The sequence below is a fragment of the Ylistrum balloti genome, unplaced genomic scaffold, assembly GCF_031769215.1.
Source record: "Ylistrum balloti isolate Yb309-2 unplaced genomic scaffold, AGI_CSIRO_Ybal_v1 Utg370368, whole genome shotgun sequence".
NCBI classification, from domain to species: Eukaryota; Metazoa; Mollusca; class Bivalvia; order Pectinida; family Pectinidae; genus Ylistrum; species Ylistrum balloti.
Genome location: NW_026782259.1, coordinates 664,142 through 783,086, shown reverse-complemented (window position 1 = coordinate 783,086; position 118,945 = coordinate 664,142). Strand labels below are relative to the sequence as shown.

The window sequence follows — 118,945 nt, the reverse complement described above, 5'->3', positions numbered from 1 at the left end:
CTTTATTGGTAGGCTGGTCCTTTAATATGTCTTTATTGGTAGGCTGGTCCTTAAATATATGTCTTTATTGGTATGCTGATCCTTAAATATATATCTTTATTGGTAGGCTGATCCTTTAATATGTCCTACTGACAGGTTCCCTACTGACAGGTACCTACTGACAGGTTCCCTACTGTCAGGTTCCCTACTGACAGGTTCACTACTGACAGGTTTCCTGCTGTCAGGTTCCCTACTGTCAGGTTCCCTACTGACAGGTTCCCTACTGACAGGTTTCCTACTGACAGGTACCTACTGACAGGTTCCCTACTGACAGGTACCTACTGACAGGTTCCCTACTGACAGGTTCCCTACTGACAGGTTCCCTACTGACAGGTTTCCTACTAACAGGTACCTACTGACAGGTTCCCTACTCTCAGGTTCACTACTGACAGGTACCTACTGACAGGTTTCCTACTGACAGGTTCCCTACTGACAGGTTTCCTACTGACAGGTACCTACTGACAGGTTCCCTACTCTCAGGTTCACTACTGACAGGTTTCCTACTGACAGGTACCTACTGACAGGTACCTACTGACAGGTTCCCTACTGTCAGGTTTCCTACTGACAGGTTTCCTACTGACAGGTACCTACTGACAGGTTCCCTACTCTCAGGTTCACTACTGACAGGTTCCCTACTGACAGGTTCCCTACCGACAGGTTTCCTACTGACAGGTACCTACTGACAGTACCTACTGACAGGTTCCCTACTGTCAGGTTTCCTACTATCAGGTTCCCTACTGTCAGGTTTCCTAATGTCAGGTTCCCTCCTGTCAGGTTTCCTACTGACAGGTTCCCTACTGTCAGGTTTCCTAATGTCAGGTTCACTACTGACAGGTTTCCTACTGTCAGGTTCCCTACTGACAGGTTCCCTATCTACAGGTTATTATTGACAGGTTCCCTATCTACAGGTAACTATTGACAGGTTCCCTATATACAGGTTACTATTAACAGGTTCCCTATCTACAGGTAACTATTGACAGGTTCCCTATATACAGGTTATTATTGACAGGTTCCCTATCTACAGGTAACTATTGACAGGTTCCCTATATACAGGTTACTATTGACAGGTTCCCTATCTAAAGGTTACTATTGACAGGTTCCCTATATACAGGTTACTATTGACAGGTTCCCTATCTACAGGTTACTATTGACAGGTTCCCTATCTACAGGTTACTATTGACAGGTTCCCTATCTACAGGTAACTATTGACAGGTTCCCTATACACAGGTTATTATTGACAGGTTCCCTATCTACAGGTTACTATTGACAGGTTCTCTATATACAGGTTACTATTAACAGGTTCCCTATCTACAGGTAACTATTGGTAACTATTGACAGGTTCCCTATCTACAGGTAACTATTGACAGGTTCCCTTATTACAGGTTACTATTGACAGGTTCCCTATATACAGGTTTCTATTGACAGGTTCCCTATATACAGGTTATTATTGACAGGTTCCCTATAGGTACAGGTTACTTATTGACAGGTTCCCTATATACAGATTATTGACAGGTTCCCCATACAGGTTACTATTGACAGGTTCCCTTATTACAGGTTACTATTGACAGGTTCCCTATATACAGGTTATTATTGACAGGTTCCCTATCTACAGGTCACTATTGACAGGTTCCCTATATACAGGTTACTATTGACAGGTTCCCTATATACAGGTTACTATTGACAGGTTCCCTACATACAGGTCACTATTGACAGGTTCCCTATCTACAGGTTACTATTGACAGGTTCCCTATATACAGGTTTCTATTGACAGGTTCCCTATATACAGGTTATTATTGACAGGTTCCCTATCTACAGGTCACTATTGACAGGTTCCCTATATACAGGTTACAGGTTCCCTATCTATTTCCCTATACACAGGTTATTATTGACAGGTTCCCTATCTACAGGTTACTATTGACAGGTTCTCTATATACAGGTTACTATTAACAGGTTCCCTATCTACAGGTAACTATTGACAGGTTCCCTATACACAGGTAACTATTGACAGGTTCCTATCTACAGGTAACTTTTGACAGATTCTCTATATACAGGTTTCTATTGCCAGGTTCCCTATATACAGGTCACTATTGACAGGTTCCCTATATACAGGTTACTATTGACAGGTTCCCTATTTACAGGTAACTGTTGACAGGTTCCCTATGTACAGGTAACTATTGACAGGTTCCCTATATACAGGTTACTTTTGACATGTTCCCTATCTACAGGTCAGTATTGACAGGTTCCCTATATACAGGTTACTATTGACAGGTTCCCTATATACAGGTCACTATTGACAGGTTCCCTATATACAGGTTACTATTGACAGGTTCCCTATATACAGGTAACTATTGACAGGTTCCCTTATTACAGGTTACTATTGACAGGTTTCCTATATACAGGTAACTATTGACAGGTTCCCTATCTACAGGTAACTATTGACAGGTTCCCTATATACAGGTTACTATTGACAGGTTCCCTATATACAGGTTACTATTGACAGGTTCCCTATCTACAGGTCACTATTGACAGGTTCCCTATATACAGGTTACTATTGACAGGTTTCCCATCTGCAGGTCACTATTGACAGGTTCCCTTATTACAGGTTACTATTGACAGGTTCCCTTATTACAGGTTACTATTGACAGGTTCCCTATACACAGGTTATTATTGACAGGTTCCCTATCTACAGGTAACTATTGACAGGTTCCCTATCTACAGGTAACTATTGACAGGTTCCCTATATACAGGTTACTATTGACAGGTTCCCTATATACAGGTTATTATTGACAGGTTCCCTATCTACAGGTCACTATTGACAGGTTCCCTATATACAGGTTACTATTGACAGGTTCCCCATCTGCAGGTCACTATTGACAGGTTCCCTATCTACAGGTTACTATTGACAGGTTCCCTATCTACAGGTCACTATTGACAGATTCCCTATCTACAGGTCACTATTGACAGGTTCCCTATATACAGGTCACTATTGACAGGTTCCCTATATACAGGTAACTATTGACAGGTTCCCTATATACAGGTTACTATTGACAGGTTCCCTATATACAGGTTACTATTGACAGGTTCCCTATCTACAGGTAACTATTGACAGGTTCCCTATATACAGGTTATTATTGACAGGTTCCCTATCTACAGGTTACTATTGACAGGTTCCCTATATACAGGTTACTATTGACAGGTTCCCTATCTACAGGTTACTATTGACAGGTTCCCTATATACAGGTTACTATTGACAGGTTCCCTATCTACAGGTAACTATTGACAGGTTCCCTATATACAGGTTATTATTGACAGGTTCCCTATATACTGGTCACTATTGACAGGTTCCCTATATACTGGTCACTTTAGACAGGTTCCCTATATTCTGGTCACTATTGACAGGTTTCTTTATGATAGAAGTATTCTTTATTGACTGGTTAATCCTTGTTTAGTTAAAACTTTAACCTTTAGTTTGTATTGCCCTTGTTAGGATCTCAATGTAGTTCTACTGCAAAATATTTTCATTTACATGATGAAAATTTCATAAATATCATGTATATATTTTCCTGATTTTCCAAACAGAAATCCTGAACATTTCACATTTGGAAAGTGATCATTTTGGGGAGACTGTCCAGACAGCCCATTTAGCTGATTAAGACCAATTCAAGTAATCCCAGCCTGGCAACAGACTACCTACCAGGTGAAATACACATATCTACTATTGATTTCTGCTGACATTTCGAAAACAATATCTCATCTCACTAAATCAGGGTCCTGCTCCATTGATGACTATCAAAGCTCCAAGAATAGGCACAAACAGTGATTTAGATTGATTTCCAATATCAAGATTTATCCAGAACCTTCATAACATGTCCTTTAATTTCCTGTAAAACGTCGCAACAAAGACTTGTTAGAACAATTAATTACGAGTGTTGCCAGCGCTAAGCAGTCTATCTAATGCATGTTTAATTAATACAAGAATACTGCATTATTTTTCAGATTCACTGTGGACCATTTTTATAGCACTGTGAGACAGGAAATCAAGCAGATTTGTTTCCACTAAGTCTACAGTAACTGTAACAAATATTATGATAAAATTGTTCTATATGTGAACACATATTGATATTTATCTATCTGGTTTTATCATCCCATTAACAGCCTGTCATTTGAAGGTGGGGTCTCCTTGTGGTATCTGGTGGCTACCTCACTGAACAACATACAAGAGGCCAATCCCATGCCTTCCACAGCATTTATGGTAAAGTGTCTTCACTACTTTCAAAGACACATCAACAAATACCAGTCTGTTTCTCGGGGGTACATGTATTGTTTAAGTGTAAACACTTTGGTGCGCTGTTGTGTATACACTTTGGTGCGCTGTTGTGTAAACACTTTGGTGTACTGTTGTGTAAAGACTTTGGTGTGCTGTTCTGTAAACACTTTGGTGTGCTGTTGTGAAAACACTTTGGTGAGCTGTTGTGTAAACACTTTGGTGTGCTGTAGTGTGAACACTTTGGTGTCATATTGTGTAAACACTTTGGTGAGCTGTTGTGTAAACACTTTGGTGTACTGTTGTGTAAACACTTTGATGTCATGTTGTGAAAACACTTTGGTGAGCTGTTGTGTAAACACTTTGGTGTGCTGTTGTGTAAACACTTTGGTGTGCTGTTGTGTAAACACTTTGGTGTGCTGTTGTGCAAAAACTTTGGTGTACTGTTGTGTAAACAATTTGGTGTCATGTTGTGTAAACACTTTGGTGTGCTGTTGTGTAAACACTTTGGTGTGCTGTTGTGAAAACACTTCGGTGAGCTGTTGTGTAAACACTTTGGTGTACTGTTGTGTAAACACTTTGGTGTCATGTTGTGTAAACACTTTGGTGTGCTGTTGTGAAAACACTTTGGTGAGTGGTTGTGTAAACACTTTGGTGTGCTGTTGTATAAACACTTTGGTGTGCTGTTGTGTTGACACTTTGGTGTCATGTTGTGAAAACACTTTGGTGAGTTGTTGTGTAAACACTTTGGTGTGCTGTTGTGTAAACACTTTGGTGAGCTGTTGTATAAACACTTTGGTGTGCTGTTGTGTTGACACTTTGGTGTACTGTTATGTGAAATATTTAAACATTAATTATATAAACACTAGTGTACTATCTTAAAAACATTTTGGTGCTTTGAATACAGAGAATCTTTGGTATATTTAACTCTCATTAACTTTGCTCATTCATTTTTAGGGTGAAAATTCAATGGTATATGAAGCTTTGTGTTAACACTGAAATATGTTTTTAAGGACGTTGGATTGAGTTTAACACGAGGCATGAGTGAATGGTTTATGATAGGGCCAAAAGACACTGAAAGGATATTTCCCTATATACAGTATTTAATCTTAGTGGATAAAACTTTCTGTGTATTTCATCTTTGACAGTTAAAACTTTGATTATTTCCTCTTTATGAGCAAACTTTGTACAGATTGCATTAACAGAACTGGTTCAAATAATAGTAAATGAAAAACAAATTTTACAAAATTTTTTTATGAAAGTCTTTATAATGATGTGTAAAATTAATAAGGCTTGGACTTTTTTTGTGAGGCTTTCTTCATCTTTGACTTGACCTGAAATAAAAACAGAAAAATAAGATAAAAATTAACATTCAAATCACTAATGATAGACACATTACATCCTATCCATTGATTAAGAAGCTATTTCATTGGTTATCAATACATAATACCATCCTTGTTCTAAACCATTGTTTATGGGTAGATTCACCAATAGGCACAAAAGGCCCGTACCTGGTAGGGTGAACATACTGCAGATTACATCTACATGTGTATAAGGTTTATTTCAGAAGGCATTATTAACTAAGGTGTGCTTCCTTCTCCATTGTCTAAATAGAAATACCAGTTTACCATCTCTCCAGTGTGACGACGAAGCTGTTTGAGATTATAACATAACAAATACAGCCATTTTTCTAAGACTTTATTATAAAGAAATATATGTAACCAGCAGTGGTATGTGGTCACTGAAGATTGACCAGTTCCAATAACGATAACTACATTTCCTTGTTTGACCAATTCCTCTTAGATCACCTAATTTTCCATGAAAGGGCTTGACCAGAACCTATAAGATCACCCAATTTTCCACGAAAAGTTTTGACCAGTCACAATAGGAACATTTTCTACTGGAGAGTTGGCCAATGATTAACAAGTTACAATAGAAACACCTGCCTTTCCTTGAGAGGATTGACCAGTGATTGACCAATTTCAATAACAACATTTACCTTTTCATAAGAGGATTTGAGATGACTTTCCATGACACCTATGTTTCTGTAAGAGGGTGTGACTGGAGTGTCCATGATATATCTCTGTGTGAGGGTGTGAATGGAGTGTCCATGATATATCTTTGTGTGAGGGTGTGAATGGAGTGTCCATGATATATCTCTGTAAGAGGGTGTGAATGGAGTGTCCATGATATATCTCTGTGTGAGGGTGTGAATGGAGTGTCCATGATATATCTCTGTAAGAGGGTGTGAATGGAGTGTCCATGATATATCTTTGTGTGAGGGTGTGAATGGAGTGTCCATGATATATCTTTGTGTGAGGGTGTGAATGGAGTGTCCATGATATATCTCTGTAAGAGGGTGTGAATGGAGTGTCCATGATATATCTTTGTGTGAGGGTGTGAATGGAGTGTCCATGATATATCTTTGTGTGAGGGTGTGAATGGAGTGTCCATGATATATCTCTGTGTGAGGGTGTGAATGGAGTGTCCATGATATATCTCTGTGTGAGGGTGTGAATGGAGTGTCCATGATATATCTCTGTAAGAGGGTGTGAATGGAGTGTCCATGATATATCTCTGTGTGAGGGTGTGAATGGAGTGTCCATGATATATCTCTGTAAGAGGGTGTGAATGGAGTGTCCATGATATATCTCTGTGAGGGTGTGATCCATGATATATCTCTGTGTGAGGGTGAGGGTGTGAATGGAGTGTGATGATATATCTCTGTGTGAGGGTGATATATATATCTCTGTGTGAGGGTGTGAATGGAGTGTCCATGATATATCTCTGTGTGAGGGTGTGAATGGAGTGTCCATGATATATCTCTGTAAGAGGGTGTGAATGGAGTGTCCATGATATATCTCTGTGTGAGGGTGTGAATGGAGTGTCCATGATATATCTCTGTGTGAGGGTGTGAATGGAGTGTCCATGATATATCTCTGTGTGAGGGTGTGATATATCTCTGGAGTGTCCATGATATATCTCTGTGTGAGGGTGTGAATGATATATCTCTGTGTGAGGTGTGAATGGATATATCTCTGTGTGAGGGTGTGAATGGAGTGTCCATGATATATCTCTGTGTGAGGGTGTGAATGGAGTCTCCATGATATATCTCTGTGTGAGGGTGTGAATGGAGTGTCCATGATATATCTCTGTGTGAGGGTGTGAATGGAGTGTCCATGATATATCTCTGTGTGAGGGTGTGAATGGAGTGTCCATGATATATCTCTGTAAGAGGGTGTGAATGGAGTGTCCATGATATATCTCTGTGTGAGGGTGTGAATGGAGTGTCCATGATATATCTCTGTGTGAGGGTGTGAATGGAGTGTCCATGATATATCTCTGTGTGAGGGTGTGAATGGAGTGTCCATGATATATCTCTGTGAATGGAGTGTCCATGATATATCTCTGTGTGAGGGTGTGAATGGAGTGTCCATGATATATCTCTGTATGAGGGTGTGAATGGAGTGTCCATGATATATCTCTGTGTGAGGGTGTGAATGGAGTGTCCATGATATATCTCTGTGAGGGTGTGAATGGAGTGTCCATGATATATCTCTGTGAGGGTGTGAATGGAGTGTCCATGATATATCTCTGTGTGAGGGTGTGAATGGAGTGTCCATGATATATCTCTGTGTGAGGGTGTGAATGGAGTGTCCATGATATATCTCTGTGTGAGGGTGTGAATGGAGTGTCCATGATATATCTCTGTGTGAGGGTGTGAATGGAGTGTCCATGATATATCTCTGTGTGAGGGTGTGAATGGAGTGTCCATGATATATCTCTGTGTGAGGGTGTGAATGGAGTGTCCATGATATATCTCTGTGTGAGGGTGTGAATGGAGTGTCCATGATATATCTCTGTGTGAGGGTGTGAATGGAGTGTCCATGATATATCTCTGTGTGAGGGTGTGAATGGAGTGTCCATGATATATCTCTGTGTGAGGGTGTGAATGGAGTGTCCATGATATATCTCTGTGTGAGGGTGTGAATGGAGTGTCCATGATATATCTCTGTGTGAGGGTGTGAATGGAGTGTCCATGATATATCTCTGTGTGTGTCCATGATATATCTCTGTAAGAGGGTGAGAAAGGAGGGTGTGAATGGTGTGTCCATGATATATCTCTGTGTGAGGGTGTGAATGGAGTGTCCATGATATATCTCTGTGTGAGGGTGTGAATGGAGTGTCCATGATATATCTCTGTGTGAGGGTGTGAATGGAGTGTCCATGATATATCTCTGTGTGAGGGTGTGAATGGAGTGTCCATGATATATCTCTGTGTGAGGGTGTGAATGGAGTGTCCATGATATATCTCTGTGAGAGGGTGTGAATGGAGTGTCCATGATATATCTCTGTGTGAGGGTGTGAATGGAGTGTCCATGATATATCTCTGTGTGAGGGTGTGAATGGAGTGTCCATGATATATCTCTGTGTGAGGGTGTCCATGATATATCTCTGTGTGAGGGTGTGAATGGAGTGTCCATGGAGTGTCCATGATATATCTCTGTGTGAGTGTGTTTATGCTGTGTCCTTTATATATATCTCTGTGTGAGGGTGTGAATGGAGTGTCCATGATATATCTCTGTGTGAGGGTGTGAATGGAGTGTCCATGATATATCTCTGTAAGAGGGTGCGACTAGAGTGTCCATGATATATCTCTGTGTGAGGGTGTGAATGGAGTGTCCATGATATATCTCTGTGTGAGGGTGTGAATGGAGTGTCCATGATATATCTCTGTGTGAGGGTGTGAATGGAGTGTCCATGATATATCTCTGTGTGAGGGTGTGAATGGAGTGTCCATGATATATCTATGTGTGAGGGTGTGAATGGAGTGTCCATGATATATCTCTGTGTGAGGGTGTGAATGGAGTGTCCATGATATATCTCTGTGTGAGGGTGTGAATGGAGTGTCCATGATATATCTCTGTGTGAGTGTCCATGATATATCTCTGTGTGAGGGTGTGAATGGAGTGTCCATGATATATCTCTGTAAGTGTGAGGGTGTGAATGGAGTGTCCAGGGTGTGATATATCTCTGTGTGAGGGTGTGAATGGAGTGTCCATGATATATCTCTGTGTGAGGGTGTGAATGGAGTGTGATATATCTCTGTGTGAGGGTGTGAATGGAGTGTCCATGATATATCTCTGTGTGAGGGTGTGAATGGAGTGTCCATGATATATCTCTGTGTGAGGGTGTGAATGGAATGTCCATGATATATCTCTGTGTGAGGGTGTGAATGGAGTGTCCATGATATATCTTTGTGTGAGGGTGTGAATGGAGTGTCCATGATATATCTCTGTGTGAGGGTGTGAATGGAGTGTCCATGATATATCTCTGTGTGAGGGTGTGAATGGAGTGTCCATGATATATCTCTGTGTGAGGGTGTGAATGGAGTGTCCATGATATATCTCTGTGTGAGGGTGTGAATGGAGTGTCCATGATATATCTCTGTTGAGGGTGTGAATGGAGTGTCCATGATATATCTCTGTGAGGGTGTGAGGGTGTGAATGGAGTGTCCATGATATATCTCTGTGTGAGGGTGTGAATGGAGTGTCCATGATATATCTCTGTGTGTGAGGGTGTGATATATCTCTGTGTGAGTGTCCATGATATATCTCTGTGTGAGGGTGTGATATATCTCTGTGTGAGGGTGTGAATGGTCCATGATATATCTCTGTGTGAGGGTGTGAATGGAGTGTCCATGATATATCTCTGTGTGAGGGTGTGAATGGAGTGTCCATGATATATCTCTGTGTGAGGGTGTGAATGGAGTGTCCATGATATATCTCTGTGAGAGGGTGTGAATGGAGTGTCCATGATATATCTCTGTAAGAGGGTGTGACTGGAGTGTCCATGATATATCTCTGTAAGAGGGTGTGAATGGAGTGTCCATGATATATCTCTGTAAGAGGGTGTGAATGGAGTGTCCATGATATATCTCTGTGTGAGGGTGTGAATGGAGTGTCCATGATATATCTCTGTGTGAGGGTGTGAATGGAGTGTCCATGATATATCTCTGTAAGAGGGTGTGACTAGAGTGTCCATGATATATCTCTGTGTGAGGGTGTGAATGGAGTGTCCATGATATATCTCTTTGTGAGGGTGTGAATGGAGTGTCCATGATATATCTCTGTAAGAGGGTGTGAATGGAGTGTCCATGATATATCTCTGTAAGAGGGTGTGAATGGAGTGTCCATGATATATCTCTGTGTGAGGGTGTGAATGGAGTGTCCATGATATATCTCTGTGTGAGGGTGTGAATGGAGTGTCCATGATATATCTCTGTGTGAGGGTGTGAATGGAGTGTCCATGATATATCTCTGTGTGAGGGTGTGAATGGAGTGTCCATGATATATCTGTGTGTGAGGGTGTGAATGGAGTGTCCATGATATATCTCTGTGTGAGGGTGTGAATGGAGTGTCCATGATATATCTCTGTGTGAGGGTGTGAATGGAGTGTCCATGATATATCTCTGTGTGAGGGTGTGAATGGAGTGTCCATGATATATCTCTGTAAGAGGGTGTGACTAGAGTGTCCATGATATATCTCTGTGTGAGGGTGTGAATGGAGTGTCCATGATATATCTCTGTGTGAGGGTGTGAATGGAGTGTCCATGATATATCTCTGTGTGAGGGTGTGAATGGAGTGTCCATGATATATCTCTGTGTGAGGGTGTGAATGGAGTGTCCATGATATATCTCTTTGTGAGGGTGTGAATGGAGTGTCCATGATATATCTCTGTAAGAGGGTGTGACTAGAGTGTCCATGATATATCTCTGTGTGAGGGTGTGAATGGAGTGTCCATGATATATCTCTGTGTGAGGGTGTGAATGGAGTGTCCATGATATATCTCTGTAAGAGGGTGTGAATGGAGTGTCCATGATATATCTCTGTGTGAGGGTGTGAATGGAGTGTCCATGATATATCTCTGTAAGAGGGTGTGAATGGAGTGTCCATGATATATCTCTGTAAGAGGGTGTGACTAGAGTGTCCATGATATATCTCTGTGTGAGGGTGTGAATGGAGTGTCCATGATATATCTCTGTGTGAGGGTGTGAATGGAGTGTCCATGATATATCTCTGTGTGAGGGTGTGAATGGAGTGTCCATGATATATCTCTGTGTGAGGGTGTGAATGGAGTGTCCATGATATATCTCTGTGTGAGGGTGTGAATGGAGTGTCCATGATATATCTCTGTGTGAGGGTGTGAATGGAGTGTCCATGATATATCTCTGTAAGAGGGTGTGACTAGAGTGTCCATGATATATCTCTGTGTGAGGGTGTGAATGGAGTGTCCATGATATATCTCTGTGTGAGGGTGTGAATGGAGTGTCCATGATATATCTCTGTAAGAGGGTGTGACTAGAGTGTCCATGATATATCTCTGTGTGAGGGTGTGACTAGAGTGTCCATGATATATCTCTGTGTGAGGGTGTGAATGGAGTGTCCATGATATATCTCTGTGTGAGGGTGTGAATGGAGTGTCCATGATATATCTCTGTAAGAGGGTGTGACTAGAGTGTCCATGATATATCTCTGTGTGAGGGTGTGACTAGAGTGTCCATGATATATCTCTGTGTGAGGGTGTGAATGGAGTGTCCATGATATATCTCTGTGTGAGGGTATGAACTGACTCTTTACAATACCTGCTTCTGTAAGTGGGTGTCAACTGAGTGTCCATGACATTTCCTTTTTCATGAGAGGATTTGAGCTGACTGTTTGCGACACCTACCTTTTGTAAGCAGGTTTGAGCTGACCGTACACGACACCTACCTTTTGTAAGCAGGTTTGAGCTGACTGTACACCACACCTACCTTTTGTAAGCAGGTTTGAGCTGACTGTACACGACAACTACCTTTTGTAAGCAGGTTTGAGCTGACTGTACACGACACCTACCTTTTGTAAGCAGGTTTGAGCTGACTGTACACCACACCTACCTTTTGTAAGCAGGTTTGAGATGACTGTACACCACACCTACCTTTTGTAAGCAGGTTTGAGCTGACTGTACACCACACCTACCTTTTGTAAGCAGGTTTGAGCTGACTGTACACGACATCTACCTTTTGTAAGCAGGTTTGAGCTGACTGTACACGACACCTACCTTTTGTAAGCAGGTTTGAGCTGACTGTACACGACACCTACCTTTTGTAAGCAGGTTTGAGCTGACCGTACACGACACCTACCTTTTGTAAGCAGGTTTGAGCTGACCGTACACCACACCTACCTTTAGTAAGCAGGTTTGAGCTGACCGTACATGACACCTACCTTTTGTAAGCAGGTTTGAGCTGACCGTACACCACACCTACCTTTTGTAAGCAGGTTTGAGATGACCGTACACGACACCTACCTTTTGTAAGCAGGTTTGAGCTGACTGTACACGACACCTACCTTTTGTAAGCAGGTTTGAGCTGACTGTACACGACACCTACCTTTTGTAAGCAGGTTTGAGCTGACTGTACACGACACCTACCTTTTGTAAGCAGGTTTGAGCTGACTGTACACCACACCTACCTTTTGTAAGCAGGTTTGAGCTGACTGTACACCACACCTACCTTTTGTAAGCAGGTTTGAGCTGACTGTACACCACACCTACCTTTCCATGAGAAGGAGTGTGCTGACTTTCTGCCACACTAACTGTTCCATAGGGTGTCTGGAGTTGGCCATCCTTGGACCATAGACACAGATAAGAGTCCTCTCCCCCAGTCACCAAACTGCATGTCTGTCAACACAAATACTACCTCAGGTTTTTTCTGTTTTTACTTTCATTAAATCAAAGAAAATGTTGTCAAGACAGGTGAAAAGAAAGTTTGATCTCTGCTTACTAAAGGATAACTTGACCCGAGTCTGTACAAAATTCTATTTATGGACAGACAATGCATAAGAATGAACTAGGTAAACACAATGCAGTGCATTCTATAATCTTCCACACTAAAATCATTGATTGATCTTTGATAAGTTGTCATAAAAATATTAAATCACCTTGCTGTCCCAGTATGAGACCCGAACAGTAGAGTTATGTCCCTTTGCCAATGTTGTCACCACAGATGGACCATCACCAGACACATCCAGAAGCCTGATGTCACCACTGGAAACATATTGATAAATCCTAAGGCATTGTCCAGATAAAGTTACACAAATTCAATTGATAAGTTACCTTCATCGATCATAAATCTTCAGAAAAGTGTTCCTTACCATAACAAATTTCCTTTCAATGAAAACAGAACTAAAACAGGGTGTTATCTAATACCAGTCAAATCAATTCCTGTAACAATATTTTTGTGCACTGTCACATTACTTTCAAACTACAAAACATTTTTTTCTGTGGCTTGAACAAAATAAATTGTTTCCCTATGTTCATTTTATATCGCAAGCTTTCCATTACAAGTCGTAAAGATGATGTCATTCATAGTATGATGTCACAACAGAAGGCAATGTCAAGGTCAACAGCATCTTAAGGCTAAATAACACCATCTTTCAGTCATACACGACTAATGTGATATCTATGTAGACTTAAATGTCTAACATCTACCTTTAACCTAAGAGTAAAATCCATACATCCCATTGGATAATTAAAGTCACCTAGTTACAATCTATATTTCTCTAAATGTCAGAATGATGTTACAGCTGGCAATATGGCCACCCATGTCATTCTAGTATGGACCACTTACAGATTTTGAATGCCAAAATCAGACACATTTTATTACAATCACATAACCATCTTTCTCCGCCAATGGATGGGTACAAATTGGACTTTGATTATTCATGAAAGAGCTACTTTTATTACAGAGAAAGTACATCCTGTTGTTCCTTTAACCACTCAGTACCTTCACTTTCATGATGAGGGATGTTCCTCAATAGAATATGACAGTAATTTGTTCTGTTATCTTTAGTTTACAGAAACACATCAGTCAGATTTATTGAGGCAAGGTGAATACAATAGTCATTAATAAAACAGCATTATTCAGTGTAATCATTTAGAAGAATATTGCTTTTCATTTCCATAACAAATTTACTAGTGAAACTTATCCCAGATTTATATACAGGATACACCCCTAATCAGTAACTTAGATTAGAAGTTTATATTTCTCAAATCTTCTACAGTCTGAGGATAAATAAAACAATGTCCATGGTGTTATTCATTTCCCAAAAAGTATGCATAAGTTTTGATTAATTATGAAAACATAGATGGTTTATGAAAACATAGTTGGTAAAATGTTTTTCATTTTGAAGTAATGAAACTGGCTGCACGAGACACAGATAAGGATGACCAATCTTACCTGTGTGTACCGGTTGTCAGCAGAAGTCGGTTGTTGACATCAAAGCAATCAACAAGGTAGTCGATTGAGTCGTCTCCCTAAACAAAATAAAATTTAAATATTTAAACATCCATCACCTGCCTGTGACAAAAACGTCATGCTTAAAAGAAAAAGTCCATATCATCATGCTATTTATCGTGAATCTGTGAAGCTTTATTACAGTATTACCTCAAAACAAGAGGCCTATTGGGCCTGTATTGCCCATCTTTTCCTCAGTGATCCATCTCTTACCGAGGTATGTTATTCCAATCTTACCAAGATATGTTATTCTAATCTTACCAAGGTATGTTATTCCAATCTTACCAAGGTATGTTATTCCAATCTTACCAAGGTATGTTATTCCAATATTAACAAGGTATGTTATTCCAATCTTACCAAGGTATGTTATTCTGTACCAAGGTATGTTATTTTAATATTACCAAGGAATATTATTCCAATATTAACAAGGTATGTTATTCCAATCTTACCAAGGTATGTTATTCCAATATTAACAAGGTATGTTATTCCAATCTTACCAAGGTATGTTATTCTGTACCAAGGTATGTTATTTTAATATTACCAAGGAATATTATTCCAATATTAACAAGGTATGTTATTCCAATCTTAACAAGGTATGTTATTCCAATCTTAACAAGGTATGTTATTCCAATAAAAGATTGTGAGAATGTGTTTACTGTGGATACCATGGTTACGTACTTGTAATCCAGATTGCTTAATTTGATAAGATTTACGAGATCATGTTCTCATTTCCATTATTTAAAGTAGAGCTGCCGGGCCTACGTTATGAAATGATCCCTACAGAATAAATGTTCTTAAATCTTCCAGCACAAAATGGAGGTATACTAACAAATGATATGTATCTTTATCATCTCTATATCATGACCCATGGATCCCTGAGTTAAGGTTGGACTTATCCTTTTAATAGGACTTTATCTGGTCAAACAGGTGGTACAAGAGTAGGGATGTTAATTCTAACCCTCTCAGAGTATATTAAGCTAGAGTTCTTACCTTAACAATTTAATATCTATGTATCAACACTGTTCTGACCTCAGAGTATTACCTCATTTCATAACCCAAGCAAAACAATATGTATACACCACAACATCTTACAAGTGAAATACCAATCTGTCCTACTCATCCTTTACAAGAGAAAATAAACAAGAGGCCCATGGGCCTTAACGGTCATCTGACTATATAGACATATATATGAAAGAGGCCAAATAGACCTACAATAGATTGCATAGAAGACACTGTTGGTTCATACAGACATTTTCTGCAAACTTGAAATCATGTTCTTCAAATATGCACTACACAAATGCCATTACTCTGGACATATTGCTTGTTGAAAAAGCAAGCTACAATATCAAGACCCTTGGCTTTCCGTTTATTGAAATATATTTGATACCTGTGACCCTGAAAGTGGGTCAATGTCATTCATATTAACAAAGTTGATAGTCCTTTATCGCAGCATGTTAAGGCCTAATATCATCATCCTGGGCCTTTGGGTTATTGAGAAGAAGTCATTTCAAGATTTCAACATATTTGATCATTGTGACGTTTCAAGCAGATCAAGGTCATTCCTACTAACTAGCTGTCAAATAAATTTTCTGAATGATTCCCATCTCCCAGTGATGTTTTAGTCTAAATTTGGTTGAAATCCATTCAACCATTAAAAAGGAATAGCATTTTGAAGCAAAATATTGTCTTATTTTCCTGTTTGGGGCCCTGCTCCCAAGTCCCTAGGGGTGGAATCAAATTTCTGATTTTAAGTAATAATTTATGTATCAGGCCAAAGCTTGTCGAAATCCACCCAGGCATGGAGGAGGAGTAGGGTTCAAAATCTAATTTCAACACCTCCTCCTCCTTTGGGGCCTTGTCCCTCGACCCATAGGGGTCGAATAAAAAATCTGAATTAAAAAAACGATTACTCTCACCCAATGATGCATCAGACCAAATTTAGTAGAAATCCATCTCTGTATGAAAGAGGAGTTGGGTTTTAAAGAAAAAGCTTATGTTTGCTTCAGGGACTAACCCACTAGCTCCTGTGTTAGGAAACTGAAGTGCGGTCTGACACAGATGCTTCAGGGACTAACCCACCAGCTCCTGTGTTAGGAAACTGAAGTGCAGTCTGACACAGATGCTTCAGGGACTAACCCACCAGCTCCTGTGTTAGGAAACTGAAGTGCAGTCTGACACAGATGCTTCAGGGACTAACCCACCAGCTCCTGTGTTAGGAAACTGAAGTGCAGTCTGACACAGATGCTTCAGGGACTAACCCACCAGCTCCTGTGTTAGGAAACTGAAGTGCAGTCTGACACAGATGCTTCAGGGACTAACCCACCAGCTCCTGTGTTAGGAAACTGAAGTGCAGTCTGACACAGATGCTTCAGATTAAATTTGCATAAAATATCTGCTGCATAGTCAATTAAAGCAGGTACTTGTTCAGAACAGGTGAGCTATAATGTCCCTTGCCATCACTAAACATGAAAACTTAAATAGGAATGTGACAGCTCAGTTGGTAGACGGTTGCACTTGGCAACCTCAGGTTAAGACCTGAAGTGTGTGGTTGTGGTTTGTTTCTCAGTAAGCCATGAAACCTCTTGGTCTGATTTGTTCATGTATCGGGCTAGACGCTCTACTCTGAATGGTCTGGATGGCATGTGATGGGCCTTCCATATGTTGTTCAGTGAGATAGCCACCGGCTACTTACTATTAGTGACCTCACCTCCAAATGACCTGGACTGCTGATGCGGCCAGAGACCAAACAGACAAAATAATAAAATCATAATTCGACCGATTGTGTGTCAGACATAGAAATAATGGCCCAAATAAGAAGCGTAAGAAGACGGGACACACTATGTTATTTTTGTTACAGCATACAATCAATATACCTACCACAAGGGTTGGTCAATAATTGATGTACCTCGTTAGCCATAATGTTAATGGTATATATCACCATATTTACCAGTACACACCAACACTAAGATTTATGTTGGTAAAGATGCTGTATTAATGATACCTTACACCTGTGTATAGCTGACAAAGTATCATTCAGGCCTAATATATTTCATAGAAAATCAAAATCCATTCATACCCGATATCTGTATACTGAACGTTAAAACAGTTGCAGCATCACATGTTGTTGATCTCATCTCTCAGCAGACCAAGAAATATATTGCTTAAAAACAATCAACCATTATTCCAGTAAAGAGTATTTTATGGAAACGTAATTTTCCTTTATGAAAAATGTATAAGTTCTTAAAGATCTAATTAACAAACAGGTAACACGCATCATTGAAAAGCAACAAATCAGCAATTTTTGAACCTTAAAATTACCACTCACAACAACAATAAAAAGGATTACCACAATAGCTGGCTTTAAACCATCAATATTTCATCAGCTTTCAATAGAGACCACGTCATTTGTCTACGAGAGAAGACGAGATTCCCGTAGAGAGACCTTATGACGCCCACCAGTGTGTGATCTTTATTGATTCTACGTTAGTTATTTTCTCTTTTCATTCTAGTAATTATCTGTTGCATTGACAGTCACATTGATAGCAAGATTCATAAGGTAACATGTTGAAAAATTCATGAAGCTGAGTGTGAAACTGTCTTCACAATGACTAGAACACAGAAATGTGCACTGTATACAAGCTGCAAATTGATTGCAAAACATGACTGTCTCCACTTCTCTCAATATAAATATCATTGTTTGATGAATTTACAGAGGTAGCCTAATGAGACATTCGACCCTTTGACCTCGACAGATGACCACCTAGATATGATAAGCTGTAAAAGGTGTTGAACATGATGGTATGTTACTATGGAGTAAATCTCTTCAGAGATTCTCAATATATGGCACTCATTCAGAACAGGACAAACACATGAGTAACACTATATGCCCCCCAACCTACCTCCATAAAATGGCAAGGCCCTACAGCAACACTAAAAATCAAAGTACTGAAAGTACTGAGAGGCTAAACGTATTGAAAAATGTTCACAAATAACCGCTAAGCTATATTACTTTCCCCATACTCCTACACTTTGGAATGCAAAAATTACTAAAATAAGAGAACCAGAGGCTATTTTTCTTAATTTTAAGCGATTTTATATCTTCTTTAATTCTTATTTTAAATCTGACGACAATAATGTGAACAAATCAAAACAGGTAAAAAAAATAACAAAATAAACACAACCATATATTTATCGCCAACAAGCCAAGTGATAAATAGCTCTATGATGAAGTTGACTTAATAAAACCTTTGAAATCCCCAAGATGTTGCAATTACTATCCTATCAATATGAGGATTTAGACAAATCGAAAGGACTTTATACCTACTTCTCTATTTTAAATGTATTGCAAAGTAATAGTCCTTACTTATTTTAATTAAATTTATAGTTGAGGAAAGTAGATAAGGTGTACACAGCATTTCAGATAGATAAAAGTGTAAATAATTACATTAAATTTACTTGCATGCCTATCTTCCTTGAAGTATCATGGTTAGATTTTTATTCCAGTAATTATATCTATAAAGACATAGTTCTATGAGATTAAACTTGACTTCCATATATATACAAAATTTACAATATTTTCACTATAGCTACTATTATTTCTGATCCCCAATGCATTAGATAATGTCACCATAACACGCAAAATGAATAAATATGTTCTGGAAATATTTCGTTCTTGTTAATTGATAATTATAGACATGAATATTTTGTTTTTTTATACGCGTTTTGTTTGAAGGAATATTTTCATTTCAAGGAAATTTGATACACATTAACAAACCTAGAGAAATCAGCACAATCAACCTTCATCAAATAAAACTAAAAGATAAAAAAAAAAGTTATAACAGAGTCAACATCATGATCAGTACAGTATTAAAAATATATTATTCATAAATCATGAGCACCAATTGTACCTTGCCTACGAAGCGCAAACTTTTTATCTTCAAAAAATTGAAAAAGTGTCATGGCGGTGGGTGTGAAAAACCTGAAAAAGTGTCATATCTGCGGGTATGCGCGTGGGACGAACAGTCCAATTTTGTGACGTCTAATGAGGTAAAATGATGTTATATATTAAGACGATCTTGCCACAACGACAAGGATTAAAGCAAAACTGATGTTCTGTTTGTTAAGTTTTGTTTGTTTATAAGTGCTGTTAGTTGATAATTCAAACCAAGCCCCCAGACTAGCTTCTTATCATGGCGCCAAATTGCACGTACAGTGTTCTGTACGCTTACGTCATGTCGAGAAGGATTTATAAGCCATCATACAGTAAATACATTGTAAATCAAGTCACGCAGTTACAATAAACTTTGAAGATACAAGAAACCATTTTTTGCTTACTTACGGCAGAGACGTATCTCTGCTTACAGTTAATATGATTGTTTTCTAGGAATATTCACAGCAGGCGATAAGAATCACGTCAGCTCGATCTCCTTCAACAGCACAGGTCGGGGATGTCCGTGAGCAAATTCCGTAAAATCTATTGTTCAAAATTTATCAATAGTTTAACCACAATGTGCTTCCTTTTTTTAAATATATAGTAATCGTATTGTTGTTTAAAAAATAACTTATTGTGGATGCTTTATTTTCGCAGAAAATTGCCGCTAGAGGGCTCTAACGCTTTTCGATATTTCAGCCAATGAGAAGGCCAGGATCGGTAAATTTTGTCTGAAAGGCCGTCGCAATAGGCTGTACGTACTGAGTACGTTAAGCCTAATGACTGTAAGACATGAATGTCCTTATCCCATGCATATAAGTACATGAATCATAGTTTGATAAATTTCCAGAAATTGTTAAATGTGACTTTTCACCTTCGCGACTGATGACCAACTTAATATGACAAGGTACAGACCTTTAAATCTAGCGAGTTCAAAAAATCCCTCAAGTCTGAGAAATAGTGATAACTAATATACAGATTTTAACATTTAGACTGTGTAGCCACTAACCATCATAATGTGCAAGAAATTAGCCTAACAACCAGCAGCACCATATTTGGTATCACTAGGTTAAACAGTATAGGACTAATAACCAGCAGCACTATGTATAGACATAAGGACTGTTATAATGTCTGTATGTATGGATATAAAAGTATAGACATAAGGACTGTTATAATGTCTGTATGTATGTATATAAAAGTATAGACATAAGGACTGTTATAATGTCTGTATGTATGGATATAAAAGTATAGACATAAGGACTGTTATAATGTCTGTATGTATGTATATAAAAGTATAGACATAAGGACTGTTATAATGTCTGTATGTATGTATATAAAAGTATAGACATAAGGACTGTTATAATGTCTGTATGTATGTATATAAAAGTATAGACATAAGGACTGTTATAATGTCTGTATGTATGTATATAAAAGTATAGACATAAGGACTGTTATAATGTCTGTATGTATGGATATAAAAGTATAGACATAAGGACTGTTATAATGTCTGTATATAAAAGTATAGACATAAGGACTGTTATAATGTCTGTATGTATGGATATAAAAGTATAGACATAAGGACTGTTATAATGTCTGTATGTATGGATATAAAAGTATAGACATAAGCACTGTTATAATGTCTGTATGTATGGATATAAAAGTATAGACATAGTCAGCCTCAGCTACAGACCATTTTGGGGTAAAATCTAATCATTCCTACAGGAGGAGTAGTGTTCTATTTCCTGTATTGGGCCTTGTCCTTTCCTCCACAGAAGACTGAGATCCACTGTTTATACAAAATTGATTTCCATTCAACCATGGATGCTTCAGACCAAAGTCAGACAATATCCTACCATTCCTGATGAACAAGATAGATATTCAATAGATAGATAAGATTTTCCCTATTGACCTCTCCTGCCAAGGGGCCCGACTACTGTTTATACAAAACTGATTTCTTTTTCACCATGCGTACTTCAGGCAAACTTCGGACAATATCCTGCTATTCTTGTATGAAGAATAAGATAGATTTTCAGGATATTGATAGATTTTCAGGAAATAGATAGATTTTCCCTTTAGGGCCACATCCATCCCACAACCCCTGCTGTTCCATTGGGCTGAGATGTATCGTTTATACCAAACTGATTTCCTTTTATCCAAGCATGCATCAAACCAAATTTGGACAACATCCTTCAATTCCTGAAGAACAAGACAGAGTTTTAGGAAATGGATAGATTTTCCCCATTTGGGCCCCATCCCTCCCAGGGGGCCAAGACCCTTTGGGTCAGGTGAGTTAACAACCAGTTTTCAGCTGCTGTCACTTTTAGTCTCTAAAGTAACCTTTTACCTATATGCACTGTTAGTAACTATAGCACTCCTAATTAATCGACAATAAAAGTCACGGATGGCTCTGACAAAGCCACTGGAATTTTGTTCCTGGTAAGATGAACATTGGAACCTCTTCCCTTGTGATGGAGAAATCACATCATCCTTCTAGTCTGCAAGCTGTTTTATATCCTAAACCTAGTTCATCCCTCTCCCAACCCTGTCTGCAAATTGTTCAAGGTCATCCATGGAAAGTCAGGAAATCCTTTGATCGTGACCTTTTTTGCCTTTTCTGTACTAGTGTTGGGTTCCACTGTAACAAGAATCTTCATTAATCATTGATGATTGAATGCATTCTTGGTTTATTTTCTTCAATCAACAGTATGTAGAATTGTGAGGGCTTGGGGTTATCTGAACACATGCAACAACTAACTAGGCATTCTCTCATATTTATTACTTCAGAAGATGTCCCTAAAATAACATGATTAATACTTTACAAGATATGATGAAACTTGCCATCGATCACACTATGTGTATTTGCTTTCTTCTAACCTTGCTGTTTGTGTAACTGTACTGTGACATGATATGTTATTGTTTACAAATCTAGAACTTTATATACCAGAGGCCCATAGGGCCTGTATTCCTCACAAGGCTTGGCAGAGATCAGTCAAATCATGTATCAAAACATTAAATTTCTACATGCCGTTCTTGTGGGGTTGAGACCAACTATTTATATAAAATTCTTTCCCTTTTACCCTAAATAATTTCAGACCAAGTTTAGGATACTGACATTCGTACAGAAGAAGAAGGATTTTATCGAATTTGCTCTATCTCCACTATTGGGCGCTGTCCCTTTGGCCCAAGAGGATTCAGACCTACTGTTTATACAAAACTGAGTGCCCTTTGCTCCAGAATCTATGCATTCATATAAAGGAAAAAGGATTTTAAAGAATTAACACTAGTTCCCCTTATGGACCCTGCCCTATCTACCCTGTGGAGCCAGACTTACCATTCATACAAAATTGAGTCCTCTTTACTTATGAATGTTTTCAGACTGAAGACTTAGGAAAAAGGATTATAAAGAATTTGTTTTATTTCCCCAATTCAACTCTGCCCCTCTGGACCCAAGGGGAAAAGATCAACCATTTATACAAAATTGATTCCCTTTCAACTAAAAATGTTTCAGGCCAACATGAGACAAATTTCATGCATTCTTACAGAGGAAAAAAGATTCTAAAGAATTTGTTCTATTTTCGCTATTAGGCCCTGACCCTCCTGGAAGCCAAGGCCCAATGTTTAAGCAAAATTTGTTCCCCTCTCCTCAGGGATGCTTCACACCAAATCTGGTCAAATTCTGCTTTGTCATTTATGATTAGTAATGAATTTTAGAAAAACGAGGATGGATGACAATGAATGCTGCACCGTGGCATAAGCTCACCAGTCCTTCAGACAAAGTGAGTGAAAAACATAGTGAGTGGGGCTCAAGACATACCCCCTTCACCATCAGGAAACAGTGTTTGTGTGATTACCTTTTAAATGTCCTGGACAAGGGGTTTAATCTAACCTTTAATTGACCCATTAACCAATGACCATCTAATCAGGTGAACAACTTGATGGTAATATAGTAAGGGTTTGAACCACATCTGTTAAGGGGTTGAAGAGATATCTTTAACTCATGCCCAACATCCCCTCTATAACAAAAGGCCTAGTGGGCCTGAAAAGATAATCTGTTATTTCATGAGAAGATTTTGTCAGTTTAGTAAAAATTTTCAAATTTACAACCCATTTTTAACAAATGCTACTACATTGATCCCATGACATTTGGCTTATCAGTTATCAAAAAGAACTTTGACACATTTAACCCCAGGGTTGTTAAGAGTGGGTCAAGGTCATTTTCCTGCAAAAACTTGGTGACTTTTAACCTAGCATGCTTCAGTGCCTGAAGCACTCTAATCATTGGGAAGAAGTTGTTTGAAGACTTGAACACACCTGACCACTGATATTGAAAGTGAGTCAAGTTCAATCATTTGAACAAACTTTGCAGCCCTTCATCCTTGTTTGCTACATATTCAATAGCAGTACCCTGGACATTTTGAATATTTAGTGGAAGTTGTTAGCAGATTTCAACATATATGACCCCTGTGACCATGAAAGTAGGTCAAGGTCAATCATTTGAGTAAATGTGGTAAACCTTCATCCCAGCATGTACAAAACCAATATCATAACCCTAAGGGTTTTTGGTTATTGAGAAATTTTACCACTTTTGACCCATATGACCTGGAAAGTAGGTAGATGTGAATCATTCCAGCATGACACAGGCTCAATATCACTTCATCTGCTTTTTGGTTTTTCAAAGGGAAATGTTGACACAAGAAAACAAGAAGCCCACGTGCCTCAAGATTCATCTGACTATATTGACCTTTATATGAAAGAGGCCAAATAGGCCTAAAATAAATTGCTCAACTACTCTACAGCTTACATATGAGACATTTGTTGGTTCATGAAGACATTGGCTGTTTGGTTATTCAGAAGTTATTTATGCATTTCAACTCATTTAACCCCTGTGAACTTGACATTGGGTCAAGGTTATTCATTTCAACAAAATTGGTAGCCCTTCATCAAATAATGTTACAGGCCCAATATCAGCACTCTGGGCCTTTTGATTATTGAGAAGAAGTCATATAAAAAATTTAACATAGTTGACCCCTGTGGCCTTGAGAGTACATCAAGGTAATTCACATTGACAAACTTGGTAGCCCTTCAACCCATCATGCTACAAGCCCAATATCAGTACCATGAGCCTTCTGGTTATTGAGGAGAAGTAATTTGAATGGAAAGTCTACGCATGGCAGACGGCATATGACAACGGATGAAACATGTTGATTATAGGTCATCCCGACACTTCGGGTCAGATGTCCTAACAAGCCAGGGCATAAGCTTACTTGCCATTTTGTGGCAGGTGAGATAAAAAAAGAGAAGTTACAAAAATTACTAGGTGAAATTTGGGAAAGAGACACAAAGGGCTAGTGTGTTACTGACCTGTTTTTAATTGCATTGATGTATCAAATTCCTCACAATTGACTAGAGCTAGTATTTAACCCTTAATAAAAAAAATTTAAATCAGTTTTTGCTTAAAATAATGATTGTCAAAACTACAGAATGTGATACAGGAAAGTGTGGAAAATATGTCATTACTTTGAGTTAGAAACATTCTACCAGTCCTCTTCTACCATTCTATTGCACTGCCACAAGCAAATGGCTCAGCCCAACTGATTTACTACATGACAACCAGCAATGGACCTTGCCTTGTACAGTCCAACAATATGGCTACTACCACCACTGATGGACCCAGCACTACAGTTCTACTACATCACCACCACTGATGGACCCAGCCCTACAGTTCTACTAAATGACCACCAGTGATGAACCCAGCCCTACAGTTCTACTACATCACCACCACTGATGGACCCAGCCCTACAGTTCTACTACATCACCACCACTGATGGACCCAGCCCTACAGTTCTACTACATGGCCACCAGTGATGAACCCAGCCCTACAGTTCTACTACATGGCCACCAGTGAAGAACCCAGCCCTACAGTTCTACTACATCACCACCACTGATGGACCCAGCCCTACAGTTCTACTACATGGCCACCAGAGATGAACCCAGCCCTACAGTTCTACTTCATGCTCACCAGTGATGGACCCAGCCCTACAGTTCTACGATATGGTCACCCGTGATGGACCCAGCCCTACAGTTCTACTACATGGCCACCAGTGATGAACCCAGCCCTACAGTTCTACTATATGGCCACCAGTGATGGACCCAGCCCTACAGTTCTACTACATGGCCACCAGGGATGGACATGGCCCTACAGTTCTACTTCATAGCCACCAGTGATGGACCCAGCCCTACAGTTCTACTATATGGCCACCAGTGATGGACACAGCCAAACAGTTCTACTATATGGCCACCAGTGATGGACCCAGCCCTACAGTTCTACTACATGGCCACCAGGGATGGACACGGCCCTACAGTTCTACTACATGGCCACCAGTGATGGACCCAGCCCTACAGTTCTACTATATGGCCACCAGTGATGGACCCAGCCCTACAGTTTTACTACATCACCAACAATGATGGATCCAGCCCTACAGTTCTACTACATGACCACCAGTGATGGACACAGCCCTACAGTTCTACTACATCACCACCAGTGATGAACCCAGCCCTACAGTTCTACTACATGGTCACCAGTGATGGACCCAGCCCTACAGTTCTACTTCATGCTCACCAGTGATGAACCCAGCCCTACAGTTCTACTTCATGCTCACCAGTGATGAACCCAGCCCTACAGTTCTACTTCATGCTCACCAGTGATGGACCCAGCCCTACAGTTCTACTACATGCTCACCAGTGATGGACCCAGCCCTACAGTTCTACTACATGCTCACCAGTGATGGACCCAGCCCTACAGTTCTACTACATGACCACCAGTGATGAACCCAGCTCTACAGTTCTACTACATGGCCACCAGTGATGGACCCAGACCTACAGTTCTACTACATCACCACCAGTGATGAACCCAGCCCTACAGTTCTACTACATGACCACCAGTGATGAACCCAGCCCTACAGTTCTACTACATGGCCACCAGTGATGGACCCAGCCCTACAGTTCTACTACATCACCACCAGTGATGGACCCAGCCCTACAGTTCTACTACATGGCCACCAATGATGGACACAGCCCTACAGTTCTACTATATGGCCACCAGTGATGGACACAGCCCTACAGTTCTACTACATGGCCACCAATGATGGACACAGCCCTACAGTTCTACTATATGGCCACCAGTGATGGACACAGCCCTACAGTTCTACTACATCACCAACAATAATGGATCCAGCTCTACAGTTCTACTACATGGCCATCAATGATGGACCCAGCCCTACAGTTCTACTACATGGTCACCATTGATGGACCCAGCCCTACAGTTCTACTACATCACCACCACTGATGGACCCAGCCCTACAGTTCTACTACATCACCACCAGTGATGAACCCAGCCCTACAGTTCTACTTCATGCTCACCAGTGATGGACCCAGCCCTACAGTTCTACGATATGGTCACCAGTGATGAACCCAGCCCTACAGTTCTACTACATCACCACCACTGATGGACCCAGCCCTACAGTTCTACTACATGGCCACCAGTGATGAACCCAGCCCTACAGTTCTACTTCATGCTCACCAGTGATGGACCCAGCCCTACAGTTCTACGATATGGTCACCAGTGATGGACCCAGCCCTACAGTTCTACTACATGGCCACCAGTGATGAACCCAGCCCTACAGTTCTACTACATCACCACCACTGATGGACCCAGCCCTACAGTTCTACTACATAGCCACCAGTGATGAACCCAGCCTTACAGTTCTACTACATCACCACCACTGATGGACCCAGGCCTACAGTTCTACTACATGGCCACCAGTGATGGACCCAACCCTACAGTTCTACTACATGGCCACCAGTGATGGACCCAGCCCGACAGTTCTACTACACGACCACCAGTGATGGACCCAGCCCGACAGTTCTACTACACGACCACCAGGGATAGACCCAGCCCTACAGTTCTACTATATGACCACCAGGGATAGACCCAGCCCTACAGTTCTACTATATGACCACCAGGGATAGACCCAGCCCTACAGTTCTACTATATGACCACCAGGGATAGACCCAGCCCTACAGTTCTACTATATGACCACCAGGGATAGACCCAGCCCTACAGTTCTACTATATGACCACCAGGGATAGACCCAGCCCTACAGTTCTACTATATGACCACCAGGGATAGACCCAGCCCTACAGTTCTACTATATGACCACCAGGGATAGACCCAGCCCTACAGTTCTACTACACGACCACCAGGGATAGACCCAGCCCTACAGTTCTACTACACGACCACCAGGGATAGACCCAGCCCTACAGTTCTACTACACGACCACCAGGGATAGACCCAGCCCTACAGTTCTACTACACGACCACCAGGGATAGACCCAGCCCTACAGTTCTACTACACGACCACCAGGGATAGACCCAGCCCTACAGTTCTACTACACGACCACCAGGGATAGACCCAGCCCTACAGTTCTACTATATGACCACCAGGGATAGACCCAGCCCTACAGTTCTACTACACGACCACCAGGGATAGACCCAGCCCTACAGTTCTACTACACGACCACCAGGGATAGACCCAGCCCTACAGTTCTACTACACGACCACCAGGGATAGACCCAGCCCTACAGTTCTACTACACGACCACCAGGGATAGACCCAGCCCTACAGTTCTACTACATGACCACCAGGGATAGACCCAGCCCTACAATTCCACTATAAACATTTACTTGGACCATTTCCTGATCACAAACAACATTTATGATTCCTTAAAATAGCATTATTATACACACCCAGAGCTATTTATGAATTTCAATAAAACATCAGAGTGTCTTTTATAGCAGTATAAACGTGCTATTTTAGTTAGAGAGGTGATGGGCACTAATCAGACTGGTGTTCATAGCTTGGCTTTCAGTATTATTAAGGCTTGTGTATTCCCATCAACAGATAGGTATTGTAAGGTTGTGTTCTTTATAGAAAAAAGCTCCTTTACCTAGTAAACACAGGTCAAAAAACACTTGTACAGACCTTACTGTACCCTTTCACACACAGTTCATCACTTTTATTTACTTACAGTTATCTACCATATCATACCCAACATCTGTTAGAATTATCTCCCTTTTACACCCCCAACCATAGCACCTTGTTTTCTTCATCAGTCAATAACAGATAATTACAAACATCTTCCAACGTAACTGAATATAACTTTTACAGATCTCTTCATTTAAAGCGGTTATGCTCCCATTTAAAGTGTTAACACTCCCATTTAAAGTGGATACGCTCCAATTTTAAGTAGTTACACTCCCATTTTAAGTAGCTACACTCCCATTTTAAGTGTTTACACTCCCATTTTAAGTAGCTACACTCCCATTTTAAGTAGCTACACTCCCATTTTAAGTGTTTACACTCCCATTTTAAGTAGCTACACTCCCATTTTAAGTAGCTACACTCCCATTTTAAGTAGCAACACTCCCATTTTAAGTGTTTACACTCCCATTTTAAGTAGCTACACTCCCATTTTAAGTGTTTACACTCCCATTTAAAGTGGATATGCTCCAATTTTAAGTAGTTACACTCCCATTTTAAGTAGCTACACTCCCATTTTAAGTAGCTACACTCCCATTTTAAGTAGCTACACTCCCATTTTAAGTAGCTACACTCCCATTTTAAGTGTTTACACTCCCATTTTAAGTAGCTACACTCCCATTTTAAGTAGCTACACTCCCATTTTAAGTAGCTACACTCCCATTTTAAGTAGCTACACTCCCATTTTAAGTGTTAACACTCCCATTTAAAGTGGATATGCTCCAATTTTAAGTAGCTACACTCCCATTTTAAGTGTTAACACTCCCATTTTAAGTGTTAACACTCCCATTTAAAGTGGATATGCTCCAATTTTAAGTGGTTACACTCCCATTTAAAGTGGATATGCTCCAATTTTATTAAGTTACACTCCCATTTGAAGTGTTTACACTCCTATTTAAAGTAGTAACACTCCCATTTAAAGTGGTTACGCTCCAATTTTAAGTAGTTACGCAACAATTTTAAGTTGTTATGCTCCCATTTAAAGCTGTTACACTCCAACTTAAATTGGTTACGCTCCTATTTAAAGTGGTAACACTACAAGTTTTAGCAGTTACACTCCCATTTGAAGTATTTACACTCTCGTTTAAAGTGGTTACACTTCAATTTTAAGTAGTTACGCTCCTATTTAAAGTGGTTACACTCCTATTTAAAGTGGTTACACTCCCATTTACTGCAAAATCTTGCTTTTAAGCTGTGGTATTTTCTTCTTTCTTCATTCTTTGTTTTTGTTTTTTTTTCATATTATTTACTCTATATTCAGTGTAAAGTAAAGCCCAATAAAAAACCTATTCCTTTAAGTGATCACATTTTCTGAATGGTAAAGTTTGGTACCCTTTCAAACAGCAGTAAAGCTCAATTTTAAAGCCTTTCAGTGTAACTATGAAAACTTGATCACTTTGAAGCTGTTCCTTTAAGTAAACAAATATTGTATTTTCTTCCCCTTGTTTCCTCATCAGTCAGGTGTGTGGCTTATAAACCTTTGTGGCTTATATGTGAACAAAAAAAAAATGGAAGTAGACCAGTTCGAGACGTACCAAGTTTTTTTTAATCGAGTACAAACCTGTCACATGTTTCTGACTGAAACAGATCGTTTTGAATCGTCGTTTGCAATCGTGTACAGGATGATTTAAAGATCGAAATAAGATTACATTCCTATGAATTTGATTAATTATACCCTTTAATATGAATCACAATAATATCATCAGAACTTCGTGTTTACTTTGAAGCCATAGCGGAAGTTTACAAGTTTACATCCTGGGATCCATGGGTCATCTGGTCGTAGGTCAAATTCTAGAATGATAGCCATGCTTTTTTATGATATGAATGATTTTGTGCAACTTACAAAGAACAAATTATATGGGACTAAAGAATTTGGTCAGCAAGCAAGTGCCTTTACTAATATTTAACAGAACAGACATAAACTGTACACAACATCAGGCCCTATATCTTGCATAGACAATCTGTGAAGGCACCCAAGCCAAGCAAGTTCGATATTTGCTATTTTATGTTTTTTGAAACACATCAATAAAATAAAGGACTGTGTACAATTCATTTGCAAACTTATATTAAATGTCTCACTGACGATCCTGATAAATTGCCTTCCGTTGTCTGTTATATCAACAAACTTTGGTCAATGTAACAGTTACCACTTCGTAAAAACTGCTGATATATCAAACATCAACAATAGTGGTCACCATATCGTAAGAAAGGGTGTGGCTTATAAATGGATAAAATTGAAAAAATTGCTTAAACTGGCCCTGTGGTTTATATACGGGTACAGCTTACAACCCGGAAAATATGGTATCCAAAAGATGAAAACATTTAAATGGAAAAAAAATTATCATTTTAAAAAGGAAACTCATTCATTTCATTTTGGAATATGAAAAGACACAGAAGAATTGCGTGAATTTTTCATAGAGTGCAGCAAAGATATATGTGCATATGTTATATATATTTACCTTAGCCCCATAGAAATAAACTTGTTGGTATAAATGATGATTTGATTAATTTTATGTCTGAGACTTAAAGGTTATCTATGAGGTAAAGATATGTCAAAAAACAACTTTATCTTATAATGAGCCCGAAAAAAGTTTCAAAATAACAAAAGAATTAATTATATTTTCCTAGATATAAATTCTAGTGTAAAATGGCACAGAAATTTTAAAAGTTTATTTATACATGGTGGCAGTTCCCAACAAAGATGCTTAGAATAACAATTTATTGAAATAGATTACATTGTGATGATCCCTGTATCCATACAGTATACCATCAGAAAACTAATTGTAGAGATAAGGAGCTTCCTTATGTCCACAAAAAGTCTTAAACATATTAAAATATGCTGTATAAGGTCAGACAAAACCTAAATACAGAATGACTGCGCACCTTTTCTTATCTCCAGAAGATATTTCTCCTGGATAACTTTCATCAAAAGAAACCAAACTAACTTAATGAGATTTAAAAAAAAAAAAAAAACAGTTTTAGAAAATCTGATCTGTGACAGATGACAACTAGGTCATTTGGTGTAGTATGAGTGCCAAAGTACTCATAAACAAGAACTTGTTTATATGTGTTTTCGTCACTATTACCAACTACCTTTTCATTCATTACCCAATTATTTCTCTTGCACAATTCTCAAGTCGATATCAAATTACCACACTGAATGCATTAAACATTATATTACTTTGAGTGATATTTTTTCAAAACAGCCAATCAGAAATTCAATGCTTTTGTGTATAATGGAATGACCTACACTGAATTCACAAACGACATATGTACTAAAATCTGCTAAAAACATTTCCTATTCTTCAAAGCTAAACTGCAAATGAAAATAAGACTATCGCTCAAACATCTGACATATTTATCTTTGGCAGTCATTTTTGGACCATTAATTTCAGCATGTCATCACCTACCTATTAAAACTATTATATAACACTATCACACCTACACAGAGCCTGGATCACATTGAGCTACCTTTCACCAACAAGGGCTGTCTGAGACTGGTTATGCTCCCTAAATGGGATAAAATTTAAGTATGATAAAAAACAAAGGGCAATAAGATAGCTATGATTCTTGTGCACTAACCTTCCTTCTTGTTGAGATCTATCTACCTAAGTAGTTTCATGTTGATACCTCCTATAGTTTTAGTGTAATGCTCTGAACAAAATTAAGTATCAAAAATAGCAAAGGGCAATAACTCCTAAATCACGCAAAAAAGGGGTGATAGTTCTTGAGCACAGCACTTCTCCTTGTTCAGATCTATCTACCAATGAAGTTTCATATTGATGTTATAGTTTTTTTATGCTATGCTCCCAACAAAGTTATGACGGATGGACGGAAGGACAAACAGACAGCATCGACTACATGCTCCGCAGGGAGAGCATAAAACTAATTCTTGAAGAACAACCAAACATCCATCAACTTTATTGATGTCCAAGCTCTGTGGATGTTATGCTGATTCTATCTCTGTTTTATGTTACTTGACATTGCCCCGGATCAGTATTATCGAACAGGTCATAGTTTAATGAGTGTACACGTATTGTTTATGGATAGAAAAAGATGTCACACCATATATTCTCCTAGGACCTGATTAACTATAAAAGTAGAATAAACAAAGTATGTATACCAATAGAGATAGATGTATGTTTTTTTATGTATACAACTATGAAATTAATTTTTGTCAGGGATTTATTTTCATTGAATTCTTTGATACTCTAAATCCATGAATTTATATCTCCACAAAATATTAAACAGATCAAACTTTTTGTGATCGAGATGTTACTGTAAAAGAAAGTGCTACAGAAAATGTATATTTTTGAAAAATCACCAAATTTGAACCCACACAAAGATTTCTGTTTTTACAGTAATCCAAGGAAATAAAAGTCGGGTGAGGGACCATAAAAAATAAAAAGATTTTATCTTCCTCCTCATAAAAAAAGTAATTAAAACTAATTGTGTTTTAATGTCAAATATCCATTTATTAGTTTTGAAATCTGGTGAATTTTAAACAGGTGAATTTTAAACAGGTGAGTTTTAAACAGGTGAGTTTCAAATTCTTAAAAGATGATTAATGTGTCTTTTTCATGAAAAATAAACCAGGTATTTAAATTGGAGTACATGGAATGATAAAATATTCAATAAGGTCTCAATACGTATGTACTTCTAAAAATGATGTGACAATTTCTGAAGCCAAATGAGCAAAAGATGGTTAATTTCACAGGCAAACTATGGCCAATATCTAAATCTCTGTGATCAGTGAATAAACTGATCACAGATCTATTTTCTAACAGTCATTTTGATTACTAACCATGCTCACACTGTAAGTAGGTGTCCTTCACATTTAAGGAAAATACACAACTTTAACAAAGGTTTAAAAGGAATTAATCAAGCATGCAATAATACAAAAATCCTTAAAGGAAATGAGTGTTTAAGTTGTTGTTTTTTTTCGTAAAATCAACTTGTAATTTTCATTCCACATCAAGGCCAGCCTACAGTATGTGTAGAACTTAAGCCTTAATCATCAGTCCAAGGCCGCAGAAATCAGTCAATAATTTTCAGTATAATTGACAGGCATTACTTCCTGCAGTGCGTTAAAAACAAAGACATACCAATTTTATAAAGTTTGACAGCTAATCCTGACAGGCAGTATTTCAAGTGGTGATTGTTGCAAGTCAAATAAGACGAGTCTGCATCTACATGTATTGTTAAACTGTGCATGGACAACATGCAAACTCATTCGAATTAATATTTATATAACACGATCACAAAACTTCCTAAGGTAACAAGAATAGGAAAATTTAAACTTTTACAAACTCAAATGAAGCTAGAAAATGTCTATCAGACATGAATGGCTCTGCTTTTATACAAACTAGAATCAGATCAGGTGTTCATCTAACATACTGACAGATACCTTAATTAGGTGTTCATCTAACATACTGACAGATACCTTAATTAGGTGTTCATCTAACATACTGACAGATACCTTAATTAGGTGTTCATCTAACATACTGACAGATACCTTAATTAGGTGTTCATCTAACATACTGACAGATACCTTAATTAGGTGTTCATCTAACATACTGACAGATACCTTAATTCTCATGCAATCTCTACATTTGTTATGTGAGGTCAACAGTGACCTGAGTTTAATAACTTCCATAGCAGTCTGACCTAAGGAACTGAAAGTCAGCTTGATAATAAGTATGTATTCTTTTCTATGCTTTAATCAAGGATCTTTCAAATTTAATGACAAATTTTCAGGACAAAGCAACAGAAAATAATCAAAGTGCAAAAAAAATCATCTGTTTTCATTTTGTTTTTACGGGGCTTAACATTCTCATAACATATGACGACTGGTGTCAAAACGGCCACCAAATGAGGAAAAAAAGCGCAAAAAGGTGCAGATAGGAATGAAAGAAAAAGATAAAGATCGTAAGTGTTGTATAGGGGACAGGATATCTATTTTGATTCTGAAAGGGGAAGGCAAAAATCATGCAGTGGAATACAACGAAACATATTCTTGGGGTCTCTCTTGTCCCCTTAACAGATGACATGAGAAATCCTGACCTGCTGGAGTGCCCCACACTTAATTGCCTCTTCTGCCCTGTAGTGCGATACAGTGCTACATTCATTCCCAGTACTTTGTACAGGCCCATTAAAATCAAAACAGAAAAAGTCAAGATATGTTCTAAAACAAGTTGTATGAAATATCAATAGGATTCATTGTATAAAAACATCAACGCTGACATATTTCAACGGATTAAAGAGAAATGTGTACACATTGTAATTAAATTATTGTATGTATTGATAGTGTTGGATAGCAAGTAAACAGTGGAGGTGTATAATAGGTGACATTGTCCCTGTCCATGACCTGGAGACAAACTATATACAGGGCCATGCAGGCTCTTTTGTTTGTCATCATTGACACTTAAGCTATTGTGTCCCACCAAAGGGTACAAATATTGATGGAGTGTGATGGATTTCAAATTCCAAACCACAATCAATCCCCTCGTATGATACTTATAGAATGGCCGTATTGATTGGGCTTTCTATATAGGTAGATTATACAGGTGAAAGACATGCAGGTAGAGTTTTGTATAGTCATGGTAGATATGTAGGTAAACTGTTTATATATGTACAGGTACCTGGTACCAATGAGAATCTAGGTAATATACAGGTAAATCATTAACACAGGTAGGCAGTGCTGGAACAAAGATCAAACACAATAAGCAGTCTCACTTTCTAAATACACACCTAAAAAATTCATAAATCTACAAAGATTCTTTAAGATAGTTCAAAAGTTCTAATCTTATACATCAATGTCAGGTCCATGTTCTGTACCTGTTTAGATACCCAATGTCAGGTCCATGTTCTGTACCTGTTTAGATACCCAATGACTGTCCATGTTCAGTACCTGTTTAGATACCCAATGTCAGGTCCATGTTCTGTACCTGTTTAGATACCCAATGACTGTCCATGTTCAGTACCTGTTTAGATACCCAATGTCAGGTCCATGTTCAGTACCTGTTTAGATACCCAATATCTGTCCATGTTCAGTACCTGTTTAGATACCCAATATCTGCCCATGTTCTGTACCTGTTTAGATACCCAATGTCAGGTCCATATTCTGTACCTGTTTAGATACCCAATGTCAGGTCCATACTCTGTACCTGTTTAGATACCCAATGTTTGTCCATGTTCTGTACCTGTTTAGATACCCAATGTCAGGTCCATGTTCTGTACCTGTTTAGATACCCAATGTCAGGTCCATGTTCTGTACCTGTTTAGATACCCAATGTTTGTCCATGTTCAGTACCTGTTTAGATACCCAATGTCAGGTCCATGTTCTGTACCTGTTTAGATACCCAATGTCAGGTCCATGTTCTGTACCTGTTTAGATACCCAAATGTCTGTCCATGTTCAGTACCTGTTTAGATACCCAATGTCTGTCCATGTCCTGTACCTGTTTAGATACCCAATGTCTGGCCATGTTCTGTACCTGTTTAGATACCCAATGTCTCTCCATATTCTGTACCTGTTTAGATACCCAATGTCTCTCCAGGTTCTGTACCTGTTTAGATACCCAATGTTTGTCCATGTTCTGTACCTGTTTAGATACCCAATGTCAGGTCCATGTTCAGTACCTGTTTAGATACCCAATGTCAGGTCCATGTTCTGTACCTGTTTAGATACCCAATGTCAGGTCCATGTTCTTTACCTGTTTAGATACCCAATGACTGTCCATGTTCTGTTCCTGTTTAGATACCCAATGACTGTCCATGTTCTGTACCTGTTTAGATACCCAATGTCAGGTCCATGTTCTGTACCTGTTTAGATACCCAATGACTGTCCATGTTCTGTACCTGTTTAGATACCCAATGTCAGGTCCATGTTCTGTACCTGTTTAGATACCCAATGTCAGGTCCATGTTCTGTACCTGTTTAGATACCCAATGTCAGGTCCATGTTCTGTACCTGTTTAGATACCCAATGACTGTCCATGTTCTGTACCTGTTTAGATACCCAATGTCAGGTCCATGTTCTGTACCTGTTTAGATACCCAATGTTTGTCCATGTTCTGTACCTGTTTAGATACCCAATGTCAGGTCCATGTTCTTTACCTGTTTAGATACCCAATGTCAGGTCCATGTTCTGTACCTGTTTAGATACTCAATGTCAGGTCGATGTTCAGTACCTGTTTAGATACCCAATGTTTGTCCATGTTCTGTACCTGTTTAGATACCCAATGACTGTCCATGCTCTGTACCTGTTTAGATACCCAATGTCAGGTCCATGTTCTGTACCTGTTTAGATACCCAATGTCTGTCCATGTTCAGTACCTGTTTAGATACCCAATGTCTGTCCATGTTCTGTACCTGTTTAGATACCCAATGTCTCTCCATGTTCAGTACCTGTTTAGATACCCAATGTCTGTCCATGTTCTGTACCTGTTTAGATACCCAATGTCTATCCATGTTCTGTACCTGTTTAGATACCCAATGTCAGGTCCATGTTTTGTACCTGTTTAGATACCCAATGTTTGTCCATGTTCTGTACCTGTTTAGATACCCAATGTCAGGTCCATGTTCTGTACCTGTTTAGATACTCAATGTTTGTCCATGTTCTGTACCTGTTTAGATACCCAATGTCAGGTCCATGTTCAGTACCTGTTTAGATACCCAATGTCAGGTCCATGTTCTGTACCTGTTTAGATACCCAATGTCAGGTCCATGTCCTGTACCTGTTTATATACCCAATGTTTGTCCATGTTCTGTACCTGTTTAGATACCCAATGTCAGGTCCATGTTCTGTACCTGTTTAGATACCCAATGTTTGTCCATGTTCTGTACCTGTTTAGATACCCAATGTCTGTCCATGTTCTGTATCTGTTTAGATACCCAATGTTTGTCCATGTTCTGTACCTGTTTAGATACCCAATGTCAGGTCCATGTTCTGTACCTGTTTAGATACCCAATGTTTGTCCATGTTCTGTACCTGTTTAGATACCCAATGTCAGGTCCATGTTCTGTACCTGTTTAGATACCCAATGTTTGTCCATGTTCTGTACCTGTTTAGATACCCAATGTCTGTCCATGTTCTGTACCTGTTTAGATACCCAATGTTTGTCCATGTTCTGTACCTGTTTAGATACCCAATGTCAGGTCCATGTTCTGTACCTGTTTAGATACCCAATGTTTGTTCATGTTCTGTACCTGTTTAGATACCCAATGTCAGGTCCATGTTCTTTACCTGTTTAGATACCCAATGTCAGGTCCATGTTCTGTACCTGTTTAGATACTCAATGTCAATGTTTGTCACCTGTTTAGATACCCAATGTCCCATGTTCTGTAGTACCTGTTTGTCCATGTTCTGTAGATACCCAATGTCAGGTCCATGTTCTGTACCTGTTTAGATACCCAATGTCTGTCCATGTTCTGTTTGTCCATGTTCTGTACCTGTTTAGATACCCAATGTGTCCATGTCCATACCCAATTCTGTACCTGTTTAGATACCCAATGTGTCCATGTTCTGTACCTGTTTAGATACCCAATGTCTGTCCATGTTCTGTACCTGTTTAGATACCCAATGTCAGGTCCATGTTCTGTACCTGTTTAGATACCCAATGTCAGATACCCAATGTTTGTCCATGTTCTGTACCTGTTTAGATACCCAATGTTTGTCCATGTTCTGTACCTGTTTAGATACCCAATGTCAGGTCCATGTTCTGTACCTGTTTAGATATCCAATGTCAGGTCCATGTTCTGTACCTGTTTAGATACCCAATGACTGTCCATGTTCTGTACCTGTTTAGATACCCAATGTCAGGTCCATGTTCTGTACCTGTTTAGATACCCAATGTTTGTCCATGTTCTGTACCTGTTTAGATACCCAATGACTGTCCATGCTCTGTACCTGTTTAGATACCCAATGTCAGGTCCATGTTCTGTACCTGTTTAGATACCCAATGTTTGTCTGTCTGTCCATGTTCAGTACCTGTTTAGATACCCAATGTCTGTCCATGTTCTGTACCTGTTTAGATACCCAATGTCTCTCCATGTTCAGTACCTGTTTAGATACCCAATGTCTGTCCATGTTCTGTACCTGTTTAGATACCCAATGTCTATCCATGTTCTGTACCTGTTTAGATACCCAATGTCAGGTCCATGTTTTGTACCTGTTTAGATACCCAATGTTTGTCCCCATGTTCTGTACCTGTTTAGATACCCAATGTCAGGTCCATGTTCTGTACCTGTTTAGATACCCAATGTTTGTCCATGTTCTGTACCTGTTTAGATACCCAATGTCAGGTCCATGTTCTGTACCTGTTTAGATACCCAATGTCAGGTCCATGTTCTGTACCTGTTTAGATACCCAATGTCAGGTCCATGTCCTGTACCTGTTTATATACCCAATGTTTGTCCATGTTCTGTACCTGTTTAGATACCCAATGTCAGGTCCATGTTCTGTACCTGTTTAGATACCCAATGTTTGTCCATGTTCTGTACCTGTTTTGATACCCAATGTCTGTCCATGTTCTGTACCTGTTTAGATACCCAATGTTTGTCCATGTTCTGTACCTGTTTAGATACCCAATGTTTGTCCATGTTCTGTACCTGTTTAGATACCCAATGTTTGTCCATGTTCTGTACCTGTTTAGATACCCAATGTTTGTCCATGTTCTGTACCTGTTTAGATACCCAATGACTGTTCATGTTCTGTACCTGTTTAGATACCCAATGACTGTCCATGTTCTGTACCTGTTTAGATACCCAATGTCAGGTCCATGTTCTGTACCTGTTTAGATACCCAATGACTGTCCATGTTCTGTACCTGTTTAGATACCCAATGTCTCTCCATGTTCAGTACCTGTTTAGATACCCAATGTCAGGTCCATGTTCTGTACCTATTTAGATACCCAATGTCAGGTCCATGTTCTGTACCTGTTTAGATACTCAATGTTTGTCCATGTTCTGTACCTCTTTAGATACCCAATGTCAGGTCCATGTTCAGTACCTGTTTAGATACCCAATGTCAGGTCCATGTTCTGTACCTGTTTAGATACCCAATGTCAGGTCCATGTCCTGTACTTGTTTATATACCCAATGTTTGTCCATGTTCTGTACCTGTTTAGATACCCAATGTCAGGTCCATGTTCTGTACCTGTTTAGATACCCAATGACTGTCCATGTTCTGTACCTGTTTAGATACCCAATGTCAGGTCCATGTTCTGTACCTGTTTAGATACCCAATGTCTGTCCATGTTCAGTACCTGTTTAGATACCCAATGTCTGTCCATGTTCTGTACCTGTTTAGATACCCAATGTCTCTCCATGTTCAGTACCTGTTAAGATACCCAATGTCTGTCCATGTTCTGTACCTGTTTAGATACCCAATGTCTGTCCATGTTCAGTACCTGTTTAGATACCCAATGTCAGGTCCATGTTCTGTACCTGTTTAGATACCCAATGTTTGTCCATGTTCTGTACCTGTTTAGATACCCAATGTCAGGTCCATGTTCTGTACCTGTTTAGATACTCAATGTTTGTCCATGTTCTGTACCTGTTTAGATACCCAATGTCAGGTCCATGTTCAGTACCTGTTTAGATACCCAATGTCAGGTCCATGTTCTGTACCTGTTTAGATACTCAATGTTTGTCCATGTTCTGTACCTGTTTAGATACCCAATGTCAGGTCCATGTTCAGTACCTGTTTAGATACCCAATGTCAGGTCCATGTTCTGTACCTGTTTAGATACCCAATGTCAGGTCCATGTTCTGTACCTGTTTAGATACCCAATGTCAGGTCCATGTTCTGTACCTGTTTAGATACCCAATGTCAGGTCCATGTTCTGTACCTGTTTAGATACTTAATGTCAGGTCCATGTTCTGTACCTGTTTAGATACCCAATGTCAGGTCCATGTCCTGTACCTGTTTATATACCCAATGTTTGTCCATGTTCTGTACCTGTTTAGATACCCAATGTCAGGTCCATGTTTTGTACCTGTTTAGATACCCAATGTTTGTCCATGTTCTGTACCTGTTTAGATACCCAATGTCAGGTCCATGTTCTGTACCTGTTTAGATACTCAATGTTTGTCCATGTTCTGTACCTGTTTAGATACCCAATGTCAGGTCCATGTTCAGTACCTGTTTAGATACCCAATGTCAGGTCCATGTTCTGTACCTGTTTAGATACCCAATGTCAGGTCCATGTCCTGTACCTGTTTATATACCCAATGTTTGTCCATGTTCTGTACATGTTTAGATACCCAACGTCAGGTCCATGTTCTGTACCTGTTTAGATACCCAATGTTTGTCCATGTTCTGTACCTGTTTAGATACCCAATGTCTGTCCATGTTCTGTGACTGTTTAGATACCCAATGTTTGTCCATGTTCTGTACCTGTTTAGATACCCAATGTCTGTCCATGTTCTGTACCTGTTTAGATACCCAATGTTTGTCCATGTTCTGTACCTGTTTAGATACCCAATGTCTGTCCATGTTCTGTACCTGTTTAGATACCCAATGTTTGTCCATGTTCTGTACCTGTTTAGATACCCAATGTTTGTCCATGTTCTGTACCTGTTTAGATACCCAATGACTGTTCATGTTCTGTACCTGTTTAGATACCCAATGTCAGGTCCATGTTCTGTACCTGTTTAGATACCCAATGTCAGGTCCATGTTCTGTACCTGTTTAGATACCCAATGACTGTCCATGTTCTGTACCTGTTTAGATACCCAATGTCTCTCCATGTTCAGTACCTGTTTAGATACCCAATGTCAGGTCCATGTTCTGTACCTGTTTAGATATCCAATGTCAGGTCCATTTTCTGTACCTGTTTAGATACCCAATGTCAGGTCCATGTTCTGTACCTGTTTAGATACCCAATGTTTGTCCATGTTCTGTACCTGTTTAGATACCCAATGACTGTCCATGTTCTGTTCCTGTTTAGATACCCAATGACTGTCCATGTTCTGTACCTGTTTAGATACCCAATGTCAGGTCCATGTTTTGTACCTGTTTAGATACCCAATGACTGTCCATGTTCTGTACCTGTTTAGATACCCAATGTCAGGTCCATGTCTGTACCTGTTTAGATACCCAATGACTGTCCATGTTCTGTACCTGTTTAGATACCCAATGTCTGTCCATGTTCTGTACCTGTTTAGATATCCAATGTCAGGTCCATGTTCTGTACCTGTTTAGATACCCAATGACTGTCCATGTTCTGTACCTGTTTAGATACCCAATGTCAGGTCCATGTTCTGTACCTGTTTAGATACCCAATGTCAGGTCCATGTTCTGTACCTGTTTAGATACCCAATGACTGTCCATGCTCTGTACCTGTTTAGATACCCAATGTCAGGTCCATGTTCTGTACCTGTTTAGATACCCAATGTCTGTCCATGTTCAGTACCTGTTTAGATACCCAATGTCTGTCCATGTTCTGTACCTGTTTAGATACCCAATGTTTGTCCATGTTCTGTACCTGTTTAGATACCCAATGTCTGTCCATGTTCTGTACCTGTTTAGATACCCAATGTTTGTCCATGTTCTGTACCTGTTTAGATACCCAATGTTTGTCCATGTTCTGTACCTGTTTAGATACCCAATGTTTGTCCATGTTCTGTACCTGTTTAGATACCCAATGTTTGTCCATGTTCTGTACCTGTTTAGATACCCAATGACTGTTCATGTTCTGTACCTGTTTAGATACCCAATGACTGTCCATGTTCTGTACCTGTTTAGATACCCAATGTCAGGTCCATGTTCTGTACCTGTTTAGATACCCAATGACTGTCCATGTTCTGTACCTGTTTAGATACCCAATGTCAGGTCCATGTTCTGTACCTGTTTAGATACCCAATGTCAGGTCCATGTTCTGTACCTGTTTAGATACCCAATGACTGTCCATGTTCTGTACCTGTTTAGATACCCAATGTCAGGTCCATGTTCTGTACCTGTTTAGATACCCAATGTCTGTCCATGTTCTGTACCTGTTTAGATACCCAATGTCTCTCCATGTTCAGTACCTGTTTAGATACCCAATGTCTGTCCATGTTCTGTACCTGTTTAGATACCCAATGTCTGTCCATGTTCAGTACCTGTTTAGATACCCAATGTCAGGTCCATGTTCTGTACCTGTTTAGATACCCAATGTTTGTCCATGTTCTGTACCTGTTTAGATACCCAATGTCAGGTCCATGTTCTGTACCTGTTTAGATACTCAATGTTTGTCCATGTTCTGTACCTGTTTAGATACCCAATGTCAGGTCCATGTTCAGTACCTGTTTAGATACCCAATGTCAGGTCCATGTTCTCTACCTGTTTAGATACCCAATGTCAGGTCCATGTCCTGTACCTGTTTATATACCCAATGTTTGTCCATGTTCTGTACCTGTTTAGATACCCAATGTCAGGTCCATGTTCTGTACCTGTTTAGATACCCAATGTTTGTCCATGTTCTGTACCTGTTTAGATACCCAATGTCTGTCCATGTTCTGTACCTGTTTAGATACCCAATGTTTGTCCATGTTCTGTACCTGTTTAGATACCCAATGTCTGTAAATGTTCTGTACCTGTTTAGATACCCAATGTTTGTCCATGTTCTGTACCTGTTTAGATACCCAATGTTTGTCCATGTTCTGTACCTGTTTAGATACCCAATGTTTGTCCATGTTCTGTACCTGTTTAGATACCCAATGTTTGTCCATGTTCTGTACCTGTTTAGATACCCAATGACTGTTCATGTTCTGTACCTGTTTAGATACCCAATGACTGTCCATGTTCTGTACCTGTTTAGATACCCAATGTCAGGTCCATGTTCTGTACCTGTTTAGATACCCAATGACTGTCCATGTTCTGTACCTGTTTAGATACCCAATGTCTCTCCATGTTCAGTACCTGTTTAGATACCCAATTTCAGGTCCATGTTCTGTACCTGTTTAGATATCCAATGTCAGGTCCATTTTCTGTACCTGTTTAGATACCCAATGTCAGGTCCATGTTCTGTACCTGTTTAGATACCCAATGTCTGTCCATGTTCTGTACCTGTTTAGATACCCAATGTCTGTCCATGTTCAGTACCTGTTTAGATACCCAATGTCTGTCCATGTTCTGTACCTGTTTAGATACCCAATGTCAGGTCCATGTTCTGTACCTGTTTAGATACCCAATGACTGTCCATGTTCTGTACCTGTTTAGATACCCAATGTCTGTCCATGTTCTGTACCTGTTTAGATACCCAATGTCAGGTCCATGTTCTGTACCTGTTTAGATACCCAATGTCAGGTCCATGTTCAGTACCTGTTTAGATACCCAATGTCAGGTCCATGTTCTGTACCTGTTTAGATACCCAAGGTCTGTCCATGTTCTGTACCTGTTTAGATACCCAATGTCAGGTCCATGTTCTGTACCTGTTTAGATACCCAATGTCAGGTCCATGTTCTGTACCTGTTTAGATACTCAATGTCAGGTCCATGTTCAGTACCTGTTTAGATACCCAATGTCAGGTCCATGTTCTGTACCTGTTTAGATACCCAATGTCTGTCCATGTTCTGTACCTGTTTAGATACCCAATGTCTGTCCATATTCTGTACCTGTTTAGATACCCAATGTCTGTCCATGTTCTGTACCTGTTTAGATACCCAATGTTTGTCCATGTTCTGTACCTGTTTAGATACCCAATGTCAGGTCCATGTTCTGTACCTGTTTAGATACCCAATGTTTGTCCATGTTCTGTACCTGTTTAGATACCCAATGTCTGTCCATGTTCTGTACCTGTTTAGATACCCAATGTCAGGTCCATGTTCTGTACCTGTTTAGATACCCAATGTTTGTCCATGTTCTGTACCTGTTTAGATACCCAATGTCTGTCCATGTTCTGTACCTGTTTAGATACCCAATGTCAGGTCCATGTTCTGTACCTGTTTAGATACCCAATGTCAGGTCCATGTTCTGTACCTGTTTAGATACCCAATGTCTGTCCATGTTCTGTACCTGTTTAGATACCCAATGTCTGTCCATGTTCTGTACCTGTTTAGATACCCAATGTCTGTCCATGTTCTGTACCTGTTTAGATACCCAATGTCTGTCCATGTTCTGTACCTGTTTAGATACCCAATGTCAGGTCCATGTTTTGTACCTGTTTAGATACCCAATGTCAGGTCCATGTTCTGTACCTGTTTAGATACCCAATGTCAGGTCCATGTTCTGTACCTGTTTAGATACCCAATGTTTGTCAATGTTCTGTACCTGTTTAGATACCCAATGTCTGTCCATGTTCTGTACCTGTTTAGATACCCAATGTCAGGTCCATGTTCTGTACCTGTTTAGATACCCAATGTTTGTCCATGTTCTGTACCTGTTTAGATACCCAATGTCTGTCCATGTTCTGTACCTGTTTAGATACCCAATGTCAGGTCCATGTTCTGTACCTGTTTAGATACCCAATGTCAGGTCCATGTTCTGTACCTGTTTAGATACCCAATGTCTGTCCATGTTCTGTACCTGTTTAGATACCCAATGTCTGTCCATGTTCTGTACCTGTTTAGATACCCAATGTCTGTCCATGTTCTGTACCTGTTTAGATACCCAATGTCTGTCCATGTTCTGTACCTGTTTAGATACCCAATGTCAGGTCCATGTTTTGTACCTGTTTAGATACCCAATGTCAGGTCCATGTTCTGTACCTGTTTAGATACCCAATGTCAGGTCCATGTTCTGTACCTGTTTAGATACCCAAGGTCTGTCCATGTTCTGTACCTGTTTAGATACCCAAGGTCTGTCCATGTTCAGTACCTGTTTAGATACCCAATGTCAGGTCCATGTTCTGTAGCTGTTTAGATACCCAAGGTCTGTCCATGTTCTGTACCTGTTTAGATACCCAATGTCAGGTCCATGTTCTGTACCTGTTTAGATACCCAATGTCAGGTCCATGTTCTGTACCTGTTTAGATACTCAATGTCAGGTCCATGTTCAGTACCTGTTTAGATACCCAATGTCAGGTCCATGTTCTGTACCTGTTTAGATACCCAATGTCTGTCCATGTTCTGTACCTGTTTAGATACCCAATGTCAGGTCCATGTTCTGTACCTGTTTAGATACCCAATGTCAGGTCCATGTTCTGTACCTGTTTAGATACCCAATGTTTGTCCATGTTCTGTACCTGTTTAGATACCCAATGTCAGGTCCATGTTCTGTACCTGTTTAGATACCCAATGTTTGTCCATGTTCTGTACCTGTTTAGATACCCAATGTCTGTCCATGTTCTGTACCTGTTTAGATACCCAATGTCAGGTCCATGTTCTGTACCTGTTTAGATACCCAATGTTTGTCCATGTTCTGTACCTGTTTAGATACCCAATGTCTGTCCATGTTCTGTACCTGTTTAGATACCCAATGTCAGGTCCATGTTCTGTACCTGTTTAGATACCCAATGTCAGGTCCATGTTCTGTACCTGTTTAGATACCCAATGTCTGTCCATGTTCTGTACCTGTTTAGATACCCAATGTCTGTCCATGTTCTGTACCTGTTTAGATACCCAATGTCTGTCCATGTTCTGTACCTGTTTAGATACCCAATGTCTGTCCATGTTCTGTACCTGTTTAGATACCCAATGTCAGGTCCATGTTTTGTACCTGTTTAGATACCCAATGTCAGGTCCATGTTCTGTACCTGTTTAGATACCCAATGTCAGGTCCATGTTCTGTACCTGTTTAGATACCCAATGTTTGTCCATGTTCTGTACCTGTTTAGATACCCAATGTCTGTCCATGTTCTGTACCTGTTTAGATACCCAATGTCAGGTCCATGTTCTGTACCTGTTTAGATACCCAATGTTTGTCCATGTTCTGTACCTGTTTAGATACCCAATGTCTGTCTATGTTCTGTACCTGTTTAGATACCCAATGTCAGGTCCATGTTCTGTACCTGTTTAGATACCCAATGTCAGGTCCATGTTCTGTACCTGTTTAGATACCCAATGTCTGTCCATGTTCTGTACCTGTTTAGATACCCAATGTCTGTCCATGTTCTGTACCTGTTTAGATACCCAATGTCTGTCCATGTTCTGTACCTGTTTAGATACCCAATGTCTGTCCATGTTCTGTACCTGTTTAGATACCCAATGTCAGGTCCATGTTTTGTACCTGTTTAGATACCCAATGTCAGGTCCATGTTCTGTACCTGTTTAGATACCCAATGTCAGGTCCATGTTCTGTACCTGTTTAGATACCCAAGGTCTGTCCATGTTCTGTACCTGTTTAGATACCCAAGGTCTGTCCATGTTCAGTACCTGTTTAGATACCCAATGTCAGGTCCATGTTCTGTACCTGTTTAGATACCCAATGTCTGTCCATGTTCTGTACCTGTTTAGATACCCAATGTCTGTCCATGTTCTGTACCTGTTTAGATACCCAATGTCTGTCCATGTTCAGTACCTGTTTAGATACCCAATGTCAGGTCCATGTTCTGTACCTGTTTAGATACCCAATGTCTGTCCATGTTCTGTACCTGTTTAGATACCCAATGTCTGTCCATGTTCAGTACCTGTTTAGATACCCAATGTCTGTCCATGTTCTGTACCTGTTTAGATACCCAATGTCAGGTCCATGTTCTGTACCTGTTTAGATACCCAAAGTCTGTCCATGTTCTGTACCTGTTTAGATACCCAATGTCTGTCTATGTTCTGTACCTGTTTAGATACCCAATGTCAGGTCCATGTTCTGTACCTGTTTAGATACCCAATGTCAGGTCCATGTTCAGTACCTGTTTAGATACCCAATGTCAGGTCCATGTTCTGTAGCTGTTTAGATACCCAATGTCAGGTCCATGTTCTGTACCTGTTTAGATACTCAATGTCAGGTCCATGTTCAGTACCTGTTTAGATACCCAATGTCAGGTCCATGTTCTGTACCTGTTTAGATACCCAATGTCTGTCCATGTTCTGTACCTGTTTAGATACCCAATGTTTGTCCATATTCTGTACCTGTTTAGATACCCAATGTCAGGTCCATGTTCTGTACCTGTTTAGATACCCAATGTTTGTCCATGTTCTGTACCTGTTTAGATACCCAATGTCAGGTCCATGTTCTGTACCTGTTTAGATACCCAATGTTTGTCCATGTTCTGTACCTGTTTAGATACCCAATGTCAGGTCCATGTTCAGTACCTGTTTAGATACCCAATGTCAGGTCCAGGTTCTGTACCTGTTTAGATACCCAATGTCAGGTCCATGTTCTGTACCTGTTTAGATACCCAATGTCAGGTCCATGTTCTGTACCTGTTTAGATACCCAATGTCTGTCCATGTTCTGTACCTGTTTAGATACCCAATGTCAGGTCCATGTTCTGTACCTGTTTAGATACCCAATGTCAGGTCCATGTTCTGTACCTGTTTAGATACCCAATGTCAGGTCCATGTTCTGTACCTGTTTAGATACCCAATGTCAGGTCCATGTTCTGTACCTGTTTAGATACCCAATGTTTGTCCATGTTCTGTACCTGTTTAGATACCCAATGTCTGTCCATGTTCTGTACCTGTTTAGATACCCAATGTCAGGTCCATGTTCTGTACCTGTTTAGATACCCAATGTTTGTCCATGTTCTGTACCTGTTTAGATACCCAATGTCTGTCCATGTTCTGTACCTGTTTAGATACCCAATGTCAGGTCCATGTTCTGTACCTGTTTAGATACCCAATGTCAGGTCCATGTTCTGTACCTGTTTAGATACCCAATGTCTGTCCATGTTCTGTACCTGTTTAGATACCCAATGTCTGTCCATGTTCTGTACCTGTTTAGATACCCAATGTCTGTCTATGTTCTGTACCTGTTTAGATACCCAATGTCTGTCCATGTTCTGTACCTGTTTAGATACCCAATGTCAGGTCCATGTTTTGTACCTGTTTAGATACCCAATGTCAGGTCCATGTTCTGTACCTGTTTAGATACCCAATGTCAGGTCCATGTTCTGTACCTGTTTAGATACCCAAGGTCTGTCCATGTTCTGTACCTGTTTAGATACCCAAGGTCTGTCCATGTTCAGTACCTGTTTAGATACCCAATGTCAGGTCCATGTTCTGTACCTGTTTAGATACCCAATGTCTGTCCATGTTCTGTACCTGTTTAGATACCCAATGTCTGTCCATGTTCTGTACCTGTTTAGATACCCAATGTCTGTCCATGTTCAGTACCTGTTTAGATACCCAATGTCTGTCCATGTTCTGTACCTGTTTAGATACCCAATGTCTGTCCATGTTCAGTACCTGTTTAGATACCCAATGTCTGTCCATGTTCTGTACCTGTTTAGATACCCAATGTCTGTCCATGTTCTGTACCTGTTTAGATACCCAATGTCTGTCCATGTTCTGTACCTGTTTAGATACCCAATGTCAGGTCCATGTTTTGTACCTGTTTAGATACCCAATGTCAGGTCCATGTTCTGTACCTGTTTAGATACCCAAGGTCTGTCCATGTTCAGTACCTGTTTAGATACCCAATGTCAGGTCCATGTTCTGTACCTGTTTAGATACCCAATGTCTGTCCATGTTCTGTACCTGTTTAGATACCCAATGTCTGTCCATGTTCAGTACCTGTTTAGATACCCAATGTCTGTCCATGTTCTGTACCTGTTTAGATACCCAATGTCAGGTCCATGTTCTGTACCTGTTTAGATACCCAAAGTCTGTCCATGTTCTGTACCTGTTTAGATACCCAATGTCTGTCCATGTTCTGTACCTGTTTAGATACCCAATGTCAGGTCCATGTTCTGTACCTGTTTAGATACCCAATGTCAGGTCCATGTTCAGTACCTGTTTAGATACCCAATGTCAGGTCCATGTTCTGTAGCTGTTTAGATACCCAAGGTCTGTCCATGTTCTGTACCTGTTTAGATACCCAAGGTCTGTCCATGTTCTGTACCTGTTTAGATACCCAATGTCAGGTCCATGTTCAGTACCTGTTTAGATACCCAATGTCAGGTCCATGTTCTGTACCTGTTTAGATACCCAATGTCTGTCTATGTTCTGTACCTGTTTAGATACCCAATGTCTGTCCATGTTCTGTACCTGTTTAGATACCCAATGTCAGGTCCATGTTCTGTACCTGTTTAGATACCCAATGTCAGGTCCATGTTCTGTACCTGTTTAGATACCCAATGTCAGGTCCATGTTCTGTACCTGTTTAGATACCCAATGTCAGGTCCATGTTCTGTACCTGTTTAGATACCCAATGTCAGGTCCATGTTCTGTACCTGTTTAGATACCCAATGTCAGGTCCATGTTCTGTACCTGTTTAGATACCCAATGTCAGGTCCATGTTCTGTACCTGTTTAGATACCCAATGTCAGGTCCATGTTCTGTACCTGTTTAGATACCCAATGTCAGGTCCATGTTCTGTACCTGTTTAGATACCCAATGTCAGGTCCATGTTCTGTACCTGTTTAGATACCCAATGTCAGGTCCATGTTCTGTACCTGTTTAGATACCCAATGTCAGGTCCATGTTCTGTACCTGTTTAGATACCCAGGTCCAGAGACAATATTGGCTTGGTCTCAAAGCAAAATTTTGAAAGTAATTGTTTACACTACTTTCAGCTTTGGTGGAGATTTTTTTAACAATATCATATAAAAGTACTGAAGAATTTCTATTGAAATGAGTTTTTGTGAAATAAGGAATGAAATTCCACTGTTGAACCTAAGGTGTGAGTCTTCAAAATAACCTGAAGGTACATTCATATTTTATTCAGTGATCTGTCCCATGGAGTGGATCTGGCTGGGTGCCTGACCTGTAAGAATTCAGCGCCAAACAGCAGGGGGGCGGCTGTTTGGGTTATTAGGGGTATCTATCAAGCGTTGATCACAGACATGGGGGAGGAGTGCCAATCCGACGACAATCTTGTCACCAAATACACAGTTCATTGGGTGGAGTCTAAATTAGGTGAAATTACAGATTCATTCAAACTGAAATAGTCTTCTTTTATCATTGATAATCCTGTAAATAGTCCACGAGATACTACAAGAGATTATAAGTAAGACAGGTCAGTAGTTTCTCATCACCCTTTACATGTTTACATGGTAGACTCACAAGGAAATAACAGGTATGTCAGGATACCAACATTTTGATTTGTCTTGTCGTGACTGTAATGTCAAACGATATTACAGATCTGACAAATTCCTTGAGAATACTTTCAATTCTTTAACCATAGTATTGATGGTAGTATTTGCGGAGGAAATGTTTTGATCTGGGCGGACTTTAACTGACACTTGATATGGTACCTATTTATACCTATCAATATCACCCAGATAAAAGATCAATATCTATTTTCTATTTTACTATTTATGGTTAAGCTACTCATTATTTTCTGGGTGCAGTATTTACCAAAATGGCCCCCTAGTTTCTCTACCATTGATGAAGTGTTATTCAATTTATATTCCATTAAGGAAATAATTATTTGAGTTATGGGTTTGTTTATACCAACAGGTGTAAACAGATGATATAAAATATAATTCGGTCAAAATCAGCTGTACACAATGGTGCCCTGTCACGGACATTCTCTTAACAATAGAGTACACTTGTACTTCACCGAATTAAACCTATATTCTATATCTGAATTACTTCGTCATCATTGCTATCACAAACCACAAGACTTGTTGACACCAGTTAACAACAGAGCAACAATTGTTAGTTTAAACTCAATAAGGATCTTATTGAACTCCTTTGGCCATTATGACCTCCCAGAGTTGCTTCCCTTTCTTTTACTCCATCAGGTATAGTGATAAGCTGGACAGCTGAGGGACTGAGAACGACCTTTGGTTGACTAACTATTTGTTAATTTGCTCTCTGACACACAGTATGTAGTTTGTATAAATAGTCACGGACATATCTCCAGGATCTGGTTCATTTAAAGGGCTGGTTCTTAACTTTAAATCAATAATAAATTGGCATAACAGATGAATTATTACATATATCAAAATGTTATTAGAGAATATAAAATGTTGGAAAAATACTCCTTTTAGTGACACAATATAGCACTTTATTTATTAATTGTTAACTTGAGTATAAAGTATGGATATTTCCTAACTGGAAATGTAGAATAACATTGGCAGTATTTAACCATACATTCTGTTGCAAATTTTCTGAACTGCCCATAACATTTTGTATAACATATCTATACAGAATGGTCAGCCTGGTGTTGTTATAATCACATGATCTGGCACTATGACAAACTGAAAAACCTTTCTTTCATTAGATGATGGGATAGGTCACATTGCAGTTCAAGTCTGAAACATTTGTTAACGTATATAAACATACAGCATTCTATTATCAGTGTTAATGAAAAAAGCTGACATTAATACATGTATACAGAAAGGTAAAAATGTTTTGTTGACAGTTGACTGAATAACACAGAAAGGGGGAACACAACCTCCTGTGGTCATACACAAATAACAATCAACACCAATAACCAATATCCAACACTATGTATTTCACTGGGCGCAAGTATCAGCAATGAAGATTATAGAGCTTCAATATCATTCCTGAGTATCAGTGAGTTTCAGTGCCACTCCTGTACATCAATGAGTTTCAGTGCCACTCCTGTACATCAATGAGTTTCAGTACTACTACTGTACATCAATGAGTTTCAGTACCACTCCTGTACATCAGTGAGTTTCAGTGCCACTCCTGTACATCAGTGAGTTTCAGTACTACTATTGTATATCAGTGAGTTTCAGTACCACTCCTGTACATCAGTGAGTTTCAGTACCACTCCTGTACATCAGTGAGTTTCAGTGCCACTACTGTACATCAGTGAGTTTCAGTGCCACTACTGTACATCAGTGAGTTTCAGTGCCACTCCTGTACATCAATGAGTTTCAGTGCCACTACTGTACATCAGTGAGTTTCAGTGCCACTCCTGTACATCAATGAGTTTCAGTACCACTCCTGTACATCATATAACTTCAGAAATACTCTTGTATACCATTGACCTTCAGGTATTAAAGCTGAGGATGACAAAATTGATTATTTGAAATCTGCTATGATATATTGAGGATATACTCTTGACCGACCATGTGAATATAGAGAAGATGTGAGGGAGACGGTAGATGTGTTGCTTTTGTTTGGTATATCTATTGTAATGAAAATTAAACAGTTAAAATTATGGCACCTTTCAACTCCATAACTTCCTACAAGTGGTATTACCTAACCAATACAGTCTTTATGCTGGCACCAATCATTTGTGTTAACACAAAGCAGCACTGTTGAATACAAGATATCTTTTCTTCCGGTTTACAGTTCTTTTAAACAAAAAAAGTATTAAAAGAACAAAATTTGTCTTCCAACATACATTTTTTAAGCTTACAGCATGAAAAGAGGAAACGAGAATAGTTTTTTTTAAATCCTTTGAAGGGGATGATCCAGGTATTTAAACAAATAGCACACTTCAATTCTCATAAAACTGCACTGATAAAAGCACAAATATTTTGATAAAAGTTTGCAGCCTTGTTCTGGAGGCTGGGCTGGTACAGCAGATAAAAGTGTTGGTGTGAATGTTCTTGACATTTACTGCCCAACACACAGTCGGTACATAACAAGAGCAGATTTTAAGCCAGTTGTTGGATATTCAAATGGAAATATTTTCACAGACATTGAGAAAGAAATTGTTGTTGATTTGTCAAAAATACATGCAGTTTAAAATGAACAAAGAATGACTTATACAGCTGTTAGTAACAAAACTATTTTTACTGAATTATCAGTTAATGAGAAAAAAGAAAATTCAGCAGATAGTGCTAACATTCATGAGAAGTAAATGATATTATGAAGCAACTACAGATTCAAAACTAAGAATAAGCTTTCTTCTAATCCTGTATTGTACAATTTCCACATTTAAACTTTCATCATGCTACGAAGTTTACTAATTGAACTAATTGAAATTCCTATCTCACACCACAGATTCATTAATTTGAACTTGTCTCATACTGTAGAACCAAATTATCTTATTACACTCCCATATCATACTACAGGATTCATAAATATATATTTCTGATTTGTACCTGTTTGTTTTAAGGTGAGAAGTTAACTAGAATATAAATATATATTTCTGATTTGTACCTGTTTGTTTTAAGGTGAGAAGTTAACTAGAATATAAATATATATCATCGTATAAAATCTTCTATTGTAAGCCATTTTTTATTTTATTTTCATCTGATCAGGTATCTTGATAGAAACACAACCAGCAGACTAAGCTTGTGAGAAAAGATCATTTATAAAAGACAAATCCTTCCACTTCACATACCACAAAGTTGAGTCTGAATGCCAAGGTTCTTCATATACCTGAAACAAATCTCCAGCAGTAACATTGATTTCGCGGGAGTTCACTGTGGCCATGATACAAACAATAACCATGTTATAGTCTACCATTTCAATATTTTTTACATTGGTTTGGCACCATTCAGCTGCCACGTCAAGGATCATACATATAGCCTTGAGCTTGTGTAGATCTTGATATTGATGTAATTATTCTAACAAATGTGATGAAAGAACATAAAAATCTCTCCAATATAGCTTTTGTTTTTATTCTGAGTAAGATAGATGTGTTATATCTAATTGGTACTTCCTTGCCCCCCTCACCCCTCGTGATTGCCTATCTCTCCTCCACTCAGACACCTCTAAATCAATGTGGTGCCATAGCTTTCACCCATTGTGTTGTGTACAACCCCATCATCACCAAATACATTACAAACAACCCTAAAACACTATAGAAAACAAACATAAGCTAATGTACTGGTACATTCTAATCACATGTGTTTTTACACATGTAAACAAGTATTACAGTTAGCAAATTGTTTTGTTTTTCTTTTGCAAACAAATAGGGAATTCTTTTGTCTTCAATATTTTTTTTTCCAAATCTCATTGATATCTGCCAAACTGTTCACAGCTTAACCACCCCCCATCCCCCTCCCAACAAAAAATAAATAAAGAATTACGTTAATATAGTGACAGGGACAACATGATGACAGGACAAGTTAATTAGTCATAATTAATAAGGAAAACAAGAATACTGAGTGCATGTCTCCTACTGACCCCACAAACAATTACACAGGAGTGAGTTCTAGAGATAGTAATGGTAACCTTGACACTGAACCAAAAACCCTTGACACTTATGCTTATCCCAGTCATTTTAGTGCTTTAAACGTGTGAATTTTGATGAAAATCCGAGAAAGGAATGATTCCATAAGATTACTGCTGCTGGTTTTCTTAAAATAGTAACAGTGACATTGACCTTGACCCAACAACCTTGAGATTGAAACTTGTCCAAGATATTGTAATCCTTTAAGAATGTGTGAAGATTGGTGAGAATCCCTCATGTAATGAGGTCACTAGAGCACTGACAAACTTCAACAGATGCAAGGATGATCAGACAGACGGATGGACAGACAGAGAGGGAAAATTCATACACCCTGGATACAGAAAAGTATATCAATGTCTATCATTTATGAAATCCAGGTTATTGAAAATTGTCACCTCACACATCTATTATAGTTGTTGTACAGTAAATCTGACATGAAAGGGATCTTTATTCTACAGTCAAGATTACAGTAAACAGTTAACACGATGAGAAGTATTCTGATGACCTAGTATATATCTGTTTACCTGTCCGGTGTATAACAGGGGTGGTCCTGTTATGTCTATTTATATTTTACATATACATGACAACCAGTAAACTGCTTTGACAATTTCAACATTGAAAACAATTGTCAAATTAGACTAAAAAAAATTGCTTGAAGTCAGTTGATCTTAAGAATCCTTGAATTTTATTTAAACTCTGTGTACAAGGTTTAATGGTGAAGTTCAATGATTTCTTGTCTCTTGTGTCAGTCATTAACCTATGTGGTGACAGATGACACCTATATGCTAGGCCTTATATTATTTCTTAAGTACTGTGAACCATTCTGTCTCTACTTCTGAGAGAACAAACTATCAAAAGGTTTCTTTAAGATTGTGTAGTCTTCCATGTAATGGAGATTTATGGTAGATGTATGTGGCTTTAGAAAACAAAACTATAAACTCGAGCCCTCCCTGTTTGTATGTTCTCACAATTAAATACTGTGTAGGTTGCACTTCTTTAAAAAACTATTTTTCACATGACAATGTTTTCTATTCAAACCATCTGTGAATTTTCTGCATGTGATCTGTCATTTCACAAGCGACTTTGATTCAATAAAAACCCAGTGTTCATGGTTCTGTCAGATCCGTACCATGTCACCTTGCAGATCTATTACACAATCCTTCTTAGTTTTAACAACAATGAATAACCAGATTTTGAATGTCATTACTTTATACATGTTTTCACAGAAAGCCTTTGACCACTGTTTGTCCTAAAGCTTTAAGCAATATTTTTATACATGTAGCTATATTAACAAAGGTCTTTCTAATTTGTAATACTATAGGAGTATTTTTTTTTGTTTTTGTATTTTTTGTTTTTGTTTTTTTTGGTTTTTTTTAGGTCCTTTAGCTCATACAATGTTTTTGTGTGGCTTCTCCCAACGAAATAAAAGAATAAATAAACATTTTGTCCATGAAGGTCTATTCACTGTATAATGTTTCTCCTCAGTCACCACTCTACCACATACTAGTACATAGTTACAAATACACCAAAACTTTCACCAAAATCAACACTGGATATGGACGTCTACACCAAGGTGCCAACATCAACCTTACCTCCACATCTGAGAGATTTTTAATCGTACATGTTAAAACAATTTATCAAGGATCTGCTGATACCAAGACTTGAGAAATACAATCATCTCCATATATGTTTCAATCACGATTACTTGCTCCTTAAAAGATTAAAAAATGATAGATTTACTTCATTTGACAAATCTGATTTGACACCTTATAAAATAAAAGAAGAAAAAAATGGCTGACAACTGCTTATCAGGGGCTTAACATTGCGGAAATTTGGCCATTTCACCGGTAACAAGACCTACATTTTCTCTTACCGTGGTAAGGTATATCCACACTTTTAACAGTGTGAGATGTCCTTGTCTTACCCAGGATTGAGACGGAGGGATTCCCATTTCATATCTGTGACATCATGTGAACGATGCAAAATATTGGGCCAACAAAAACACATACCTCAGAAGACCGGTAGAGTAAGAGAAACATAATCATTAACACTGTTGTTGGTGATATAGAGAAGTCTGGTGTTGTTGGTGATAAAGAGAAGCCTGGTGTTGTTGGTGATATAGAGAAGCCTGGTGTTGTTGGTGATATAGAGAAGCCTGGTGTTGTTGGTGATAAAGAGAAGCCTGGTGTTGTTGGTGATATAGAGAAGCCTGGTGTTGTTGGTGATATAGAGAAGCCTGGTGTTGTTGGTGATATAGAGAAGCCTGGTGTTGTTGGTGATATAGAGAAGCCTGGTGTTGTTGGTGATATAGAGAAGCCTGGTGTTGTTGGTGATATAGAGAAGCCTGGTGTTGTTGGTGATATAGAGAAGCCTGGTGTTGTTGGTGATATAGAGAAGCCTGGTGTTGTTGGTGATATAGAGAGGCCTGGTGTTGTTGGTGATAAAGAAAAGCCTGGTGTTGTTGGTGATATAGAGAAGCCTGGTGTTGTTGGTGATATAGAGAAGCCTGGTGTTGTTGGTGATATAGAGAAGCCTGGTGTTGTTGGTGATATAGAGAAGCCTGGTGTTGTTGGTGATATAGAGAAGCCTGGTGTTGTTGGTGATATAGAGAAGCCTGGTGTTGTTGGTGATATAGAGAAGCCTGGTGTTGTTGGTGATATAGAGAAGCCTGGTGTTGTTGGTGATATAGAGAAGCCTGGTGTTGTTGGTGATATAGAGAAGCCTGGTGTTGTTGGTGATAAAGAGAAGCCTGGTGTTGTTGGTGATATAGAAAAGCCTGGTGTTGTTGGTGATATAGAGAAGCCTGGTGTTGTTGGTGATAAAGAGAAGCCTGGTGTTGTTGGTGATATAGAGAAGCCTGGTGTTGTTGGTGATACAGAGAAGTCTGGTGTTGTTGGTGATATAGAGAAGCCTGGTGTTGTTGGTGATATAGAGAAGCCTGGTGTTGTTGGTGATATAGAGAAGCCTGGTGTTGTTGGTGATATAGAGAAGCCTGGTGTTTGCTAACTTAATCATTGTTCCCCTCGGGTTGAGATCCCTCTTCTCATCCCAAAATGGAGTGAAAGATTCTATTATTCTCCTATCCTGGACAGGTAGATCTATGTTTTTTCCTGACCTTAGGGTTGAGACAAGTTACGCATGCATTTTGCACATTCTGAAAACTATCTAAGTGACTTCACTGACATGACTCAAAAGTGGAACTACTTTTATGAGGTCACTCATACACTAGTTCTTCTGTTACTGAAATATAACAAACATATAAAATATCATGAGCATAATTTGCTGTTTTATCGGAATGTGCATTAGAATTATATTTTGTGTAATCACAATGCCTGAAGCACCCGAGGCTCATCAATATTCATATGCCATCCACATGTTTTTGTTTACACACAATATACTTCATCATGCACTTGGACAAGGAAAATAGGGTGAGAAAAAATTTATAATTCATTTCCTGTAGGGTAAGATTAGGTAGATCTCAATCCTCAAGGGAGATAATTAAGTAAACACTCAGCAAGCTTCAATTTGGACAACTTCTTCCTTGAGCTGTGATCCCCCTACCTCATCCTAAAGGAGGTGAAAGATTCTGTTAGTCTCATCCCACAGTTGGACGGTTGGAGAGTAGTGTAGGAGCAAAGGTTGTATTGGAGGATTTCCCCTTCAATACTTTGAAGTCACATCCACAATGCAAAGAATTAGGATACTTACACATGAAAGTCAGCTAGGTAAAATAACTATATTATTCACTCCTTTTAAGTGAGATAAGAGGATCTCAACCCTCAGGGGAAGATTATTAAGTTGCACACACTTGGCAAGCCTCAATAATCTTCACCCTGGGTTTCAAATAACTTAAATGCCATCAGTAATTCTATTTATCTAAAACCCCTTAAAACAAACAAATGTTGCTCTGTGCATCACATCTGACCAAAATTAGGCTAAACATTAAACCTAACAAAGAGTTTTGGGTAAACCATAATAATAGGGTCATGGAGTAATACTGACTAACAACTGGTGGTGTTAGAAGAACAAATTTATTAAAGATATATTCCCAACAGTTTCAATCAAAACCATAAAACAAACTGCCACAGCTGGTGTCTGACAAACATTATACTTAAGTAATACTTTCATGTTCAATCTTATAAGGTTTTCATGACCTTGAACCTGGCGCATTTTGAGAAAAATCACTTTCAGCTGCAAAGAAAACAATGTTATCAACATTTAACACACTTGAAAGTGTTTATCAGCAGTTTATTGAGCACACATTTTAATCTGACCTCCTTTACTTTGGCACACCCCAATGGACTGTTCCTGCTTGCCATCACAACTTGGCTACCTTCCCTGATGCTAAGATGTCAACAACCTAGGGGAGGTAACTGAGCTTTAGGTCTCTGAGTAAGACAGCACAAGTTATCCCCCTTTGTGAGTGAGACAATTTTACTGAACACATGCAAGACAATGATAAGAGATCCCAAGCTTACATGTTATTTATTACTCTGTTTTTTTGCATGTACTCTGTCATCCATCTGAATCTGTCTAATCACTCTATATCCACAAAGTCCGGGGCAGGTCTAATTTTACAGTGGATTCAATCCCCAAAGGAATAATGATAAATGAAATAGTGCATCCAAGAGTATAGCAAAACAATTATTTTAAATGTTCTTACATTATCTTAAATACCACATGTATCTTCCATTTTTATTTAGACATTTTGGACTCACTTAAAGTTTCCAGTTTGATAGTCAAATTGTTGCATAATTTTTTAATACATGGTATTAATGTGTGTACATCAAGGGAGATAAATGTGCCAAGAGTACTCAAGGTAATGCGTCATCAATCATTATTCTAAACAAGTATATTATCATAAATTGTACCCATTGAGTTGGGTGTAAAAGGATGTGGAGGAGTAGACAGGCTAGGACACAAGAGAATGAATAGATAAACCAAATAGCCTGTTTAATCCACATTAGTTTATCCTGTTTGCAACAGAACGACAGTTCTGGTGAACAGCTAGTTTATCAAAGATGTAGTCCAGATCTTAAGCCAAAACCACTATCAGGATTTTCCATTTACCTTTTATACAAAAGGAGGCTGGATTGTTCACATTTTGCAAATAACTGAACAACAAAGACTTTCATAAACAAAAGGAGGCTGGATTGTTCACATTTTGCAAATAACTGAACAACAAAGACTTTCGTAAACAAAAGGAGGCTGGATTGTTCACATTTTGCAAATAACTGAACAACAAAGATTTTCTTAAACAAAAGGGCCATGGTCCTTAACAGTAATCTGATAATTGATGAATGGATGGACAAACCAAAGAATTCCCTGATAGTGGTTTGACAAATCTGATAAATTCAAAGTGTGAACATTCCTTGAAAGGATCAGAGACTCATAAATGGTAGATTCTGTTCATAAACAGTTGTACAATCATGTTACAAAATGGCTACTGTGGTTACCTTGTTGAAGTTTTGATCAGACTGAAAAATAACAACAAATTGTCTCTTCCTTTTCCTTAAAAAATTGAAGTCCAACTATTATTTTCTATTGATGTATATCAACTTGAGAAGTAGTTCAGACTTTTTGATCTGGATGAGTAACGTTGGAGCAAAGCCAAAAAAGAAGGATTTGGTCAGGACAATCTCAGGTTCACTTCATGCATGTTTGATATCATGACCATTCCCTGATAATATTTCAAGTGTAATTTGGTTGAAATCTACTCAGGCATTAAGAAGGAGTAGTGTTTTGAAGCAAAATATTGTCTAATTTCCCCTTAGGATCAAATCAAATTCTGAATTCAACAAATGATTACCCAATAGTGCATCATTGAAATCCACCAAGGTATGAAAGAGGAGTAGGGTTTTAAAGAAAACGTTTACGCATGACACATAGTGGGCGGTGCACAACGACAGATAAAGCACAAAGGCTGTAAACAGGTTTACCTATCTTTACATGTAAATCTCAAAAAATAAATTGTCAATCCTCAAAGCAATGAAGTACAGAAAATGCAGTTTTGTTTATCATGTTCTCTCAGGAAATTCACCAAACTTTTGTCTTTACTTCTCTTCAAAAAGTCTAAAATGTCTGTATATGATTGAAGAGATATAGAAGAATATATTCCTCAATATCAATATCCTCACTATCCCTCACTCATAATAATTTGCTTCTCCATAAAAGAGTGTGTAGTCATGGTGGAGAGTCACCACAGTGGAGAGTCACCACGGTGGAGTGTCACCACGGTGGAGAGTCACCACGGTGGAGTGTCACCACGGTGGAGAGTCACCACGGTGGAGAGTCACCACGGTGGAGTGTCACCACGGTGGAGAGTCACCACGGTGGAGTGTCACCACGGTGGAGAGTCACCACGGTGGAGTGTCACCACGTTGGAGTGTCACCACGGTGGAGAGTCACCACGGTGGAGAGTCACCACGGTGGAGTGTGGGGTGAATCAATTTTTCAATCCCTCCACGCTAGGGCTCTCCACCAGCTAAGGTGGAGATCGTACCTCCACATGAACGGTAGTGTAATAATGTTAGTAGCCTTAATTATGACTTATACTGCCGCAATTTAATTGATAACCCATCCTGTCGATGTGGTCATAATGTGGAGGACTCAGAACATTTGATTTTCCATTGTCCAATATATAATGTTAAAAGAAATACAATGTTTAGACACTTATATTGCATACACATATTACATATGAAAGTCTTTTGTATGATGATAGTTCTTAAGCTGTAAAATCTAATGGTGTAATTTTTAAGCATGTTCAGAACTTTATTGTTGATAAAAGATTTTTCTAAATACAGGTCAATATATAATGTCATCTGCCTTAGTTGTTGACTCCTAAACCTTTCTTTTTGACTTCTGGATCCCTTTTCTATTTTCTGTTTCTTTTTCTGTTATAATACCTCATATAATATATTATGTACTGGTCATTGCAAGTTCATTACTACATTTTGTATTTGTATACTTGTATTATGGTAGGACATTGATAAGTAGTGATAACTTGCGTCTGATCCTTATGTATATGTTTAAACTAAAGTTCAGAATAAAATAAGTGGCATTGCTATTCCAGTCAGTCTGAGGAAAAGACCTTACCTTTAAAACTTCCTTCAAATCCTTAAGCTCCAACACATCCTCACCCTGTATTAAAGAGAATGTCTTAAATTAAAAAAAATAGGTCAAAATGGAGCAATCTATTTTCTATGGTCCATTAAATATGAACGGGCTCTAGTGAAGCGTAGGGAAAAAAAAGCAAAAAAGGAAAGACAGTTTCCTTAAGCTAAGGATGTAATTTCTCAATCTAACATGGACTCGTCATTCCAGTTATGTGTTGATAATGATAGTGACAGAGATGCTGACAATAGAACGGCTAATGAATACATACATACCTCCTTCTGTGTGTCCCAGACATTCAATGTATCAATGTGTGTTAGACAGTACAAGTCCTTTTTCTGTTCCCCGCACCAACCAATTTTTGCCTGTTACAAGTAACACAGTGACGTTCAACCATTACATTTTAATCAAACAATGGTAATCTTATAATCATCAAAACAAATTTTCTAAACTTTTGCACTCAAAATATCTTCAGTTTGATACAATTTATGTAAGTGATAATCCTGAACTCTAAAACTGGGGTAACTTCATGTTCTTTAAATATATTTTTTGAAGACTCAGTTTGCAGAGAAAACTTGCTGGTAATTGTCCTGAACTTTTACATGTATGACCAGGATAAAGCAGGGTACTGACCACAGAGGACTCAGAGTTGAGGGTCAGTTTGATGGCATCATCCTCTGTTGTCTGACCAAGGTCAAACACACACACCAGACCATCTGTAGAACCTGTGGCTAAACAATCAGGATTCTCAGGGTGAAAACAGACCTGGAACAGGTAAATCAAGGTAGATTTAGATACAGGCAAAGTATAAATAAACAGGTGGACACAGATAAATTAACTAGCTTCCTTACAGTGTTTAACATCTTCCCTGGGGTAAAAATGCAGCTAAATACTAACAAACATAAGTATATATTACCTGTGTGATATCGTCCTGGTGAGACTCGTTGTAGGCCCCCATCAGACTACCTTGCCTTCTGTCCCTTCAACAACAGATAATGAGATATAATACAGGAGAGACATCAATATCTACATCTTAAATATGTGTAGGCTAATTCATACAAAATATCTGAAGATGTAGTGCATGGTCATCAGTTACAGAAGTCACCAGATTTCATCATTTAAAATATCACAAATCCAAACCTAGTTTCATCTAAACCATCAACGCATCCAAAAGTTTTAATACATATGTACTTAATTACTCTGGTAGGTTCTTTCCAATGTCATCTTTTCTGATGCTAAAATATCTTTTCCATGCAAAAGAAAAACCAAACAGAATATTTTATATTTCTTAATGCATATTGCCTACATTTACTACTTTGCGATCACTTACTTTCATATTTTTGTCACTCATCAAATAGTGTAAATGCATAGCAACACATAGATGACTTACAGAACTGCTGCCAAAATCACTTTGTCACTCAACAGCCATACATGAAAAGCTTTAGATATTAACTATCATGTAAGAAATGGAACCTTGATTGGGACCAAACAGATACTATTGTAATTAAAATATAACCTAATAACCAAATGAAAAAGATTTCCAATGGTAGGATTTAAAGTTTTACACTCACCAAAAGATGATGTGAGTGTCAGAATGTTTATTCTTAGGCTCTGTGCCTGCACACACAACACGATCATTAGAGTTGACATCAAAACTCGTGAAAATATTGTTTGTTTCATCGTAACCTGAAAATAATTACCAAACATTTAACTCATGTGATTATTATTGATGACCATCTACAAACTTTGTCTCTCTTCAAATGTTTTTTCCTGTGTCAGTAATTAATCCCACAACAAATCACAATTATTAATCCAAAAGCAAATCAGTTATTAATCCTACAACATATGCAGTTATCAAACCTATAACAAAACAAAGTTATTAATCCCATGAATATTCATGGTTTTTGATCCCATAACAAAGAACAGCTTTTAATCTGGTTTGTTTTTCTTGTAAACTAGAATATATGTGTTACTTTTTCTATCTCTTTGTTTCGTGATCATTCATATTTGTAACTTGGTCACTTGAATACATGTTCCGACCCTGGTGATGGTCTGGTTTATAATAACATTTTAAAGTTTCAATCAACTTAAACACTTAACCCCTCCAATTCATATCACTAATACATATTAACTTTCAGTCTTTGTTTTGGTGTTTCATGGTTTAACAATCTCACAAAAACCAAGGTCACATAAGAATGGCTACTAAGACAAAGACTTTGTTCAGTGTCCATCTGATTCAGTAGCTTATCACGGAACTAAATAAAGTTTTCAGTCATTATAACAACTCTAACAGAGAAAATCTACCTTCAAATGTCTGTATTGGATTCTTCATATTGGTCCTAGTGTCCCAGCATCTGTAAGGAATTAAAAAATGTACCAGTTGTGTTTGTTATGGTTCTGACTTATACAGAAATAATCAAAATATAATCTGTCCAAACCATTAATTCAGTTAGGCTTAATTAACACAGGTGTAAACTCTCTGTGTGATAAGCATATTTTCCATTTCTTGATGGTAACATTCCTCCTTCACAACCTACTTACTGATACTCATGGTCTTGTAAACATTTTGATATATCAATATTTTGCATATTTGTAGACAACTGTCATATGCATATACATTACTGAATGGACAATTAGCTAAAGGTTCAACAAAAGTCAATAAAATGACAATACTTGTATCCCCCTCCTCATCCATCCCAAACCCTTATCTGTGTTTCCTTCCACTAACACACTTACTTGATTGTCCTATCAAAGGATGAGGTATAAAGGAGATGGTGCTCTGCTTTCCCAAACTGTATTCCTGATATCACATCTGTATGGGCTACAATATACAAGGGGAGGCAACTCAACAAAATGTTTACACAGAGTTTTTTATGTAACATCCCTAACCCCATACATCAGATCAAACTGAATCCACTGCCTGTAGACAGAGAAACTCATTTTTTGTTTCTTGCAGATGACAGTCACATACATAGACTCTAGCTATCCATCATTATTATCAGTTTTCATTTAGACAACAATAAGCCAGTAAGAATTTACAGTCCCATTATGACATCACAATTAGGACCTAGAAGGAAAAACAATCGTATTACCTGTACCAGTAAAATCCTCACCTGTGACATGTTGTGTACCCTTTAATGTACCAGTGCCAAAGTTAAATAGTCGTACTGTATGGTTACTACTGGTAGCAGCCAGAAGTTTTTCTGTTGAATCACTGAAACAAAATATTTCAAGGACTTTAAACAAGTGTGTATTACTTGTGAAAAGAAATAATGATATCAATATCTGACTGCTTAAGCAACTGTATAGCTACATCAAGATAGGTTACATATCAAATAAGACATGGTAAAATATGGAGACACTAATCAACCATGTCCCTGTAGATATTTTCTGATATCAAGAACAATCACCTGTGTTGTACAGCAAGATCTAGTACATAGATGTCTTTTTGAGATAATTCAGACTGTCTTGTTAGTTTCAGTTGTGCCAAAATTTCTGTTAACTCTGACGTATCTGCCATAGCAATGGTCTTCACTCTCCTGACGTACAACTCCCTGAAGCAGCCCAAGCTATCTGTACATCACATCAGCCGTCTGTAATGAAAAAATTGTTGTCACAGGAAAACAATAACACTAAAGGAATATGCGAATCACTGACAGCCATATGACTGAATGTGTATGATTTAACCCCACAGAGACATTTTACAGTGGTTCTTAACGCATTTCCTCTCTCCCATGAGGTGTCTAGATTTAAATTTGTCTGTTGTTGCAAGATTTCCTGATTTTCACTCCCCAACCCTGTCTGCGGATCGTATGGATCAAAATTGGGGTAATCTTCCAATTTCAGAGATCCTGCTAGGAAGGTCATAAGTAACCTTGCTATATTTGTCACATTGATAAGTCAGTGACTGATTGACATGGGTCTAGAAATTGGCATGGTATGCATGATATCATGATGACTGGAAACTTTTCCATTCTATCAATTTGACAAAAATAGGTTGAAACGCATTTGTCTTTGAAAAAATAATTGATGAACACTGGGGTTTGACACATAGGTACATTTAAATTAGTAAAGGAAAATGTAAGACATGAGAAGGATATTGGCGTAACTATCGATGAGGAGTTAAATTTCAAAGCACAATACATAACATTGTTAATAAGGCAAAAAGTATAGTTGGACTAATAAGATCATTTGTTTATGTTGATGAGTCAATGTTGGGATTGTTGTACAAAGCCTTTGTTAAACCTCATCTTGAGTATGCAGTAAGTGTATGGAGCCCATCTTGAGTTGCAAATATTGAATTGATCGAGAAGGTACAGAGGAGGGCTACAAAGCTAATCCCTGGACTTAAGAACTTATTGTACGAAGAACACTTGAGGAGATTAAATCTCCCAACACTTTAACATTGCAGAATCAGAGGAGATATCATAAATGCTTTTAAAATAGTAAAACATATTTATGATAATAGAATGACAGAAAACTTTTTCCAGATGGACACTTCTAGTTAAACAAGGAGTCATTCAGATACTGGATATAAAAAGGAATTTCTTTAGACACAGAATAGTAGACACATCGAACAGTTTACCGCAACATATCAGCGATGCAGATAGATAATAAATAATAAATCCTAACGCACCGTATTATTACCGTTTAGGTGGAAAGTCCTATAACAATTAATGTATTAATGACTGGATGGACACAGTGATTTGCTATGATGGATCAGATATCATGATTTACTACAGATATGAAAATTACCCTGTTAAATAAATATTTGTTACATGTCATTTTGGTTAAAAACTGCATTATTACTACTGTACTGTACGCGCTGAGATGGTTACTGGTATAATTCAGTTTCTTTAAACGTACACAGTTTCGTCAGTAGTGTGTTTATTATGAAACATAGACCTTTCAATAATCTGCAGTTTTAAAATCATGACACTACATACAGTTGATCAAAATCATACCTGTTTTTCTACAACACGTGTGGAATCAAAACAATTCTAAACCGGAAGCACCACTGTGCTGACTAAATCATGGATTAATTTACGGTTAGTTTGCTGGTACTGACTAAATTGCGGATTGTCACGGCCATGTCAACTGAAATTTTCTTCTTGCGGACGAGTATAAAACATCCGACTTAATGTATTTCAACATTGCATTCTTTATTTTATTTATTCATTGCTATATTTTTCCTCTATAAAGTTGTGATGTAAATATATAGTTTGTGCAGAAATGTAGTTTATGCGAATCTATACACATAGGGAAAACACATCCACACCTCCGGTTCCATCTTTTTATTCTCTCTCCTTTTTTTTATCTCCGTGCCCCGGAGAGTTACAAACAAAATTGTAAGTGCTACATTGTATGTGAATTATCTCCCCTCACCCAATGACACTGCATCTGCGCTACACCCATTTATAGGTAATTACACAACATCCCCCCCACGCAAAGTAAAATTGAGAAACAATTTTATCATGGGTGTACGGAGATACAATGACATTGGATGTAAAGGTGAAAAGGACTCGTTATACAATTTTACAAACATTACAATATTATAAATGGTAAATATACTTGTATGAAATGGAGTAAAATATAGCATTCTGAACAGGATGACCTTTTGACACAAGCTAGTGTAAATACTGCTACCATAACTGGGTATAAGACATAATTCATCAGACCTGAACACTCGGAGAATCCCACTCTCAAAAATTGTATGCAAAAGCATTGTATAGGAAAATTTGAGCATTTACAAAAAGGTACGGTCAAAATGACAATCAAGTATACTCTATACCCTGGTGTAGTCTTAAGAAATTACCGATCACACAACTATAATTGATTATACTCAAGCATCCATAAATGGCAATATTGATCTAGACATAATTCAGCAAAACTTATGAACAAGAAAAAGGTATATAGTGTCATTCATAACTCATATCAAGGACTATCAGCATATAATATTCGAAATTGAAAATCCATTTAAAATAAGATGCGATATACTACCTGTATATGAAAATATATCAAAAACATATGACATGCATATGGCTACAATTAGGCGCAAAATCCCTCTGGCATCATCAACTGCAATAATTCATAATTCAATATTAGCAATGTACCAAAAAGAGACAAAATTGTAAGTGCTACATTGTATGTGAATTATCTCCCCTCACCCAATGACACTGCATCTGCGCTACACCCATTTATAGGTAATTACACAACAAAGTAATGGAGTGGTCTTTTTATGTATATTCACCATTTTCCTTGTTTATTTTTCATGCTAATAAATGTTGCATCTTCATCCCCTCAATTCCAATGCACTGGTAATTCCAATAAATTACATTGATATCTTAATTACCATCAGTCCTGACTGGTCAGAATTCTCCTTTAGCTTGTTCACTAGAACAGCAGAATTTTAAGCCAAGTGTTGTGGGTGTGATCTACAGCAGAGATACACGATTCCTGGTCTGTTGTATCATGTTTTATATCCTACCACTTCAGCTTTAATTATATTTAAATATTCATAAAGATATAGAATGTGGACATTGACATCTGAGCAGTCATGCATTTTGTTTAATTTGGATTTTTCTGGTATATAATGTCTTTAAGTATTTATGTACCAATAAAAATATCTAATATTTGAACTTTACTTAAACCAAGTGACCTTGACATTTGACAAAGTTCACATTGATCAACTTATCTTCATAATTTCATAAAGAAAATGTGACTCTGATCTGTAGTTAACAAATTAGTTTACTTCATGACATAATAGAATATTTAACCAATGAGTATGCATAGCTCACCTGGTATTCTATGTTCATCCAAAATACATTAACACATACATCATTGGCATTCAAAGTGGGCACATCTAATCACTTTAATCCATTCTTATACTAAACTCTATACAGCGAGAGTAATGACCTGGATTACAGGTAAATGTCATTTCTTTTTTCTCAAAATTTGTCCATTTGTTACCTAGAAATACCTTTCCACAACATATCCTGCTTCTCAGACTTTTGGTTCATCATAAAACAAAACTTTTCACAAGTTTTGACAATCTGATCCCTGTGACCTTGAATTTGGTTCAAGGTAATTTCTTTTTTTCAAACTTTGCTGGGCCTCATCCTAGAGACTTACCAGTCAAACATCAAACTTCCTGGTTTTTGTTACTCAGAAGAAAATGTTTAAAGGTTTTAAGAAATTTGACCCTTCTGACCTTCAATTTTGGTCAAGGTAGTTTTTTTTTTTTTTTTTTTTGCAAACTTTGTTGGATTTCATCCTAGGAGCCTATAAGCCAAATACTATGCTTACGCACATTTGGTCGTTATCAAAAGTTGTTCTTGGTTTTAACAAATAAATTGAATTCAGTGACCTTCAATGTGGGTCAAAGTAATTTCTTTTCACAAACTTTGTCAGGTTCATCCAGCAGGTCATCAGTGAAATACAGTGACAATTGGTTGATTGGTTTTTGAGAAGAAGTCGTTTGGATGGAATAGTTACTAGATCACCTCTTAAGCTCACTTGGCTCTTTGGGCAAGGTGAGCTAAAAACATTCTAAATTCCAACTGCACATCTTGTTTCACAATGTATAATCAGAAATTTCAGACAGTTGGTCTTCTAGAAGGGCCTAAGATGATGTATTTTTGACGGTATATTCCTAGTTATAATTTCAGTAATGACAAGCTTGATCTGGGGAACTTCTGTAACCCCCTATTGCTCGTCAGATTACTTCTGATGAGCCTGGATAACATGGATTTGTTACTAATGATATAATACACAAGATAAGTTGAAGCATATATACATCTTGTAAGAGTTGCTCTGACCCATGTCATATACTACACCATTTGTAACAAACCCCTGTACCACATGAATTGTATTAGTGAATACCCAGAAATTTTGTTTCCGTTAAATTTTCACCCTTTTCGGCCATAAACAGAGGGGATGAATTTAAAATGTGCTTGAAAATATTTTACATTTATTTAACACTTTGTAATCCTCTGAGGGAAAAATGAACACCAGACAAGTTCATGCATAATGGTACAAGGGGAAACTAACCTGGGTCGAAAAACATCCCAGTATACAGTATTTGCCGGTCTGTCTCCTCCGATGCCCAAAATGTTACTATTAAATTGCTCATAAATCAGTTTTTTCATATTAACAAAGAGGCCTCAGTAATCAGAATGACAAGAGAACACGTTTGTAGAGTATCAGTGGATTTTATTGTCACAGACAGGTTGATGTGACCACAAAATCAGGCTAACAGACATACTGTGTGATAAAATTAATATTTACAGAATGAACAAACATGGTGAATTCAATGTTTAAAAACAAAATGATTTCTCTCAAAATGTACATGTTAAATCAGATATCATATTTAAAAGAGAAAATATGACAACAGCTTTCTATTATAAAAGAAATAATGATCAACATTAAAATGAGTGAAAACATTGAACTTTGATGACTTGAACTATAGTCAATATTGTCACCAATTTACCTGTAAGTTTAAAAGAGAAAGAGTCTCTTGTTTCAGGGGAAAAAAACTGCCTAGGATAAATTCAAAGAACCTTAAGTCATATTTTTCTGAGTCCAGTATGTTTGCTTCATTTCTTGCTTGACAACATGTAATCCTGCCATTTCAACCCCATTAATGCCCCTGGTTGATAAGCTATGCCAGACCATTATTTTCTCTAACAATTGCAAATGTAACCCTAAAACGTAGTATATAAGTTCTGTTATACATTGATAGTAAATTCATTTTTTCCATTAAAATATAAAATGTATTTGTTATATTTTATATCTTTAATTCCATTTCTTTTATGATAAACTTCTTTAATTCCATTTTTCTTTAAAAATATATTTTTCATTACTTAAACTTTTAAAAAATAAATTCATCACTGCATCTCATCTTGTAATTTTAATGCAAAATTCATCAAAATTGTTAATTCTATTTGGATTCCTCAACACTTCAGCTCAGTTTGTTAAACTAAAATTAAAATCTACTGTTTCCTGAACAGACTTCAACAAAACATGTTTAATTAATAATTAATGCCAATTTGATATCATTCAACTGATAATTTGAATAAGTGAAAACTGGTAATTTCACAAAAATTGGTCAAGTTCAATAGCAACATCTCTGGGAAAATAAATTAACAATTTGAAACTTGACCAGCATATTCTCATCACACAACTTCGTTTCAAATTTCAGTTCAATATCTCAGGCCATCAAAAGGTTTTTTTCTTGAAATCTTCAGTGTACTGTGCAGTATGAAATTGGTAGTTAAAGTTATACTAGACTTCCTTCAGCCAAAAAGTAGCTATACCATAATATTACCAATGTCATCTTCAGTGAGACGTTGATCATCTTGGTATCACTTGGTCTAACACTTCTACCCTCCCGAGTTATATGATGTTCCCCATCCCACCATCCTTAGTGATATAATTATGATTCCCAGCCCAATCCTCCCACATAATATACTGTTTCCAACCCACTCCACCCTTCCTGAGTGATGTGTCTATCATCTACGCCGTCGCGGACTCTTGCTACGACTGCGAGGACCTCCACGTGGCGGTGGTCCTCGTTCTGGACGCCTAGGACCACTGCGATCCCGGAATGAGTCCTGCTCATTGCCTCCTCGACGTGGTGGGCTAGCACGTCTGTAAGGAGATGGCTGAAAGAGAAAAATTCAGTTATCATTCTAACACTGATCTAATGTCAAAATTGAAATTAACCACAAAAACTTTACATATATGTTCTTGTCTATGCATTAACTATGAGGTATGTGCTTAAATCTTAATCAGTATTTACAATTAAATACTCATTAAATGATCAGGTGTGAACAAGTCCTTTAATTTTACATTGCAAGATACAAACCTATAGTTTGGCGGTAACATGTAAGGAGGCAATACTTGGGGAATGTTTCTTATTTCTCCAATCAAATACAAAACAGTAATGGATATAAATTATACCTGTCTACGTCTGTCTGAGTCTGCTCTGTCAGATCTGCCTCCTCTATCACGATTCACAGGCCGATTGTCTACTGGAGACTCCCTGGCACGTATCTTCTCCCTAACAGCTAACCGTTCTTGTCTTTCCTTCTCTCTCTGCTCCACCTGCAAAACACAACTTAATATGTAGTAATCATTTACAGGTAATAAGACACATGTGGCCTGTAGTTTAATTGAAGCTGTACATTATCCTATCAATTTCAGTATCTTCATTGAAATTCAGTTTCTAGTTTCTTTTGCAATATTCTCAGATCTTTCATAATATATTCCTAGTATAGGTATAAACCGAGACATATATAGTCTTGTATGACATATTTAGCTTGTGTTGGCTAACCTGTGCATCTGTAAGTGGTAGCCAGTATATACACGGTGTTGTTTTAGTTTTCTTGAACAGGTCATCCAACAGTTTAGCTGGAGGCTCATCTTCCACTTTCTTCTCCGGTACAGCTGCAATAGAGATCAGTCAGTAGTAGTAAAACTTCATGTATTTTACAAGTCTGAGTCAGTAGTAGTTAAACTTCATGTATTTTACAAGTCTGAGTCAGTAGTAGTTAAACTTCATGTATTTTACAAGTCTGAGTCAGTAGTAGTTAAACTTCATGTATTTTACAACAAGTCTGAGTCAGTAGTAGTTAAACTTCATGTATTTTACAACAAGTCTGAGTCAGTAGTAGTTAAACTTCATGTATTTTACAACAAGTCTGAGTCAGTAGTAGTTAAACTTCATGTATTTAACAACCAGTCTGAGTCAGCAGTAGTAAAACTTCATGTATTTTACAACAAGTCTGAGTCAGTAGTAGTTAAACTTCATGTACTTTACAACCAGTCTGAGTCAGTAGTAGTTAAACTTCATGTATTTTACAACCAGTCTGAGTCAGTAGTAGTTAAACTTCATGTATTTTACAACCAGTCTGAGTCAGCAGTAGTTAAACTTCATGTATTTTACAACAAGTCTGAGTCAGTAGTAGTTAAACTTCATGTATTTTACAACCAGTCTGAGTCAGCAGTAGTTAAACTTCATGTATTTTACAACAAGTCTGAGTCAGCAGTAGTTAAACTTCATGTATTTTACAACCAGTCTGAGTCAGCAGTAGTTAAACTTCATGTATTTTACAAGTCTGAGTAAGTAGTAGTTAAACTTCATGTATTTAACAACCAGTCTGAGTCAGTAGTAGTTAAACTTCATGTATTTTACAACAAGTCTGAGTCAGTAGTAGTTAAACTTCATGTATTTTACAACAAGTCTGAGTCAGTAGTAGTTAAACTTCATGTATTTTACAACAAGTCTGAGTCAGTAGTAGTTAAACTTCATGTATTTTACAACCAGTCCGAAACAATTTTATTCCAACCTATATCAATCACTCTTATTTGCCCACATGGAAACACACTTTTGGTCTTACTGTGGAAAGAAATGAGAGTACCAGCGGAAAACCCACATGGTTGGGCAGGTGACGACATACCTTTTCATGTCCATTTGAGGAAATGAACCCTAACCCTCAAGGTGAAAGGCAAGTGTATAACCACTGCAACACCAACCACCCATCAGTCAGTCATCTTGTGAAATAATGAAGCCTGACATATGGACAATTTGAAATAACAGGGTATTCTGTCTTATTCAGTTCAATTTTCCCCCCATATATGTCAATATAAAGATCAATATACTTGAATACACTGCAAGGACATTTGAGAGAAAAATCAGGATCTACTCTGACTGTAATACATACCTCTTGGTTGGCAAACCCCTAGTGTTATAAATAGACATGAATTTCTAACAAAGGTTAATAAATTTTGAAATATATTCAGATTCTAACCTTTCCTATCTCGTCTTTCTTTCTCCCTGCTACGTTCACGGCCTCGTCGAGATCGTCCCGGAGATGGAGACCTTGACCGTCCTGCTCGCCTCCCAGAGGGCCCTAGTTCCCTTTCTCTGGACTGACGGATCTTGTCTCTGTCCCACTCCCGGATTGGTGGTGGTTTAGCTTCCTCTCTTTTCTTCTGTGCCTCTTTCTCCTTTTTCTCTCGTTCTTTCTCCCTTTTTTCCTTCACTTCCTGTTGGCTATCTCTTCGGACAGCAGCTGCCTTTGGTCCCAGTTCTTTTTGTTTGTGAAACTCAATCTAAAATGTCATTTGTACAAATCAGTAATGAATTCAAAAACAAAACCTGTTGAATTCCAGTTAGGCGTAAAAGAATTAGGATAGAATTTAATAGTTTTGTTAACAATTTCTGCACTCCAAGAGATAGTTTATAACTAAAATTTTTATTGGGCAAATATTGCAAGTAGAAAAGCACTTTCAGATTTTTCAACTTCAAAACGTACTTGCTAAAAATTATGTCAGTGCACACATTATGCAGGTTTTTACAGTATTTCTTTACACACTAACAAACCTCTTCAGGGGAAGCGAAATCTAGCCATAATATTTTTGGGTTAGATGATGGCCATTTTGTATTGTGAAGAGCCTTTCTTGTCTGAACAGCCTGTTCTTCTGTCTCATACTGAAAAACACAAAAACAAGATACAATCATAACTTATACAATGAACACTGATAAAATGGACTATTCAGTCAATTAAATCATCTGGAGACAGTATGCTCAGGAAGGATGTCCATTCAAATATACCAGTACTGGTGTCACTATCAGGAAATCTACTGAAGAGTTTTTCTAATTAAGTATACTATGATGATAACACCAAACCACATATTTGGAAAATAACATATGTTTGAAATTTTGTTATACATTATCATGTGCAAGTACTAAAAATGACTTTTAGCGTGTGATTTCAAAGGTACAATAAATTACACATAATCAAATTCTGATAATATTCTTGCAGTGAATTACTGTTTGAATTTGTGAATATTTACCGTGGCATAGCAATGAGACTTTATCTTATCAATCCAAAAACTTTCATCGTCAATATTTCCCGTTCGACTTAGAAGGTCTTTCAGTTGTTTAATGGTGAAAGGTCGGACTAGATTTCCCACATGTATGACTTTACTGACAGAATTACGAGCAGGAGATGGTGAACGTGGAGGTGCAATGGGTTCATCAGGTTCCTGAAGCGGGACAGGTTGACTGATTCGTCGGATGATTTTTGGCTCTGTTAATAATGCAACATAAACTTTTACAACAATTTGAAACAAAATCTAATACAAGATACCTCAAAGGGTGCACACAATTGTTTGAATATTATTTGTTCTCTCCTCTGTTTTTGCTCTTAATTACATGAAATTTGAACATTCCTTTAAGGAATAGCGATAATTATTTTCAAGTGCCAAATTCAAGATGGTTGCCTGTAGGCTATTATTTTTCTGATCAGTCCCAAAATTAGAAAGGCAAAACTAGGGACAAAGTAGACCTACAAATAACATTTCAGAAAGATCAATTCAGTATTTCTTTAATACATTGTGATATAAAACTTTCATTTTCAAAATTCAAGATGGCAACCTACTGTCAGCCATTTTCAATTGCTGGACCACTATTGTGTTTCTCAGCAATATTCCATAATAAACAAACGCAGATGTTTGAAATGATATGCTGAGCTCAAAATGCAGTTCGGAATTTCTGGCAAACATAAAACAAGGAACCAAAAATAAGAAATATTTACATGTTATCAATAGCTTAACAATTCAGGAAATATGTGTGTGCCCAAACTCTGCTTAATGCAGGATTCAAAAAACTAATGATAAGGAAAGGTACAACTGGATTCTTTAAACTGAATGTGCTGGATATTCAGCAGTCCAGCCTTTGTCCCTATCTGTACTTGGTGTTTCTCTTGCAAGCGGTCCAACTGTTTCAATCACTAACATAAAAGACATTCTGACCAGTCCCATAATCAAATAGGCACAACTAATGACCAACAAGAACCTACACATGGAATCTGGGAAGGATCCATCCAGTACTTGACAAATCCATGTTGGCTACCTAAAGGATGACAGACAATGGACATAGGGCGATCAGAATATAATCTGCTGATGAATAGTACCTTTTCAACTCAACAATTTCTAGAACTACTTTGCCATCAAATTCAAACAATCCCTAACAATATCTAAATGCAAAATAGTTATTATGTCCAGCTTCCTAGCATCCCTAATTCTCAGATTTGCTGGATGGTAAAATCTTGAATATATTTTGTAAATGATGATGGTTTGTGGTGTCCAATATGTGATCTAGCTATATACCAAGTGTGGTTACAGTTTTTTTGAGCAACGAATCTAAACCCAAACCTTTAGAGTGAAATGCTGAGGATGCCACAGCAGTTCAAAAAGTAACACTACAGTCTCAATTCTGTTTTTCCACAGGCAACAACAATTTAACTAAAGAGAAGACAGTCCACAAAGGCCTTCCTGGCTTCAAACATACAGTACGGACATCCAAAATGAAGAACAAACCTTTCACAGGTGTATTATCTTTTTTAGGAGTAACTGTAGATTGTTCCACCTCCATCTCCTCTTCCTCTGCCTCCTCAGAAGAGCTGTGAGATTCCTCCTCCTTCTGATTCTCTTCCACTTTCTCTCCTGTTTCCTCATTTTCCTTCTTTTCCTCTGATGCCTCTTCATCTTGCTCCTTCATCACCTAAGTGAAAATTTCCTTTTTTACTATCTTCATCAAGTACAATCTAAGTTCTATGTCAAAGCAACTTGTATTAAACCTGCTAATATTTTTACCTAATAGTTCATAGCTTTGAAATAAACCATTCAATAGGTAAATCACATGACCCAACTTCTGTATTCTTTTTCATCTGTTGTTTTTGTATATAATTCTAACAAAAAACTTTTTATCTTTGTATGCTATTCTACCTATTGCTTTTGTATGCTATTATATCTAAAGCTTTTGTGTATACTAATCTATATATAACCTTTATATACTATTCTACATGTAATTTGTTTTTCTATCCAGAACTTTTAACCAATAAGCTACAAAACTTACCACTGTCCTCCTTATTTTAACAACATCACGCTGATCATCCTCCTGGTCCGATATTTTCTCGTCATCATTTCCAAGATCCAGAACAGGTTCTGTCATCTTTATATCTGGAATCAGTTCCTTTTAACAAAACAAAGAACACTTCAGAGATAACTGGAAAGAAACTGATACCCTTTTAGCCTAAGCCACATTATATACTGCAAAACTAAATGGAACCACTTTTCAATGCTATTTTGGTGTAAAAGAGGAACATTAGTGGCAGTCTTAATGCCCTAGTTGAAAGTGATTAGTGTAAAATTCAATTGATGAGATATGACCATTACATAAAAGCATCTGTATAGTGACCTCGTTACCATGGCAACCAAATCTGGTGCTAAAAAAACCTGCATCCACATTTGCACATCGACATACAGTCCATAACATCCCTGTGTAATTTCAATGAAATCAGTCCACAACATTAGAAATCTTGAAAAAGATCTTTCAAATAATGGGTCTTATGTGGTTACCACAGCAACCGACTGACATCAGATATTTCTAAAAATAGTAAAATTGTAATTGCCTATTTATTTAAGCCTCCATCTACTGACAGTATCACTAACCCCCGCCCCCAACTTCGTTGTGGGTGAGGGGGTATAATATACATTGTGAAAATTCCATTCTTGTATGAAGTAATCCTGCATCCCACAACATAATCCTTAACAATTCTTGATATGTCTCTGTTTACATAAATGCACAACAAAACCTTCCTTTGATGCCACAGCCTTTCCATGTAAATGATGACAGAACAACAACATATAACAAAATACAGATATACTCCCCCCACCTTGAGAGAGTCTGTAGAGATGTTGATGTTGGAGATACGCTTGACTGGCTTCGTGTCCATAGATGATCGGGACGAGCCCCACTTTCGTTTACGGACTGGCTTCTCCTTTTTGTTTTCTTTCTCTGCATCATCTTCCTTGTCTTCATCCTTGTCCCGGGATTCTCGACCTGTAAGATCAAGAGGTCAAATGTCAAAGTTGCTTTTCATTATGATGTTACCATCAATAAGAAACAGATTGGACAAGGAAATCTTTCGAATGCCTGGAGTCAAACAATCCTTGTAATATAATTACACATCAATTGAAGGAGTAATTTTTGCTATACTCTCTTAAACTATTCCAAATTGTGAATGTGCCAATGATAGCTAGTTTTCACTATTAGATTTCATTGTAGTTTTTGAAAATGCTCATCTTTGGTGACTGATAACTGAATATAACTCTTAGTATTTATTCAATTGTGGTATTTCATTAATGTTACTGGCACAAGTCGTTAACAATGGGGGCTGCCATCGTTATGAAAAAGTGCATGTGCAGCAGGTGACAATTGATGGAGTTACAAACGAGAGTACACAACATTTAGGTATTTGAATGTCAATGTTTGTAAAATGAACACTGATGTTCATTTCTGCCATATGATTGGTTGTAAACATGATTCAAAATAAATTTTTTGATGTGTTTTTGATCACCAGGGAGGTACAATTTGGGTCAAACTGCTTTAGACTTAAATAACTATAAAGGAACATCTATGGCTCAACACCTCAAACTTATCATTATAATAGGTCTTATAAGTTCAATGCTTTCATTTTGAAAGGTTTCATTACTTTAGTTTCATAACTACTTTATATATTACAACTTACTCAACTGTAATTCTTTAGATACAGACTCATATCATTTAAATGAGCTTTCCTATCAGAAGATCATTGGATTATTACAACTGGAATCTCTTGTGTAGTGTAACATTGACACTGAACAAGTCCTCTATACCAAGGCAAGTGTGCTTAAGATATACATTAAACACAAGTTTAATTAATGTATTCTTGTAGAAAAAATTGGTCCGAAAATTAGTGATACAAGTATTCCTTAGAAACAAATAAATAGTTATGTTGTACACAAGTGTTTATTAGTTTATTTAAATCCCTATGCTAACACTGTGAAACACAAGATTAGTGAGACCAGCTAACAGTTATGAGCATTTGAAGCCTAGCTAAACCAGATAGGCCTAAGTTGTGCACGGCAGTTTAGTGTGACCAGCGTACTTTTAAAGTATTGAAGTCAAATACTACCAGCAGACTTGGTCTGAAGTGACCAGTCAGCTCCATCACATTTATTATGTTGTTCAATTACCTCATCAAGGAACAAATAATAACCTTTATACTTATTCATTTTTTAAAAAATTATTTTCATGAGCATTGCTTATTTCAAAGTGAACTTACAAATGTTTGTCTGTAATTGTCAGATATTCATGTTGTAGTTATACTGAATATCAAATTTGTAAGTATTAACTGTTACACAAAATTTTAACATTTACGAAAGCAAATGTGGACATGCGTCTTCATTTTCTAAACAAATCTGAAAATTATACCCCTGACCCACTATTTCATCAAGGTGAGCTTGAAATATCTCATCTAGTGACTACAAATGCCTGGAACCAACACAACAGCTCAAATATTTGATTTGAGATATCACACTTGGGTTCAATAACTGAAGCACACATGTAGTCGATCACATATCACTTTAACATGTAGTAAACAATTCCATCAACCTCCCTTACCTTGGAGAGAAATCTTCTTTGGATTGACGTCCTGATTGGCTGACTGCTCATGGATTTCTTCCTGTAATACAATAACATAGTAAATCATACCACACTGACCTATATAAAACCACAAAATCACCTGTATCAGTAATGTGTCCTCTATACACCTTTCAAGCTTGATATTATGTCTATAACTTAAAGCTATGATAGAAAGATGAGGAAGAACACATCATTTGGTCTTTAATCATAGTACAACAACGTCTACATGTAAGTAAGTATCATGACAAATATGAACATATATATATGTATTGTTAGAAATTACATGGGACTAAAATTTATTTAATGTACACATGCTTGTCAGACCTGAAAATCTCTTGTTCAGATATAAAATTTCTTTAGTCAATAATATTGTAACAAATGTATTAATTAAATCATTTTTTTGCTGTGTACATATTGGAGAATTTCATAGTTCCATTTCAGTCTGATCAGTGCCTATACTTTTTTCTGTCGTTGTTATTCTGCTTTTAGGCAACAATATGGACATTAATCTCTAGAATTTCAATTCATGATAGGGAATGTCTTTTAAATTTTATGAATATAACCATTTAATACTAGATTTTCATTCAGAGAAAGTATCACAAAAAAATTCTATAAAAAAATTAATAATTTCTCTGATTAAAACAAAATAGTGATTTTTATTTGCCTGAATGCTGAAATATAAGAATTGCTTTTATCAAATCTACAAAGTTCAAAAATCAAGAGGATAATGCTGGGTATACCATACATACTATGATGATCTGGCAAGTTTAAAAAATCTCTCACACTTCTGGTCGTTTTTAAGTTTAATCTGTCTTGAATAAAGACATATGTAAGTAAAGAATTTATTGCATCACTTTGAATATTTTCTATATACAAATGCTTTACAACTCCAAAGAATTCTAAGAAAATTTCAAAAGTATTTTTAAAACTATTGGAAGGCTTATCCCTGTTTTTATATTTCTTATTGAAACTAGACAAGAAGGATATTTATTATTAAAGAACAACAGAGTCCTAAAAACCATCGTGTTTGTAGCTGAAAGACAAAAATATTAACACATTTGTATGAGGAACAAGGTATAGATGAATAATTACAAATATATATATAATCTGAGAACCATGGCAAATGAGCAAATACCGGCTGGCTGAGCTGTGGTGTTGATTCTGTCTACGCTGACTGTCGACCTGGGCTCTCAAAGCCAAGGGAGGTATTCGGCATAACCTAGTTAATCGCCATATGGCCTCGGGGTCAATATCTAAGGGGGGTGCTGTGGGCCTTCACCGTAGTATACACCTTGAGTAAGTCCAGCCATACGAGAACTTTCATTTAATGTGTGAAAGTTTTTTTCTTAGTCTGAAGTCACGCACAGAACTTCAAGTACGTGTTGCGAGAGATTTTCGTTTCAGTTTATCGACACGATACGCGATGAATTTTTCAGTTCCTCAAATGTCCATCTACTGATGAGTCACAAGGTTGTGTGATTTTCTTTACAGTCTATCAGTTAATGCAATGTAACATCTATTATCAGATATTGTGTTCAGTCCATTTGATGAAACAAAGCCACTTTCAATGCTGTGTTGAGTTCAGTCTGGTTAAAGAATATCAAACACAGTCTAATGACATTTGGTATTCTTTATTCTTGAAAGCTTTCCATTTTTCCATTCCATTCAATTCTCAGTTTGACCAAACAGTTTCGGCAGTTGCATCATGCTTGTAGTAATACAGTTAACAAGCACTATGCACAAAGGTATAGATTCACTTTTGAGTGGAACTCCCAAGTGTTACAAAGTCCTCTTTTACTCATCAGTTAGTTCATATCAGTGAGTTTCTCTTTGGTCAACCAAACCTCGTCATGGAATTCATTACAACAAATCACTATGACATAAACATTTCTGAAGTTTTCTTCATTCTTGGATTCACACCTTCCATGAAGCACAATAATCCTGCCAATAGTAAACTCTGTTTCCTAGTAATGACTGTTGCAAATGCCATGAGAATTGTTGATAATCCAGAATATGTGCAATAGTGGTTGATTTTTTTAATGTCCATAAGTCATTTTTCTGTACTTCAAAATCACTGTCCACTATTACTGCTGCTTTCTATGATGTATTTACACAAATTGTTCACACAAGATATTTCATTGCTGAAAAATGTTGACATGATGTCATTAAGATGGCTAGCAACAGAATCCAAAATTGTGACATAATGTCATTTAAGTCTATAAAGCAATGAAACATTGTATCATCCATAATAGCAGGAATGTTGTTAAGTCTCACAACATATAATGAAGTATTACATAAGCAGGCATCCTCGTCTTTGAAACTTTGTGGTACACTTTATCGTTTCTTTTAAGTTGCAATCTAAGAATCTTGCAGAGTTTCCTCTTTCATATTTTCACAATGGAAAGCATCGAAGAAAGTGAAAACTTTTTTTGCTTCTCATACCAGAGTCACATGTTTAGGAGTGACAAGTCCAAGTTTCACAAGCAACTGTGTACTGGTGTCTTTCCGGCGACGGTTTTGGACAAGGCCAGGTGGACTGAGGTGAGTATAGCCCTTAGGATGGTCAAAGGTGTGACAACATGGTACAGCAACTCATCGGTCATCTTACAGGTTACCAGCATAAAGTCAGCCCCATGCCATGTTCCTCTGATAATACTATTATGTACAGCGAAAAAACCCACATCAATGCTCCAAGAGAAGGAGTTTTGTCTTTCTTTGTTTCTATCTTATGTTGAAAATCAATTTACTTGTATATCTTATTTTAGGTCTTGATACATTTTAAAGACAGAAACTTTTTAATTCTGAATTAAAGTTTGGAAATAAAACTCTTTCTTTTGTTGACTGATTAAGACAAAGAATTTTATTTCCATTAAATATTTATAGATGGAATGGCTGCACACTCAGTTGAAAAAAAATTATTAGGTAAGGATTATATCAATTTGAAGATTAACCAGTGTATAAAATCAATGAGACAAGCAATCACTTCAGTGTAATGGAAGTTTCAAATTATAAACATAAAACTACAAACTCTGAACAACAAGATTGAAAACTAGAGTATGAACTTAAATTATATTTTAATCCATGATATTTTTACCTATTTTTCTTTCAAGAATTTCATTATCAGTGAAGTAGTAGGAAATATAGGCAAAGGAAAAAAGAACAAAAAGAAATCTGCATGCATTTATTGCCATTCCCGTAATAACTCTTTGAGACAAGTATTTTTTGAAAAGTGACAAGAACTCCTTCTCTGACAAAGTAATGATGAAATATGAACCAAAGAGACACGAACATACCTTATGATCAAGTGCTTTCTCACTGGTGTCCTCAGTCACAATCAGAGTGTCGCTACAATATTCCAAGTCATCAAAATGTGAAATCATTTCTATAAAGGTAAAACCACCTAAAATGGATACCTGTCTAAGATATTATCTTTTAAAAAATTTACACAGAATATTACTGAATTATATTGAATTTATCACAATCAAGTACTTACTTATGTAACACAAAAATCATTATTTGGGAATTAAAAGCAAGCTCAAGGACTTTAACAAATTCAATAAAAAGAATGATCAATAGCATTTGGATGCTAGAAACTTTTCACAAGATACAAACAGAACATAACATGAATTATTGAACTAAACGCATACGCATGGTCTTCTGATCTGTCTTCCTTCTTCTCAGCTGGTGTATCAACTTCCATTTGTTCCATCTCCTCTTTCTTCGACCCCTAATAGCAGTAAACATATTCTTTCAAATTTTTAAATGAAGTCATCTAATGCAACGTTTCAAGAAAGACATATAAGCATTTTACTTAAAACCTGTAGTTTTATGTAGAAAAAGAATAAACCAAAACTACATAGTCCCACTGCAATATTCATTAAAAAAAAAAACCTTAAAAAAAAAAATTCCAACTAGATAATGTTGAAGCTACAGGAATGCCACTTTATGGCACATACTTTGCTTTGTATTTATTCTACATAATATTGTCAAAGAAATTAAATGAAATTTTTTTTTAATAAGAGCAAGGATGGGTGGCAAAAATCACATTACACACCATAGAATAGAATACCTGGGTGTCTTTAGCATGACTAGAAGACTGTGGAGATTTGAGGGGTGATTGGTTACTGTGATCTGGTGACTTTGAACGAGATCTGGATCTTTCACTATCTGACGATGATGATGACCTTGATCTTGCAGTTGATTTTTTCTTTTGCCCTGATCTTTGAGGTGAACTGGAATCATTTGACCTTCTTGGAGAATGTGATATTTTCCTCACTTGCTTGGGTGATGGTGACCTTGACTTTTCTTTTGGTTGAGGTGAAGCCAAAGGTGATTTTGCTATTTGCTTCAACTTTGGAGGAGATGGAGACCTTTTCTTCTGCTTTGATGCTTTTACAGAAGTGTCTGATGCAGATGAACTTGACCTTGAACGTGACCTGGAACTGCTGCTTGATGAACTAGAACTAACGAAAAAAACCCAATTCCACAAATAATCTCTGCTCATCTTGCCTTCAAATTATTTCTTGATGGAAACACAAAAATAGAGAAAAATATTCCTATTTCGTAGCAAGCAAAAATAATATTATCAAAGCATAACCAGCAATAGCAAACAAGGAAAAAACGTATCATCACATCTGGATGAAATTTAGTATAGGAAATTTAAACAAACAAGGTATCACAACATGAGAATTGAGACTTCACTTTAACATACAAACTCTGCCACCAGGAAACATATTTACACTACAGAAGTAGGTGAAACAGAGTATCCAAGATGATGTATAGAGCAAGAAAAGCAATAGCTCAATTCAATGAGAATACTAAAGTAATAATCTTTTTATATCTAAGTTGTACAAGCAGTGTTGAAACTTTAATGCAAAATCATCCTGGCAAAAACTGTTACACACCTGGAAGAACTCCTTCGACCACTCGATGCCAATTTCTTTGGTGTTCTTGATCTTGACCTTGATCGAGAATGTGAAGATGACCTTGATCTTTTAGTTTTATCTTCTGATCTTGACCTTGACCTTGAACTGGAACTTGAACTTGAAGAGCTTGATGATGATCTACCTCTTTCCTTTCCTTTATTGTCATACGGTTTCTCACGGATGTCATCTGTGGATATCAGATGGATTGCAAAATGTTAGCTTGACATTATAACACTTCGGAAATCAGACTGTTTATAACACAGTTCCAACATTGTAACCCTTTGGTAATCAGACTGTTTATATAAGAGTTGTTTGAGAACAGCATAGCTTGACATTTATAGACTGATCTCAATATTGATTTTAATGTTTTTCAATTAAAAAGTTTGCATCTTCAAACTATTATATCAAATTGGTACACAGGTCTAATTATGTCCCTGAACTTATCTCAATACTTCAAAGCTGTTTGGAGAAAATCATTCTTATTTCACTGTTAAATAACAACCTAACCCTAATGTAATTATCTTTCTCTGGGTTGGGTGAAACTTATTCATCTTTTCTCTTGTAAGCACAGTAAGAGATTTATACTAAGCAATTGAACATATCACTTGACCTCATTTTTCTGTACCTGAAGGTTTTTCTGCCACTTTGTTCTCTTCCTTTTCTAGTGGCTCTGATTGCTCTTCTTCCATAATTACAGGTGCTGCTGATTTACTGTCATCTTTGTGTTCTTCCACCTCTGGGACTTTCTCTTCATGTTTGTCATCTGATACGCTCTCTACTCTCTCAGAGATCTCTACTTGGGACTTAGATTCCGAGATATTCTCTGTTTCCATAGGTACTTCTTCCTTGGATATTTCTGTCTCTTCATGACTCTGCTCCTTTTCTAATGTTGCACTTTCTTCAGGTGCTTCTTTGTTAATGTCCGCTATCTTCTCTGGTTCAGGCTGTTTTACTTCAGGTTCCCGTCTCCAGCGTCGTGATTTTCTAGGAGCTCTTTCCTCTACAACTTCCTTTGGTTCTACTATCTCCTCCTCATTTAGACTGGATCTCCGTCTTGTTCGTTTTCCAGTTTCAAGCTCTCCAGCTCCATCAGCCATCTAAAATATCAAACAGATCAAACTTCTATGAACTGAACTTTGATGATTCAAATTTCTCAATGTATAGGTTTTTTGTTTTGTTTGTTTTTGTGAGGTTCCTAATCCTTTTTAACACTACCATGAAACCTCTCTATCAGGACCACCTGGGAGTTTGGGTAAAAGTGGTCTTAATAATGAGCTGCACCAGATTGACCACTGACCATCAAGAACCATTCCAGTAGAATAAATTGTGTACTGCATATGTACCACTTGAAACGTATCCTTAAATGACCATTAATTGTACTTATAGTGCTAATGTAGAAAACGATGGGCTTGACTTTCATTCCTGCGTTATATTTTAACATTAAAGCTTTTTTCAAAATCGAAGCAAAAATAAAAAAAAGAAGCAGCTTAATTAAAACATATTCAATATAAGTAAGTTGTTTTTGAGAATTTTTTTCTTCTTTTCGTTGTTTTAAATGAATATATTAATCAAATACTTTTTACCCATCCAGTTCTCTTTCTTTTCATAGGTATATGTACCTATCTAAGAATCATAAGTATGCATTGTCCATTTTTTGTTATTTCTGGACACAATAATGTTTCATACATAAAAATGTCAGTTAGCGTTTAAAATTTGCTGTAGTATTGCTGTTTACTTATGTAAAAATTTTGCTTCATCAACTATGGCTATAAACATGAAAACGTTGATTTAATTACAGACATACTGCCAGATACCCAGAAATAACCTTACACAAGTGATTCAAAGTCTCAGTGTATGAAAGTTATTTTTGCTAGACCCTTGAACTTCGAAACATCAAAGATTGACTGTATTTCAAATAGTTGGTAATGTTTTACCTGTTAAGGTAGAGAATCAGATATTGGTATTATCTTACCTGTGCATGTGGAGGTGGTGGTGTTGGTGGAGGGGGAGGGGGAGCCTTCGGTGTTGGAGATTTTGGCAGTGCTGCACTGTTTGGTTTCTTTGCTACCGGTTCAGGAAGTATGCTCTCTTCTGGAATACTTTGCTCTCTGCATGTTTTCTTGGGACTGTCTGCTGGACGTTCATCTTGAGAACTCTCGGATTCTTCTTCTGGATGATAATTATTTTATTTCAGTAAACCAATGCAACTGTATAATCAACAACTTTTGATAGATCTTTAAAAATGTCATGATGATTTGTAAACTTCTCACAGAAATCATAACATTGGCATTATTCATTTAACAGTTATTAACAAAACTGATCAGACCATAATTCATAAAAGAAAACAAGCTTACCAGAATATCTTTTCCTTGCCTCTCTCTCCACAACAAGAATCTTTTGTTGCTTCTCTAGATACTGTTTTATAAATGCATTATTCCCAGTAACTTCATCTTCCTTCAGCTGAAACAATAGTCATATCTTGCTTGAGCGGAACTTCAGTGTATTATTTAGCTGATCAAACCAATGTAATGAAAATCTATAATTTAAATCTGTTCTGCCAGTTGTAAAGCAACTTATTGTATCATTATTTAGTGTTAAAATTGAAGATTTACACTGCAATTTCACAATCACATTATTCTGAAGACTAACATACAGAAAGAAATGAAAGTTCAATGAGAATTAAATTATTCTTTCACAAGGAAACATTCATGTGCTCTCATAGTGTGATCCAGATACAGATGTACATCTTTCTTTATACAGGTAGCAAATATTCTCAAAACCTAGTTTTTAACATTAAAAACAAATGGTCAAAATGTCACACATACCTTACTGTTAGGAGCTTCATCTACAAAAAGAAATAAAAAAAAACATGGTATGACAATTGATCTTATTGTTCCGTGCTCATGCTAAGTGATAAGGTTTTATACTATGAATAATTACTATGTTAATAATAATTAACAACGTTAACATAACAAGAAAAATAAGTAATCACTGAGGACATAAATTTGACTCTTGACTGGTGTTATATGGTTTGTAACTGACTCATATCTATTCATAGATGACTTTTGGAACAAGTTACTAGCTACTTCAAATATCAAACATTCTTTTCACAGTTATAATATTTTTAGAATGATATGTAGTTACCTGATTCAGTTACAGGCTGCTGCTGCAATTTTTCCAAAAGTAGTTGCTGTAAATACAGAAAAGAGAAAATAAAATATTTTGAAATTCATCTATCAATATTCTATTCCCCTTTTTTCTTCTCTCATTTGTCACCATCAAAATAAACAAAAGTGAAATGAAATTGAATTAATTATTCACCCGTTTTTGTCATACACCTTAAGTATTTCAATAAGTCAAAATTACTCTGACATTAATTATCATTACTATTTCCTCCTTTACAACTACATTTAACTAACAACTTTACAAAGAATGCTTTCTTGATCACGTTGTTGCTGTCAAGAAACTTGAAAGATTGAGGAAAGTCACAAATGTGAAAATGGCATTTTCAACCCAATATTCATGATAACACTTACAGTGAATAAAACAATTTTGAGTCACACACTTTTGTGGTAAAATTCTTTTAAGATCTGGATAAGTTTTTGCAGCAGGTACTTTGTTTTCTGTCTTTTAACCCTGTGAATATTGCACAAAGTTGGTAAACCTCTGCTTTCTGTGCATGATATACCTTGTAAATATTTACAAAATTCAGGTTAATGTGCAAACTTAGAAATAAGCAACATGCACCTGTGTCTGCATTAAAACAGTAATAGTGAAAACATAATTATCTATTTTTCATATGCATGAGGATAGAAAATTCCATTAGTTACCTACAAGCTGACCTAATGCACATCTTTTGAAGTTCAGGAAAAAAACTCCAATTTTGATACTTTAAATTACCTACCAATATCTTATTGAAAATTTGAGCATCAAGCATTTAATGAGATAGAGTTTGATTATTCTACTGTGGTGCATGTCACAGTAACATATATGCTCTGCTATAACCAATTTAACAAAGTGTGTAATTAATATCAATATAAAACTTGGTACGTAGGTGCACTGTGATAATAATTACAGCAAATATTTCTTGCCGCTAAGTTTATCGGGTATCTAAGAAGATATTTTCTGAAGAATCATTATGACAATTGCTGTCACTTGTTGATGCTTTCTAGAATACCTCTTCAAGGGAGTACAGATCTATCAGTGGTGTGAATAATCATGCAGTATGCCCTAATTCAGGAATATAACGATATGCAAGCTTGTATTGGATATGTCAGGCATCTATCGAGCGTTTTTACGTGAGGGTTCAGCGGGTCAAGCGACAAGTCAAGAGTCAAGTAACAGGTTATTGCCTGTGGTAAACAAAACTGGACGACGCACTGGTGCAGCGGGTTAGGATTGCATATTCACCCATTAGTTTGAACATTAATTGCAATTCATTTACGTACAGCTTTAAGTCTCTCGATTAGTTGCGATTTGCTTCCTGCTTTTGAAAGACCTCTTTTGTCACATTCTTTCTTCAAATCAACAACCCGTAACCCTGCAAGTGTTTTGCCTTGCAACAGAATTTCTTCTTCGTCCGCCATCTTAATTCACGCTCTCGCATCGCAACCGGAAGTTGATCGGATAGATTTATGAAAAAAATATATATATTACTGTATACTTTATTCAATCATTCATTTTGATCAAATACAATAAAATATATCAGACATTTACTGGAACGTTGAATTGATATCGATTTTACATAATGAAAGTAAGCCGACTCGGCAATTTCCGTAATACGGAAGGGAAGACGATATCGTCCGAAGTTGAGGATGGAGACTGCTGTAGTTTTGACAACTGTAATGAAAGGAGTTGCGGATGCACTTCGATTAGATGGCGAAGGAAATAGACCCAAGGTTAAGAAATAGATATTTATGAACAAAACTGTTTCTGCTTTTATAGACAACAACTGTCACTTTTGTATTTTTTCATTTATTTTCCCCTTACCCATCATCATGATAAACTTAAATACTGTACGCTGATACAAAATCTTTAGCGCATTCGTTTCGGACCCTTAAAAACCATATCACGCTAGCAACGCCATGTCAACGATTTTCCATCAAATAAATACATAAATGAATTCAAATATGTTCGTATTATATGATTTATTTTTTTAAAATACTAATCAGTGAAACGCCAGAAAATATCCTCAGATCCGACATAAAAATCGCTCACTTCAAATGATCGACATTTGTATCAGACATGTGACTGCATTTCCGTTTCTGACGAGATCACCTAATCTTAGTGACGCTTAAGATTGATTACAGTGACCCAGAAGTACACATGTATTACTTAAAATCCTCATTTGAACGGGAATGACATTGTGATGACAGAAAAAATGAAAATACAATAATGGTTTTATTTTTTGGTTGTTTCTTCTCAAATGAAATATGTTTCTTGGCAGACTCTTTTTATAACACAAACTATTTAAATGAAGTTACTTTTTCGTCGGTTGTTCTACAATTCACTAGTTCATTAAAATCAGAAATGTGTGATCAAAAGTGATAATTTAAAGATCACTACTTTTCCAAAATAAGATGTGCATGTTTGGATTTTCATCGTCAAAAAATTGTAAGAATGTGTGACCTATTACTTGTGGTAAATTTTTATTCATTTGGCAGACAACAACAGAAGATTGACATCAGAGATTGTATTAATTGGTTATTTCATCTGGGAGGATGTTTGACATGTGGAAATGGAATTAAGGAAAAACACACAAATTTACCAATGAACACGAACAAAGAATGGTTTAAATCGCTACATTCATTCTTTCTGACATGTTACAACAAACAAAATTATCCTGATGCAAGGTCACGCAGAACATTAGTGCATGTGATACAGCTGGGCAAAATGGCCATGCTGAAATTAAATTATGGTCAGGAATCGATGTCCAGCTGATACAATTATGAACAATATATGCAATTCAAATATTCCTTTCTGTTGGAATGCCCGTCAGGAATCAAATACAGGTTTCTTTTGTGTTGTTCCTTAGTTCGTTCTACTGCGGCCAACTGAACTGATGAAGCAAAAGCTAGTGATTTTCTTGAGACACTACTACATATAGACTATGAGTGGTCAAAGTCAAATTAGCAAATAGTTATAGTAAAATGTAAAGGACTAAGTAATGCTTGTCTTAAATTTTCTAATTTTTCATTTTTCAGGAAGCCTATGTCAAGTATCTTGAATGCATCTTTCGCATCGCCACAAAATTACTACAAAATGTCAAGTCTGATAGTAAGTAAATCCAATGTATTTCATGATTTCAGTTTTGACTTCTTCAGTGAGGTTTTCTTTATATACAAAAATCCTACTTGTACTTGTAGAATAAAAAATTGTAAAGAAGTACCATATGTCTTTATAATAACTTTGACATATGAGATGCATTGTGCTAATAAAACTAAAAGTATGAAACTTTTAACTAGGTGGCCAGGTCCACATCACAAAGGAAGTGGTACGATTTGTTCGTCTTGGTAACCAATGTATGGAGCGCATGGTTGCCATTGTCAACCAGTTCACATCAGGTAGGAGAATTATTTTCTTATGTGATTTCAAAGTAAAGTGAATACATACACTAGTTTTCTCCTTGTGAAGGTCGTATATACTTAAAATAGAACCTCTGTATACATTCTAAAAGTCATACTTAGGCCTATAAATGTAATAAATCTACTATGGATATACAAAAACATTAAACTTCCAACTTGTGCTAAAAGATGATGCGCACATTTGGCAATGAATTTCACAAACACTATGTTAATTAAGTAAATATCATTGAAAGTTCCTTAGCCATTTCTATCTGGAAGACTGATATGAAAATGTTTTTCCACCAAAATTTAAATGTGATAAAATGTTTGGACAGCTGTAGTTCATGGTTGATGATTTTATTTCAGGACTTTCTGCCAATCAGCAGAAGCTGCCAGTGGGATCTGAATGCCAATTTTTCCCACCTGAATCCAAGTCTGCCCCAGCAACACCTGTCAATCAGTCATCTTTGGACTTAGGGACTCAGGATAGCCGACTTAGACTTTCTTCTGCCCCGACTCCTCTTCCAGACATTTCCAGTTCTCATTCAAAGTAGGTTATGTGGTAGCATTACGAGTACTTTAAGTACAGTTGTGTATAGTTGTGTTATTCACTGTCGCAGATTTTACACTGGGGACACGGGATCAACTATGGTTTCAGTCAAAGTTTTATGTGATAAAGGGTGTTATCATTGTATTTTGTTCCTTTGGCTTTACATTAACATTTTAGATGATCAACAGTTTCATGATCCTTGCAGACAAAAGACTTTGACTCCATCACAGATAGCCATGATGAAGAACCACCAGCTTATGATTGCTTACAAGACAAGGATGGGTGGCCTAGGAACACGCAAGTCTGCAGCAGCTAGTTTGGTATGTTTATAGATAAAAGAAAGGGATTGTTTTCATGCAATAACATCAAATTTGATCTAATTTCTGGTAGGATTTACATTTTTCAAATCTGAATTTGATATACATGTTTGCTTATTCATTTAGGCCGCTTTTGGACATAACCCAGTTGAAATGGTTCAGGTCGTCTGGAAATATTCAACTTAATACAAACACACTTATACTGGGTATTGGAACTGATAACAGAAAACAGTGAACTTAACATAAGATACCATCCCTTTAACTTGTGCTTAGTAAAATGCTTCCAGAAATATGTGCATCCACTGACCCAGCTTTATGTTGAAATTAAAAAACTAATGACATTCAGCAAGTTAGTGATCACCTCATATGTACATGCTGAATTTTCCAGAGAGCCTCAATCCCAATCTGTACCTGGCATTTTTTTCGCAGGGTTCAGCCATTTCAACTGTTAAGTGAAAGCAAACTAAGTGTTAACAAATTTGTTTATCTTATGTTTGTCCAAGCTCCTTTAAACATTCTAATAAGTGGCATCTGTTTATTCCTAATTACTTTTGAAATGGTCAATTCATAACTACTAATTGAAATACGACCAGGAGTGTATCCATCACAAATCTCATACTGCCAAAAAGGCACATACAAATGAACTACTTTTCAAGGGAGATAACTTGCTTTACCTTAATAAATATACATTTTTTTAACTGTAGAGTTTGACTTTGCAAAGGAAGATGGCTGAAAATTTAGCAATCGCAAAAGCTCAGGAAGCTGCTGTATCTTTTTTGAGATGTAATTATTGCTGCACTCTAAGCATTTTATGTTGATCTTCAAAGAAGACTCATAGGAACCACGTAAATAGGTAATTCAGTGGGATCTACAAAGATGTTTCTTTAAATGTTAATGGCATAAGTGAAAAAAAGTTTTGAAAGCCTGTAAAAAGTGTAAAGATGATCATTGTGAAATTTTGCTTGCCTTTTGATTGTTTACACTGAAGTAAATGCTTAATTGCATGTTTGTCTTTGATTCAATATTCCTGAAACATCTTTAATGAAATCTATCAGTTGCTCTTTACACCACCTCTTTTTCTTTTAATCACAATATGAGTTATTTCCCTTAGCATGCATTTGTGTGTTCTGTTGTAAGATCCCATGATGCTAGACATACTAAAAATCTGTACACATGAAGAACTTGTTCATAAATCTGTTTTCAACAAATTTTATAAAAACAAATTAAAAGTGAACTGAAATATTGAAGTTTCTTTTTATCAATACAGAATCTAAGGAAATGAGATTACTTGTTTCACAAGGCTAAAGTTGTTATATGAGTACTTCTTTCTGGACATATTATTTATACTGGTTACTAAAGAGGCTTCATTTTACAATGCTGCATTTTTGATGTCACCATATTCATTTATATTACATTTATATTTACAATTTTTAGACTGAAAATGTAACTGCACCTCACTGCAACTTGTGGAATTATATGAACAATTTGAATGATTTGTCTTTGTCTGCCAACAGCTGAAGTTTGTATAAGTGAAAAGAATTGTAGAGATTCGTGTAAGCATTTGAATGATAAGAGATGTGAAGATTTAGACTTGTTGAGAATTACTGTTTTGTTATCCTTAATGTGGCAAAAGCTTGCCAAAAAGATCCAGGAACGACAACATAGGCTGGAAGAGCAGGCAGCAAAGTAAGTAATTTATTTGCAAAATTTATTATATTCAAATATTTTTTGCAAATGTTTTTCTTTGCAAATTTGTTAATGTTGATATCGTTAATAGCAAATAAGTTGCTTTCATTTCCTTTGCTAAACAGGAAATTTAACAGTGTTGATGGAATGTCTGGAGAAGAGGAACACAAGAAAGAAATTTATAAGAAGGTGTTAGAATATGAACATGATACGGTAAATACCTATATAAATTTTTGTTACAATTTACACCTGAAGGCTCAGGATGAAAGAGATAACTTTTGTCTCTGAAATTATTGTTATTGGTAACTAAATTGATATTTTTTATGATTGCCTCCCGTCCTCTGCAGGATAGGGATTTTCTAAGTGTATTTTTACCGTTAAGAGTAAGATAAAAATGATATTATGATATTATAAGATTTGCCAATTTTTTTTATTCACAAATTACTGATAAGATTATCTTTTTTCTGACATAAGATTTCCCTGTTTTCTACCTTGACATAACCGTTGTTTGCCTAATTTCTGATGTGTAATTTTTTATGGCTTTGTTGGTTTAAAGGTTTAAAAGAAATATCTAAATGTTATGTTGATATTTATTTCAGAGTTGGTTGACTGATTTAAGGCAGCAACTAGAAGAAAATCCTGATGATGCTAAGTTGATGCAGCAACTAATACTTGGCATCCTTAAGTAAGTGTTCTGTTAAATTGATGCTCATGATACTCATATATCAAACTATTCAAAAAGTTTTTAACTTCGCCCTTAAAGTGTAATCCACCTTATTGACACAAGGGCGAAAACCAAACTGTGTTGAAAGTTCCGTTGTATATGTCTGTAATGTAATGTCACACATTTTGACTACTTGTTTTGATTTTCTTTAACATTTCCATGCTTAGTTTATTTTTTATATAATGAGAGAATGGAGGTAGGGGTCCATGTCTTTTGTGTATTTCTACTTAGAGTAACAAAATTTTATAAGACAATTTTCTTTTTAGATTGCTTTTATAAACTGCATGTAATTTTCCTGTTAAGGATTATATATGGTTTTTGGTCCCCAAATTCATCAGATCTAAAAAACCAATAATTAAATTCACAAATCACAATACAATTCAAATAAAAATACTTCGCTGAAGTGAGATTTATAAGATACTTCATCTATGGTTGCCATGATAACAGTTTCAAATTTGCATAAATATGTGTAAACTTTTTTCCCAATTTTCACTAGTTTTTTGCATAGGTTTTTATTCAGCAACCACAGAGCGCATTTTTTATCAAACTCTATATTTCTCCTGAAGATGAAGTGCAGTAGAGCCTTTTAAACTAAACAGAATTTTGATGTACAGAATGATATTCTCTTTATGATTATCCATAATGAAAAAAATTTATTTAAACTGACTTCAACCTGAGCAGTTAACACCTGAGTTCAGACCAGCAAACCATGAAATCAACATGTTGTATGTTTTTTGCCTCAGGCACATCTCACAGGTAGTCTTTTGTGTGCCATATCTGCCCTATGGAACTATACTCAATGAATGATACAAGTAAAGCCTATACATTTTGAATGTGTTATTTTTACATGTATGAAATTGATACATTGATGGAGTGTTGTTTTAAAAGATGATATCGTTATCCTGATAACCAAAGCACATCAATTATATCTGTTGGTAACACTTTTAGATTGATTGACAATCAACAAAGGGGGCCTGGGTTTGGCTGGCTGTGTACTCTGCAATGTCCAGAGGTTTTCTCAAGGGAAATTTCATACATATTGTTTACAAATATCAAGTGTATTTTTTTCACTTGATCAAAATATTTAATTAATTATTTATGAATTCAGTTACTTGGACATACAAATGTAATTGGGCATGCCTGTGTAATGTACAGAACGGCATCAGATCAATGATATAACCAGGTCATTACAGGTCAAATGCGTTTACTTCTACAAACTGAATCCTCCTTAATCTGGCATGGAGATGTTCTACTTTACAATATTTAAGATTTTTTTTACCAAGATGAAAAGACCAATTGTTTTTGTTTTATTCTGTGACGCAGTGTCTGCCTTCTGCATCAACTTTTTCCTTTAAACATCTTTTTATCAATATCTAATGGACTAAACGTTTTAATATTTTGCTTGTATGTTCTGACGATACAGCCAGAGAAAGTTTACCAAATATAAATGACCTTGATGTATATTCAAGGTCATAGGGGTCAAATTTGTTAAAACCTTTGAACAACTTTTTTTCATGAACTAAAAGGCCTAGGTATTTGGCTGTTATGTTCCTAGGATGATGCCTGATGAAGTTTTGAAAAGAAATGACCTTGACTTTAGTTCAAGGCGATAGGATCAAATTTGTTATACCATTTAAACAACTTGTGAACTAAAATGCCTTAGAAGCATGATATTTAGCTGGTATGTTGCCAGGATGAAGCCTGACAAAGTATGGAAAAAGAAATGACCTTGACTTATATTAAAGGTCACAGGGGCCAGATTTGTTAAAACGTTAATATGTTACAAGGATGAAGCCTGACAAAGTTTGTGGAAAGAAATATCTTGACCAATATTCAAGGTGACAGAGGCCAAACATGTTTCAAATTTGATGGATTTGGGGGTCAAAATGGTCGAAATCATACTACTGATATAATGTTACTATGATATGCCTGATGATATTGTATTGATATACTCCTGTTAATGTAATATTTCTGATAATGTAATGTGTTAATCTGACATGATATTGTTCATACAGGTGTACAGACCATCCTCTTACCCAGCAGCTGAAACTTTACCAGTACAAACTGTATGAAAAAATCCATCCCCTTGTTTCCAAACATATTGAGTATTTGTCGGAGATAAAGGTGCCCCTTTCTGTAAGTCTGTTCCCCGCAGGGGTGGCTGAGATGTGGGAGGATTCTCAAGGGTGTGAAGGCAATTCTGACAGTGATTCCCTTGGTAATGAGGAGGATGACGAGGAACAAACAGAGGTATTTGAAAAAGATGAACACAATGTAACCATGATTGAGAATGAATCTGCAGATGTGATGGATGGTAAGAGTACAGTTGAGGATGTGAAAACTAGTGATGAAGAAAAAGAAAATTTAGCCATGGAAAATATTGAAGATGTTTCTGCCAACATAAAAGAGGATTTAGAAATTGCTTTGGAAAAGGGTGAAAAGTTGACAAAGCAATTAAAACGTGAAAACCAGCAAACAAACAAAATCATTAGACAAGTTTCAAATGAAATTGAAAAATATAGTCTAGAGAATATGGATGATTTGTTTGATGATGATGATGAGGAGGAGGAGAATGACAGTGAGATTGAAAATGATAATTCAAACGATAAATGGGTACCTGCAAAACGGTCAAGTCATCTGGATGATAACAAACAGAATTCTGAACAATTAGAATCAGATGAAAAGTATCATGATTCACAGAGTTCTAATCAATCTGAATCAAACAAAAAGCCATGTGATTCATCAATATCAACCGCGGGAAGTAAAGTTTCCTCACCAGGTAGACGACATTCGTCCAGTAACAAGCTGGTTCATCGCCCACATGTGGAACATGTGCAAGCTATGGACAAGCAACTGGCAAAAATAAAGAATGAAGCGTATCATCGTCACTTAAAGGGTATATCGCAGGATGTACAGATTTACCTAGAGAAAATACAGACTCTTTTTACTATGACCTATGAACAGCTTGATTCACCAGCAGGTCAGGACCAGTGCTATGCATGTTTAGAGAAACCATTCTTCCAGCCAATTTGGCAATACCTGATAGCATTATATAGGTAGGTAGTCAACAATGTATACACGTATTGTTTGAAATGAAAGGCTTGTGTATTGGTGTTTCTTGTTTTTGTGTTGGATACAGAAAGATATTTTAAGTTTCTTATCCTACCCACCCAGCATTTTAGTGGGGACTGGTGGCAGGGATTAGAGAGTTACCAATGTCCATGCTGTGTTCATAACATGTCATATCTTGAGAACTCCTCATATCAAAATATATATATGAAAATGTTTGTTTCTACAGAAAAGGGTAATACAAGTATAATTATCAAAATTTGCTTATAAGATAGATCTGTTGCTTTCCATTACCAAGACAAGTCCCATTGTGATCATTCTTTTTCTGTACCTAGACTAGCAAATGAGCCAAAAGAGATTGCAGTGGCCTATGTAATGACGCGACATCAACACAGCAGACCACAGGACTTTAATGTTAGTAAGAAACTATGTCTGGATCAAGGGACATCTGACCAGACAGACAACTACCCCTACCGGCCAGCAGTGGTGGAATTACAGGCTATCGCTACACAATGTACCCTGCTGGACAAGCTGGAGTGTCTAGGTTGGTTCCCAATGTTGACATGATTATTGTTACCTTGTAACCTATCCTGTTCCTTTAGACAATATCTGATGACATATCAAAATGGAAAAGCCTAGTTTAACCATCACACATCATTTGTCCATTGTTTACTTTTCTTTCTTTAAAGATGGTTAACTATTTGTAAATATTTTAATTTGCATCACATTCTTGAGCCAATGGAATTTGATATTGATGGAATTGACCTCCTAAAGCACTAAAGCAGGGAGACAAGACCCACAATAGGTATTAATACTACTCATTCTCTACAATGAAAGGAGGTTTGACACTCTTGGCCAAAAATTATGTTCATCTGAGAACAGACCCTCATTCAAATCCATTCCCATCCCCTACATCCAGGAATAAAGGATACCATCACCATGAGTCTGTCTTTCATTTTTCTTTAGCACCATAATATCATGTGAGTTCATATATTAATTGATAACAGTTAACATGACAGAGATTTTATGTCAATACATGTATTGTAGAGACACTAGAGTAATGGTGTAACGATTTTGTTTCAGTACGTTCATCACGTCTGATCTTCCAGTGTATCGAAGATCACTATAAAACCGAGGGCAAGGTCCCGTCAGTGTACGTATTATACTCTTTACAGTATACTGTTGTCCAAGTTTTGTTTTCACAATCTCAGATATTACTGTGACTTTACAAAGGGAGACAATCTAAACTATATTAAACTAATTGAGAAGGTTTTGTTCAAATTTTGATGAAATTATCAACTAGAGATAGAATCTATTGCCCATACATGTTTGAGATCGATTTTATCTCAATCTCGGGCTGCCATTCTGTAATATCTCGTTCTTGGCTTTATCTCACCTGCAGTGAGATTTATCAGTTTCAAACATACAGGTAACAGATTCTATTAATGTGAGCAGTTTTGGAATAGAACATTGGTTGGTGGCAAATATGTCTTTTGATTCCTGCAGAATCTGATTAAAGATTTTTTTAAAGACAGATATTGTCTTGATCACAAAACAAAAAATTCATAGTCCAGAGAAATGAATGCCAAACCTGTTTTACTCAAATATGAAAAATAAAACAGCTTTTACTCTGTTAGTTTTAATATCCCGTTGTGATAGTCTCATGTCTACGTTACTTTGTGTTCCTACAGAGGAGCAGACGACCTTTTACCTATCCTTTGTTACGTCATCACCAAGGCCGCCCAGCCTCAGATCGTTTCAGAGTGTCATATCATGGAAGAATTTATTCATGAAGGGTATGTTTCTTTTTTTTATATTTCTCTCCTAATGGCTTGTATGTTGATTTCTTTTTAATCCAAGTGAAAATATATTTCATTGTTATATTAAAGTCCTTGGGGGGGGGTCAATAAAGGATGTAATAAAGGAGATTTAATGTACCATATTAGTCCCCAACCAGGAACCAGGAGGATTATAGATATGTGTATGTCAGTCCATACTTCTGTCCCGTTTTCCTTCTGTCCATCCTTCTGCTACCTTGTCCAGGCTCTATCTTATAAACTAAAAATTATCGTATATCAAAAGTAGGACTCTTTTCTACAATTTGACCTTTGACCGAACATGTTTTCTAAGTTTAAGTCACTCTGGTATAATGGCTGCACAGCCAATTTTGGTGGATTTTTTCGATTCAATCCACATAATAGCCCCACCGGATAATAAGCCGCACACTTTCTTACGATCTGATAACCAATTCATGGCATTATGTTGACATGTTGTTGATATGATAGACAACATATGCAATATATTAAGATCGTCAATGAAACATTTAATAAAATTTGCAAATAAATTGTACACAAATAATCTTGTTTTACATGTATTTTAAAAATTATTCTGGTAATTCAAAATACATAATAGCAAATGTTGAACTTGTTTGACTTTGGATCTTCTCTGAACAGATATAGGGCCTGACCATACATTCAGTTTACTAAACCATATCACCATCGGTGTCTGTACTGTTAAATATTAATGAAGGCCTTTGCATGCTGACCAAATTCTTATACAAATGTAGTCCCATAATATTGCTTATTGTAAGTTACACAAAGCCATTCATATTGTAAACAAACATAGCACCCGTTCCAGAATTTGACTTAACACCAGATGACCTATCAATCCCAGAGTACAATAGGCTATTGTAAACTTCCACTATTCTTTCATGCATCTGCTGTGAAGTAACCGCGAAAGTCCAGAAGATATTATTGAGATTCATATTACCATGTTTTCCGGATTATAAGCCCCACTGGTATGTAAGCCACAGAGCCAGTTTTTACCAATTTTTTTATTTTTCAGCATATAAGCAGCACCAGAATAACAATCTTATTTATGAAGTGGTAACCGTTACATTACATGAAGTTCATTGAAATAAAAGACAACAGAGGGCAATTTATCAGGATTGTCTGTGACACATTTAGTAAAGTTGACAAATGAAATATGCACAGAATACCTTTTTTTTATTGATTTATTTCAAAAAGTATGGCAATCGTTTTTGACTTGGACCTATAACCCAATGATCTATCGAACCCAGGGTGCAAAAGGCTATTGTAAACTTCCGCTATGACTTTAAAGTAACCACGAATGTCCAGAAGATATCATTGGGATCATATTAATTGGTATGATTAATTAATTCCACGAGAATGTTATTTTATTTCAATCTTCAAATCATCCTATATATGATTACAAATGACAGTTTTAGACATTCTATTTCAGTCACAAACACCTGACAGGCAGGTACTTGTAAAAAAAACTTAGTACCGGCTTGTACTTGTATGCTTCCTGTGTTTAGCCTACCATCATCAGATGGTGGGCTATTCAAATGGCCCTACATGTGTGGTCAGTCGTCTGTCCATCATCCGTCCATAAACAACTTCTTTTATCGCATTTGATTTGGGGACTAATTATAAAAAACAAAATGGCTGACAGGTGGCCATCTTGGGTTTTGACTTTTCAAGTTTTTAACACTATTTCTTGAGATCTACCACCTAGATCTTTCTCAAAATTCATACATATGTTCCCTTTCGTCTGTACCTGTTTGATTTTTGGGCCAAAATGACTTCCAGGAGACCATTTTGGACAGTGTCCTGTAAAAAGTTCACTCTTTGACTTGGAATCAAAGTAAATGTATTTGTCTAAGTATCATTTCATGTCTTACTGTGTCAACATTTATCACAGTGTGTCAAGATGTAAGCTCTGGTGTCCTACGTTTGTCATTTTATGTCATAATGTGTCAATAAGTAAGCCCTGGTATCCTACTTTTTTCATTTAATGTTGGAGTATGTCAACGTTTGTCATAGTGTGTCAATATGTAAGCCCTGGTATCCTATGTTTGTCATTTTATGTGTGTGTATGCCCAGTCGATGTATAGAATAGTTGATACTAAGAACTATTTGTCATTGAATTCATCTTTTTCCTATGCCATCAAATGATAAACTGTAAATCACCTAGATTTTAGGAATACTTTATTTAGCAAACTTACCTCTTTATACATTTTTGCGAATACATGATTTTCATGGAAGCTGATCTAGAAGCGACTTTTAATTCAAGAATACTCAGCTATTAGAGATCTGCACTCTTCAATACTCCAGAGTTTTTCTCGTACAAATAATAGTGAGGCATTTTAATTCCCGATTGGCTCTCCTGGCATATCAACACGAAAACCAATCTTACGTAAAATATTAACGATTTACAATAGACGGCAATCAGTGTGCTATATGTCCAAATACTTATCAGGCCTATGGAGGAAATAATAAATGATATGAGAATGCCATGTATATCAATAGGTTTGCCTCAATATGTCAGTGTTTTTGTTTATGGGCATATTTACACAAAGGTTTTCCTTTCGAGAAAATTTAAGTTTACTTTTTTGGAAGTTTGTATCTGATAAAGTTCTGATTTTGATGTTTGGATGGTTACATGTGTAATCATTACACCACTGGAATAAATACTGATATTCTCTAATGTTTGTGTGATATTGATCACACTCACTACTCTACAAACATAGATGGATATTTTAATTTCAAATTCTGAATTACTCTTCCAGCATTCTCTGCAGATTAGCGGAAATGCATTGGGTCTTTTTTTATATTTTAATAGGATGTATATATATATGTTGAAGATGTGCACCTCCTATTATGGATTAATTCCCAACGTTTTTTCTTGATACTCAACAAATGAAACAACCTTAATTGTCTTATAAATACCATATAACATTGCACTCATCCCGCAACCCAGCCAATTGTGGCTTTGTCCCATTTTTTGTTAATTTCAGGCTAGATCACATACTAACAAGTTAATGTACACCATCTATATGAATACATGGATAGAATTATAGCCATGACAGAACTATTTGTACAGTATTGCATTATAGATAACTGTTACAAATTATATCATATAAATAAATATCTGTAACAAATTATACCACACAAATAAATATCTGTAACAAATTAACACACAAATATCTGTAACAAATTATACCACACAAATAAATATCTGTAACAAATTATAACACAAATGAATATCTGTAACAAATTATACAACACAAATAAATATCTGTACCACAAATTATATAAATATCTGTAACAAATTATACCACACAAATAAATATCTGTAACAAATTATACCACACAAATAAATATCTGTAACAAATAATACCACAAAATATCTGTAACAAATTATACCACACAAATAGATATCTGTAACAAATTATACCACACAAATAAATATCTGTAACAAATTATACCACACACACAAAATAAATATCTGTAACAAATTATACCACACAAATAAATATCTGTAACAAATTATACCACACACACAAATAAATATCTGTAACAAATTATACCACACAAATGAATATCTGTAACAAATTATACCACACAAATGAATATCTGTAACAAATTATACCACACAAATAAATATCTGTAACAAATTATACCACAAAATATCTGTAACAAATTAACACACAAATATCTGTAACAAATTATACCACACAAATAAATATCTGTAACAAATTATACCACACAAATAAATATCTGTAACAAATTATACCACAAATTATACCACACAAATAGATATCTGTAACAAATTATACCACAAAATATCTGTAACAAATTATACCACACAAATATCTGTAACAAATTATACCACACAAATAAATATCTGTAACAAATTATACCACACAAATAAATATCTGTAACAAATTATACCACACAAATAAATATCTGTAACAAATTATACCACACAAATAAATATCTGTAACAAATAATACCACACAAATAGATATCTGTAACAAATTATACCACACAAATAAATATCTGTAGCAAATTATACTACTTAATAGATACACAGAATCTCACCACAAAAATAGGTTCCTGTACAGAATTTCATCACATAAATAGGTACTTGTACAGAATCTCACCACAAAAATAGGTTCCTGTACAGAATCTCACCACATAAATAGGTACTTGTACATAATCTCACCACAAAAATAGACAATTGTACAGAATTCTATCACAAAAATAGGTTCCTGTACAGAATCTCACCACAAAAATAGGTTCTTGTACAGAATCTCACCACAAAAATAGACAATTGTACAGAATCTCACCACAAAAATAGGTTCTTGTACAGAATCTCACCACAAAAATAGACAATTGTACAGAATCTCACCACAAAAATAGGTTCTTGTACAGAATCTCACCACAAAAATAGACAATTGTACAGAATCTCACCACAAAAATAGACAATTGTACAGAATCTCACCACAAAAATAGACAATTGTACAGAATCTCACCACAAAAATAGACAATTGTACAGAATCTCACCACAAAAATAGACAATTGTACAGAATCTCACCACAAAAATAGACAATTGTACAGAATCTCACCACAAAAATAGACAATTGTACAGAATCTCACCACAAAAATAGGTTCCTGTACAGAATCTCACCACAAAAATAGACAATTGTACAGAATCTCACCACAAAAATAGACAATTGTACAGAATCTCACCACAAAAATAGGTTCCTGTACAGAATCTCACCACAAAAATAGGTTCTTGTGTAGAATTACTTCACTTATTTGTACAGTTCCTTAAATGTAAATGCTAGAACAATATAAACATGTGTTTCACCCCGACAACTTCTCTTCCTTGCCACCAATATTTGATGAAATGTTATATGAAAAAAAAACAAAAAGAGAAAAATGAAACTTGGAATGTAAGAATTGAAAAATTAGAAAAAAAAAGGTAAAAAAACAGAAGGGATATCAATTCCTTGTATTGTAATCACCAAGAAATAAAAACAGTTTAATATTCTTTTGGTAACAGAATTGAAGGATTCCTCTGGGATTTTGCCAGATCAGAAATTGCATTATGCATCACATTTCTTGTGTTTATCAGTGTTGTATCTGAGTTTCATTGAGTTCTATGCCATTGAATGACACAATTTTCGGAATCCATTCAATCATTATGCTGCCACGTTGGATCATATTGTTAATTAGTGGGAAAATCTTAATTGAAAAATTCTCAGACAGAAAGGAAATGGGACAGAAGATGACAGATAGATGAATACCCAACTCAAGATATTACTTTTATTGCCAACTTATCATACACATCTTTAATTTGACTGATACCATCAACGATATCCAATTATTATTAATTTCTCATGTCTTCTCGATTTTAATTTTATTCGTATTTGGCAGTGATTTATTCGTCCTGGTAGTACTGTAAATACGACATGACAATTCTCATACAGTGTTAACACAGAAGAGCTCCAATTATAGTACCCTCTAGTGAGTAGATTGATATTGCATCTGCCAGAAATGTCACGTCACTAGTGTCTGATAATATACTGTTATCCATGGCCATCTTACATTGGAGAATTATGCTATGGCAACTGTTACCATGGAAAATGACCTATCACATGATTGTGTGAAAGTTATCACACTGTTATTGTTAGAACGTCCTTGATTAGTTGTCAGAGGTATTGCTATCAGGGTTACCTATGACTGTACAGGTGTTATGTTGTGTCACTTTTGACACTGTGACAAAACTATTGTTATTGAAGTACCTATGAATGTTCAAATATGACAAACGTCAATTTACCTTCTTTAACTTTTGTTATGATTATGAATGGTGCTAAACATTTCAATGAATTATGGGTAAAATTGGTTTGAAAACATCCCTTTATCACACTGGTTAGATAACGTATTTATCAATTTTACTGTTAGATACAGGTACCAGGTGGATGAGTGATTACTATATACATGAAACACGCCCCAGATGATTAGTTTCTGACAGTGTTGTGTAATGCTACGTCGGATGATGTCATTCAATATCAATTTGTCACAAAACGATAATGGATTAATGACGGACTTTTTTGTGTGTGTAAATTTGCATATAGGCGAATGACAAACACACATTGTTCCACTTTGTAGGACAATGTTTTCTTTTGTTTAATCATGTGTTGCCAGGTTTAGATATTATAGGCCGATTTTCTAATGATCACACACCATTTCAAAGACGCACTTCACCAAAGCATTAGTCCCACTACACATGTGGTTTAACACATGGTCTGCTGCTGATGTTGATTTCAAACGAAACAGCACAGCATGTCATTTGCTAACACATCATTTTCAAACAGGAATTCACATACTAGAACGTGGTTGGCTTTTCACATTATTAATGGATTAAAAGTTTCCTTGAAAGGACATCAAACAGAAATCAATTGTATGTTTCAAATTACAATGTGGTAGCTCATCAAAATTTGTTGTGCAATTGTTCGCCTTTTATAATTGAATATTAGCGGATGTCATTAGTCATGATGGCAGACTAAGGTTCGAGATGTGACTACTACCCAAGTGTTTAACAGCAGTTTTGTTGTACAAACTATCTCATTTCAGAATGCACCAGTAAACAATGCTTATCATAACAGTCAAACCAAGGAAGTACTTGGTATCAAATGGTCAACTGAAGACACATCCACTTCATTAGAATAAACTTTAATTTTTATAGTTTTTATTTTGAAAGATTTAAAAAAAAAATAGGAAATTTAAATCTTTAAATCATTAAGCTGTAGAAGGGAACATGTACATTGTATTAAATTTCTGTGTCATTTGTACAATTAATCACCATTCTTTAATCATACTTGATAGATTTTCACATTTCATATGCACATAGAAAATTATGACGTGATGTTTTGATGACTGTGTTGTAAACTTAACGAGACAATATAGTCAATGAAATGTCACACACTCATTTTCAAAGTTATTGTGATACATGAAAATCTGTTCCATATACTTACCAATATGATTTTATTGTTTCTTTGATCATTACAATAGATTTTGTATTTTTTATTGTTTTATGCTGTAATGTAATGTTTATTTATCCAGCTTGCTTTTGTTGAAAATCTACAGTAGTCTCAACTTTCTTGTCCTGGTTTCATTGATACTTAAATGTCACATGACAGCAACAAAAATCTATGAGATCGTTTATCATAATTTAGGAGACTGGTAAAGCTTGTTAGTCTCTTGCTGAAACTAGAAAATGTCAGCCTGTTATTGAAATGGTACATAAATATGGATTCTCAAGGTACTTCTGACAATAATAAGACGTTCTGAAGATGCAAAATCAAATTGTAAACATTAAACCTACCCCCTCCCCACTGCTGCCAAAAAAATGACAAAAGGGGCTATAATTTTTAGCCCACTATCGTCAGATGGTGGGCTTTCCAAATTGCTCTCCGTCTGTGGTCCGTTGTCCCTCCATCTGTAAGCAATTTTTGTTATCGCTATTTCTTGTGAAGTCCTTGATGGATCTTTCTCGAATTGCACATGTACGTTTCCCTTGGTCCCTAGTTATGCCCATTTGATTTTGGGACTGATAAAAAAAAAACAAAATTGCGGAAAGGCAGCCATCTTGGATTTTGACTTTGAAAGTTTGTTATCGCTGTTTCTTGAGAAGTAATTGATGGATTTTTCTTAAATTTCTTATGTAGGTTCCCCGTTGTCCATAGTTGTGTCAATTTAATTGTGGGTCTGATTAGAAAAACAAAATGGCTGAGAGGTGGCCATCATGAATTTTGACTTTGAAAGTTTGTTATTTCTTTTTTTTTTTTTTTTTTGCTTTTTCTTAAGAAGTACTAAATGGATATCTCTCAAATTTCATATGTATGTTCCCTTTGATCTCTCCTTGTGCTCATTTGCTTTTGGGATTGATCAGAAGAAACGAAATGGCTTCCAGGTGGCCATTTTGGATTTGGCAGGTAAAGATTATCATTTATTTTTGCAAAGAAATGTTCAAATGTCTTATCATTAAGAGCAAAACAGAGAAGGGGAAAAAAGGGAAAAGATCCAACTTTCAAAGAGCATATAAAGATCTAACAGTGGTGGATGCCAAGATCCCTCTTGGATCTCTGGTTTATTTTTCAGGGTATCATTTATTTCATTTAGAACTGGAATATGATTAAAATCAAGTTGTAATATCAAGTAAATGCCATTGTTTATAAAGTACATATGCACCTTTTAGAAATGATACAGGTGACTGCTTACAGATTTTTACTGGGTTTTTTTCAGACCTCAATAGATTACATTAATACAAGAAGGATATTAACATTGCGACGTCTATGTTTATTACCTGTTGTGCGTCAGCAGTAAGTGTTTCATTGAAATTATTCACGTTATCTTGTCCCGGTCTTTGTATCCAGTGTAGAGCATGCAGCACTAATTTCAGGGCCTGATAAAATCAAACGACCAGGGTGGAAAGAAAAAATACCCGATGAGTTCAATAAGTGATAATATTACATTATGAAATTGACACCTGTGATGAATGGCCTGAATTTTAGCTATAGATCTAAAGTGAATTTTAGTGAATAATTAACACCCCGAGTTTATTGCCCACCTGCGGAAGAGACTGTGTCTCGGATTCACTAGGTATTTGAGATCGTTGGGGAACGCCTCATGAATAATTCTGATGAATATTCATATGTGTTTTTAGTAATGGTTGTTTGTCAGGATTTCCACTGTAGTTTATGACTGGACACTATGCATGTTAGATGTCTTTAGAATTTTGTGTTTTAGTTTTATATCAGAATCAAATTACACAACTCATTGTTTTATTCTCTCAATGTTATCTGTTTCCTTTGTTTTCCCAACACAATTCAGGAAATATTAATATTTTATGACATTTTTTTCTAGAAAAACAGTCATTTCATACTGCATAACAAACATTACAAGTCATTTCACAAATTCATGAAATATGAAATTATTTATTTCATTTTATAGTCTATGAATTCACTTTGTGATATCAAGCATTGTAAAATAGTCATATTTCATGGTAATAAAGAAGAAAAAAAATATTTTAAAAAACTTTTTTTATAACGGATGCTTAGTAATTTCACTTTTGATATGTTATTGAACATAACTTTGAAACTCACACCCTATCATGTGAATGACTGATTCTGGACATGGCATTTGAGCAGCTTTATCAACAGCTCTTCACCTCTGGGTTGTGGGTTGAGACCTACTTGGGTCAGACACAAGTACTGCCTGGCAGGTCGGTGTTTTTTCTCCAAGAAATCCAGCTTTCCTCCACCAGCCAAACATGGCATGACCCTAAATGGACCTGGCTGTTAATTGGATGTAAATTAACAAAAAAAAACAAAACAAATCTTAATATTTTGTATTGATTTCCATCTCAGGAGGGAAGTATCTCATGCCACATTAGTTCAATATTATATCTAGACCTAGAGGTAGATTATCTTTAAATATCATAAGTTGGCTCTATTGTCCCATTTCTACCCAGTCCAGAGCAGAGCTTCGCATTTCTCATCTATATGTAGAAGTAGAGGTAGGTATTAGTCTGAAGCTTTATAGCAAACAGTTCTAGTTTGAGGAAATTAATCTCAGCATTGATGTATAGATGACAATGCAGACATGTATCTTGTTTTTATTTTTCTGATTTTTCTTTTATTTCAGGTATATAATGGGAGAAGAGGGCTACTGTTTGACATCATTGCAAACAGCACTGGCCTACCTCATTTCTCTAGGAATAGTGGACTAGTCATAAACCTCATCTCCCTAGGAATAGTGGACGAATCATAGACCTCCTCTCCCTAGGAATAGTGGACAAGTCATAGACCTCCTCTCCCTAGGAATAGTGGACAAATCATAGACCTCATCTCCCTAGGAATAGTGGACAAGTCATAGACCTCCACTCCCTAGGAATAGTGGAAAAGTCATAGACCTCATCTCCCCAGGAATAGTGGGCAAGTCATAGACCTCCTCTCCCTAGGAATAGTGGACAAGTCATAGACCTCCTCTCCCTAGGAATAGTGGACAAGTCATAGACCTCATCTCCCTAGGAATAGTGGACAAGTCATAGACCTCCTCTCCCTAGGAATAGTAGACAAGTCATAGACCTCCTCTCCCTAGGAATAGTGGACAAGACATAGACCTCCTCTCCCTAGGAATAGTGGACAAGTCATAGACCTCATCTCCCTAGGAATAGTGGACAAGTCATAGACCTCATCTCCCTAGGAATAGTGGACAAGTCATAGACCTCATCTCCCTAGGAATAGTGGACAAGTCATAGACCTCATCTCCCTAGGAATAGTGGACAAGTCATAGACCTCCTCTCCCTAGGAATAGTGGACAAGTCATAGACCTCCTCTCCCTAGGAATAGTGGACAAGTCATAGACCTCCTCTCCCTAGGAATAGTGGACAAGTCATAGACCTCATCTCCCTAGGAATAGTGGACAAGTCATAGACCTCCTCTCCCTAGGAATAGTGGACAAGTCATAGACCTCCTCTCCCTAGGAATAGTGGGCAAGTCATAGACCTCCTCTCCCTAGGAATAGTGGGCAAGTCATAGACCTCCTCTCCCTAGGAATAGTGGACAAGTCATAGACCTCCTCTCCCTAGGAATAGTGGACAAGACATAGACCTCCTCTCCCTAGGAATAGTGGACAAGTCATAGACCTCATCTCCCTAGGAATAGTGGGCAAGTCATAGACCTCATCTCCCCAGGAATAGTGGACAAGTCATAGACCTCATCTCCCCAGGAATAGTGGACAAGTCATAGACCTCATCTCCCCAGGAATAGTGGACTAGTCATAGACCTCATCTCCCTAGGAATAGTGGACAAGTCATAGACCTCCTCTCCCTAGGAATAGTGGACAAGTCATAGACCTCCTCTCCCTAGGAATAGTGGACAAGTCATAGACCTCCTCTCCCTAGGAATAGTGGACAAGTCATAGACCTCATCTCCCTAGGAATAGTGGACAAGTCATAGACCTCATCTCCCTAGGAATAGTGGACAAGTCATAGACCTCATCTCCCTAGGAATAGTGGGCAAGTCATAGACCTCCTCTCCCTAGGAATAGTGGACAAGTCATAGACCTCCTCTCCCTAGGAAAAGTGGACAAGTCATAGACCTCATCTCCCCAGGAATAGTGGGCAAGTCATAGACCTGATCTCTGTAGGAATAGTGGACAAGTCATAGACCTCATCTCCCTAGGAATAGTGGACAAGTCATAGACCTCATCTCCCTAGGAATAGTGGACAAGTCATAGACCTCATCTCCCTAGGAATAGTGGGCAAGTCATAGACCTGATCTCTGTAGGAATAGTGGACAAGTCATAGACCTCATCTCCCTAGGAATAGTGGGCAAGTCATAGACCTGATCTCTGTAGGAATAGTGGACAAGTCATAGACCTCCTCTCCCTAGGAATAGTGGACAAGTCATAGACCTCCTCTCCCTAGGAATAGTGGACAAGTCATAGACCTCCTCTCCCTAGGAATAGTGGACAAGACATAGACCTCATCTCCCTAGGAATAGTGGAACCATCTTTTAGGACCTGCCTTACCTTTCAACCGTTAGTTTACCAGTCTTAGGACCTGCCTGATCTCACTAATGAGACCATATATTCCTAGGAATAGCGTACATGTCTTAGGACCTGCCTTACCTTTCAAGGGTCAGTGGACCACTCTTGTGACCTTCCTGGTCATACACAAGATAGCAGACCAGTCAAAGATCTTATCTTTGCAGGGATAGTTGACCTGTTTCAGGACCTATCTCATCTTCCTAAGGATGATGGACAAGTCATATGACCTGCCTCAACTTACAAGGGATTGTGGATCAGTGTTGTAGGACCAACTCACCTTCAAAGTGATACTGGCCATTCATAGGATCTACCATACCTTCTGAAGGTTAGTGGACCAGTTATAGGATCTATTTTACCTTCCATGGATAGTGGAGTATTTGTTGAAGCTACACCTCTTCCTAGAGTCTTAATGAACCAGTCAAAGGATCTATCTCGCCTTCTAAAGGATAGTGGACTAGTGGCAGAACCTCGGTCACCTTCTAAGGGATAGTGGACAAGTCATAATATAATTTTCCACTCCTGAGACGTAATGGTCCATTTCTTCAAAAGACACAGTGGACCTGTCATTTTACCCTACACACCTCCAGAACCTAACCTGCAATTTCAATCTTTTAGATCTACTTATGCATGTTTGACCATTATTTCTAGGACTGTCTGTACCTGTTATGTGTTATATACAGGTCACTGAACCAGGTGACATGTCCTCTGTGTGTAAGTGACCATTATGTTGTGCAATTACAGTTACCATTTAACCTTCTGTGAACATTACAGGGCATGTAAAAAAAACAAAAAAAAAGGAGTTAATTTGATACACAGTATACCTACGTACCTTTGACATCAACTGACCAAATGACGACAATAGTCTTCAGATACACAGCCTGAAATAACTAGGGAATAACAGAGCTGAAAAAGGATATTCCTGCTTAACTTCTTCAATACAAGATTCACAACTTATCAAGCAGCCCTCGTATCTATTTGTTTGATAGGTTGTCAGAGTTAACTAGATTTAAACACCAAATTTACAGACCATCAGCATCAATGATACGTCACCTTAGTAAATTGACATGGAAAGTTTTAGATGTAAGGTTTAAACATTGGTACATGTATTCATTATACCTGTATCTGTTTTCAATTAAAACAACAAAAATGTATGGTTTCTGTACATTGTTATAATCATAGAGGTTTTGATTCAACAAAGCATGGTTTACGGTACCATAAATGACATCAGTGCATGATCATTATTACGACGTGGATATTTGACATGGAAAGAGTGACAGTTCACCATCACAATGGCTGTTCCAATTGACAGATAATACTGTAGATTACAAATAATTTGTTTAAGTCAAACTCCAGCTTAAGGCCGTGATATGTGTTGAGAACGTAAATACATGTATAAGTGTGTTGAAAAGCTCTGTCATTTGGAATGACTAGAAATGACTTAACTAGATCAATTTTGAAATAATTCTGCAGATTAGAATTTGAGAAAAAAAGGAAAGGATGAAAAGAGATTAAAAAAAGACAATTCTATTGAGATAAATGTGTTATAAATTTTGTTCTGTATAATGTAAATCTATTACTACATATTTACACTCCAAGGTTACATGGACACAATGAAACCCTAGTCAACAGCTACTCGCTGAAAGTATTTAACAACAGAGTTTTTTGTAATTCTGTACAAAAATAGTATGATGCATGAATTTTTAATTGTAATTGTACATGATGACTGGATTGTGTGACTTATATACTTCACTTTATTTCATACCTGTAGGGACCAAAAACAAACTGAAGGCATTCATTAACCAACCATTAACAAACTCCATAAATATATTGTTTATAGCAGCCAGAAAATGTGACGACCTTGATCATGTGGTTCATTACTTGGGGTTACTTATGTGAGTCTACCTGGAACTACTTGATGTATCTATATTAATGATATATAGTACCTAAGATATAATTCACCAGGAGATCAAAGAGAGTCAGCTAAATCATCTATACATTATTTACTACCAATCAAAGTTGGGAGGCTGAATGATCCATACTATAATCTCGCGTCTGAAGCAGACCTATTTACTGGGAAGTAATTGTTATTGCCTACTTGTTTGCTACGCGTGGGAGCACAAAGTCAATAGAATATGACCATCTTTGTGGCCACATAGTGTTGACGTTTAACTAGTTTTTAAAAACACATAAAGATCTAAGAGATTCAGTAACACAGCTACTCATTAATTAGTGTTAATTTTATGAGTGACTTTGTGACTAAATCAAAGAGGTTGGATTAATGGATCTATATATAATTAATAGCCTGAATAGCTGATGGTTGCGAGCAGGACGAACCTTGTATAGTGTGCTGCAGGAACAGCGTTGATGTACACTTTGCATGCTCTATACCTCCTCTGGGCAAAACGAAACATTAAAGGAATTTTATGTTTTATGCTCTCTAGATTCTTGCCAACATTAGCTGGCTGCCTTTTGAATACCGACCTTGATCTTATTTTTGAGCCTATATGACTGAGATCAGCGGGAGAAGAAAGGGTAATCAAATTAGTGCGATTAAGAGTATACACGCTTGTTTATTACATTCTGTTAATTCAAGTGTGGAAGAATGTCAGGTATTGAATAATAGAATAAGAGATGATTGAATGTCGGATATTGAATTCTGATGAATGTTTCTGTTATATTGTAAAGTTTTGAATAATTGAGAGATGATTGAATGTCTGGATATTGAATTCTGATGAATGTTTCTGTTATATTGTAAAGTTTTGAATAATTGAATATGAGATGATTGAATGTCTGGTATCAGATGTTTCTGTTATATTGTAAAGTTTTGAATAATTGAATATGAGATGATTGAATGTCTGGTATTGAATTCTGATGAATGTTTCTGTTATATTGTAAAGTTTTGAATAATTGAATATGAGATGATTGAATGTCTGGTATTGAATTCTGATGAATGTTTCTGTTATATTGTAAGAATAAGGTATAAACTGGTAATACATGTATCAGATATTTAATTAGTGAATATATCTGTTAATTAATTGAATGAGAGATCACAGCATATTTATGTTATAAATGTATAAACATCTCTGGTACAACTTCTGTATTTTTCCTGTTCATATCATTTCGTTACGTTAATTATGATATATTGTTTATTTTAAGTTGAATATTCCTGTTTGTCAAGTTTTCAATTTCTAGACATAAGCTATTTGTTTTAATACTACTCTAATTGTTATTATGTGGTTCTCTTTATTGAAATATAGGTATCAGCAGATACTAAGCCATGTTATGTAATCTTGTTAAATGTAGATGATTAATTCTTGTCACAGTCAATGTTTCATTTTTTATCATCCCATAACATAACAAATGTTATCATGCTTTAGATATTGCTTTGGAATAGTATAGTAGAGCCACGTTGTAATTTCTGTGAGGAAAGAATCTTCATGCTGTGTTAAAGAAAATGATAAAAATCTTAAAGCTGTGAATGATTTTGTTACATGAAGAATTATAACACAAAGTAAAGAAATGATTGAAGACAACCAGGTGTATTGATAATTTTGTGACTGTTTCTTTATACGAATTTGGGATGCGTTGATCAGTATGATTTAAATATATTAGTAATAACAATTACATAAATGGATAATCTGTTATAACTGGACAGATAAATGAATGTGAAAGTGTTTAAATATACTGTAACACTTACCTGTGTAACAGGAGCAGAAAAATACAAGATCAGGCCAGGGTTTGAACTAAGGATCCTTCAAACTCTAGACGGATATTCTAACAATTGAGCTACAGTCTTGTTGCTGACAACCAACCTGGTCTAATTCAGCTACATTTTCTCCTCCATTTACTAACTATTCACCCCTAAAGACAACTATTTACTACCCAGGTTTGAGTATTCCTTTGTAAAGCATTCTTCTTTAAACAGAAGTTGGTTACAGGGACCAGTTTGTTATAGAAACAAGTGAAATAAACAGTCAGACCAAGGTTCAAGCCTGAAATCCTCCGAAATCTAGGCTGACCCTGTACTAATTGAGATACCTGGTCGCCGACAATCGACCCAGTCTAGTTCTGTTACACCTGTGTCACGTGATAATCTAAACATAATGTCACATGTGGTACCCCATTGTTTAAACATCACCTACCTTTATTTTACTAAATAAGCATCCCATGTAGTGATTGCATATAAAAGTTAGGAAGTTGTGATCGCAGAACCTCCCGAAGTGTAACCGAAAAAGGTGATTCAAATTATTTAACTTCCGGTATAAGGCAGATGATTAATGATTAAGTGATAGGATACTCTACAGTAAAATAATACAGGGTAATGTTATTGTAAAAATTAGACATCAATATTCTAAATTAAATAGTTTTATATCAATGTGCAGAGATGAGAACTGCTTTTGTTAATTAGTCAATTTATTTGTGATTTCCAGTAACAGAGGTTGTTAATTGTTTCAATGCCTATGCTAGGAATCGAACCCGGAACCCCTGGCTTACTAGTCTGACATTCAACCAATCGAACTAAAGAGGACTTCTCTCTAGATGAGCGGTATTTTGTGGCTAGTACTTTACCAGGGTCACATACACATGATTCATATGTGAAATATATTCATAAGACATTGTTTCCATTTATGAAATAAATTTTGTAAAATTTTTTCTTGTACATTGTTCTATATATACATACCAGTCATCGCAAGATACAACCCCAAAATTACTAATGATACACAACACCAAAGCTAGCAGTAATGTCATCTATAATTATGACTTGTATATACTCTCTCCCTTGGTGGAAAACGAAGGCTTTAGAGTTGAACCAGTACAGCTAACAGTAAAACTTAACTCCAAGTTACCAGTGAAGCTGAACTCCAGGCTGAATAATGAAACTCAACTCCAAGTTACTAGTGAAGCTGAACTCCAGACTTAACAGTAAAACTCAACTCCACGTTATCAGTGAAGCTGAACTCCAGACTTAACAGTAAAACTAAACTTCAAGTTACTAGTGAAGCTGAACTCCAGGCTTAACAGTAAAACTAAACTCCCCAGTTACTAGTGAAGCTGAACTCCAGGCTTAACAGTAAAACTAAACTCCAAGTTATCAGTGAAGCTGAACTCCAGGCTTAACAGTAAAACTAAACTCCCAAGTTATCAGTGAAGCTGAACTCCAGGCTTAACAGTAAAACTAAACTCCCAAGTTACTAGTGAAGCTGAACTCCAGACTTAACAGTAAAACTAAACTCCCAAGTTACTAGTGAAGCTGAACTCCAGACTTAACAGTAAAACTAAACTCCCAAGTTACTAGTGAAGCTGAACTCCAGACTTAACAGTAAAACTAAACTCCCAAGTTACTAGTGAAGCGGAACTCCAGGCTTAACAGTAAAACTAAACTCCCAAGTTACTAGTGAAGCTGAACTCCAGGCTTAACAGTAAAACTAAACTCCCAAGTTACTAGTGAAGCTGAACTCCAGACTTAACAGTAAAACTAAACTCCCAAGTTACTAGTGAAGCTGAACTCCAGACTTAACAGTAAAACTAAACTCCCAAGTTACTAGTGAAGCTGAACTCCAGGCTTAACAGTAAAACTAAACTCCCAAGTTACTAGTGAAGCTGAACTCCAGACTTAACAGTAAAACTAAACTTCAAGTTACTAGTGAAGCTGAACTCCAGGCTTAACAGTAAAACTAAACTCCCAAGTTACCAGTGAAGCTGAACTCTCGACTTGACAGAGAAATTCAACTCCAGAATTACCAGCAACACTCAACTCCAGAATTACCAGCAACACTCAGCTCCAGAATTACCAGCAACACTCAACTCCAGAATTATCAGCAACACTCAACTCCAGAATTACCAGCAACACACAACTCCAGAATTACTAGTAACACACAACATCAGAATTACCTCTGACACACAATTCCAGAATTACCAGAAGTATGATCTCTTATCATCTTTGGGAAGAATGTTTACTTCAGCATTTTCAGTGTGCAAAAGTGTGACAAATGTTCACGCAATATTTCAAACGCACACATACTGGTATTTTTACTTTTGATATCAACCAAGTTTTGTTTTTGCTATTATTTTTGTTGCCATAGAAACAAATGGTCATCAATTATGTAATCAACACTACCACAAATTGTTTTTTGAAAAAAAAGTGAAATAAACAAAATCTCTGTGATTAGTCTTTGGTAGTTTTTTTTTAACATTTATGATGTGATACAATGAACATTGAAACCTGCTAATTGAAAGTAGGCTACAAGTCCTCTTTACCTGATGTATGATGTTTTATTTCCTCTACTGATAAACACTGATGTGAGAACCATGTTTTGTACCTCGTTAGTTCTATTGGATAATGACTGGATGCAGCATGTGCCTCATTAAAACAACATAATACCGCATTACATTATTTGTCTTTGAACTTTCATTAATATCCATGTGTTGTTTGTTATAACAGAGGTGTCATAATGACAGGATTATCAGAATTCTTATCTCAAAGCCATCCACACCTCTATAAAAACTTAATTCCCTTGTACTTTTATAGACGGTTGATTCCACCAAAAGTGTAAATAAATTTCGCCTTGTTTTTATCTCACCATAGCTGTCACATGCCTAAACATACTTTACAGTGTAGTTTAAGAGTAAACTCGAGGTGTAAAGCCATCTGCTGGCCAACATCAAGGGCACCATTTTGCCTGTTTATTTCACATAGAATTAGTTATAGGCTTTTTCACTGTGATCTACCTTTATTGACTCAAGTGGCAGACAATTGAAGTTTTTTTTTTCTTGTTTCTCTTCTGTACTGTGTATGTACTGCACATCGTTTGTTTTCTCTTTTATCGTATTCAAATTCCCTTTGACTTAAAAAAAAATTTCATTCCATTAATTTCATCTAACATGCTTTATAAAAAAGACACGAGAAGAACATTGTGATGCTGTGCCTATGATGAATATTCCATTCCATTCCGAGTAGTTTGTTGAATGATTCAGTTGAAACTCTAGATAAGAATCTTTTGACAGGTGGAATAATCTCATGTGGACTAAATACCATTTGATTTATAATGGATCTGTACTTTGTACGTTTATTAAGCATGTTGATCACTCAAACTTGTATGTAATGATGCTATGAATATTCAGATAAAAGTTTGTCATTTGTTTTGTTACATCTTCAGCAATTTCTTTGAGAGAATATTTCTCTGAAGTTGGACAACTTGGCATCTATGGAAGTAGGAAATGTTTAGTGGTAACACTTTGAAGAATGGTCTTTAATGTTACCTTGTAAGGCTAGAATATAACATCAAATTAATTCTATATATTTAACAACAAATGTGTAACAAGTAATAAGTGACTTCGGTTTGAGGTTTTGTAGTATAAGTTTGAGGTTTTGTAGTATAAGTTTGAGGTTTTGTAGTATAAGTTTGAGGTTTTGTAGTATAAGTTTGAGGTTTTGTGGTTTTAGATGAAGGTTATGTGGTTTGGTTTTTAGGTTATGTGGTTTTAGTTGAAGTTATGTGGTTTTAGTTGAAGGTTATGTGGTTTGGTTTGAGGATTTGTGGTTTTGGTTTGAGGATTTGTGATTTTGGTTTGAGGATTTGTGGTTTTGGTTTTTGGTTATGTGGTTTTAGTTGAAGGTTATGTGGTGTGGTTTAAGAATTTGTGGTTTTGGTTGAGGATTTGTGATTTTGGTTTGAGGATTTGTGGTTTTGGTTTTAGGTTATGTGGTTTTAGTTGAAGTTATGTGGTTTTAGTTGAAGGTTATGTGGTTTGGTTTGAGGATTTGTGGTTTTGATTATGTAAAGATTCTCTATACACAACCAGGAATTTTAATATGTGACGTTTCAGTGACCAGTACGATCCATACGCTGTCACCTTCTTCAGACAAATGACCAGTAAAGCATGTACACAAAGGTGTGATATGTGTATGAGTTGTTGAGGAATAGCGTCAATTTCAGACATGCTGACAAGTGCCGAAATGACTGTTAGCGAATGGTAGCCGATTGGTTTTACTATTCGCTATGCTGACAAGTGCCGAAATGACTGTTAGCGAATGGTAGCCGATTGGTTTTACTATTCGCTAACAGAGGATTTGTGGTTTTGGTTTTAGATTATGTGGTTTTAGTTGAAGGTTATGTGTTTTTTTTTTGGTTTTTAGATTATGTGGTTTTAGTTGAAGGTTATGTGGTTTTGGTTTTTTAGGTTATGTGGTTTTAGTTGAAGGTTATGTGGTTTGGTTTGAGGATTTGTGGTTTTGGTTTGAGGATTTGT

At 36.8% G+C, this 118,945-nt stretch overlaps 3 protein-coding genes across 3 annotated transcripts; 1 reads left to right on the top strand and 2 right to left on the bottom strand.

The window, feature by feature from the left end:
* Positions 1 to 5,388: 5,388 nt before the first annotated feature.
* Positions 5,389 to 66,898, bottom strand: LOC132553959 (WD repeat-containing protein 89-like). The gene is made up of 14 exons (XM_060218254.1): positions 66,866 to 66,898; positions 65,312 to 65,494; positions 65,015 to 65,115; positions 64,638 to 64,722; positions 64,206 to 64,255; positions 63,473 to 63,587; positions 62,818 to 62,881; positions 62,535 to 62,666; positions 62,177 to 62,266; positions 61,884 to 61,928; positions 14,581 to 14,657; positions 13,283 to 13,388; positions 12,897 to 13,022; positions 5,389 to 5,637 (listed from the first exon to the last, which is right to left on the bottom strand). Exons 2-14 carry the CDS (start codon positions 65,419 to 65,421, stop codon positions 5,587 to 5,589), a joined length of 1,152 nt encoding a protein of 383 aa, XP_060074237.1. The 5' UTR covers positions 65,422 to 65,494; positions 66,866 to 66,898; the 3' UTR covers positions 5,389 to 5,586.
* A 3,193-nt stretch (positions 66,899 to 70,091) lies between these two features.
* LOC132553928 (apoptotic chromatin condensation inducer in the nucleus-like) lies at positions 70,092 to 88,945 on the bottom strand. Its single transcript, XM_060218217.1, has 20 exons — positions 88,808 to 88,945; positions 87,504 to 87,549; positions 87,185 to 87,204; positions 86,714 to 86,819; positions 86,332 to 86,528; positions 84,985 to 85,456; positions 84,339 to 84,546; positions 83,504 to 83,897; positions 83,082 to 83,161; positions 82,728 to 82,779; positions 79,414 to 79,474; positions 77,645 to 77,811; positions 76,825 to 76,941; positions 76,287 to 76,470; positions 74,760 to 74,995; positions 74,287 to 74,394; positions 73,712 to 74,015; positions 72,235 to 72,347; positions 71,862 to 72,005; positions 70,092 to 71,563 (listed from the first exon to the last, which is right to left on the bottom strand). The coding sequence occupies exons 1-20, from the start codon at positions 88,943 to 88,945 to the stop codon at positions 71,411 to 71,413; spliced, it is 3,300 nt and encodes a 1,099-aa protein (XP_060074200.1). The 3' UTR covers positions 70,092 to 71,410.
* Positions 88,946 to 89,173: 228 nt separating this feature from the next.
* On the top strand, positions 89,174 to 109,632 carry LOC132553924 (VPS9 domain-containing protein 1-like). Its single transcript, XM_060218214.1, has 14 exons — positions 89,174 to 89,257; positions 90,563 to 90,635; positions 90,824 to 90,922; positions 91,289 to 91,472; positions 91,678 to 91,792; positions 92,494 to 92,556; positions 93,423 to 93,475; positions 93,601 to 93,688; positions 94,075 to 94,160; positions 96,215 to 97,255; positions 97,604 to 97,812; positions 98,352 to 98,421; positions 98,960 to 99,064; positions 108,788 to 109,632. The coding sequence occupies exons 1-14, from the start codon at positions 89,174 to 89,176 to the stop codon at positions 108,870 to 108,872; spliced, it is 2,355 nt and encodes a 784-aa protein (XP_060074197.1). The 3' UTR covers positions 108,873 to 109,632.
* The last annotated feature ends 9,313 nt before the right edge of the window (positions 109,633 to 118,945 follow it).

Bases quoted from the DNA above. Each gene is read 5' to 3' on its own strand.
- LOC132553959 (XM_060218254.1), bottom strand. From the start codon at position 65,421: ATGGCAGATACGTCAGAGTTAACAGAAATTTTGGCACAACTGAAACTA. The intron at 65,116-65,311 runs GTGATTGTTCTT...ATTTTGTTTCAG, and splicing joins GATCTTGCTGTACAACACAG to TGATTCAACAGAAAAACTTC. The intron at 5,638-12,896 runs GTAGGTGTGGTG...TTTTTATTTCAG, and splicing joins ACACTCCTTCTCATGGAAAG to GTCAAGTCAAAGATGAAGAA.
- LOC132553928 (XM_060218217.1), bottom strand. From the start codon at position 88,945: ATGGCGGACGAAGAAGAAATTCTGTTGCAAGGCAAAACACTTGCAGGG. The intron at 76,471-76,824 runs GTAAGTTTTGTA...ATTTTCACTTAG, and splicing joins TTAAAATAAGGAGGACAGTG to GTGATGAAGGAGCAAGATGA. The intron at 72,006-72,234 runs GTTAGCCAACAC...TGTGTTTTGCAG, and splicing joins TACCACTTACAGATGCACAG to GTGGAGCAGAGAGAGAAGGA.
- LOC132553924 (XM_060218214.1), top strand. From the start codon at position 89,174: ATGGAGACTGCTGTAGTTTTGACAACTGTAATGAAAGGAGTTGCGGAT. The intron at 89,258-90,562 runs GTTAAGAAATAG...TTCATTTTTCAG, and splicing joins GCGAAGGAAATAGACCCAAG to GAAGCCTATGTCAAGTATCT. The intron at 97,813-98,351 runs GTTGGTTCCCAA...ATTTTGTTTCAG, and splicing joins GGACAAGCTGGAGTGTCTAG to TACGTTCATCACGTCTGATC.